Source organism: Cricetulus griseus, chromosome 4 (genome assembly GCF_003668045.3).
Source record: "Cricetulus griseus strain 17A/GY chromosome 4, alternate assembly CriGri-PICRH-1.0, whole genome shotgun sequence".
Lineage (NCBI taxonomy): Eukaryota > Metazoa > Chordata > Mammalia > Rodentia > Cricetidae > Cricetulus > Cricetulus griseus.
Genome location: NC_048597.1, coordinates 90,023,436 through 90,151,413, shown reverse-complemented (window position 1 = coordinate 90,151,413; position 127,978 = coordinate 90,023,436). Strand labels below are relative to the sequence as shown.

The following is a 127,978-nucleotide window of genomic DNA, read 5'->3' as shown; positions in this document are numbered from 1 at the left end:
GATAGACACCACAGACAAACAGACAAATATGGAGACAGATAGACAGAGACAGAGAGATAGGGACAGACAGAACAGAGAGACAGAACTATGAGACACAGAGAAAGAGACAGAACAGACAGATATAATACACATGCACAGATACATGTAGGTCTGAAGACTGGTTCTGCTCCAGTTCCTGGCACTTTCTTTTTTCTTTTTTTTAAAAGATTTTATTTATTTATTTATTTATTTAATATGTATACAGTCTTCTGCCTGCATGCCAGCAGAGGGCACAAGATCTCATTCAGGGTGGTTGTGAGCCACCATGTGGTTGCTGGGAATTGAACTCTTAACCGCTCTTAACCAATGCTCTTAACCACTGAGCCAACTCTCCAGCCCCCTCCTGGCACTTTCAACACCAGCTTCTTGGCTTGCAAGTTTCTGGTCCCTTCAGGTGGGATCAACAGGCCTTTGTCATTATGTATCTTCACAGCCAAAGGACTCAGTGCCTGGTCCAGGAACCGCCACCCCCTGCCTCCCTGCAAGTCTGCTCCAGCTATCTTCTCCAACTGCAAATGGACACTAACTACAAGCAGCCACTATTGGTGCTGTTGGTGGGATTTGGTGGGATTTGGTTTTACATACATACTCCCCACCACACACACACACACACACACACACACACACACACACACACACACACAGCTTTAGTAGGTGGGGGTTGGGGTGGGCAACTTACCACTGGCAGGCACAAGGCCAGGAGTCCAGTTCTCTTTGTGCAGTGGGGAGAGCTGTTCTCGCTCAGTGGGAGGCAGCATAGGCTCCAGCACTCCGAGTGGCTGCGGCATTTGACCCCTTCATGCTGGAGAGAGACGGTCAGATATAATCTAGACCCAGTGAGGTCACCAGGGACCCCGCTCCCATGGGGTGGCCCCATGGAGAGCACCCGTGCTCCATGCTCACCTTGCGCCAAGATACACACTGCAAGAAGATGGACTTTGCTGAGCAGAACTTCTTTGGGCTGTCACCAGTCCTGACGCAGCATTTGCTATAGCATTCTGAATGTTCTTCACATAAGTGCCCATTTGGCTGCAAGGGAGCAGGGGACCAGCATTCTCTGCTGCCAGGGATCCCCTTCCCTCTACCACTCTTGAGAACCCCCTTTTTCCCCACCCAGGGGTCACTTCCTCTAGCTCATCCAAAAGCAGGTAGGAGTGGGGTCAGAAGGTGTCCTCTGCTGGTTTCTTTCCCCCCTTAGGTGTCACTAGGGGCCCCAGTCACCTTCCTCCAGGGCACACATTGCAAGAACACGGTCTGGGGGGTGCAGAATTTCTGTGGGTTCAAGCTGTTAGTGACACAGCAGTCACTCTGACACTCCGAATTGTAGGTACACTGCTCTCCGATCCCCTGAAACAACCAGATTCTGTTTACCTGCCCCAGGGCAGTTTGGCAGACCCAGTCCCCAGAGAAGCCTTCTCCATTCAGATACTGCCTCTACCCAGTCTTGCTGTCTTGAATCAACCACCTTTCAACTCAAGGCATGTTGTCTGGCCTGGAAAAGGGGAAGATGGAAAAGGTAGACGGCAATAGGGGAAGATGAGGAGTGGGGACCATGCAAGAGAGCACCTGAGCCTAGCAGGAGTGTCGGCCTTTGATCCCAGCACTCAGAGGCAGAGGCAGGCAAATCTCTTAGTTCAAGGCCAACGTTGGTCTACAGAGTGCATACCAGGACCGCTAAGACTACACAGAGAAAACCTGGTCTCAGAAAAACCAACTCCCCCCACCCCCAAGCATCTGTTATAGGCCAGGTGTGCAGAAGGCAAGCTGAGATACCGAATATAGACCATGTGGCAGAGCAATAAGGCATGGGCAGGAAGGCCTGTGTGGTCTGAGTGGCTCAGCTCTGATGCCAGATGAAGAAACTGATACTCAGAGATAATCACTGTCCCAGGGTCACACAGTTATCTCATCAGGAGCTAGCAAAGGGGACCAGGAGTGTTCCACCCAGATCCCGTTTGTCTTGCTTTTATAAAAGCAAAAGCAGTATACTGGCTGTAGGTTAAAGGCAGGGTAACTGCTAAGCAGACAGCAGCTAGAGGTCAGTGAGGAGCCACACCAGCACACAGGAGAGAAGGCAGAGGAGAGGAGGGGAGAGGAGGGGGAGAGGAATGGAGGGGAGGAGAGTCACAACCACAAGACACAGTGGTGGGTGATTTGGGGGCATGTACAAAGGCAACCAGGGATATCACATTGCACAGAAAGGAATCACGGGAGACCTTAGGAGAGCGCTTGTATCTTGCCTTCTGGAGCATTCTCCCAATCTGCTGTGTTCTCAAGCCCCTCCCTACTGGGCCTGCCCATATGATCCAGGCCCCAGCCCCTATCTACTGCATCAAGGCCCTGGGCTTCCCCACCCTTTCACAAGCCTCTGTGAACTAGATTCGGGACTTCTATCTAACAAGCAATCAGTGGGAAAGCATGGCCTGAGCTCACCTTGTAGGATAAAAGTGTCCTTGTCTTCCTACTCTGGAACATGGGTACAGCCCAGAGCAGCAGCAGCAGCAGCAGCAGTAGTGGTTTCCACACCATGACAGACATCACACGTTAGACCTGTCAGGGTTTAATGGAGTAGATTCTGCCCTTAGCTTCCAGCAAACTGTCCCCCCCTCTCCCCAGTACTTTCTCTTATAAAGTAGCTCTTATAAACAATTAAATGTATTTTTGTGAGCAGTTTTGGGTTTACAGAAAAAATGTATATAAGGCCTGGGACTGTGTTTCAGTCAGCAGTATACTACGCCCTCAGTTTGATCCCCAGCCATTTATAAACATGGCACGATGGTGCGTGACTGTACTCCCCACACTGGGATGATGATCAGAAGAAGGTCAGGAGTATTTTTACTCACAGAGCAACTTTGAGGCCATCTTGGACTATGTGAGACTCTCTGTCTCTCAAAACAAACAAACAAACTATATGCCACACATCTTTAATTGAACCACTTGGGATGCGGCAGTAGGAGGATCCCTGAGCATTTCAGACCAACCATAGCTACATAGTGAGACTCTGCCTTAAAATAAACAAACAAGCAAATGAATAATGGCTAGCGAGATGGTTTGGTGGTTAAGAGCACTTCTTGCTCTTGCAGAGGACAAAGTTCAATTCCCAATACTCACAATCACTTTTAAATCCAGTTCCAGGGGATCCAACACTCTTCACTCACCTCCTTAGATACCAACACACACGGTATACATACATACATTTTGGCACACATACATAAAATAAAAATAAATAGTTGGGCAGTGGTGGTGCACGCCTTTAGTCCCAACACTTGGGAGGCAGAGGCAGGCGGATCTCTATGAGTTTGAGGCCAGCCTGGTCTACAGAGTGAGTTCCAGGACAGCTAGGGATACACAGAGAAACTCTATCTTGAAACCCCCACCAAAAGAAATAAATGAATTAAAAAAACAGATAAAATAAAACCTGAACTGTGAAGAAAGAGGGTTCTAGTTCTCACATATCCACTTTCTGCCTCAGTCCCTTTTTTTTTCTTTAGTAATATGTCACACAGTGGGTGGGTGATTACACCATTGAACACACACACACACACACACACACACACACACACACACACACACACACACACACTACTGCACAAATCCTCGGTTCACACTGGGCCTCACACTTGTCAGTCACTTGTTTCAGATTTGGCCAAATGTAGAATGACATGTCCACTGCACATCACACAGAGAATTGCCTGCTGTTCTTGTTCTTGCTCATCCTCCCTCCTGCCCACCAAGACTATTGCTGGTTTTTCTCTTTTCCTGTTTCTGTAGTTCAGCTTTTTCAGAAGGCTCAAGCTAGAACCACATCTGCGGCTTTTTTGTTTTGTTTTGTTTTTCGAGACAGGGTTTCTCTGTGTAGCTTTGGAACCTATCCTGGCACTCGCTCTGGAGACCAGGCTGGCCTTAAACTCACAGAGATCCGCCTGCCTCTTCCTCCAGAGTGCTGGGATTAAAGGTGTGAGCCACCAATGCCCGGCCATCTGTGGCTTTTAGGTTAAGGATCCTCTGTCTTTTCATGATTTGATAGCTTACTTCCTTTTTTTGTGTTGTTTTGTTTTTCAAGACAGGGTTTCTCTGTGTGGCCCTGGCTGTCCTGGAACTTGTCTGTAGACCAGTCTGTAGATTCACAGAGATCTGCCTGCCTCTGCCCCTCTGCCTCTGCCTCTTGAGTGCTGGGATTAAAGGCATGTGCCATCACTGCTCGGCCAGCTCACTACCTTTCCACACTGAATGGAAGCTTGACTTTCTTTTTAAAGATTTATTTATTTATGTATTGTGTGTGTGTGTGGGGGGGTGCGCGCACGTGTGTGTGTGTGTGTGTGTGTGTGTGTGTGTGTGTGTGTGTGTGTGTGTGTGTGTGTACACCTATGGCCAGATGCCGGAAGTCAACCTTGGTTCTCAGGACATAATCAACCTTGTTTTTTGAGACAGGATCTCTCACTGGAACCTGGGCTGTCTCTGGCTCCCTAGCACCAGAATTACAAGAGAATGCTACCACATTGAGCTTTTCTATGTGGGTTCTAGGCATGGAATGCAGGTCCTCATGCTTGTGCCCCAGACACCTTAGTGATTAGGCGGTATCCCCAGCTTCATACTTGTGCATCAAGCATTTTATTGATTGGACTGTATCTCCAGCTTGACCCTGAACTTTAAACAACCCTTCCTCCCATTGAAGGGTTATTCCAAACATTAGTTAATTTTTTAAAAAGATTTATTTTATGAGGATGTATGTTTTTCCTATATGTATGTATGTATACCAACTGCATATATGCCTGGTATCTGTAGAGCCCCAGAAGAGAGCACATTATTCCCTGGAATTGAAGTTAAGGACGGTTGTGAGTCACCATGTAGGTGCTGGGACCGACAAGAACTGTGAACGCTCTTAACTGCTGAGCCATCCCTTTGAGCCCCTTGTATTTGTTTTTAAGACAGACCCTCGATGTGTGGCACAGGCTGGCCTTGAATGTATGATCATTCTGTCTCAGCCTCTCAAGTGCCAAGATTATAGTTCTGTGCCACCAGGAGTAGCTACAATCATTAATGTAAGCAGGTGTCTGTTGTTAAAATGGGGAGTTTGCCTGTAAGTCTGGATACATTGGCCTTCAAGCTCCAGCTGGCTTTCCTCCAAGCTCCTCTTGGCCTCTCTCAGAGGAGCCTTCTCTGACTGGCGATGTAGAAACCCTGTTTTGTAGTACATGTGGCTTTTTGTTTTTGTTTTGTTTTGTTTTCTGTAAGGGATCCAACCCCTTGGTTTGTGCACATCTCCAGCTCTCCTTAAGAGCTCATTCTATGTAACTGAGCCCTGTCTCTCTGTCTGGCACACTCCTGGCACTCAGTTGTTCACTTAGCATATGACCATTGCCTCTCCCTGTCATTGCTGTCCTCTGCTCAGACAGATGAGCCTGCTTTGTCTGGGGTGACTGGGGATGGGCTGGATAAAGGCCAGAACCCAGACAGGGGCCATCAAGAAGCCACACAGGACTTTTTAAAATGAAATTATAAGGAAGAGGTCATATTTCTCCTCTTGTTAGAATGTTAAGGGAAAACTCTAATAGAGAACAGAGTTTTAGAAGCAATAAGAAAATTTAGAAAGTTGCCAGACAAGATCAACTTAAAACCCATGTTAGCTATAAATAACAGAATCATAGAAACTAGGACATCCTTAGCATCACTGAATAACTAACTGTAAGTTAAGATGAAGACAGGTGACAGTGCCCAAGTCTTCATGGATAAGGATGTCAAGTCCTGACCTCTGACCCTTCTCCATGTGTGGTTTGTGCAGAACATTGACTGCTGCAGTGTGAGCACTGTGGGAAGGGCCCCACCGGGGTCTGACTGTCAGGCAAGTCTCCCCTCACGCTAAACCTGGGCTATGTGTAGTCACTTAGGGGAACAAGGAAACATCCCATATATTTGCAGTAGATATAAACACCAGGACTGCAACCCTGGGCAGAGAGTTGGTGATGTGTGGAGGGAAACTACATCCAACTACCTGAAGACTATCCAGGTTGCAATAATTGTCATCAAGGAAGAACAGAGGTTTTCACAAATAATTCAGGAACTGGGCCCAGTGGCTCAGCTCTGTCTTTCCAGCGACTAGAGTGCCTAAGGCAGAAGAATTACAAATTCAAGGACAACCCAGGTAACTTCAAAAAATAAAAATAAATAAAACAAGGGGGCTGGAGAGATGGCTCAGCAGTTAAGAGCACTGACTGCTCTTCTAGAGGACCCAGGTTCAATTCCCAGCACCCACATGGCAGCTAACAGCTGTTTATAACTCCAATATCTGACAGCCTAACACAGACATACATGTAGGCAAAGCACGAATGCAAATAAAATAAATTATTTTTTAAAAATAAAAGGAGAGCTGGAAATATAGCATAGTGGTTAGAGTTCTTGCTTCATGTGTGAGACGCTGGGGAAAAAGGTAACATGATCTGAGAAGCTGGTCATATGAAAGGCAGCCTCTTGAGAGTCAGGAGTGACCTGTACTGCAATTCCATAGCTTCAGGATAGCTTGGATCATGTAACAAGATCCTGTTTATACAAAAAGAGGCAGGGGAGGTGGCTGCAGAGATGGCTCAGTGGTTAAGAGTGAATTTGCTGCTCTTGCTGAGGATCCAGGTTTTGTTTCCAGAACCCACGTACCTGCTTACAACTCTCTGTAACTCCAGATTTTATACATATATATGATTTATTTATTTGTTATGTATGCAGTGTTCTGTCTGCATGTGTGCCCGCAGGCCAGAAGAGGGCACCAGATCTCATTACAGATGGTTGTGAGCCACTATGTGATTTCTGGGAATAGAACTCAGGACCTCTGGAAGAGCAGTCAGTGCTCCTAACCTCTGGGCTATCTCTCCAGCCCCCAATAAATATATTTTTAAGAGGCCAATTCTGCCAGGCATTGGTGGCGCACACCTTTAATCCCAGCACTTGGGAGGCAGAGGCAGATGGATCTCTGTGAGTTCAAGGCCAGCCTGGTCTCCAGAGCTAGTGCCAGGATAGGCTCCAAAGCTACACAGAGAAACTCTGTCTCAAAAAACGGAAAAAAAAAAAAGAAAAGAAAGAGGCCAATTCCAAATGGATTAGACTAACTGTGAAAGGCAAAGCCAGGAAAGAAAGACACTGAATGAAAATCAGAAGCTTTCCGTCTCCCTCCCTTCCTGGCCTCTACACAGGCACTGAGAACGTCACAGCTCCTTCCCCCAGTACAGCAGCTGCTTTAGGGGTCCCTCCTGAAGTGTTTCTTTTCAGCCTGTTCTTGCCGTGGGTCATGGTCCCCGCTTCTTTGTGTGTTTTTATTTTGGTGTGCCCTAAACAACAAATGATGTGATGTGTGTGTATAGCCTGGATTCCTTTGTCTCTGAGAACAGTGTCTATTCATCTCAACAAGCAGTTAATGGGCCTGGACTGGTCCAAGTCTGATTCTGTGTGTATGGTCTGAGTAGTGAACTGCTAAGCGCAAAGGTTACCAGGTGAAATGGGGGTTGGGCTGGAGGTTAGTTTAGGGGTGACAGAGCATGAGGAACAGCTTTAAGGACTTGCCTGGCCGATTGTACAGATATTCTGGCAGACTCCATGTGCAGAATTTTGGGACTTTGGGATATGTCTCTTCCCCTCTCACGTCTGGCTATTGTGGCCCTGAGAAGTTTGACGGGTGGCCGCTGCCTTGCTCTCAGACAACAAAACATAGTGCTCCCCTCTCTGTCCACAAGTAGCTCTTTCTTCTTCACCTCTGAATCTTCAGGGTCACTTTCCTGTGTTCAGCGCTGTTATCACTGCTATCCGTGAGAGGGTTGCTCTCATGCCAGAGGCTGCCCTGAGTTTACAAAGCATGGTGTGCTGGTGGGACAAATTCTGCCCTCATTACAATCTAACAGTGTGATGTCTTGCAATGCCATACTCTGGACATTCAGAGAAAGAGCCTCTCTGGGGGTCTTGCTGGGTGCCCAGGCCAGAGGGCTGACCCTTGAGCAGTGTCTGTGAGTGACCAGGCTCTAAGTCACGCTGCGCCAAGGTGGTGTCAGTCTCCGCTCTCTTGAGAGTGTTTAGTGGGTGGCAGCTTATGGAGGGGGGAAATTGGATTCCAGTGTTCTCTCAGGCTACATTCTCTTATAGACCAGGCTGGTCTCGAACTCACAGAGATCCGCCTGCCTCTGCCTCCCGAGTGCTGGAATTAAAGGCATGCTCCACCACCGCCCAGCTTCTCAGGCTACATTCTCAACTGGCAAGAGTCACAGAGCACCATGACCATTTAAAGTTTGTAGCCTGCGGATCTTGAACATAGCATAGACACCGCCCATGGTGGGTGTAAAGCACCTATCTCGCCAGAGGAAAGCCCACTGCAGAGCTGCAGCCTTTCCCATGTTTGATGTCCTATGGCTCAGAGCTCTGTCGGGAGAGTCCTTGGGCCTCTGACTCCAACATAGACAAGATTCTCCAAACACTACAGTGCAGCAATGCAAATCCCCCAAAGTCCTGGTGTGCCCAAGCCAAGACTGTACAATTCCTTAAAGCCATTCCTCATACTGTCACCCCTAAACTGACCTCCAGCCCAACCCCCATTTCACCTTAGAACCCTCCTCCTTCACACACATTCTAAAATCTCATGGACACCAGTTTTTACTTCAGTCTTTCCAGGCATGCCAGCCTTGGGGGCTAAGGTGACTGTGCTTAGCCATGGATAGGATAGCCAGTCTTAGCTATTAGGGACTTCCAGGGACATTGAGGAAATTAATGAGTCTTTTGTGGACTTGGCCATCTCTCTTGTGAAGTCAGGTGTGCGGGTTGGTTTTTGTCAATTTGATACAAACTAAAGACTCCTGGCAAGAAGGAACTCCAATTGAGAAATTGCCTCTATTAGACTGGCCTTCAGGCATGTCTATGGGGCATTGTCTTGATTGACAATTGATGTGGGAAGGCCCCGCCCACTGTGTGGAGTGCCACCCTTGGGTGGTGGTCCTGAGTGCTATAAGAAAGTTGGTTGACTATGAGTTGAGGGAAGGAGGAGCAAACCAGTAAACACCCTTACTCAGTAATCTCTGCTTCAGTTCCTACCTCCAGGTTCTATTTGCATTTCTGCCCTGACTTCGCTCAGTGATGGGCTATGATGTGGAAGTATAAAGCCAAATAAACCCTTTCTTTCTAGGTTGGTATTTTGTCGTGGCAGCAGAAGGCAAACTAGAACACAAGTTCCTGATTTGTGCTCCACCCGGGCCCCTTGTTTTCAGAGGATTTCCAGTGATGTCTTCTTTGTTTTATTGTGTTCTTCATGGAAAATCTCTGCGTGTCAAAGTAGACTTGGATTGAGTTTGTGTTGTGTTTGTGTTTTGTTTTTACTTCCCAGACTGCTTGAAGGCACAAGTAAGGAACCCTGCTGTAAGGAGAAATTGAAGCCCAGATATTGTTCTCTCTAGCTAGCATCCCCCCATCCTGCTGCTTGTTCTGGGTTGGCCTTGGTGGGATGCAGGGACTATGGGATACAAGAGCTGAGCCCAAAACAGACACAGATTTGAGCATCACGAGGAGAGGGAGCCCATACCCTGAGGCTCATGAGAAGTGGGAATTTCCCCAGCCCAGTTAGGCCGGCCCAGGGACATTCTCTCCTTCCTCTTTGACTCCTAAACTGGGGACAGGAAAAGAGACCAGAGACACTGGGAAATGGGAGCAGGACTGGAGGGGCTCTGGTTTCCTCCAGCACTCTGTTCCATGCCACAAGCTTGGCATTTTCACTGAGCACCTGCTGTATGAATCGTATAACATCTACTCTGCCCAAATGATATCCAAAGATCACTGTTTTGTCCACCAAGTGCCTCCCTGAAGATGAAGTCAACCAGCGAAAGGCATCTCAGCGAAGAGTCCCCTCAACAAACTAGCAGTACACATGGTTTGAGTTTTGGGTTCTCTAACGTCAGTCAGTTATAAGTATCTACAATAAGCTACAGTTCACTGCATTGAAACATTTTCATTCAAGAGTCTGGTTCATTGGTTTTGGAAGAGATCATTGAAGTCTGAAGGTGGAGCCATATTTTGATCTGCACTAAAAAGAAAAGAGGAAGAGAAAAAAGGGGGGAAGAGATGAAGGAGAAAGAAAAAAGGAAGAAAAAAGAGACAAAAATCCAGTGAAAGAAAGGCTTACTAAAAGGACTGACCACTTCCTTTTTTAAAATCCACCCTTAAAAGAGCGAATCACTTTGCCTTGTATGTGCCAGAGTCTGAAATGCTTTGTGCCCCACCGCAACCCCCCCCCCACTGCTGCCCCAAAGCCCATCAGGTTAAGTGAACCTAATTTATTTGTGATCCTTGCTTTGCTTGCTGCCTCATCATCAGTCTTCATGACTCTGCATGTTGCTCAACCCTGAGCCATTTTTTGCTCCAATTAACTTTGTCACGTTCATTTATCTCAAGGTTCTCTCTTTCAGGGTGGGCATTGAGACAGTCTTTCTGTGTAGACCAGGCTGGCCTCAAACTCAGCCTCTTCCTACCAAGTGTTGGGATTAAAGACATGTGCCACCAAGCCCAGCCTCAAAATTCTCTTTTGATATGACTTGGAACAACAGGAATTTATTCTCTGACAATTCTGGAGCCAGAAGCCCATATGCAATTGAGGCATCAGCAGGGCTGGCTCCTTCCAGCTGTGGCTCATGGCCAGCCTCCTGTGGTCTCATCATTTCAGTTGTAGACTCCCTGTCAAAAATACTCAAGGATGGGCTGGACATCATGGCGCACACCTTTAATCCCAGCACTCAGAAGACAGAAGCAGGCAGATCTCTGTGACTTCCAGGCTAGCCCAGTTGACATAGTCTACATAGAGAGCTCTAGGACACCCATGGTTACATAGTAGTCATCTCAAAAACAGAAAATCAAAACACAAAACCTCAAAGACCCTCTAAAAAACACTGGCATTAATTGGAATGGGCAGCATTGCACTATGAATACATGTGCCCTAAAAAACTGTGGGTATGTTCCTGGAGGTTCAAGTGCATGGAAATTAATTAATTAATTGTGTATGTGGAGGCCAGAGGGTAGTTTTTTTTTGTGAAATCAGTTCTCTCCTTCCACCATGTGGATTGTAGGAATCAAACTTAGGTTTATGCTCCCAAGTGCCCCCAAGTGCTTTGCCTGTTGAGCCATCTTTCCAGTCATGTGTGGAAGGGTTTTGTTTTTTTTTCAATTTAATTAAAAAAATTTTTTTTTGGTTTCTCGAGACAGGGTTTCTCTGTAGCTTTGGAGCCTGTCCTGGAACTCACTCTGTAGACCAGGCTAGACTCAAACTCACAGAGATCCTCCTGCTACTGCCTCCCTGAGTGCTAGTACCGCCCGGCTTATAGTTTGTTTGTTTGTTTATTTTATTGATACAGGTTTTCACTGTGCAACCCTGGCTGGCCTAGAACTCTATGTAGACCAGGCTATCCTTGAACTCACAAAGATATGATTGCTTCTGCCTCCCAGCCAGTACTAGGATTAAAGACTTGCTCCACTATTCCCAGCTCTGGAACAATGATCTTTGACTACAGGATTAACAACCTTTCTGCATGGTTCAGCCTTGTCTATGAGTTTTCGGACACTCTAGGCAAGCTGGTGGCCCTGGCAGAGGCTCTGACATGACTGCCACCAGGCAGTGTGAAGAAAAGAGAGCCATTTCTTCACAACCTCCTGGCTTCATCTTGTTAGGATTCACGGAGTAGCTACTGTCTGATTCTACAATGTTTTGTATCTCCCCTCAAGAAACTTTTTGGTCCTGTGAAACAAAATATACAGGTCCAGCCTGTGTATAAAAACAACTGTGGGTCTGGAGAGATGGCTCAACAGTAAAGAGTGCTTGCTGTGTTTGCAGAGGACCCAAGTTTGGTTCTCAGCACCCACATCAGGCAGTTCACAACCACCTGTAACTCCAGATCCAAGCGATCCAACACCCTCTTCTGGGTCTCTTGGATACTTATACTCATGTGAAGACATACAGGGACACAGTCAAATAGACACAATCAAAAATAAAATAAAATAATTGAAGAAATAACAGTGCTACAAGGCTGAGAAGATAGCTCTATCAGTAAAATGCATTTCCATCATGAGGATCTCAGTTAAATCCCTAGAATTCAGGTGAAAAAGGCAGGTGAGGGATGGTGGGTAAAGGTTTTTGCCTATAAGCCTGATGACCCGAGTTTGATCCCCAGGACCCACATGGTGGGAGAAGAGAACCAATTCCCACAGGCTCCCCCACATATAGGCACACAAACTAAATAAAAGGTAATGAAAGAGAGGTGCTGGAGATATGACTCTCTTCCAGAAGATATGGGTTCAGTTCCCAGCACCCACAGAGTAGTTCACAACCATTTGTAACTCCAGTTCCAGGGGATCCCATGCCAACTCTGGCCTCTGCAGGCAACAGGCATACATGTGGTACATTCAAACATGCAATCCCCCCCCACACACACTCACACAACACTTAAATATGCATATTTAAAATAAATAAATAATAAAAATAAAGCAAGTTGCAGTGATGGGCATTTGTAACACCACGCTGGGTAGGATCCTTGGAGCCTTCTGGCCAGCCAGACTAGCCTATCTGATGAGTGCTAAACCAATAAGAGACTCTATCTCAAAGCAGCAGAAGACATATACAAAGTTATCCTCTGGCTTCAACAGGCGCACACACCCATGCCTATACACACATGTATACACATACGTACAAATCAACAACAACAACAAAATGCAAAGCTGTGACCACAGTCTGAGGCACCCTGGGGGAATCAACCATAGCCTTTCACCATCAGCTCCAGAAGGCCAATTCTTCATCATATCTTGGCTTCCATGTTTTTGTTTTTAAAGACCTATTTGTTTTTATGTGTGTGTTTGTTTTGCCTGCCTGCATGTATGTAAGTGCACCACATGCATGCCAGATGCAGAGAAGGCATGAGATCCCTTGGAACTGGAATTATGAATGTGAGCCACCAGGTGGGTGCTGGGAACTAAACCTGGGTTCTCTGGAAGAGCAATAGTGCTCTTAACTGCTGAGCCAACTCTCCAGCCCCAGCTCTCGTAGTTTTTATTTACTCTTCCAATTCAAAACCAGTTGTACTTCTTGTTAGTCATGTGAGACATTCCCACACTCCCCATGCTGACCACTGGCCCTCTTCTCCCATCCCCCAGTCAATGCCTGTGGTTGAGTCTGCCAGCCACAGGAGTAGGACTGACTGCTGGCTGCTGGCTGTGGTTTCATCCCAATTCCCAGATCATGTCTGCTTTGAGTGCCTGAATTGAAGAACTTGTAGAAGGGTGGAAAGGACCAGAACTCACTCTTGTTTTCTTCATAGCAAGTCAAGAGTCCCAGATACCCCTTGTCACCAGGTACTTGGGGCACTAGTATTTCTGCAGCCAAGGAGAAGATCCACAGCTACTGCACAAACTCAGCAATCATTCATTCCACATAGCTTAATAGGCTTCATATATTATAAATTGAACCACAACCTGAATACTTTTGAACTTCAAACTTGCTATGTTCTTTTCATGCTTGAAACCAGGAAGAGATTTTTGTTTTTAAGTCTCAAACTTTCTTATAAGTCCTCACAAGTTCACAGGCCCAGTTTCTGAGTTGGGCAGGACACACCTCACACGGCCCTAGAACATTCTGTTGTTGCCTATGAGAAGTCTGGTATAAAGGTCACAGATTACCACGGTTCACAACACTGATCACAAATGACTACTGACAGATAAAAGGATAAGTGGATGTGATCTACATATACACACCAAAAACACAGGGCTCAATGCTGAATAAATAAGGTAGTCACAGAAGGCAAATACTGCATGACTCCACTTATGAGGGCCCTGGAGTCATCAACTGTATTGAGACAGATGGTAGAGTGGTGCCAGGGCCTCGAAAGGCAGTGTTTAATGCTCTGTGGGGGATGGAGGGCTTATGGGGGACTGTTGAGATCAGGCTACACTCTATTAAGTTATTCTGTATTGTACAAATGGGTTTTTCAGGCTGTGCATTGCCCTAGAAGCCATTTTACAATTAATTTTTCACTCTGTTTGAGGGAAAAGAGATGATTGCAAATGCTAGGTAGAGCAGAAACTATACTATCTCCTCTTTCCTGTCAGGTTCCATCCATCCAGGACAGACAAATATGACTTATTCTTGGGGTTGGAGAGAAAGACTTTGGTACTGCTGAGTACCCAGTGGTCCTACCTCCTTGCCTCAGATCCGCTCGCTCCTCTGTGCAGAGTGAAAGCAGCCAAACTGACGTCAGCCTTGAAGCAGAGGTTACAGGTTAGCCAAGGAAATAGCCCTCTAGTCTCTGAGCTGTAACTCTACTCGCCTCTGCTTTCTGCTTCCTGCCCCACCCTCAGCACAGGACCTCTATGCATGGACACGGCCAACCACAGCTTCCCTGCTTTTTGCCTCTATTTCAGGTCAGGACTAATCAATAACGGCCAAACACACCCCTGGTGGGTGATGTAGGACACTGGCTCCTTGTAGACCACCCCTCCCCAGCACAACAACTCCTTAGGCACCTAGAGTCCTCCTTGTTCAACTCCCAGGATTCCACTGTCAGGTACCTGTGTCTAGTGCTGACTCCACCTCTGAATAATAGTCTCAGGGTGTTCCCATTTATCAGTGCTTCTGTCTATTCTAGAATGTGTGGGCTGGTCATTCACTTGAGGTTCTTTTTCTTCGTGTGTGTGTGTGTGTGTGGTTTTGGGGACTGAGCCCAGGGGCTCAAGAACATCAGGCAAGTGCTCCACCACTAAGATACCCTGAATATATATATATATATTATATATATTATATATATATATATATATATCTCCAGTACTTCCTCACTTCTTTAAGATTGGCTATCCATCCTCCTGTCTCAGCCTCCCAAGTAGGGATTATTGGTTTTGTACCACCATGCTCAGCTTTAGGCAAATTAAATCAGGCTTTAGTTGAGAAAGGATGACTCACAAATCACCGCACCAAGATCAATGGAAATCCTGCTGGAAAACAGGAGGGAATGTAATCAGCTTGATGATTTCAGGTGGTGAGGTCCAGTCCCGAAGGGATCTGGGCAATTGATGGTCTGAGACAGGCTAAGACCCAGCCTTTTGTTACAAAACAGTCTCTAAAATTATGCATTCAGTTGTTTGTTCTAAATTAGATTTTCTTTGCTACTTAGGCACTGGTCAGATTTAACCAAACAGTTCAAATATGCACATGTTTCCCCAACTGTACTATTAACAACAGCAAAGAGATGGGGGCAACCTTCATGTCCAGGATGGAATTATTTCTGGTCTCACTCTGAAGTACTAGCACATGATAAAGTCAGACATAAGTGTTGCATCTCACAGAAAAACCCATTGAGACATGAAGACTAGTACGGGACAGAGTTTAGGATGGGGAACAGGAATAGCTGCATCATGAGTAGGGGTTTTATTTTGGGGGTGGAGAACATGTTTAGTGTTGTCCAGTGAAGAGAACTGCACAACATTCAGCATGTACTGCACTCACTGGATTGCTAAGTGCATCTTATTTCCATGAAAGAAGACGGCTTAACATCATCTCTCCGTGACAAACTAAGGCGTTTGGTATTTGCTACAAATAACCTGGACACAGGGGAGACCAAATCAGTTACCAGGAAACAATTTTGGTTTGGGAGGGTGGAAGGTGGGAAATGGAAAATACAGCACAATGCTACGTCTTCAGCGCTCCCTCTGGGTGGGGTCCTGTCCTGAGAGCCTCAAATGTGGAGCTGGTGAGATACAGCTGCACTTTCCCAGCGTGGCGCTTTTCTTGGAGCTCTCTAGGCGCCCACCTCTTCGCCCTCCTTGGCACCAAGCTGGAGTTGCGACCCACCAACCACCAGGATGCGCTCAAAGCCGCACCCCGCCGCACCCCGCCGCACCTGCAGCTTTCAGGGAGAAGGTTATACACAACTCCATCAGCTTTGAAAAAGGGCTAGACTGCTACTGTCACAATGGGCGGGGCGCGAGGCCACACCCCCGGCCTGCCCAGGAGAGCAGCGGTGCGAAGCCCGCAGGCAGATCTGGTAGACCCAGCAGCTTGGGCCATGGCAGCTGCACAGCCGGGCCTTCCCGCGGGGGCGGCCGTGGTCCGGCGCTTGGCCCGGGGCTGCTGGTCTGCGTTCTGGGACTATGAGACGCCCAAGGTGATCGTGGTGCGGAACCGGCGCCTGGGGTTCGTGCACCGCATGGTGCAGCTGCTCATCCTGCTTTACTTCGTGTGGTGCGCGGGCCGGGGCACGGTTGGCAATTGGGCAGAAAGCGATCCTTAGCGGGGGGAGCGATGGTTGCATGCGTGGGAGCCCTGAGGGCCCCAGGAGAGGGGCACCCTGCTCTCTCCAGGGTTGCCTCCGGAGCCGGCACCGCCCTGTTCCCCAGGTACGTGTTCATTGTGCAGAAAAGCTACCAGGACAGCGAGACAGGTCCGGAGAGCTCCATCATCACCAAAGTCAAGGGGATCACCATATCGGAGCACAAAGTGTGGGACGTTGAGGAATATGTAAAGCCCCCGGAGGTGCGGCGCTTCCTGCCCCGGGCCTGAAGCTCCTCAGCGGTGTAACTAGTCTGAGTGAGCTGACCTGCCCACCGCGCTTTTATTTCTGCACCCAGGGGGGCAGTGTGGTCAGCATCATCACCAGGATGGAAGTCACCCCTTCCCAGACCCTGGGAACATGCCCAGAGGTGAGGTGGGTCGAGGGTGGTCTGGGAAACACTAGGCCAGTTAGAGTTTATCCTCTGACCTACAGTCTCAACTCTAGAGCATTAGGGTTCACAGTTCCACCTGCCATTCAGATGATGACTGCATCGCCGGGCAGCTGGACATGCAAGGCAATGGTCAGTGTGCACTAGGCGGCAGTGTGTGCGTGTGAGGGGGGGGGGTTGGGGCGTCAGCACTGACCTCAGTCGCTTAACCAGTGTTTGCCCTGCAGGGATTCGGACAGGGCACTGTGTACCCTATTACCACGGGGACTCCAAGACCTGTGAGGTGTCAGCTTGGTGCCCGGTGGAGGATGGAACTACTGAAAAGTATGCAGGGTCCACAGACCCCACTGGTAGTCTCCTTTGTCCTTACTGACGAAGATCAGAAGAGCTTCCGGAAGGAGAGGGACAGTGTGTTACCCTCTCCTGGGCTTTGGGGGAAGGGCGACTAAACCCTGTCTGTACCTTTGCAGCCAGTTTCTAGGTAAAATGGCACCAAATTTCACCATCCTCATCAAGAACAACATCCACTATCCCAAATTCAAGTTCTCTAAGTGAGTCCGAGGGCCAGAGTAATACCAAGTATAGTGCCTGAGCAAAGTGGAGGCTTGTGTTGGGAACCAGGTGCCTGTGTCTTCTGCCACTCCTTAGGGGCAACATTGCAAGCCAGAAGAACCTGAAGCATTGCACGTTTGATCAGGACTCTGATCCGTACTGTCCCATCTTCAAGTTAGGCTTCATTGTAGAGCAGGCAGGGGAGAACTTCACTGAACTGGCACACAAGGTGAGCTGGGTGTCAGTATCTGCTACCCAGGAAGGGTTTTTACTGCAGTTAAACGTATCTTTTCTGTCTTGGCCAACCTTGGGTCTGCTTGGGCAGAGGGGAGAAATGTGATCATGGGCTGTGAATGCACCTGCTCAATTATTGACACCTGGTCCCATGGTTGATGCTAGTACCTCATTATACCTTCAAAACCAGATATTCACTTGCTCCCTGGACCTTTGAGGCTTTTCTGCTCTATATCCCTCACTGTTACTTGGCTCATTTTTCTGCAGGGTGGTGTCATTGGAGTCATCATTAACTGGGACTGTGACCTGGACTTGTCTGAATCAGAGTGCAACCCCAAATACTCTTTTCGGAGGCTTGACCCCAAGTATGACCCTGCCTCCTCAGGCTACAACTTCAGGTACCTTGTTTTCTGAATGTCTGGGTTCGTGACATAGTGGTGTCGGCTTTGACTATAGTTCTATCAGTCAGTAGTCCTAAAGAGAGGAAGATGAGTGTGCACATCCACTCTGGCAGCTTGGCCACTGCTTTTGGTTTACTCAACCCTAGGTTTGCCAAGTATTACAAGATAAATAGCACCACCACCACTCGAACTCTCATCAAAGCCTATGGGATTCGAATTGATGTTATCGTGCATGGGCAGGTACGCACAGCTAAAGGGTTCCACCTAGCCCTGAGCTGGCCTAGCTCCATGTCCCTTACAGGCCCCCACCCTCAAGCTCCATTTCTGCCCAGCAGCCTATGATGAAGGTCTAACTAAATGCAAGCTTGTTCTCTACAGGCAGGGAAATTCAGTCTCATTCCTACTATCATCAATCTGGCCACTGCTCTGACCTCCATCGGGGTGGTAAGAAATCTGCTTGGGGGCCTGGGTGGGGTAGGGAGTGTCAGATATGCCCTTACCTAGTGGTGTCTGCTGACTTCAGGGCTCCTTTCTGTGTGACTGGATTTTGCTAACATTCATGAACAAAAACAAGCTCTATAGCCATAAGAAGTTCGACAAGGTGCGTACTCCAAGTCACTACCCCCAGGGTCAGCCACCCAACCCTCCATCAGGTAGAGGGCCAACTTTGGGAGAACTGGCAGAGCTACCATTGGCTGTCCAGCCTCCTCGGCCTTGTTCCATCTCTGCTCTGACTGAGCAGGTGGTGGACACTCTTGACCTGCACGTGGGACAAAGGCTTCCTGTCCCCGAGCCTTCCCAACAGGACTCCACATTCACGGACCCCAAAGGTTTGGCTCAACTCTGATCTCATCCTCACTAAGCTGCAGGCCTGGATCTGGGAGGGCAGAGACAGCTAAAGCTGCTTCGGCAGCCCTAGGGAGGATTTACACTCTGCAGTAGCCAAGCATACCCACGTGATGGGAAACAAGAGACACCTGTGCAAGAGGACAGAGCCTTGCTCTGGCCCAGGCTTACATTCTTCCTCTTCCTAAGGTTGACAGGGAGAACTGGCTTCCTGCCACCTTTGTTCCCAACCAAACTCCCTGCCTGTCATACTTTTGCAGCTTTCTGGGACCCCAAATCAGAGCTAAGCCCCCCTGTTGTATAATTCTAAGCCCTACTTTAGAAGTCACAGCATGCTGAACCCAATAAACTAGTGATGAGAAGCTTTCTGGTCTCAATTCCTTGAGAGTAGCTGTGGACTCAGGAATGTAAGGCAGGAGTCAGTCTCCTTCCCAGGGACCCTGCATTGTTAGGTTGGCTAACCAGCCTGGCTTTAGAGTACAGCCACACCTGGCAAGAGGACCAAGGCTATATCCAGAATCCCTGAGATGGGGTGGGAACTGTGAGCAGGTTAAGGACAAAGCCATCACTAATATCAGGTCCTGGGGTTACTGTATCTTTCTGTTAGTGGAGTGACTTGCTAGGCAAAGGCTGTTGGGAGCCTGGATCTTGGTTCCCTGGTGGCAATGTCTATGCTGAATGTCACCAGAAGGTATCCTAGCTCAGACCAGCATATCAAGTAGTAAGAGTGGCCAAAGAGCTAGGAAGGCAACCCTTCAGTTTTTGTCCACATTACCTGAAGATGGTATGCTTGTATGTGCCTCTAGGTGTCACACCAAGTGTTTACAGGATGCTTGGAAGGACACTAGCTTTCAATAATCCCACAGCCTTCCCTTCGTTGGCCATGGACTCCACAGACCATCAAATATGTTTAACTTCCTTCATGTTTGGTTTAGACAAACTGCCCTTTCCAGTTGGGTCTCTAGGTACAGCTTAACAACCAGGGCCAGAGATGCAGTTTTCTATTTCAGAATCCCTAAACTGACCTCCAAGTGAACCCAGGCCCAGTGCTATCTATGGTTGCAGTGACCTACCATGTGTTGCTATAGCATGGCTCTGCTGGGAGACAAGCCAATGCCTCTCAGGCCCCAAGATCCAGGAAGCATAGTTAACCATCTCCCTCCTCCCCCCATCTCCCTAATTTAATTTGATTTCCATTCAGAAGGTCCCAGTGCTGCCAACTCAATCCACATTCCAAACAGGGAGGATCAAGCAGATATCAGGTTTCTCCCTACAGACAGCCTGAGCTCATCAAGGTTTAGACAAGTTCCTGATGGACAGATGCTAGATATTAAACTTTCCTTTCAGAGACTGAGGCTCCCTGTGCAAATACAAAAAGCAAGCTAAGAAGTGGATACTATGGGGGCTGGAAAGGTGGCCAGGCAGTTAGGATCACTTGCTCTTTCAGATGGAATTTGGTTCCCAGAACCCACACGGTGGCTCATTACAATCTATAACTTCAGTTCCAAGGGGACCAATGCAGGTACCAGGCACACACAAGGTGCATACACATACATGCAGGTACAGTATTTATACATATAAGTTCGATATGGTTTCCCATCTCCCTTTAGGGCTCTTTTTATTTTGGGTTTCTGAGTTTGACACTTCAGCTGATGCTCTGGTAAACTGGTCTGGGACAGAAAGAAGCAGTAGACAAGGGCTGCATTTAGTTCAGTGAGGTGCAAAGTTCTCTTATTTCCTGAGACTAATGAAAGGCTCTACTCATCTAGCAGATAGGTCAGTGTCAGTATAGAGTGGGAGGTGAGAACAGCTACTTACTCCACTACTTTGCAGTGCTGAGGACAACCTATTCTTAAAAAGGCTAGGAATTAAGCTGCTCCTTTAAGAGGTGCCTGATTTAGTGCTCTGGGTCTCTGATGTCCCAAGGGACAAGTGGTGACTGAGTACAAGTCCTCAACAGATTTCTCTGAAACCTCATTTTCCTTGTTCCCTCAATAGGTAAGCCTAAAATCTTGCATGTGAGGAGGCATTTTTCTAAAATGTCTTACACAGGGTGTTCAAATTTATGATAAGTAACACATTAAAAACCCTTTGCTTGTGGGCCTCAGGCTTATGAGGTCCTTGCTACAGTCCTGTTGGTCAAAAGAGTGGGTTTCCATATAGACCAAGTAGGTCAGAGATGTTGTGCCTTTCAGGCTCATCTCAGCCCACTTGGACAGAGCCCCAGGTCTTACTCAAGACACTGGGTGACAACCCTTTTCAGACTTTGCTCTGAAACAAAAACCCTGGGTCTCCACATGCTTAGGACCTGGATTTCCCAGAAAGCAGCTCAAATTCTACTCCCATGAAGCTGAGGGAAAGGCCCATTTGTCTGAAAACAAGCAAGACTCTGTTGTGGTCTGTATTGGCTTCTGCATCCTTTCTGCCCCAATTTCAGAACTTATCTCAGACTAAGAATAGGAGACAGAAGAAAGAGCTGGTTTGGAAGCAGAAAGCATAAGTTTCAAAATATGTTTACTTAGCAAGCAACTATTGATGACAGAGCTATTCCCTGCTCCTGCTGCTTGTTATGACACCTTGCAGCTCCCTGGAAGTATTCTCTGGTCTTCCCGGACTGTAGTCATGAGTTTGGAAAAGTCAGGTGGTCAGTGGTTCGGCCATCTGGAGGAGGCATTAAGGTACCTGGTATGGGATATCAAAGTGTCTTAAGCCTAGGCTTGCTAACAGTTTGATAAAGGGCTTGTCTGTAGCAGCCATGCTATGGTCTCCTGGAGGTATGACATATTGTAGTGCTTGGCAATGTTCTGGAAGATTCTAATCTGTTCCATGAAGTCCTGTAAGAACAAAGAGACACAATAACTCGGTTCTACTCAGAGAGGAGGGGCAAATGACCCAGTATGTCTATGAGAATGGCCTACCTTTGTGTGGATGGTGAGAACAAAGTCCCCTGCACAGTTGCAGTACACAGGCATATGGGTCTCTTTCATACCACGGCACTTTAGGCACACCTGAAACAAGGAAGCAGCACCACTGATCTTGGCTCAAAATGTTATCACACTGGATCCTATCTGTGGCTTGTTAGCCTTGTTGAGGAGGGATACTTTCATGGAACCATTAGCACATTTACTTCCCTACTGCAGTCACATCAGGACTCAGTGCTTTGATGAAATTCAAGATTTATTCAGATCTTGCCAGCTCCTTTCACCTTGTTGTTGGTATCCCTAACCTGGATTCCCAAGGCCTGGGGGTATCCCATGTCCCAGCTGGCCCTGTCTCAACAGTTGCCCAGGGACATACCCATGGACTTTGCTCAGGTGCTCATAAAATGCTGTCAAAGCTTTCTCTGCTCTGCTTTTGAACTCTGCCACTGACACTGTTTCCTGTCTATCTATCGTCTATCTCCCTCTACTGGATGGATCCAAGTGTCCACAGAAGGTACACACACATGTGGACAGAATTAGTGGGCTAGGTGCATGGATGAAGACTGACTCCTGGGGCAGTCCCTTGGCGGCAACACTTAGGACCAAGCATACTCTTGTCTTCCCTGAAATGCTGATAGTATTTGGAAACCCCTGGGTGGATTGGGGAGCTCACCAGGTCCTGCAGTGTGAAGGCCATCAGTTTCCTCTGCAGGGCTTCCACCAAGGCTGATTCAATCACAGCTGAGTTGTAGGGGGCCTGACAATTGGAACAGAGCCACTGAGGCAGAATGGCCCCATCCTGGAAGAGTGGGGAAGAAGGCTGAGAAGTCAGTGTGAATGGCAGCCATGGCCCACCTGGGCAATAGTACATCAGGCTGGTGTAAAGGGAAGATGTCAGAGAGGAGTGCTATGGCAAATGTAACTATCACTGCTCTTGGTTGCCCAAGCCTTTCATTTGTGATGAGCTGACCTTTTCAAGACAATTTTCTAGCATGTTGCAGTGGAATGGCTTGGGGCACTGGGCTGTATACTACAGGTTGGGTTACATGTCCTAACCACTTTGGACATTTAGAAGTTCTGATCACCAGCTGCGCTCACCTGCGAGAAGGAGGAATCTTTGCACAAGTCCAGGTCTCGGCAGAAATTACAGCTGTGGCAAATCACCTCAGGGAGCACGTAGGAGTGGCAGGGGTCCCTGAACTGGGCCTCCTCAGAGAATTCACCAACGTCTACCAGGCGAAGTAGGTCTCTGTTCAGCTTATTCACCTGATTTGTGATGTTTGTGTCCAGAGACAATACCTATGGCAACCACAACCCATCATGAAGTAGCTCCTAGGTCTCTCCACTGCTCTGGCTGGACCACCCCCCACCCCCCCACCCCCGGCAGCGTTTCTCTGTGTATCTTTAGAGCCTATCCTGGCACTCGCTCTGTAGACCAGGCTGGCCTCGAACTCACAGAGATCCGCCTGCCTCTGCCTCCCAAGTGCTGGGATTAAAGGCGTGCACCACCAACACCCAACTGACCAAATGCCTCTTTTTAAGCTCATTCCCTAGCATCATCTTAGCCCATCCTCTTCCCATCTGGAAGCCTCAGGGAGAGCTGATTCTCTACAGTGGCAACTTTGTCAGTGAATGCAGATTTCATTGATGAATATAGTAAACATTTCAGGTAAGAAACATTGATTCTACATAATACTTCCCAGAAACCAAAGAGGGAGGACACCTTAACTTGTCTTAGGAGGTCAGCATCACCCCAATACTGAAACTAGACAAAGACACAGGCCATTAACCACCATGAGAAAGGACAAAAAAACCCTCTACATGTCCTAGCATATGAACCCATTAATATGGAAAAAATACATAATTCAAAAATAAAGAAGCACAAATAAGGTCAGTTAGGTTTTTTTTCCCCTTAAAGACAAGAGTCTTTTACTCTATAGCCCTTTGAAGATGCAGGCTGTTCTTAAACTGTGATCTTTCTGCCTGCCTGAGCCTTCTCTAGTGCTGGGACTGCAGGAGTGAGCCATCATGCCCAGTCCAATTAAGCTTCCAAAGAGGTGTAAACATTCTTCAATGGAAAAAAGGCTATGGAACTGATTCCCTTATGTTCAGACAGGAAACTTGTACACATTGTAAAGATGAACTAAAAATGGACCACAGATCCCAAAGTACAGTTTGGCCCAGCTTGTTTTCTGGGAAGGGTGAGTCAGTGACTGTCCAAAGGGTATCTGTGGAGAAGAAACATTCCTAGCTCACTATATTAAACCCTAAGGTGTAGTCATTTGATATTCAGTGTTCAGCCTCAGAGTGAAGCTCTGGGACGCTCAGATGGCACAATGAACAATCAGCGCTTTGAGTAATGACCCCACATGGCCACTGGTAATATCATCTCACCATGCTGGCCTGCCTTTCCCAGAAAACAAGCTCTGTCACCTCATTTGGTCTCAGCGGTTGGTCTGTTGTGTCTCATCAGGCCTACTGATGGCAGGTGATCCATAGAGCTTCTTCCACTTTCACCTGCTGTAACTTTCCCAGCAAACCAGCTCTCCTACTCCAGAGCCTCTGTGCCTGGTTCCAGTTCCCTCAGAGTGCCTCATGGTAGTACATCTCTGAACTGACCAGTCTCTTAACGGTTTACTGTCAGGGTTAGATCTACCAGAGGGGTTTTTCCTATAATACCTCAGCCCAAATGCCTCAACAATGGTTGCATGTGATAGGGACCCAGCAAGTCCTGATGGAATGACTGGAGGATTTATACCTGCCCTCACCTTGCACACATATTTGATGAACTCCAAAGCAGGATTATTGAGCAGCAAGTGTGAACCAGGGAGGACAGGGAACATCTCTGAGGGCTCAGTGGAGCTCCGAGAGCCTGTGACTTTCTTCTGAATTTTCTGAGTGATGGTGAAGAAGCTCTGAGTGAGCTCATTTGCCACATAATTTTGAGAGAAGGTGACCATTCCTAGGAAAGAGAGAGTGCTAAGGGCAGATTCAGCTGGCAGTGGGTATCTCCTACCCATTTGCCTGTACCATCTGAGGCACAAAGAAACCAGGCCATGGCACATAGCAGCATCCTTCTGTGACGAGGGACTGCTCACCAGGAAGGGCTCCAGATGCCCCTTTAGCCTCTTGGGAGAACTGGCTAGCCCCCTTCCTCTTCACAGGAGTACTTCCTGGGGCACTGTGTCTCAACTCATTCTTCATGCTATGGTACACAGCCACGATGTATGCTGCAGAGAGAGGCAGATAGAGGTCACAGGGCCTGAGAGTCAGTGATGTCTTGAAAAATACCCCAGAATTTGAAGGATCCCTGTGGTTGGCCAGATGGTCAGACATACTCATCTGAAATGTCATTGTTAGTGATAACTTATTTGCTGTCCTTGGGTGAGCCCAAAGTCAAGTAGAGAACTGGAGAATTGGATATAAGAAAGGAACTTGTAGTCTGGCAGTGCCCAGTACTCGGGAGACAGTCTCTGAGTTTGAGGCCAGACTGGTCTACAGAGCAAGTTCCAGGACAGCAAGAACTATATAGAGAAACCTTGTCTCGAACCCTCTCCCCCCCAAATTAAATAAACAAAAAACCACAAACAAACAAAAAACCTTTGCTAATGTCTGAATTCATCCTTAGAAAAGTGAACACATAGGACAAGGATGGTGTATGAAAACAGATCCTTAACAGCACATGTTGACAGTACCCTAAAATCTGAACCCACATACCTGGAATATGGGTTTCTCTGTGTATCTCTGTCCTGGAACTTGCTCTGTAGATCAGACTATCCTTGAACTCAGAAACCCACCTGCCTCTGCCTCCACCTGCATTTGCCACCACTACCTGGCTAACCTGGAATATTTCTCGAGACAACTTGGAAAGGCGAAGACTCAAAAGAAGTAGACAAAGACATAAGCAATCACAGATGAAACCACCTGCTGGTATTGACCTGTGGGGTGTGAGAAATCCTATCTGCCAACAGTTTAATGACCATACTAATCTCTAGTTTTTCTGTTTTAAGGAGTGGCAGTGAATTATAAAAACAGTCTAATTTTTACGCTTATGGAAGATAACAACCAGGTCTACAAATACTTTCAAGGTGAAAGAGTTTTCTAGTTAGTGACGCCCCAGAGGCCACCTCATTATTGTGTGTGCATGCACATGTTCCCAGGGATGGTAGCCATGAACCAACTAGAAATACAACTGGGAAACACCTTTGGAGGCCTAGAGAGAAGACACAGAGCCCTTTTATTATCTGTCCTCAGTTTCCTATGCTGGAACAGGTAAAGGAAGCCGCAGCTCCACTAAGCTGGAATTTCCAACAATTTTCTTCTCTAGACCAAGGAGCTAGAACCATTTTCAATGACTCAGTTGGTTGTCCAGTGTCAGCTTGACTCACCTGAAACAATCATGAGGAAGTAGCTCTGACAAGAGGCTGCCTGTGGCAAAAACTGCAGAATGTTCCAATTGTTCTCCAGTAGGTCTTCGACCTCAGATTCCTCCATACCCTCTTCCTCATCCTCTTCATCCTTGGTTTCCTCCCTTTCCTGGGAGTCTTGCTATAACACAAAGACAACCCCTATCTCCACCATGGCAACAACATATAGTAACAAGACACGGGAGACAGGACTCCTCCAGACTGAGTCTCTTGGATTCTGACATTACAAGATCAGTGCTCCAGGGAGCATGTCTAGCTCACTGGGGTGACTGGGAGTGATATCCTGAACCTGTTGTTTCATACTCAGGATGCTAAGGCAGAATCACTGGAGAGGAGTTTCAAGGCCAGCCTAAGCTATATAGAACCCATCTCACAAAATAGAACCTCTTGAGTTGGTGACAATTTTTCCAACTTGACTGGGTGCCTATGTTCCTGCCAGGGTGAATTTGCATCTACACACAGACACTAGCACTGTGCCATTTTCCTGATGGCCCCATTTCCTTTCTTTCCTCAGTGAGTTCTATCTCCTAATCCCAACTCTAACTTCTCTTGTCCAGGCCTTGAAGCCATGATACCTAAGGAAGCCTTGGCCTTGCCCCCCAGATTCCCTGACTACTGAGACCCCAGCTTCCAGTCTTCCTGCTGGCCAGTGCCTCCCCTTTTGGCTCTCTGTGAAGATCCCATGGAGAGCAAAGGTCTGTTGTTTCAGCCTACTCCCTAGGTACTGCTCTAGCATGAGGGCACTACCTATATCTCCATTTTGCAAATGCCACAGCCTTTCCCCCACATGGCTCTTTGCTGCAACCTCTATTCACCCACAGGTAAGGCTCACACATGTGCAACACCAAATCCACCTGTTAGCTTCTGTACACCATCTTTTCACAACTCTGCACTGGCATCCCTCCCTTGAACTGACACTGCCTGCTTTTTCCCTTGTAGTATGTTATTCTCAGAGGGGGGCAAGCAGATGCCAGAATTTGTATCTCCACTAATGCCAAATCCCATCCTGTGCAAAGTGGGCACAGCCAGCCAGCTTTCTGTGAATACCTGAAACTACTGCCCAGACACCCATCTGCACAAGCTGTTCCAGCTTCCAGCTCTCTTGCCACCTCTGGCTTTGCCAGTATCTCCATGGCTCTCCCTCCTCCCTCTTTTCCAAGAATTTTGTCAATTTCTGCCTCATGGAAAGCTTTCTGCCCTCACTAAGGCTAACACTATGCGTTCAACCTTTCCTATAAGCTGATGAACTGGATGCTGCTACTGATGAGAGGCCCCAGGAAAACTGTACCTGTCACAGGGGTGAATGTAGCCTCATACATATGTAGAACCAGACCCAGCTCTCTTACCTGTCCACAGTGAATACTAGATGGAACTTTTCCTTTGATCCCACCATAGTTGGATGGATCCATCCAGAGAAGAAATTCCCAGCATCGAGAGAACGAGATTGTCAGGGAGTGGAAGATCTCTTTAGAATGAATGCTGCAAGAAGCCAGACAGAAACTGCTAAAGTGACACAACAGCTTTCCTTATTATTCATGTTCCTTTGTATCATGTACTCAATCTTTAACTTACAAACGAATATCGAGTGGGTTCAGACAGTCCCTCAAACTTTCTAGGAAACTGAAGAAGCTGCCTGGGCACAGCTGCCCTGGGAATGAAGGTGAACAGGAGGGAAGCCAGGGCAGCCCCAGGGACAACTGTCTCTATCTTAAGTCAGGTACACATTACCGGCAGCATTGCTTCCTGTTTTCAAGCACCAATACATTTTCTTCATTCTTACCACTGCTAGCCAAGTTGGTCTCTATTACTAATCCCACCCTTGGTACCTACCAGTGAGGAAGGAGATCTTAAACAGACTCCTCCTCCTCTTTTTTTTTTTTTTTTTAAATTTATCTTGATGTATGGATGTTTGCTGTTAATGTTTATTGTTCTATCAGAATTGGAGTCCAGATTGTGTGGCTCACAAAGTCCTGTAACTCTAGCTCCAAGGATCTGATTGATACCCTCTTCTGCTCTGGACACAAACACAGACACATACAGTCTCTGTGTCTCGCAAAAAAACCCACAAAAACAAAACCTCAAGACTTCATCTTATTTATGTTGGAGCCTCTGGACCCAAACAGACTTGGGGATATGATTTATCCAGGCAGGGATCACTGCCTGAAGCCAAAGGTACAACATGGGGTCCAGCGATTGAGAGCTCCGTATGACTGACTGCCTGGAATCAGAACACTCCTATGTGTCCATGCCTACATCTGTGGAGAGTTTATGCAACAGTGCTTTACAGAACCCTCTTACAAACAGCAGGTATTCCTCGCATATTTCAGACTTGAACAACATGCTTTATATCAGAGTTGTCCACTGCAGATAAACCATAGTGTAAGCAGCCACTTTTCATGCTGCTGTGCTTGACCCTTGGTGTGTGCTGTGCCTTCCAAGCACCTCTCCAAAGTCATGGCAACTGCATCACAAAGACATCCCTGACACTAACCTGTTGGTGATATATTCCACATAGCCAAGGGCATCTTCTATCCGGCGCTTCTTTGTGCAGAGGATTATGCGATTGAAGTTGGCATAGACGACTGATGACCCCAGTCGCTTGAACTCAGCAATGAGTCTGTAGAGTAAGTTTATAATTAATGGAGGAGGTGTCCTGGTGTAAAATGAAGCCAGAGTATATGAAGAGAAACCATGAAGAAGACCATGGTGACACTGAAACAAGAAGTATCATAACTATAGAATGAGCAAAAGAACAGAGATTCAGGACGCAAAAGCAATAGAGAAGAAATTTCTTTGTCTTTTAAGATGAGGATGGGGGTTGAGAGGTGCCTAAATGGTTAAGAGTTTGGATTGCTCTTCCAGAGGACCCGGGTTTGATTCCCAGAACCTATATGGATGCTCACAACCATCTATAACTCCAGTTCTGGGGGATCCATTATATTTTTTTTCTGGCCTCTTTAGGTACTAGACACACATGAAGGCAAATACATATTGGGATAATCTTTTTGTACATTGTGTGATTGGGTCTCTGTCCTTCTTCACCTGCCTAAGGCACCTTCTGATTGGTTTAATAAAGAGCTGAACAGTCAATAGATAGGCAGGAGAGGATAGGTGGGACTTCTGGGGAGAGACAGGAACTCTAGGAAAGAATCTGAGGTGGGAGATTTGCCAGCCAGATGTGGAGGAAGTTGGATGTACAGACAGACAGTACTGAGGAGAGGTAACAAACCACATGGTAGAACATAGATTAATATAAACTGGTTAATTTAAGTTTTAAAAGCTAGTTGGGAACAAGCCTAAGCTAAGGCCAAACTTTCATAATTAGTAAAAAGTCTCTGTGTTGTTATTCGGGAGTTGGAGATCCAAAGAAAGACCTGCTAAGCATACACATTAAAAAACAAAACAAAAACAGATGAGGTCTCTAGCTCTACTACTAGGCCTGACCCCAAACTTTAGGACTCAGGTAATCCTCATGCCTTAGCCTCCTGAGTAGCTGTGACTTCCGGATGCATCCACCTTAGGAGAGCAAGACTCTGCCCCGATTTTAGATGGGAGTCTGGTTATATAAAGCATGGCAGGAAAATAGCAGAAACAAAGGTAATAGATGGCCACCATGTATGACCTTCATTTAGGTTTTTCTTTTCTTCCTTCCTTTTTTTTTTTTTTTTTGAGACAGGATTTCTTTTTTTTTTTTTTATTTAACTTTCATTTTTTATGTGTACTGGTGTGAAGGTGTCAGATCCCCTGAAACTGAAGTAACAGAGAGTTGTGAGCTGCCATGTGGGTGCTGGGAATTGAACCCGGGTCCTCTGAAAGAGCAGCCAGTGCTCTTAACCACCGAGCCATCTCTTCAGCCCTCCTTTTTGGTTTTTTGAGACAGGGTTTCTCTGTGTAGCTTTGGAGTCTATCCTGGCAACTCCTGGCTTCTTTCTTTCTTTCTTTTTTTTTTTTTAAAGATTAGTTGTGAGCTCAGTGACGGTAGCTGGCACATGCCTTTAATCCCAGCACTTGAGAGGCAGGCAGATCTCTGTCAATTAGAGGACAGCCTGGTCTACAGAGTGAGTTCCAGGACAGCCAGGGCTACACAGAGAAACTCTCAAAAAATTGAAAAAACAAAAAGTATTTTTGATATTCTTTCTCTTTTCCCAGCTCCTCCTAGCTCCTCCCCCACCTCCCTACCTATCTAACTTCACAATCTCCCTAAAAAAAAAAGCCATTCTTTTTTAATATCATCTATCTATCTATCTATCTATCTATCTATCTATCTATCTATCTATCTATCTATCTATCTATCTATCTATTGAGGCAAGGTTTCTCTGTAGCTTTGGAGGCTGTCCTGGAACTCGCTCTGTAGACCAGGATGGCCTCGAACTCATAGAGATCCACTTGTCTCTGCCTTCCAAGTACTGGGATTAAAGGTGTGTGCCACCACCACCCGGCAAATTTATTATTATGGGTGTTTTATTTGCATGTATGTTAAATATACTGCATGCATGCAGTGTCAGCAAAGGCCAGAAGCCCAGAAGAGTGTCAGATCTCTTGGAATTGGAATTATGGATGACTGTGAGCCACCATGTGGATGCTGGGAAATGAACCCAAGTCCTCTGCAAGAGCAGCAAGTGTACCTAATCACTTGCTGGAACCATGTCTCCAGCACTGATTCATTCATTACTTCTAATATCACAACACTAGACATGGCTGACTGTCCATTAGTATAGTACAATCACACTTAATGCCTAAGTTGTTTTCTTTTGTTTTTGAGATAGGGTCTCACTATCAGTCCTGGCTGGCTTGGTACTCACTATGTAGACCAGTCTGAACTCACAGAGATGCACCTGTCTGTCCAAGTGCTGGTGTTAAAGACATGGACCACTATACTCAGCCAAGGTGCATGAGAAAACATTAGTACAAAAAGGAAGTAGTACCATGATGCTTTACCTAGTTTCTGGAAAGATAAATGCACAGAGCCACAATAGCAGCTAAGCCTGCCCTGGGCTTTATGCTTCCCAAAGGCACTTGTACCCCTCAACCCACAGCCCGGGGTGAAGCACTCACTGCAGGAAGAGCTTCTTCATCATATTGTGTAACGTCCGGTGCAAGGCTGGGTCATGGAGGAGAGAACATGGCGACTGGAGCCAGCGGTAGAAGTGCATTACTTGGTTGTCAGCATAAATGTTGTGGTACTGTGTGATCTCCTTTACCCAGCCAACTACCATGCTCTTCAGGATCCTGAAAGATTGCAAAGGATGATGACCTATATCATATACTGCTGCTCGCATCACTGTCCCTTTTCGTAATCCCTAACTGCCATTGTTTAAATTTCATTCCTTGGTCCCATAGCTTGTGGGCTTCACCTCCTTACCACTTCCCTCCACATAACTCCCTAACTTGCTCACAACACCTGGACAAGAAGGCTTTTGTCCTTCTTGAGACTTATTTTTAATTTTTAAAATTAATTATTTATTTTTTGTTTTTTCAAGACAGGGTTTCTCTGTATTGTTTTGGAGGCAGTCCTGGAACTCCCTCTGTAGAGCAGCCTGGCTTCAAACTCACAGAGATCCGCCTGCCTCTGCCTCCCGAGTGCTGGGATTAAAGACATGTACCACCAATGCTCAGCTCATTTTTAATTTTTAAAAACTGATGTGTAGCTGTGAGAGTACATATAGTAAATCCAGGTGCCCACAGAAACCAGAAGGTATCAGACACACTGGAGCTAGATTTACAGGTGGTTATAAACTACTCAACATGGATTTAGGGAACTGAATTCATGTCTTCTCCAATGGCAGTATGTGCTCCCCCCCCCCTCAGATGGGATGGGGTTTCACTGCCAGAAGAGTTGAATGAAGAGTCACAGAGTTGATTATGTGCCTTCCACATAAAGAACCAGGGAATGGCCCAAGCTGAGTTTTCTAGATACTAATGAGACACAGGGGAGCTTCCTGGGGCCATGCAAAGCTTAGGTAGCTCAGACTGGACTTGAGTCACGAAGGAGCCACAGCACATCAGAGACATGATGCTGCAGTCACTTTTATGGCTTCCTGTACAAATGCCCACTTCTCTCAACTGGCAGTCTCTGTCACCTGTGTCTGATCCTCAACTGCTGCTTAGGTTTGAAACACTTTTCTGCCACAATTCTGCTCTCAGCTCCCAGCACTCCTTAACCCATTTCTTACTTTAGCAAATCCCATTTTTTCTTTCATTTGGAGGCAACACGGCTGAAATATGTGTTCTAGAATCAGACATGAAATGACTACCTCATACTCAGCCACAGTAATCATGACCTCAGCCCATCTGACTTGGGCTTTGCCATCTCTAGCACAGGTGAAGACTGCACCACTTTAAGGGCTATGGGAATATAGGCGGATAAAAGTGCTCTGTGTTTATGGCACAAAAGAAACACTTTACAATAAGTATACACTGTTCTATCACTAGGAGCTAGGGCTGACCATACCTCTGACAGATGATTCTGGCTACTATGACTCACTAGGCTAGGTGCCCTGGGAATTTCCTGCAGATACTCCTTTGATTACACTGAAAGCAATTATGCATCAAAAAGTTCTTCATGAGAAAAGCTTCTGGCTTCAAAAGGTCAGATGGCATCACTTGTACTGCTTACTAGTAACTAGGCAGGGCATGCTCAGGGATATGGGGGACCCTTGATTGCATTATGACTCAAGGAAGAAACATCTCAGGAATGCTGATTCTAACACCAAAGGTGGCACAACAGTTAAGGTACTCCTCCTCCACAAAACTGGAGCTCAATCCAACACCCACCCAGTGTTTTACAACCTCCTGAAACTCCAGTTCCAGGGTATACAACTCATTTGGCTTCTGTGGGCAACTACACACACACACACACACACACACACACACACACACACACACACACACACACACTATTTGAAATAATAATCTTTAAAAAAGTGGATGTGTGGTACATGCCTTTAATCCCAGCACTTGGAAGGCAGAGGTATGTGGATCTCTATAAATTTGAGTTCCAGGCCATCCAGAGCTACACAGAGAGACCCTGTCAAAAAAAACAAACAAACAAAAATGTATTGCTGACTTTGGCTTTAGCATTCTACAGTGGAGGTTGCCATCTCCCTGTTGCCTTGTCTAGGAAGACAGCATATTACATGAAGGTAGATACCTGAAGGTGCTAGAGCAGAGGGCTGTCTCATCATAGCTGGCTGGAGCACTGGCAGCTTGATTGCCTGTGACCATGTCCTCTAGGGAGGCCTGCTGGATCACATCGAAGCTGATGCCCATGCTGCCAGCCCCCTCCATGTCATTGATATGATGGGACTGGAGGATGGTGTTGACTGCCAGATTTTGAATGTCCAGTTCCATGCACACTGCAGGGAAACACAGCTTGTCCATGTACCCTAGTCAATACTAGGACCATCTCCCAGGCCTGGGCCAATCAGTGCTGCCTAGCGAGGTCAGCCATGGCACTCTGATCAACATCTGACTTACTGGTACCCATTTCTCAAGATTTGCTTATTGTGGATTTATTCCACATGGTTGAGCACTGAGTCCCACGTGATAAGGAGTCATTAAATGGTGGGGTGGAAGTGCCTAACTTTCCATTCTCTCACTCACCAGTGGAATAACAGCCAGAATTATTGATCTCCACAGTGGCTCGGTCATCAAACTCCATGACAAGGCGGTTATCATCAGCTTCCTTCCCACCCAGGTCAGGCCGAGAGGTAGGGGACAGCCAAAGAAGATGGTTGTGGCGCTGGAGGTGGCGTGCAAAAAAGAGGTCGGAGCCAAAGGTGGAAATGTCTTCTGGTAGGTTTCCAACAGGGATGTGGAAATACCTGTACAGGGGTACAGGTTCAGTCCCAAGTACACTAGCATCATTTAGGGACCACTCACAGGGTCACACACTGTAGGCAACCAGCCTATGGTCTCACTTGCTTATCTCTCTTCTTTTGTGTGTATTACTGAGAATCACACTTTCTAGCTAAGTTTTACTACTGAGCTGCATCCTATTCCTCACCTGCTCATCTCAAAGGCCTGTGAAAGGCAAGTGTCTAAATTGAGGTAGTGCCGGATCATTCTGCGGGCTCCATGGCGTTGCCAGTCTAGAACTCCATAACTGATCTTGTCAGCCACTCGGACAGGCACTAGTGGGAACTCCTCTAAGACAGGAATCTCACTAGCCAGTCTACACAGCTCCCAGTTAGACTGGACAGCGATGAGTGTGGGCCCCCGGCGTTCTTCCTGGGTTGAGCACAAGGCAGAAAGGGCTCAGTGGACAAAGTCTTGGGATGGAAAACTCCTACTATTGGATCCCAACTTCTCTTACCTTGTAGGCAAGCAGGAAGCGCTGGATGGCTCTGCAGATGGTTTTCAGGTTGGTTTCAGCACGAACTTCAAAGGTGTGTTTGGGGGGAGGCAGGAGCTTGGGGTCCACCTTCTCTAGCAGTAGGCTATGTTCTGCTGAGTACAGGGCACTGAGGTTGGGCATTTGGTTGCTGCGTACCTAGGCAAACACCAACTGTTAGGCCTACTGCATGTGTGTGTGTGAAGCTGGGTAGTCACGCCTCCTTCCTTCCCTCCCCCTCGCTCCCCACCCCCTCTCTGAGACAGGGTTTCTCTGTGTAGCCCTGGCTATGCTGAAACTCCCTTTGCAGACCAGGCTGGCCTCAAACTCAAGAGATCCACCAGCCCCTGTTTCCCAATTGCTGGAATTAAAGGTGTATGTCACCACTGCTCAGTCCACCTTTCTATTTCTAACTGAATGGCAAGAGGAATGTCTTCCTCCCCAATATCCTGCCTGACCCACATATTCTCATGTGCCCTGTGCCCAAGGACTCACAGTATCCAACACAAACACAGACGCTCTTCGCTGAGAGGGGATAAAGATCCCAAAGAGTGCCTTGTGGCCCTGTGAGTGGTGGTACAGGTAGATGTGGCGGATACTCCCTGTAGAAGAAAGTAAACTTGTTGCCTGAGATACAAGGGAGGTAGGTAGGGCAGGTGATAGGGCTGTTAGTGGGGCCATACCTGGTTCCAAGTAGCTGAACTGGGCCAGTGAACGCATTTCTAGGTGCTCGAGGGCAAAGGTCTCAGCTTCCCAGCCTGAAAGGTGCCTTACCAGTTGTTTGTTGACCACACACACACAGCCCAGCTGTACAAGGGCCCGAAATAATAATGGGACCTGGAACAGGAGGTAGAGTGTTGGGCCAAATGGAAGACTCTAAGCACCACAGTTCAATCTGAGGCCACACACTCCAACACAGCCTGTCTTCACTCAGAAGAGGCTACCTTTGGCAGACATGTGCTGAGAGCCACTCTCTTATGGGGCTTCCCCAACCCATGCCCATCACTATCTAATCTAGCTTTTACCACTGTCCCCTGCCCAATTCCCTGTGGGATCTCTCTTCTTATCATCCAGCTTCATTTTCACCCAAGTGGTCAGTGGCCAGGGAGACAATCACCTGAGTCTCATACACGCCCTCAATGTCAGGTGCTGACAATTCAGTATTGATCTCGTTGATGTGTTCTTGGTACATGTCTTCTGGTACTGAATACTCATAGAGATTGTAGACCATGTTGGAACGAGGAAGAGCCCGATTCACCTGGTGACAATGTGGTGATGAGCCTGCTACAGCCTATACCGTGGACCACTGACCAAACCCCAGGGCTTTCAGGACCTAAGATGGTCAGTCACCTGCTTTAAGGATTACAATTAAAAGACTAAGGCGACTAAGGCATAATCTAAAACAGCAACCTGAGGCATCTGGAAAATCATGAATGCTTTCCAATAAAGATATCATCAACACTTGTCTGGAGGATGGGCTCCCAGTTAATTATTCTTAGTTCTCTCAGTTTTATTAATTGGAGGTCGTAGGTACCTAAAACTCACAGAAAACTATATTTTTCTGGCCAGAGAGCTAGAAGGGAGCTGATGGGGCAACCCTTATGTGTACTGGGTGACCATATTGGATCTTAGAGAGAAGACACACTGTTCATTAATCTTCACAAGCCAACTCAAATCCTAGTCTCACTCCCAGCTGCAAACACATACAGACATGCTCAGAGGAACACAAAGGACTTGAAAATTGAGCTGACAACAGAACCTTTATACAAAGAAGGAAAGCTTGAACTTGGGACTTAAATTAACTGGATCAGCTGCACCAACATCCTTTAAAGGATTAAACAATTAAAAAAAATTATCTAGTGTGTGTGTGTGTGTGTGCGCGCGCGCGCGCACACGTGTGCATGTTGTGGTCAGAAGACAACTTAAAGGAATCAGTTCTCTCCTACCATGTGGGCTCAGAGAGGCTAAGCCATTTCACCAGTCCAAGAATTTTTCTTCTCATATAAGTGCTGGAAGTTTCACAATATCAAGTACAAAATGTCCACTATGGAATAATTTTCTTGGAATAAATTTCTTGATATAACAACCAGGGAACAATGAATAATTCTCAGAGGAGAAGGGAACATCAAATGCTAGCCCAGGGGTGACTCACACATCGCAATTAATAAAAGCTTTATGGCAGCTATAGCTGTGACCCACTACAAGTCAGTCAGACAGGATGGTTCATATACCTGTAATCCCAGCAGAGAGGCTGAGGAAAGCAGGGTGAGAATAAGATCAGCCTATGTAATAAAAATGTCTCAATAAAATAACAAAATTTCCACAGGAGGCTGGGGAGAAGGCTTAATTAATTGGTAAAGTGCTTGCTGTGGAAGTATGAGAACGTGATTTTGGATCCCTATCACCATGTAAAAAGCCTGGAGTAGGGGTGCATGTCTATAATCCCAGTGCTAGAGGGGTGGACACAGGAAATCCTAGGGATTGCCAGTCAGATGGTCTTGTAGAAACAGTGAGCTCTAGGTTCAAGAGGAAAGAGATTGAGAAGAGGCCTGATGCTGACTTTGCTTCCATACATACAGGTGTACATGTGCATGCAGGCAGGCACAGACATCATGCACAGACATATACAACAAAACCCCAAACCTACCACAGTATCTAAGCTCAGTAAAAGAGTGAAGACAATAGAAAATTGTTAATAAGTGTGAAGACAGAATCATAAAATTTATTCAGTCAAAAAAACAGAGAAAAAGATTTTTACGACTATCTACTCTCATTCCCACTAAAATGCGTGCATGAAGCAGTGGCATGAGGCCTCAGAATAAAAAAAGGTGGTCAGGGGCCAAGACAGATCACAGAGCACCAAGCAGCAACCAGTTCACTGGCTTCCCCTCTGGTAATTTTTTTTGCATTGTTTTTCAAGACAGGGTTTCTCTGTAGCTTTGGAGGCTGTCCTGGAACTTGCTCTGTAGACCAGGCTGGCCTTGAACTCACAGAGATCTGCCTGTCTCTGCCCTCCCAAGTGCTGGAATTAAAGGCATGCACCACCATGGCCTGGTTAGCTCTGGAATACTTTTAAAACATAAAAAGAAAGAAAGAAAAAAAAAGAGAGAGAAAAAAAATCTACTTGTCATTCATTACCCTGGAAACAAAACATCTCACTTTTAAAGGAAGAAAATAGTTTACCTCTGTGCTGGGGGTTGGATGGGAGGGATAGAGTGTGAGCCTAGCAATTCACTAGGCCCTGGGTTTGATGTCTAGCGTTGACAAAGACATAATTCATGAGCTAAGTAGGAAACACAGGCCTATAATCTCAGCATTTGGCAGATGGAGGCAGGGGGATCAGGAATTGAAGGCCAGCCTCAATTTTATAGCAAACTCAAGGCCAGACTGAATATGAGAGCCTGTTTCAAACAATGAATGCCTCCATCCTGAAAACAATTAAATTCTGATACATAAAATTCTTACACAGAAAGGGCAGGGTAGAGAACCTCCATCCTGAAACCCCCAGGAGGTGACAGTCATCATCCAATACCAATGCACACGTGAAACCCTGAGCTCTCCAGAGGGGTGCAGATAATCACAAAGGAAAAGAAGTTCTGTAGTGCATACACTCTCCCACACAATTACCATACACAGCTCTGCATGTTTGGAATAGGTGTCTATTATCCTGACAAACCCTGCCACTTTCTAGGTTCACATTCCACCAACTCAATGGTCTGAAATCAGGCCTCACAGTTTTCACTTAAAATTTTGTACCTCATCCAGGCGTTCCTTGTATATAGTTAATGTCCAACTGTGAAAGCAGCATCATAAACCAGCTTTGACTTTGAGTTAACATACGGAGTCAAGTGGAGCACTCCAACTGAGATGTCACATGAAGAGAGCCTCCTGAAAATCTAAGTCTAACAACCTCTGAAAAGAACCTAAAGTATGAGTACATTTCTTAGATGTTGTGAATGGGTAGAAAGTTGGATAGTGGTTGGTTGCTTGGGGCTGCAGGGAAGAAGAGGCAATTGAGAAGTATAGGCTTCTTTGGGGGATGATGAGGTCTGAAATTTTGACTATAGTCATATTACCACAAACTCACCAAAAACCACTGAATTATATTCTTCCAAGAACAGGCTACATGGTAGACGAACTTACATCCCAGTAATGCTGCTAAGTACAAGGGTACTCATAGAAACTTGCAACCTCTATCCAGCCATCCCTTCCTCATCATGTTGATGAAGAGCAGTAGCCCCTGTCCCTGAACATCCATAGACATAGTTTCAAGTAACTCTTTACAACATCCCAGTATCAATAAGGTACTTGAGAGACGGAGACAAGGCCGCAAGGCTCACCAGCTCTTGGGTCTGCAAAGTCCATGATCCTGACCAATTCTTTGTGTGGCTTCTATCATGTGGAGATAGCTCAGAGGACGTCAGTAATATCAGTGGTCTCCCTACCTTTCGATATGAAGGCCCCTCCTCTGCTTTGGCTACCCGCTGATTCACATAGAATACTCGAGAGATGCTCAGCTTGATGCAGTGCAAGTCACTGCCAACGATGGCCCACAGCCTGAAGAGACCAGCCTGGTTGGTCTCACTGATCTGAGAAGAAATGGAAAATATATAGCACATAGTCACATAACATACTGACACTTGTGAACAGGTCACCTCCCAAGCAGCCTCTAGCCTTGCCCACACCCCATTATGTATAGGACCCCTGTGATAGGGATAGGCAGGAAGATGAAAGCCTTTCTCATCTTTCATTTTATACTGCAGGAATGGCTACACACATACTCTCTCCTCTGAGCACATGAAGGACTGCTCTCAACATCTTGCCACTCCCATGAATGAAGGCCCACACCTGTACAATCTGCCAAGGAAGGTCCAGAATGCTCCGGGCAGTTCTTCGCAAAAAGCTTCCCAGTCCCGTGGCAGGTCCCTCTCGGATAGCCCCAAGTTTTGGCACATCCTCTGTTGACTCTAGACATTGCTTCTTCCTGCGGGCCAGGCGCTGCTGGGCTTGCAGTTGCCATTTTTTCTTGTGGAACCGGAGCCAGACCAACCACTCTTCCTGGGACAGATAGCAATGCACAATTGCCAACACATGTTGTCCATCAACACCTTTCTCCAACAGCCTGCGTTTTATCCCTAAGCTTCAGGAGACCCAAATGCTCTCTAACACTCAGGCATTTCTGCAACTTGTTCCAGGGATAGGATTTGCCTTAGGATCGATCACTGCATTATGTAGCAGACCTCTAGGAGACAGAGTGCCATAGCAACTTTCCCCACGTCCCTTCTGGCTTGTTCCTTACTTGGGTGGATCCGAGGGAGGGAGGCTGCCCCAAGACCTCTTGCCAGGGCACAGTTAGTGCATTATCCTGAGAATCTTCTTGGCTCTCCCAGACTCGCTTCCTCTTTGTAGCAACTGGGGCTGCAGAATGGTATGGCTTTGTGAGTCCAAAGTCCTCGATGTCTGGAGTGCAGACACTTAGACTGCTTTCTGAAGCCTGGGCCATCACAATCTAGGAAGACACAACTAAGACTTACTCAGAATCTCAACCTGGAAAATCCTATCAAAGAATTCTAATACTGTATATCTGCTGAAATGGGCTGTTAACAGACTAACGTAACTTTTTTTTATATATATAAAGATTTATTTATTTATTATATCTTCTGCCTGCATTCCAGCAGAGGGCACCAGATCTCATTCAAGGTGGTTGTGAGCCACCATGTGGTTGCTGGGAATTGAACTCAGGACCTCTTGGAAGAACAGTCAGTGCTCTTAACCTCTGAGCCATCTCTCCAGCCCCAGACTAACGAAACTTTTAAAAAGGGTCTCAATATGTAGGTCTGGCTAGCCTGGAACTCTGTATAGACCAAGCTGGTCTAGAACATCCAAATATGCCTGTTTTTGTCTAGAAGCATTGGAATTAGATCCTTTGTCTTAATTCTTCAAAGGAAGCTGTCCATTCTAAGTTTCCCAACTGTTTGTCAGAGAATGGTGATTCTTTCAAAAAGATATGTGTATTGGTGAGTCCTTTTTACAAGGTTGTTTTGAGTCAGAGTTGAGATTTTAATGTAGTTAATTTAAGCATAAATATTAAGGGAGAAAAGAGGGCATTTAGGAAAATAACAATATCCACCCGAATGTGTTTCCCAAGACAGAATTGTTTAGGTGGTTCTTTTTCTTTTTTAATAGGAATGTACTGCTTAGCCCAGGTTGGCTTTGAACTCAGGATTCTCTTGCCTCATCCTACCCAGTAGCTATAATTACAAGTCTGCCAATACCAGAACCAGCCAAGTGTTCTCTAATTATTATTATTATTATTATTTCATCTGCATACATATCTGTATACCACATGTGTGCCTGGTGCCTGTGGAGGCCAGGTGTTGGACCCTTTAGACCAGAGTTATGCATGGCTATGAGCTGCCATGTGGGTGCTGGAACTTGAATCAGATCCTCTGGAAGAGCAGCTGTGGTAATATAATATTAAAAAAATACCTCTTACATTTTAAAAGACTGGAACTTTTGCTGGCTTCACAGCCAAAATTAGTAATATACCTTGAGGTTAATTAGAACAAGACTGCTAGCCTACTGTGTACTCAAACTGTTGATCCTGCTTTTAAGAGAAAAGTATAACAACCTTAGTTACCTTTAATTTTCCAGGTAACCAGCTTTTATAATTTAAGCTAATGTATAACTAAAATCTTAAGTCAGGTACTCTTCCATGTCCTTGACCTAGATAATGGACATGTATCACTTGCTGAAAGCAGCAAATACAGAGTTGTAAGCAACTTCCTAAAATCTACCACAAAGGAAAGAAAAACAAACAAACAAACAAAAAACAGAAAAAAAAACTACCACAAAGACTGAAAGGATCCATTTATTGATACTGGTTGATAAAAAGCAATATTTGTTATCTGGGTTAGTTGGAGCCTTGTAAAACTGTTCAAGATTTCTGTAATGTACCCCATTCCTTTCCCACGTTGTGCTTTTCTACGCTGTCCAATAAATATAGTAAAAGCTCTTTGTTAGGGACAGATACATAGATACTATTCACATAGACCAATAGACAGAAACAGACAGACATAAGCAAAGATAGAGACAACAGAGACAAACAAATTTATAAGACAGACTTTAGGCTGGCACAGATTCAGACTTATACAACAGACAGACACAGGGAGCATGAAGAAGAGAATTCAAATATGAACTAGCTCTTGGTTAAATGACTCCAAGAGGAAGTGCTTCCATTTCTTTCCTTAATTCAACACCAAAGCATTATTGGTGACCTGGAGTTAATCACTAATGCATACAATCTGAGTAAGCAGCCAATGCTCTTACATGTTGAGCCATCTCTCTAGCCCCTAATTATTGTGCCTAAGATTTTATTTGTGCATTAAATGTAGCAATTTAAAACCCTAGTTAGGAGGCTAGAGAGATAGTTCTTCTAATCTCTGTGGCACCAGGCATGCAAAATAGTTACACACATTAATTTTGTTATAATTTTACTAATTTATATGTAGTTTACTAATCTTAAATAGTTTCACTCAATTTATCATTTGAGTTTATGTTAAATTTTTCCAAAATGATTGTCAGTTTTTCTTTTATTTCAGAATTAAAAAAAAATTTAAAATAAAAATTGTCATAAACATAGCTTCTTTGTTTTGCAAGCCAGTGTGTGTGTGTGTGTGTGTGTGTGTGTGTGTGTGTGTGTGTGTGTACAACATGATCTCACCATGTAGCCCTCACTGGCCTGGACTACCAAGCTGGCCTTAATCTTTTTTTTTTTTTTTAAGATTTTATGTATTTATTTATTATATATACAACATTCTGCTTCCATGTATATCTGCACACCAGAAGAGGGCACCAGATGTCATTATAGATGGTTGTGAGCCACCATGTGGTTGCTGGGAATTGAACTCAGGACCTCTAGAAGAGCAGTCAGTGCTCTTAACCTGTGAGCCATCTCTCCAGCCTGCTGGCCTCAATCTTGATCCACCTGCCTCTGTCTCCCAAGTGTTGGAATAAAAAACATATACCACCACATCTGGCCTAATTTTCTTTCTCATGTATTATTGAATGCAAGGCCTCATACATAATAGACAAGCACTTTCTTGCTGAGCTATCTCCTAGCCCTAGAAAAGCTTCTTTTGGCTAACAATTACTTAGTATATACATTTTTTAGGTACAGGTCTTGTAAATGTCACATTGCTAAAGCTTTAAAATCTAAAGTGGGCATGCAGATACATACTTATAATCTCAGCACTCAGGAAGTTGGGGTAAAGGGACTGGGAGGTTAAGGTCAGCCTTTACTACACAGAAGGTTAAAAATCAGCCTGGGTGGGGGAGGGGAAAAATCAGCCTGGGCTAAGGCCTTGTTTACAAAATTAAAATAAGCCAACATGGTGGCATACAACTTTAACCCTTGCACTTGAGAGGCAGAGGCAAGCTCTGAATTTGAGGTCAGTCTGGTTTACAATGGGAGTTCTAGGACAGCCAGGGCTACACAGAGAAACCTTGTCTTGAAAACACACACCCACACCCATACCCCCCACTATTTCGGGATTTGTATATTTTCGATTCTCTATAAGATTCTGGGTTATAACCAACTTTTACTTTTGTTTTGAGACAGTATATCATACATCAGCTTGGCTGTGAACTCATATCCATCTTCCTGTCTCTGGCTCCCAACTACTGGGATTATAGGCCTAAGACATCGTAACTGGCTATACTTCGTTTTCAACCCAAGAATTTTTTCTTAGGGCTGATGGCTTAACGGTTAGGAGCATTAGCTGCTTTTCCAAAGGACCTGGGTTCAATTTCCAAGACACACGTGTTGGCTTACATCCATTTGTTAACTCCAGTTTTAGGGAATATAACACCCACCTCTTGCCTCTGTGGTACTAGGCATGGAAGTACCTCACAGACATATATGCCAACAAAAATACCATACACATAAAAATTTTTTAAAAATTATTTTTCTGCCTAATTTTAGCTATATTGCTTTTTTAAAAAAAGATGAGAATTTTTAGTTTTGTGTATGTGTCTGTGTAAGTGTATGCCAGGTGTGTGAAGAGGTCTGCAGAAGCCAGAAAACAGCATTGGATTTCCTGGAGCTGGAGTTTCAGGTGGGTGTAAGCCACCAGATATGGGTACTGGGAACAGAACTTGTGTCCTGTGAAGAGCAGGAAAGGCTCTTAGCAGATGAGCATCTTCAGCTTCTAACCCATACTTTTTGCTGTGTCGTCAGTGTGTCCAGGGAAGATTCTCATTTTGTTGAGAGAAGTGAAGTCTACAGTAGTAATCCTGTTCGGGTCACTGTCTAATTTGCATACCTTATCATTTCTTCATACTCACCTGATGGCTCACAATCTGCTTCCTGTTATATAAAATGACACTGGAGGACACTAGTGAGCAAAGTACCACAATACACACTTTTTGAGATTAAAAAGTCTCTTTAGAGGTAGTATTGGGAAATTGTGGGCCAGGCAGGGTGGCACATAAAGGGGCAGGATCTATGAGTTCAAGGCCAGCCTCGTCTATATACAGGGAGTTTTAGGACCATCAAGGCTACATAGAGAGATCCTGTTTCAAAACAAAATAAGGAAAATGTATGCATAGCAGCTTGCAGACATTGGTACACTGTGTGTTACCTGTCTCTTTCCTTCAAGGACAAAGAGCTCGCTGATCTTCTTCTGCTTGTATATATCATTCTTTTCTAACAGTTTTTTATGCAGCCAGTCTGGGTGTTTGACACGTGGAACTGGGTTCTTCACCTAAGTGAGGATGATACAGACCAGGAAGAAAGTCTTATGTTGGTCTACTGGTGATTAGGTGTGGGGTGGTATCCCTGGCTTTTGTCTCACCTGCTGTAGAGCTGCGGGAATGGTGATGATTTTCTGGATGGCACTCCCTAGCCGCTCTATGTAGTAGTCCCAGTCCAGAATCTGCATGCACAAAACATAAATGCATGTGTCTCACTTCATCTTCTAGAGACTCCACGCTCATTTTAGAGGTAGAAACTTGGCAGAGAGTTTAATGAGACTACAGGATCATCATATAGTGGATGGTTAAGATAGTAGTACCTCAGTCTTATTCCACCCAAGACCAGTTTAAGGGAATCCCTAGCACTAGCTTTCTGATGCTCTACTGGTTTTCAACCTTCCTAATGCTGTGAATCCCTTAATACAGTTCCTCATGTTGTGGTGCCTACCTACCATGAAATTATTTTTATTGCTACCTTATAACTGTAATTCTGCTACTGTTATGAATCATAATGTAAATATCTTTGTTTTCCAACGATCTCAGAAGACCCCTGTGAAAGGGTCATTTGACCCTCACAAAGGGTCTTGACCCACACTGCCCTGAGTGCTCTGTTTGTCTACCTATCACACATCAGAAAAGAGGAAGTCATAAGTAAGCTCTAATTGAGCCATATGATGCAAGCCAGGTACATTCTGCTCTGACTAGCTTTTTTCCTAAACCTTTGATAGTACAAAAATAACTAGCAGGTGTCAATACAGCTCAGTAGACACATGCACTTGTCTCATGACCTGACTCAGATTGCTGGCATCAACATGATGGAAGAGAACCAATTCCTGTTAAGTTATACTCTGATTTCCACATGTGTACCCCTGCAATAAAAATAATTGGCACTCACAGTGCGAATATCAAAATCTTGAAGTGACGAACTCTTTAGCCATTTCCGGAGAAAATGTTTCCTCACTGTAGGCTCTGCTTGGAAAATGGCAAGTGGAATGGCCCTAGTTAGGAAAACAAACACAAATATATCTAAACATATCTAATCATAAACAACGCAAATCCAGCTATAATTCTTATCAAATGTACATGGGATAAAGACTGTATACCCTTATATCTTGGGTATGATGTTTATAACACTGAATGATTAAGTAATAGTTTATCATATTAAAACAGGCTAGGAGCTAGGGAAGTAGCTCACTGGTAGATTATTTGCCTATCCTATGTAAGACTCAGTTCCATCCTCAGAAATATAAAACGGAACAAAGTATAAGGAGAAGGGGAAAGAGGGGAAGAGAAACACATGAATGTATAAAGAAAATATGGAATAGGCATACATACACAAAGGAGTTAACTATATTTTTATCCCATTAAGTGTTTTACTCAGTCATTAAAAAAACGAAATTACGTTCTTTACAGGAAAATAGATGGGACTGAACATTATGTTAAGAGAAATGATACAGAAAGATAAATACTGGATGGTTCTTTCAACATGCAGCATCTAGATTTAAAAAGAGGACCTTAGGGGGCTGGAGAGATGGCTCAGGGGTTAAGAGTACTGGCTGCTCTTCCAGAGGTCCTGAGTTCAATTCCCAGCAACCACATGATGGCTCACAACTATCTGTAATGAGATCTGGTGCCCTCTTTTGGCCTGCAGGACACATGCAGACAGAACACTGTAGACATAATAAGTAAATAAATCTTTTTTTTTTTTTTTTTTAAAAAAAAAGGACATTAAAGTACAAAGGAGCCTATTTGGGAAAAGGAACAACAATGGGGGATTGTGGTGGTGGTTTGTTTGAGAATGGCCCCCATACACTCCTATTTGAATACTTGGTCCCCAGTAGTAACTGTTTGGGAAGGATGAGGAGGTGTGGCTTTGAGGTTTCAAAAGACTCCCCATTCCCAGTTATCATTCTCTCTGCTCCTACTTGAGGATCAAGATGTAAGGTCTCAGCTATTCCTGTTGCCATCACTTTGCTCTGCCATCACGGACTCTAACCCTCTCAAATAGTAAGCCCAAATTAAACACTTTTTTTTTTTTTAAAGGTTGCCTTGGTCATGGTGCCTTATCAGTCACAGCTACACAAAAGTAACTAAAACAGGGACAAAAGAGGGCAATGGCAGGTTTATGATCAAAGTATGTTATATGTATGAAAATGTCACAATGAAATCACCTATTTAGTACAAATAATTGAGTAAGAAAAGGGCTGAAAGCTGGATGGCAGTGGTGGTGCACACCTTTAATCCCAGCACTTAGGAGACAGAGGCAGGCAGATCTCTGTGAGTTCAAGGCCAGCCTGGTCTACTAAGAGAGTTTCAGGACAGCCAGAGCTGTTACATAGACACTGTCTTGAAAAACAAAACAAAACAAACAAGGACTGGCAAGATGACTCAGCAAATAAAGATGTTTATTGCCAAATCAGATAACCTACGTTCAATAACCAGAACTCACACAGTAGAACTCACTCCTACTACACATGCACTGTGTAACACACATGTCCCCTCTTCTCTACATAAACAAAATATAAGAATGTGCTAGATCCTCCAGGTGTCATACTCCCAGCCACCTGGTTAAGTGCTACTCTACCTGTTCATCAACAACTGGTATCAGCATTCTTTTTAACTGAAGAATTGCTGTTAAAGTCAGCATTGCCATGATTTCTGGGAGCTTGTTTATCTTTCCAAACTGGCCACCAATTCTTCACTTGTGAATTGTCTGCCCATGGTGCTTTCTTCTGGGCTCTTTATCTAATTGATATACTGAAATCTGTTATTTTACTCTCTTTATGAGTCTGTCAAATTGGCTTTAGTTCAATTACTTCTTGTCTTGACACTGGCAATTTTTCCTTAAAAAGATATTTGCTATTTTCCTTCTCTACAGGACTCTATAGGAAGGGAGGTATCAACATTTATCAGGCTCCTGTTGCTGTGTAATAAACCACGCAACACTCAGAGGGCTGAGATGACAATTACTGATGCTGATGAATTTGTAACCTATGTGGTCTCACCTGTGGTTGGTCACTTGTGTAGATTAGTGGCCGCCTCACAAGGGGACAGTAAGTACTCTTGGTGAGTCCTCCTTATGTACATGCCCTCTCAGTTTCCTAGGTAGGAAGAGGGTAAATGTCCAACCTTGCAGTCCCCATTGACTGAGGTTGAGAAGCCTCATGTCTTGTCTACCCATTCCATTTGTCATAGAATAACAAGCTGTCTAGTTTCTAGACAACCAGATCAGAGACACCTTTCGATGAAAGAATCAGGGCTACATTAGGAAGTGCCACTGGGACACTGCAGAGGCCACACTGGTTTTCAGTTCCTCTGATGGAACCATAGATTTATCCTTCTTCTATCACTGGTTCTTAAGATTTCTGTGGGGTCACTGTGGATTTGAGGTTCTGTAATCAAGTGTGCTGAAGTCTTTCTTTACGGTGCACCAATCACAGGAGGCCATGTTTCCTGTTTAATTCAGTCTCTTAGTGGGAAATAGAAGCTGATCTAATGGAATCCCTTGCTATTGTATCTAATATGCCCTAGGAGTTAAAAGGTATTTTCTTCTCATCTTTGAAGCTAACTGAGATGTTGATGTTATTGACAGGTAAAGTAGCCTCTTGTATGACAGGGCACTACTTTACATGGGTCATCGCAGAGCTAGTCTTAGCATCAAGTTGTCTTTGCATAAGTAGCCCAGACCTTGCTCTTTCAAGATACCCATATCTATATTCATGAAAGAGAGGCTGATTCCTTTCAAACCAAAGTTCTCTAGACTCACTATTCTCTTTCCAGGGTCCCACTAGAGCCCCACAAGGCCTTCCTATGAATTGGTCTGCATCAGACTGAGGCCAATTTTTCTTTTTCTTTCTGAGTCAGGATCATACCTATAGCACTAGCTGGTTTACAATTCATTATGAGAACCCTGTCTCAAAACAAACAACCAAACAAAAAGAACTCATTATTTAGACCAGGCTGGCCTTGAACTCAGAGCTCACAGAGACCAGTCTGTCTGTGTCCCCTAAATGCTGGGATTAAAGGCATTCACTATCACTACCAGGTAGTTTTCTTTCTTTCAATACCCATGGGACCCACATTCTTCCTATGGAAGCTTTATTATGAAGATCCAGAGGCTCCACTACACCTGTGGATTTGTAAACCCAGTGGCTTAGCTTTTTTTTTTTTTTTTTTTTTTAAAGATAGAGAATGGCTATGTAGTCCAGCCCAGATTGGTCACAAACTCACTATATAGAGTCCAGGCTAACACTGAACCCTTTCTTTTAATATCCCAAATACAGGGCTTAGAAGTGTGTACCACCCCAGCTTCCCCCCAACCTCCACCTCCCAGGATGGCCTGAAACTCAAAATCAGAACTTCTGGTCTTAGCCTTTTGTGTACTGAGATTATAGGCATGTACCTATCTGTTCAACTCTTTAAGAAGACTTTTACCTCTCAGTGACAGGAGACCCCTCTGGCTTTCGGGAGATGATATAGCGACAGCTTAGTCCAGCATCCTTGACCATCTGGTCTCCCAAGAACTCAGCCAGGCGCTTTGCCGTGCTGATGGATGTAGACTTCTGCTCCCCATAATCTTCTAGCTTCCGAGACATGGAACGGTTCTCAGAAATCAGCTCAAACAATTCAGAATCAGGCATGTTAGCAGCCTAGAGAGAAACAACGGATGTCAGGAAGATAAAGGCCATATTCATTTTGGTTCTGTAGGATTTTATCTATTTCTGCCCTGAAAAGCTGAAGGCAGGCTTTGTAGTTTCCAAAGGGCAGAGTAATGTCATTAAATTTGCTGCCCTACCACCCTTGGTTAGAGTCCTAGCACTGTGTTAAAAGTTGTTTGTGGGATAGGGCCGTGGGTAAAGGTGTCAGCTGCCAAGCCTGAAAACCTGAGTTTTTAATTTATTAATTTAAAATTCATGTATAGGTGTTTTGTGTGAATGTGTATCTGTATACCACTTGTGTGCCTCACAAAGACCAGTCTGTCTCTGTCCCCTAAATGCTGGAATTAAAGGCATTCACTATCACTACCAGGTAGTTTTCTTTCTTTCAATACCCATGGGACCCACATTCTTCCTATGGAAGCTTTATTATGAAGATCCAGAGGCTCCACTACACCTGTGGATTTGTAAACCCAGTGGCTTAGCTTTTTTTTTTTTTTTTTTTTTTAAAGATAGAGAATGACTGACTATGTAGTCCAGCCCAGATTAGTCACAAACTCACTATATAGAGTCCAGGCTAACACTGAACCCTTTCTTTTAAAAGGGTTCAGAAGAGGGCGTTGGATCCCCTGAAACTGAAATTACAGACAATTGTGAGCTGCCATGTGGGTGCTAGAACTCAAGCCCTGGTCCTCTTAACCACTGAGCCACCTCACCAGCCCCTGATAACCCGAATTTGGTCCTCCAGGATCCATATGATGTAAGAAGAGAACCATCTCCTACAAGTTGTTTTCTGACTTCCATATGCATACTGTGGCACTCGAGTGTCCCCCACCCTCAAAATAAATGTAATATGAAAAAAAGGCAGATAAAACCCTACCTTTTATCTTATTCGGTTGTGCACAAATTACCAAGAAATATGTATGAGCAATAAATGCTAGAGTTTATCAAAGTGACACAGGTTCTCTAAGAGCCTAGGATGCATGCCCAATTCCTGAAAGATGTTCACTCCTGAGTGCCAGCTGGGGAGGCAGGTGGAGCCTTACCTTGCTATAAAGCACATCTAGCCAGTAGTCAGCCACCTTGGCCACAGAGCCATACACTTCTTCCAGTGTGCTGCCCTTGAGGAAGGCCTCAAACACTGAGGACTGGAATATCTTAATCAGCTGTAACTCCCCTCGGCGTTTCACCTCAAAACCTTTCAGTTCAGCCAAGGAACCGTCTTCATTAAATACAGCATATCTGAGAAACAAGGGAGGCACCGCAGAGAAATGAAGCTCAGAGTGCTGGGTGCTTTCTGTCTTCCCTTTGCCTTTCTTCTTCATTGCCTGACCCTCTTGTCATCTTTGAGGAAGTAAGCAGAACCCTTAGGCTGATGCTTTAGCAAACCAGAATGCATTAAAGGGCCACTGCTCACAGAACCAGAATAGACCAGGGTGTAAAGAAGACTGGCACATCAGCATCTAGTTTGTTTTTTGTTGTCCCCCCCCACCCCCAGCTGAGTAGATAAAATAAATAACAAACAAACAAAAACCCTAACCACTTTGTTCTCATTGTGGCTCCAATTTCATTTTTTCTATGTCCTTAAGTCTTGCCTATCTACTTCATTTCCTTTTCAAAATATAAGGCTCTGAGATTCCTACCTCTTCTTCAGTTTCTTGCCTTCTTCCTTAGAGGCTGGAAGTATCATAGCAAGGTATGGTCCATCAACTTCAAAAAAGATGCTGTTCTCAGAGCGGGTGACATAGGTGAGTGAGGAAGGCTCTGTCAGTTCCTGGTATTGGTGGTTGGTGAAGCCTTCCTAAAAACCAACAAGAAAGGCAACCTCATTTCTAAGGGCTCATACTCGGAAAACACCTCCTCTCCTCGGGGAGTGGGTAGGCCAGCAAAAAAGCTCTACCACACAATGGATACAACTGGTACCAGAAAAGCAGAAGATTTTGACACACACAGCAACACAACAAGTCTCAAGTATAATTTACAAGGTCTGGGTTGCATGTTATGTTATCATATATATGACCTTCAGGGAAAGGCAAAAAGACAGCATAAAAACACAATGAGAGCTGCTGCCATTGTTTCAGTAGGGAAGAGAGGCTCCTTGAAGAAATGCTTAGCTCCAGGGCTAAGACAGGAAAAAACAAGTAAGGCTGGAGTATCTTACAGTACCAAGTAAGAAAATACTCCAAACACAAGATCCAAAAAAGGAAACAGTGTAGTGTCCTTGTGGCCAGCCAGGAACAAATTGAGCAAGAAAAGACAATGAAGACCCTACTAGATTATTATCCTAAGTATAAAAGATGCCATGAATCCACACTGTTGTAAATCAGTCAGTGAACAAGCAGTAACAACTATCCCATTATAGAATTCCAATGATCAAGCAGAAGAAATGGGATAAACAGCAAACTGCCATGAAGAAACACTAGTACAGGAAACATCATGATAGTGGTACAGGTGACAATACTGATACCTGCAAAAGTCAGGAGTTGTGAAGTTTAAGGAGCATTTAAAAACATGCCTTCATGGTATTTGTTAATTACTGTGGTGGCTCTAACATAGGCCCAAGATGCCCTTTGATGCTCATTCCTTCAGGGCAGGCAATGATCCCTGAGTGTGATTACTAAGCAAAGAAAAGCATGTCAACAGGGAGTTGGGGGGGACCTCCTTGTAGAGACATAGGCTGATGTGGACAACTTGGTGATGGAGTCAATGTCCCCAAAGATGAGGAAATGATGATCGGGAAACCCAAATAACAGCCTTACAATAAGAACTCCAAAGTGACAGCAGAAAACAAGACTCCAGACTGGCAAAGATCAAGACACTGTCTAGGTTAAAGAGGACACAGTGTGAGCACCTGGAAACTGGGGACTCCAAATAGTATTTATTTAGTTACAGGGTATACCAACATACATTTCTTCATTTTGATGACTGTGTATTTTAGGCAGATGTTAACATTAGGGGAAGCAGCCTGAAAGGCATAAAAAAGTTCTCTGCACTATTGGTGTGTGTTACATGTATGTGTGCATGTGGAGGCCAGGCTGACATTGGATGTCTGCCTCAATTGTTCCCCACTTTATTTTCTTTTGGATTTTAGAGTTAGGTTTCTTTGTTTAGCCCTGGTTGTACTGTAGACCAAGCTGTCTTAGAACTCACAGAGATCTGCCTGCCTCTGTCTCCCAAGTGCTGGGATTAAAGGTGTGCACCACCATTGCCAAGCTTGCCCCATTTTTTTTTTAAAAACAGGGTCTCCCATTGAACCCAGAGCTCATCAATTTGATTAGGCTTGCTGGCCAATGAGCCCCAGGCACTCACCTTTCCTTGTGTCCCTGAGCTAGCATGGAGACTAAGTATGTGCTGACATGCTCAGCTTTTACAATGGTGCTAGGGATCCCAACTCAGGTCCTCGTGTTTGTGTGAAAAGCGCTTTACTGAGTCATATCCCCACCCTTCTTTGGTACTATCTTTCAGACTTTTGTATAAGTTTAAAATTGTTTTAAAATAAAAGAGCAATAGTATAGCAGTATAGTTCTGTGAAAGTGAAAGAAACTTCTTTGCAACCTGAATCTAACAGTCTGACCATGACAGCTGAGGAAATTAAGAAAAAGAGCATCATAGATGGGTGGTTTTTGTAATGGGCCCAAAGACATTACCAATTGAGAGCTTTCCAAATATCCACACTGGGAATAGGCCAGAGGTTAGAATATGTGCTTTTTTTGTTGTTGTTGTAGACCCACTCACCTTGACCATGATGTTCAACATGGCACCAGGATAGGAGATGGTCAGTTTGGGTTTCTTCACATTGGTTGTCTTGATGACAAAATTTTCAGGAAAGCTATTGGGTAGGACACACCATATTCCATCTGTGTCCAGTTCTAAGGGCCTCCTTCAAAGAAAGGAGTAAAGTTCATGGATACAGGTTCATGGTCCCAAGTTCTTAGAAGCCAGTTCTGTCTTCCCAGTCTTTACTATTTCCTATTACTATCCCTCCCATGCCCCTGTGGTGCAAGCCCTGCAGCCAACCCCAGGCCACACTCACCCAATCTGCTCAATCAGCTCTCTTGCCTGGGTGATGATGTTGGCTCCAGTAAAGCAGACAATACCAGCCATCTCCATGGAGTACCATCGAGCCCTGGAAAGGACAGCCAAAAGTCTATGGTGAGCAGGACTGATGGGAAGCTCCCTCCTCAGGGAATCAGAAGAGAGAAGGGATTCCCCAGGAGAGATGATAGAAGCAGTCAAACATATTTGAAGCAGGACAGAACAAAGGTGGAATTTGGCTTTATCCTGGGGGTACTTCTATCCTTAATTTAGGGTGGCCAGTATGGCTCAAGAAAGTTCTGGAAGGGTTAACACGCCGACATATCAGTTCACAATTTCAGAGTCAGTAGGACTATCAATCCCGCTTTACTCCTATGCCATTTTCATTCTTGTCGTAGCTTTCCCCAAATCCTACCCTCACCTACCTTCCCTCTTAGAAACTCTAAGCTCATATCTGGACAGCTGTCCTCAGCTTCGTGCCAGCTCACCCTACCTATCACCTCATTCTCTTGGCTTAGATCTCTTCTCTGTTCTTGCTTTATTCTGACCCAGCAGCATTTAGCACATCTACTCTCATTAAAAACCAACAAACAGGGAGCTGGCTCAGCAGTTAAGAGTACTGGCTACTTTTCCAGACAACCTGGGTTCAATTACTAGTGCCCACTCCAGCTCTAAGGGATCTGATACCTTCATACAGACATTCATGCAAGCAAAAAAACCCTCCAAAACAAAACAAAAAACAAAAACCCTCCAAAACAAAACAAAAAACCAAAACAAAACCACTAATAACAAATGCACATAAAATAAGAATAAATAAATCATTAAAAATGTTTAAAAAATTAACAATGACAACAAATAAGCTGGGTGATGGCAGCAGCGGCACATGTCTTTAATTCCAATACATGGAATTGTATTGGTGAGGCAGGCAGATCTCTGTGAGTTCCAGGTCAGCCTGGTTTACAGAGATAGTTTTAGGACAGCCAGGGCTACACAGAGAAATCCTGACTCAAACCCCACAACCCACAAAAAACACCCCTCAAAACCAAACAGGGCTGGTAAAATGGATCAGTGGGTAGATGCACTTGTTACCAAGCTCGATGACCTAAGTTTGAAATGATGTACCTACATGGTAGAAGGAGAGAACTGACTCTCCAAAGTTGTCCACTGACCTTTACATCAACACTGTAGTATGTGCATGTCCACACCCATACCCAACACAATCAGATATGACCTAAATCAACTCCAGTCAGTTCTCTTTCCTTTTCTACAGAGCTACAGGTTAACAGCACTCTTTTCTTCTATGTTCCTGAACGTTCATCCTATTGGTTTGTTTCCCCAGAGGCCCCAACTTGCTTTGTCCAAGGACCAGAGTCCAGGCCCTATGGGCCATAACACCCAGACCATTCTCTCTTCCAAGAACAGTCTCTACGTTGGCTGCGAGATCTCAGCCCATTAGTCAAGTTCTACACCCTTCATTGGTCATTCCTCTGCCCACTCTTTAAATACTGTGATACTATTAAACAACTACCTAAAAGCCCTTTCCACTCCAGCGATGATACAGTGACATAAAAATGTCAATAAACAAATCTTATCTCCAGCCTACTATACTTAAATCAAGGTATCCAGTAGCAAGCCAACACCCAGACCTTTGAACCAATGTAGACCCCACTCCCATGGACCCAGCCCCAACTAAGCCTGGGTCACCAACATTTTGTGAGCTGAAGAGCATTCCCATTAACACACATTCATTACTAGCTCCATTGATATCTAAAGACACCCCCAACTTCATGCTTTTTGGCCATCACATTTTGCTCATCCCCTCCCTGTTCATTTACTGCATGTGTCCATACCCTTTGCGCATGACATAGCCATAGAAGGAGTTCAGGATGCACTTGTGGGCCAGCTGCAGTGAATCGTAAAGGATCTCCATGTTCTTGCAGCGCTTCACCTCCGATGCATCACCCACCTCTACAGCTGCTGAGAGCTTCTTCTTCCATACCTGGAAGAAAACTGGGTAGCCTAAGTACCTTACAGCTTTTGTTGTTGTTGTTTCCCCACATGATGCTCACAACCATCTATAACTATAGTTCTAGGGAATCTGATGCCCTCTTCTGACCTTCATGGGCATCAGGTATACATATATACACACATGCAAGCAAAACATTCAAACATATAAAATTAAAGAACTACTTTCAAATCCATAGAGAACTTGAGAAAAGACAAAGACCACTCCCTCTTTAGACTGGCCACCTGCTAATACCTTAGCACATCTCCTTTATTCCATGTGCTATCTGTCCCCATAAAGAAAATACTTCTACTCTACCATGTCTTCCATCAAGATGTCATCATGATCTAAAAACAAAGCCAGTGGGGCAGTGGTAGCACGTGCCTATAATCCCAGGGAGAGCTCTGTGAGTTCAAGGACAGCCTGGTCCACAGAATGAGTTCTAAGACAGCCAGGGCTAAACAGAGAAACCTTGTCTTGAATAACAGAGAAAGACAAAGAGGAGGGAGGGGAAATGGGGAAGGAGAGAGAGAGGGAGAGATGGGGAGAAGGGGAGAGAGAAGTGAGAGAGGAAAAACCTTCATTCCCCTTATTCCTCTAAATTAGAGGGTTAAATCTAGTGTATGTGGTGGTCTTAGAGTCATTAAGGACTACTTATCTGTTGTGCTGGGAAAGCAGTCAACTCATGTTTGAATCTAGTTCGGTCAGACTTTATCAGCACAGCCCATGTCTTTTGCAGGTGTGGCTCTACATAATTACTTCTGAAACAATTGATCAGATGGTTTCAAGGACTTAGGCCATGACAATCTCTATTCTTTCTGGCCATCAATTCTTTATGTTTATAGATAACTGCACTTTTTATCCACACGAATATGGCACCTCACAGGATCCCCACATACTACAGCTGAAGACCAAGGTGTTTTCGCAGAGCCAGACAAAGACCCTCTCACTTCAGAAACCATTCTATTTTGACCCACCTTGTGTAGCCCTTTGAACTCATAGCGCCTGTCTCGGAAGGCACGAACTGTGTCCACATAAAATGAGTTTTCCCGCTGGCAGATGGTTGTCAGACGTTCTTCTACCTTGGTCATATGGATCTTCTTATAGGCTTTCCGGCAATAATCTAAGATAATTCAGAGTGTTGGAAAGGTAGCTGAGACCTTCCAGATAACAAAAGAGCAAGCTGGGACACAGGGATGCTAAAGATCTCACTTTCCCAAGGAACAAATGAACAGAAAACCCCGACACTGCTAATTATCATTGTAAAAGAAAATAATATATATATATAATATATGCTAATATATTATATATATATATATGCTAATTGAAACTCAAATATGTGATATCCAAGGTGTTTCGGTGAGTGCTCACCTGTGCATGCAAATTTGATTTCATCTTTAGTAAGTAGTAAAGTTATATGCTTGCCAAAAAAAAAATAAGTGTCATACTGGAAGACAAATGTCACACAATTTCAATTTTATGTGTAACCTAGAAATGATGAACTTATGGGAACAGAGAGCAGAATTGTGGCTATTAGGCTTCAATGTGGGACTTTTAACAATGGGGAAACAATTGGCTTAAGGATATAAAACTGCAGTTGGACAAGAGGCATGGACTCTCTGAAGTCTTGAGGTCTACTGAGAGCATGATAAATATGGTTGATAACAATATGCTATATTTTAAAAGTTGTGAGATAGTATACTTTAAATGTTCTCAAAACAAAAATGATAAATATGTGTGATTTAACATGTTAATTGGTTTAATTTAGCCATGCCATTGTGAACATACTGTATTCTGTATCATAATTGTGCATGACTTTATTTATGAACTAAATAAATGAATGAGAAGAAAAAAAAAAGAAAAAGAATCCCTGAGTACTGACAACTTGATACCAAAACTGTGGCAAGGGTTACTTCCTGAGCATTTGTAAAGCAGAAAAAAAGAAAGGACCCCCCCCCACACACACACAGAAAGAATATAATTTTAATCTAAAATCCTACTGCCCTGGAGCTGCAGTGTGCCCATACCTCTGATCAAAGGAGCCACTGTTTGTCAAGCTGTGGCCTTGCCATGTGCTCACCTGCCAGTCTCTGCTTCTCATATTTAGCCTGTTCCTCACGGGACAGTTCGTGAAAAGCCCGTGCTGGCCCCTCTGGGAATAAAGGAGGAAACTTCTCTGACTCTAGCTGATGCTGGATTCTATGGTATTCACTGCGACTTGCTGGCACTGTAAAGGAAGTGACGGACAGATTCCAAGATCAGAATCTAGGTCTGTTCTGCCCTGTTGAGCACCCTTTGGGGCCTGACACTCACTGAATTCTCCTCTCCATTGCCAGGCCATCTTCCTCTGACAGTCTGCTCCAGGCTTATTGAAGTCACAGGCAGCACAGGTGGCCTCATCCACTATGGCAGAGGGCTATAACAGGAGGGGTGGGTCAGAAAACAACTTGGGTCTGCAAAGATAGATAATTATAATCTGGGAAGTTGAGATCTCACCTGCAGGCGGTTAGTAAGAATTATGTTGGGATACATGGCTCCTACATCTAGATGGTAGATAAGAGGACATTCAATTCTGTTAGGAACATCTTTTAGGGAGGTGAGCTTGGTCTTAATCTCATCACATACCTACAAAGATGGGAAAAACAAAGGAATATTGGTGGTGGCACATGCCTTTAATCCCAGCACTTGTGGGGCAAAGGCAGGCAGATCTGGAGGCCAGCCTGGTGGTCTACAGAGTGAGTTCCAGAATAGCCAGGACTACACAGAGAAACCCTGTGTTGAAAAACAAAACAAAACAAAACACACACACAAAGAGAGAGAGAGAGAGAAAAAAATAGAGAACCAGGTACAATAAAAAATAATGAAGATAAAATAGCTAGAATGGCAGATCCCAGAAGCAGTATGACACAACCACATCAAGAGCCTGAGAAGCTTTGGGCATGTAAGAAAGAGCAGATCCAAATACAGGCCAATTCATTGCCTCCTAGATGGCTACCTCTTGAAAGTTGGTGACTTGCTCCACAGGCACCTTCTCTTCTTCTTCAATGGCATGGCGCATAGTTTTCTCAACTCGTTGCAGCAGGAAATCAAAGGCTGCAGGATTCTAGTATAAGACAGGAACGGGCACAGGTCAGGTCAGATAGATCTTTTTTTCTTTCTTTCTTTCTTTCTTTCTTTCTTTCTTTCTTTCTTTCTTTCTTTCTTTCTTTTTCTTTTGGTTTTTCGAGACAGGGTTTCTCTGTGTAGCTTTGGAGCTATCCTGGCACTCGCTCTGGAGACCAGGCTGGCCTCGAACTCACAGAGATCCGCCTGCTTCTGCCTCCCGAGTGCTGGGATTAAAGGCGTGCGCCACCAACGCCCAGCCAGCTAGATCTTTAAATCTGCCTCCAGTGTGATACATGGCAGGATGTGCCAGAGAATGCTCTGCAAGTGTACTGTGTCTTAGGAAGCCCTGAACATAAGCTCATCTTATGTAAGAGGGTATGGGAGTGGTACCGAGCCAGAGAAACCACCTGACAGAAGTGGCATACAGTAGAGATGAAGACAAAGACTGTTTCAAGCCATGGCATCTTGGGTTTCACAACAGCACAAGAATGGGAAAAAGCAGAACCCCAGAAGACCTAAGAAGGAGGCATACCATCCTAAACCGGCATGGGATATCACTTCGGAAGACACCAGACTCTAGTGCCTCCACATGTCCCCCGACGTAGGTCTCAGCATCCAGCACATGGCCATCATCTGTCAGCTTGTTGAATTCCTGCTCTTGCTTATTGGGGAAGATAATGTTGGCGTGGAAAGCTTGCACCATCAACAAGGCTTCACATAGTGTTCCAGAGCCTTTCCGCAGCACCTGCAGAGAAGATGCTGCATCTAGCTACTCCAAATCTCTGTCAAAAGCCCTGACTTCTAGGCAAAGTCCATGACCACCAGAAAGGCATCTAACCTTGACTCCCATGTGAAAGGAAGTTTTGTATCTACTAACAGCAGCCCCTGCTTCCTGTGGCTATTCTCACACTAGGGCCCGAGACTCTAGGAAGATGCCAGTGAAGCCACACACAGGAGTTCACTATCAGTGTCTAGGACTAGTCCACCTCTTAGCATCAGTGCATATAAAGAGAAGAGGATGATTGGAAGACCCTGGGTGATACTAACCTCATCAGGTTCCATGGGAATAATGGTGCACAGGGCGAATATGAAGGGATGGACATACTTCATGTACAGGTAGTAAGTGGCAACAGCATCTGACACTGAGTAAGTGGCCAGAGTCTGGGGAGAACATCAGAGAGCGTTAAAAACCAAGGGTCCAAGGAAATTCATGAAATACAGAAAATGAAGTTCAGGGAGAAGGCAAGGCTGAGCAGGAGTGGGACTAGCACTGACATCTCAGGTAACTTAGCCTCTCTAGCTAGAATGTCTATGACTTCAGGGATGCATACAAGAGCAAATGGGCTTACGTGCCTGAGGCTGCTCAGTGGCCATACGACACATGTCCTCGGGGTCCAGCTCTACAGGGTCATAGCCAAGTTTGGCCTTGGCAGCTGCCTTGAGATTATGACTGCCCACAGGAAGGTAGCTGTCCCTCTTCACCCACCTGGCAAGAGGACAAATTCTAGAGATGATGGTAACACAAAGGCTGGCAAAGCCAGACACAACACATAAAAATGTAGGTTTTGGAGACATTCAAGAAACCAATGCCATACTGTCAAAAACATTCAGTTGAATCTCAGATGTATCCACAGAGTGCATGCAGATGTCAGAGAATCTTTTGTACCCCTTGCCTCACCTCCACTTTCAGCAAAGAATTCAGCCCTTGTTCTGGAGAAATGAAAAGGCAATACAGCAAGAATCCCAGGCCTCCCTGTGCCTCTCAACCTTATTTCATCAACTACCTGGCCATCTTTCCTATTCTTACATTGTCCTTTCAGTGTGAGCTCTCTCAGGAACACTCTCTTTAGAAGACACCCTCTAGGGCTCAGAAGATGGCTCAGCAGGTTGCCATATAAGCATAAGGCCCCGAGTTCAGAGCCCCAGCATCCATGGAAAAGCTAGGCATGGTGGTTTGAGTCTGTAACCCCAGTGCCATAGGAATGGAGACAAATGGATCCTAGGGACTCAGTGGTAAGCCAGTCTAGCCAAAGAAGCAAGTTCTAGTTTCACTGCCAGCCCTCCATCTTAAAATATAAGTAGTGAGCAATGGAGAAGGACACCTGACATTGACCCCTGGGCTTTATTATGTGCACACACACCCCAGAATATACCTCCTCAACACAGAACCTATCTCTACTTCTTACTTCTGCCTCCAGAATCCATCTAGCACATGACTAATACCTTCCCCAGGGATTACACTATCCAGTGACCATCTAGTCTCTATCTCTCATGACCTCTATACAAGCAGCTGTCCACCCCCTCTGCAAATTCTCCATGGCCTCCTCCTCTATAAATTCTCAGGCCTTCTCCTCTCATTACACTTTTAACCTTGATAGTTCACCATCTATTAGGACTTTGAATGAGACCCTCGTTTAGGATGTAAATCTCAACCAAGCCTATGGCAGCAGGTGACACCATCTAGTCTTGGACTCCTCCAAGTGCACAAAGGCTCCACACCAGCATGATTGCAGCAGAATTCCCTTACCTCAAAATTATTCTTTCCCATTCCAAACCAACTGAGCAGAGACCTCAGACACCCACTCATCCCTAAAGCCCCAGCCTATACTAGCAACCCTGAGTGTAGGTCTCTTTTTATCCACTGCCTTTGGTCAAGCTACCAGCTACCCTGTGAACCAGTCCCAACCTCTTGGCCTCCCTCTAACCCAAAGGCTGAAATATCAGAGTAAAACAAACAACAGCAGCCCTCAAACACCTGTGGTGGCTGATGGAACCCATCTCTTTGCCCAGTTCAGATGCCATTCTCTTCAGCCAGTTCTGTGTCTTTGTATATTCACATCTGTCTTCCTATCTACCTACACAGAGCCATGTTCCAAACACCATGACTTCTATACCTGTGACACTTACTTGCTTTCAGTCAGCATGAAGCATACAGCATGGTGCTCCACTCTGATCCCATCTATGTAAGTACCAGAACATCTTTCTCTATGTTTCTTTTCAGACCAGTTTTTCTATCCTGTAGGCTATTGTTTAACATACTTGTTGACTAAATGGAAGACTAGCAACAAGAAGACAGCAGATCCCTATGACCCAAAGCTGTTTCCTGGAGGCCAATCTCCTCTCACAACAGATGTGCCAATGTCCCTAGTCTGCACAAGAAACCTCTATCACCTATGGGATCACAGTGACCAGCCCCTACTATGTGGTCTATACATACCTGAGGCAGTCCATGTGGATGCATTGTGGTGCCTTATATTCTCCCTGGCTATCCTTCTGGAAGCCTATCTCCTGGTACATGCTCAGTCCATGGGTTGCTGCCCTAGCCTCCACAAACGGCCTAACAAGAGACAAGCAATAGGGATGAGTCATTAATTCTATTGTTCCTCCTTGAGTGCAGACAGACTGCTCCCAGGAGACACTGGAGAGAAGTGAACACAGACCACATGCACCTCTCTGCAAAAATGACAAAACCACTAATACCACCAGACTGAGCTGCTTCTCTCCCACCCTTCCCTAACACAACAGGAAGCTGGACTCACCAGTCAAAAAAATCCCCATTGTAGGTGACCATAATGGTAGGTTTGGTCTCCTGGATATGCTCAAACCATCTCTGGATCAAATGGACCTGAGCTCAACAAACAACAGAAGTCAGTGGGACCCTTTTTTTCTGCTTTCAGCAACTTGCAAATACCTCCCCAAATACTCAGAAACAGCAGTTTCACATCAGCCCATACCTAAGGACCCACTCTAGCCTTGGTCATGGAAGAGGAAGCTCACTGAGCAACAAGCTCCTGAGCTCACAATCAGTTTGCCTCTCCTCATCTTATACCAAACACCAGGAAGTTTCTATAGGAAGCTTCTTTACCTCATCGGGTTCATTGAAGACACAAAAGGGCCCTTCATATTCTGGCTTGGGTGTGAACTCAAAATCTTCAATATCTTCTGAAACAATCTCCCTGTTAGTGATGAGGTAGCCCTGGTAAAGTTTATGAGCAGACAATGCAGGTTAACCACAGAAAAGTTGAGACATAGACTCCCAGCCCACCCATAAGCTTCTCAAGAAACTAATTTCAAAGAACTCCACAAAAATATAAAGATGATCCAGGCATGTAGCACCTGCCTATAATCTCAGAACTCAGATGGCTGAGATAGGAAGACCACCAAGAGTATGAGGCCAAGCTGAGCCACGTACTGAGACCCTGCCTCAAAAAAACAAACAAAAAAACAAAACAAAACAAAATCCCCACAAAAGCATTTTAAGTTTCCCAAGAAGAGAGTCTGTTCACCTGGCCATCAATCATATAGGAAATCATCATAATCTGGTCTGTCTCAGCATCAGGAAATTTGAGAGGCAGTTTGGTTGTCTCAATGTCAAATGCCAAAACCACAGGGTCCTAGAAGGACAAAATACACCATGAATTCAGGTCTGGATACATCCTTTGGATATACACATTCTGCCCTGGGTTCAATTACCAGCACCACAAATAAAATAACTATACATATCCCAAAATAATAACAAAACTCCATGGTGAAGTTTTTTGAGGGTGTGAAAGTGAAAACACAGAGGGATAAAGCTACTGATCAGACCACTTCAGTTTCATACCTCCTTAACGTGCACTGTCTCGTTTGAACTTTAGGTCAGCACTAGCAAGTGATTGTGTTGGAGCTGACATTTTCATCTTGGAAACAAGAAAACTGAAGACAAAGATTTTCCTTATGACTAAAAGTGATAACTGAATAAACATCTTCTACTTACAAATCTACTCTTAGTCACTTGGCTATCAAGTACCTAAATGAAAGCTCAATGGCTCAAAACCAGTCTAGCTCAAATATTGATGTTTATGGTTAACACAAGTACAAAAATAAGCTTTTGGTTAGAGACTGATGGAAAAAAAAAAAAAAAAAAAAAACTACTCCCTAATTATTTTCAGAATGTATTTAAGAAGAAACAGATTTTAGGACTGAGAGAAGGCAACAACTTACAGGTCGTTCAACAAGATCATCTCGTCGGGTAATTTCCACGGGAAAAGCATTTCCTCGAAATCTGACATTGTACCAATGTGCCTGCAGAATAATTAAGCATACATTAACTAAAGAGTTCTCTATCTGGGGGCTAGAGAGATTGCTCAGTGGTTCAGAGTACTGACTGCTCTTTCCAGAGTTCAATTCCTAGCACCTACATGGCACAACTGTCTGTAACTCTAGGATCCCACAGTCTCACACAGACATATATATAGGCAAAACACCAATAAAATAAAATGAAATGAAATAATTAAAAAAAGTTCTCCATCCAGAAATGTCTATTTAACAAAAAATTTTTTAATTACATTTACTTAAGAGTCAGAGAGAGAGAGAGAGAGAGAGAGAGAGAGAGAGAGAGTGTGTGTGTGTGTGTGTGTGTGTGTGTGTGTGTATGCACTGTGGAAGTTTTAAACAACTTGTAGGAGTTGGTTCTCTCTTTCCACCATGTGGGTCCTGAGGATCAAATTCAAGGCAGCAGTGCCTTTACCTACCAAGCCATCTTGCTGGCTCCAGAAAAATCTATTTCTGTGCAGATTTATCAGCCCCGCCTCCACCCATCAACCAGGAACTTAAACAACAGCTACCTTCACCTTACCACATGGATTTTGAGGTCAATGGAGAGGCGAATATGGTAGGGAACATCATATTCCCTCATGTCCACTATGTTGTTCAACTGGTCAGCTATCTTCTTAGAGGTTTCCTCCTCATCAGTAATTACACTGCCTCCTTGCAGAATACTGGAGAGTAAGCAAAGAAAGCCAGTGACTCAGTTATGATCTGCTGGGCACTGGGAGGTGAAGACTTAAGAGTCCAAGGTGAGTAAACACAAAGGCAAATGGGGAGGCTATAAAGACCAGGGCAGTCTTTCAAGAAATGGCCTTGGATTATCACCCAACCTGAGCAACAGGTCAGGAAAAGGGGAATTAAGGTATACTGGAGATATGTTCATGTTACATGACATGTTAGACTTTGAACTATATAGTCAGGAGGACCCCCTGAATGTGGCTTTTTCCAACACATCATCTCTACTAGCAGGCTGCTCCATGCAAAGCTGAAGAGAGCTTGTGGACAGCTGCAGTGTTGACAGATTTAGTCCATCCTTGCAAAACATCCCTTTCTTTACTAAGATAATGAGGATGATAGTAACTACATTATCCTGTAGGAGTGAAGTATTAATATCATAGAGCACCCAGCTTGGTGTATGGCAAAGTGACTAGATAATGCCAACTATTTTTATAATAGTCTTATATCTAAGTGGAAAATCTTCCATTGGAATAGCCACTAAATATCCTAACAATTGGGAAGCTAAGGTAGGACAACAGCTTTAAATATAAAGCCAGCATGGTCTATACAATGAGTTCCAAGTCAAACTAGGCTATAGTGTGAGAACCAGAATCCAACTGACCAACTAAAGGAAAGAAGGGAGAGAAGGAAAAGGTCAGTGGTATGCACAAGGCTCTAGGTTCAATCCTCAATAACACACAAATACACATGCAATTTAAATTAAAATAAAACAATACAATCTACAATCCATCACTCTAAGCTCAAAATTGAATGGTTTAAGAGAAAAATGGTAGCCACCAAAGACAGCTCACAGGCCCCTACAGATTCATTACAAACTATATCTTAAAATATTCAAAAAGTAATTTATGGCATTACCAGAGATGACTGGAGTTGAGGGATACACTGTAAAAGTGTCCAAAGTCTCAAACTATTTTTTTTAGGGGGGTAGGAAGGGGGTACTATTTGATTTTTTTCTTTTTAGTGTGAGTGTATGTATGCCGGTGTTGGTCCTTGCCTTGCTTCTTATTGAGATAAGGTCTCTCTCTCTCTCTCTCTCTCTCTCTCTCTCTCTCTCTCTCTCTCTCCTCTCTCTTTTGTTTTTCGAACAGGGTTTCTCTGTGTAGCTTTAGAGCCTATCCTGGCACTCGCTCTGGAGACCAGGCTGGCCTCGAACTCAGAGATCCGCCTGCCTCTGTCTCCCAAGTGCTGGAATTAAAGGTGTGTGCCACCAGCACCCGGCGATAAGGTCTCTTTTTTGTTGTTACATAGACCAAGCTGTTTGGCTTGTGAGCTTCTAGGAATCCTCATGTCTCTGAACTCACCACAGAAATACTGAGATCACATACACATTATCTTCATGTGGGTTCTGGAGATTCATAATCAGGCCCGTTTTCTTTTTTGAAACAGGGTCTCTCTAAATATCCCTGGCTGGCCTTGAATTCACAGAGATCCATTTGCCTCTGCCTACTGAGTGCTGGGATTAAAAGCATGCGCTACCACACCTGGCTCTCAAATTGATCTGCGTTTCTGAAATCATGCAATTACCCAAGACTTCTGTTTGGTTTTTACTTTGCTTTTCTGTTTTTTTTTTTTTTTTTTTTTTGAGACAGGGTCTCTCCATGTAGCAGTGGCTGTTCTGGAACTAGCTCTGTAGACCATGCTGACCTCGAACTGAGAGATCCACCTGCCTCTGCTTCCCGAGTGCTGGGATTAAAGGCGTGCACCACCATTGCCCGACACTTTTCTGTTACTAAAATACCTAAACATTTAATAACAGTACTTGGTATTCTTCATTTAAATTTCTTTGTATACTCCAGGTTCTCTGGAGAAGGCATCTATAAAACAATACACTTGTTAACATTTGTACACTGTGTTAAAATGGTAGAGCAGGGAGCCCTCTAAAATATCCTCTTTGCTATAGCAACTCAATTTTAAAACAAGCCTACCTGTAAGGGGAGCTAATGCACAAACCAGAATACAGCCTTGGTAAGCTAGTGTTTATTTAATAGAAAGAACATCTAAAATGTCTGCACACATTAAGGGATTTTCTCTGAAGAGTCCCTGCCTTGTATCAGCTTGTTATTCTAGAGTAACCAGCACTTTGCTCACAAGAAGGAAAGTTACCTGGAAAGCATTGTTGTGTATTCATCACTAGCATGGTCCTGCTCTCGGTTCTTCTTCACAGCTGGGGAGATCTCCTTCCTCACTTTGACAAGGTCCTCTACTGTGTGGAAGGACAGCTTGATGTAACTCCGCTTCAAGCCGACCAAGTGATTTGGCTTTAAAGTAAATTGACAGCAGATGAGTTAACAAGACTGTTAGGCAAACATGTACAAGTCAAAGCATCTAGCTTACTTTTGCATGTGGCAACTGCCATACCACCAAAGTTCCTTAAAGACAGCTTTGGGAGCAACCATCATCCCTCATCTTCCACACTGCCCCACTACCCAGTAAATGACCTGGCCTTCTATGGCATCCAAAACTGTCTGCTACAAACAGTGCAGACACCAGCCTCATCTGCCCCTGGAAGGTCTGGGGATACTCACCAAGTCCAGATCTTCTTTGGGAACATTCTCTAACTTTGCAATTTTACCCTGGAACTTCTTGGATAAAAAAGATGAAACTTCTCGATCACAACCCTGAATCAGGATCAGAATTCATGTATTTCCTATTAGTGAGGTCTATCTTCTTCCCCATTTCAGTTATGAAATCTACTTGGTGAAAACAAGAACAGATCATGTGAACTGTTTCTACCAAGCACAGACTTACCTTTCTGGCTGCAATGTAGAAATACGGCATATAAGGCAAGGCCACCTATAAAATTCACCAAAAGGATGTGACAAGAAAGAAAAAAGGGAAAAAAGATTTCAGAGTGGCAATCTATGAGCAACTTGGATACAAGGCATCTTGGACTCTGAGGGCTTTTTTTTTTTTTTTTAAGATTTATTTTTAGCTGGGTGTTGGTGACACACGCCTTTAATCCCAGCACTCAGGAGGCAGAGACAGGCGAATCTCTGAGTTGGAGACCAGCCTGGTCTACAAGAGCTAGTTCCAGGACAGCCTCCAAAGCCACAGAGAAACCCTGTCTTAAAAAAACAAAAAAAAAAAAAAAAAAGGATTTATTTTATATGTATGGGTGTTTGCTTGAATGTATGTCTATATACTAAGAGCATACCTGATGACAACAGAAGAGGGCATTGGATTCTATGGAAACAGTTACAGACAGCTGTTAGCTGCCTTGTAGGTGGCTGGGAATTGAACCTGCATCCCCTGGAAGACCAGCCACTGGGCCATTTCTCCAGCCCCTTTGACAGCTCTTTAAAGATACTGCATACATGAAATTTAGATCTGCACATCTCTCACAGGCAAGAACACATGGCGCAATACTATTCAACCTCCTGAGCCACCTTCCCTCGGGATATTTTAAATGTGACTGATGAAGTTCATAGTAGCCATGCTCTTGATGGGTTGCAAGCAATTGCACATTACACCCTCCCATTTCCTCCCTGACACAAAGTGAATGAATACCCCCTATTTTAGAGCAATTACTGGTCATGGGTAGGATTTAGTTTTCTTGGTCGAGGGCTTACCTTAAATCTGCTTCCATCATCTTGAATAAAGTAGTAATCCACTGCACTGACTAAGCGTTTGTCTTCATCTAAAATCTCAGTCTGTAGGAGAACCATAGATCATGAGCATATTACCGTCTACATAGCCTAGGAGCTGTTTCTGGGCTACTCTTTGAGAAACTAAGTGCTCCAAAGACAAAAATCCTTGTGCCTAGCTCCTTTACCCCTATATAAACATCACCAGCCTCATTTATAAGAACTGCATTACAATGGTTCCCCAGTGGGGATTTTTCTGAATTTTTCTTTAATAATTCTTAAAAGCTTTCAGTTGATGGCTAACATATCTTTCGCCTTCATCTTACCATGGTGACCACTTTGTGGTCTCCATGTTAAACAGGAAAGGAGAAGTACTTCCAATAACTAAATTTCTTAGACAATGGCTTCCTTCTTCCCTACTAGACAAGACTGATGATTATAGGAAGGGTTGCAGCCACCCACTAGAAGCCAAAGGCTGAGCAGTGTTCATTCAGATACTTACAGGGTGCATGTTGATGAGCCAGCCAGTCCTTTCTCCAGGCTCTTTCAGCCTCTCAAAACCAAACCTAAAGTCCATCTTATCTGTCCACTGGCTCCGTTCCAGACGCTTGAGCGCTGAGATTGAAGAAGAGGGACCATCATCCCTGAGTAAAAGAAGAGAATCAGGCTTTACCATTCACATTTCCCACTCTAGACCCCTAACTTTCAGCTATGTTTTGCTGTTGTTTTGTTTAGGAGACAGGGTCTCACTATGTAGACCAGACTGGCTCCAACTCACAGCGATCCACCTGCCTATTTCTCAAGTACTGGGATTAAAAGCATGTGTCACAACACTTGATGTCTATGTGTTTCTGATAAGGCACGGCATATACATCCCTGAAAAAACTTCAATGCCAGTAGAAGACTCAGTGAAAAAAACAAAACAAACAAAACAAAACCAAAACAGCATTTATATGAAAAACACAACAAAGGCAAAACCTAACCCAGCCTATTTGACTTTATCACCAGAATGCTAACAAAAACACCAGTCATACAAGAATGCCATTTCTTCTTGGGATATTAAAACCTCATAGAGTCCAGAATTGCAAAGCTTTATGCCAGAGAAATGAAAACTCATTTCACAAAAATTTGTAAGCAAATATCATAGCACTTTTATTTATAAAGGCTAAACCTGCAAATAATTCAGATTTCTTTTTCTTTAAAGATTTATTTATTTATTATGTATATAATGTTCTGTCTGCATGTCTGCCTGAAGGCCAGAAGAGGAAGCCAGATCTCATTACAGATGGTTGCTGGAAATTGAACTCAGGACCTCTGGAAGAAGAGCCAGTGCTCTTAACTACTGAGTCATCTCTCCAGCTCCCAATTCAGATATTTCTTACTAAGAGTAATTTTAGTTTATCCATATATAAATACTATCCAGTAATAACTTGACAAACACAACTTGGATGGATCACCAGAGAATTAAACCAATGCTATTAAGCTACACATTTGTGCCATTTTTTTGGGGGTGGTGGTGGCTTTGGGGGGCTGTCCTGGAACTAGCTCTTGTAGACCAGGCTGGTCTTGAACTCACAGAGATCTGCTGCCTCTGCCTGCCGAGTGCTGGGATCAAAGGTGTTCGCCACCACTGCCCGGCTACATTTGTGCCATTTTATATAGCACTTAGTATATAAAATTATAGAGATGGAGATCAGATCACCAGTTGACAAACATGGGAGCGGGAGGAATGGCTATCTATGGTCATGAAAATCAGCATCCAAATCTTTATGACATGGCATTCTGTATTTCAAATGTGCTGATAAAGTTCATGAATATACACGTGTGACTAAACAACACAGTACTGAATACATGTACATGTGTAAGAGTGCAGTTGGTGCAATCTAACTGATGACAACTGGCTGCTATAACACTGAGCTTTCATTCTGGTTACATTATCATTGGGGCAGTCTGGATCTACAGCATTTCTGACAAGTATGTGAGAATCCACAATTACATCAAGATTAATGCCTCCCTCCCCCCTCAAGACGGGGTCTCACTGTGTAGCCCTGACTGTCCTGGGACAGGTTTTGTAGACCAGGCTGGCCTGGAACTCAGAGATTCATGTGCCTCTGCCTCCCAAGTACTGGGTTTAGAGGTGTGCACTACAATGCCCAGCTCTCCTTGCTTCTTTTTGAGACAGTCTCAGGCTGGCCTTGGACTCACAATCTTCTTGCCCTTGCTTCCAAAGTGGTGGAACTACAGGTGTGCACCACCACACCTTGCTCAGATTTACCTTTAATTAAAAACACAAACTATTTATGACTTAGCTAGAAAAACCAGCTTTAGTCTGTACCTGGATCTTCTTCAAAGCCAGGGCTGAATGAAGTGTTACTTCTGAGAAACACAAAAACTCCTTGCCCCTTAAGTGCCACCCTGGTGAGTGAGTGGGTAGACTAGAAAATTGTTCACCCAGACCCCATCTCCTCCCAATACACACTCTCCTATAAGCTGTCTACCTTACTGTTTATTCAGCAATAGTACAAAACTTTAAAAACAAGCATGAAAGTCACAAAGACAACTGCTTACATATTACTACAGTGTCAAAACACTGAGCGTACATTCTCAGTTTTCATGACAGCACCTATGAAGATTACCATGCATTTCCTTATTCAATGAAAAAGGAGACAGCTGACTCTAAAGCTCACACTCTTTACCGACACCTACAGCCTCAAGGAGACATGCTTTCCTCACAGGCCTGCTGCAAGGATTAAGTGAGCTAATCCACAAAAAGCATACAGGACTTATAGTATAAGGTATAAACTAAAAACTGTTACTTATCGACACATCCAGGAGTACATAAGCAGCACAAATGAGGTTATTAAAAAGAAAGAAAGAAAGAAAGAAAGAAAGAAAGAAAGAAAGAAAAGAAAGAAAGGAAGGAAGGAAGGAGAGAGGGCTGGGGAGATGGCTCAGTGGTTAAGAGCACTGGCTACTCTTCCAGAGGTCCCGAGTTTGATTCCCAGCAACCAAATGTTGGCTCACAACTATCTGTAATGAGATCTGGTACACTCTTCTGGCCCGCAGGCATACATGCAGGCAGAATGTTGTATACATGACAGATATAGATAGAAAAACAACGAGATCTTTGCCAGGTGGTGGTGGCACATGCCTTTAACCCCAATACTGGGGAGGAAGAGGCAGGCAGATCTCTGTGAGTTCAGGCCAGTCTGATCTACAGAGTGAGTTCCAGGACAGCCAGTGCTACATAGAGAAACCCTGTCTCAAAAAACAAAAGAACAACAACAACAACAACAAAAAATCGAGGTCTTGGAAGTTGGAGAGGAATACATTTGGGAGGAAATAAGAAGAGGAGTTGGGTGTAAAGGCATATTATTTATTTTTGGTTTTTTGAGACAGGGTTTCTCTGTGTAACAGCTCTGGCTGTCTTGGAACTCGCTCTGAAGACCTGGGTGTCCCTGAACTCACAGAGATCCACCTGCCTCTAGCGCTGGGATCAGAGGCATGGACAACCACCACATGGCTGATGTTGTACTTAACAAACTTGCTTGCACGAGCCATCAGCTTGTGAGCGACCTCCTGATCCTGAACTTTCTTATCTTCTATTTTCTCATCCCTTGGTCATCGTTCTGTCAGGAACCTGTCACCTGAACAAGTACCTGCTGGTCCAGGTCAATGACCATAGCTGCCATCAAATCCATGGCTTCACACATGCTGGGAAAACACTATTCAGCTCTTGGAAGGGTTTCCCCTCAACTAAGGCTCCCATTCTGACACATTGTCTCACGGCTCAACCAACTGCTTATGCCACTAGGCAGCGTTACCAGTCTCAACACACACACACACACACACACCAGTTTCCCCTCAACACACACACACACACACACACACACACACACACACACTGGGACCACCGTCTGCTTATGCCACTAGGCAGCGTTACCAGTCTCAACACACACACACACACACACACCAGTTTCCCCTCAACACACACACACACACACACACACACACACACACACACTGGGACCACCGTCTGCTTATGCCACTAGGCAGCGTTACCAGTCTCAACACACACACACACACCAGTTTCCCCTCAACACACACACACACACACACACACACACATACACACACACACACACACACACACAACACACTGGGACCACCGTCTAGAGAAGCAGCCTGGGCTACAAGAGTGAGTTAGCATCTCAATAAAACTACAGACCTATCCAAGGTGAAGGCGGCAGCCCGCCCTGCCCTCCCGTCACCCTCCCCGCCGCGCGCCCGGCTCGCCGCTGCACCCGCCCAAGCTGGCACCGTCCGCAGCTGCCGCCGGTGCCTTCGCGGCAGGACGCCGGCTCTCACCGGCTGCCTTCGCCGTCCGCGCCCGGTTCGGGGTGCCTACGTCCGCTGTTCCTGAGGACCATCGTGCAACTCGCAAGTTTCCTCAGGCTCCGGGGAGAATTTGGCGCGCTCTCATCTACTCTCGCGATATCAAAGCTTCGGCCAATGAGAAGGCGTGGCGCTCAGGCGTCGGGAGTACGTGGCACAGGCCCCGCCCTCCCCGCCCGCCCCGCCCCTCCCGCCCGCCCCGCCCCTCCCCGCCCCTGGGCTCTCCAATCCGCCCCAGAGAGCGGAGGATGGGTCATAGGGACCGGGTGAAAATACGCGGCGGCGGGCGGCGCGCGTGACGGGGTCGTCCGGGCGCTCTGAGGGCTGTGGTAGGGCAGGAAATGTCAGGCCGTCTCCGCCCTGTGCCCTGTGCCCGGTGTCCCGGGCCGGATGCCCGACTGGCCAGCTGTTGGGTGGGCGCCCGGAGCCGCTCAGAACTGGAACGGCGATGGCACCTGCCGCGTCAAGGCTGCGGGCGGAATGCGAGCTCCCTTCGCTTCCGCGGCGAGCGCTCGCCCAGTACTTGCTGCTCCTGAAGCTCTATCCCGTGTTCACCAAAGCGGTCAGCAGGTGGGTCCCTACGGGCGCCCACAGGGGAGGGGCGCCCGCGGGTCAAGCTGCATAATTTACAGCCTGTGGGCCGTGACCCCTTGTTGGGGGGTCGAACGCGACACTTTCACAAGGGGTCGTATATCAGTTATTTTACATTACTGTTCATAACAGCAGCAAAACTACAGTTATGGAGTAGCAATGAAAGAAACTTTATGGTTGGGCGGCGGGGGCCACCACAGGAGGAACTGTATTAAAGGGTCGCAGCGTGAGGAAGGCTGACACCCACTGCTGTGGAGGAATGTGGGCGCCAAAGGCAAAGTCCTGCATCGAGGTGCGTCCAGAGTTCTGCTTAGCCAGTGAATGCTGTTTGTGTATTGGGTCTCAGGCAGTAGTAGTCCCTTGCAGTCTGAATGTTGTGAAGACCAGGGAGCCAGGGACACCGTTCAAACCCTGAGTGGTAAGCACTGTTGCTGGTAAGCTCTGACCTTTGGTCTACATCGATTTCTTAATGAAATATTCCTGTTTCTGTTCATTTTTATTAGCGAATTTGGTAGGTTTGTCCTCTTATTAATTTAGCCTTTCATAAGTATGTATAGAATAATTCCTGTGTGCTGGACATTCGTAGGCCTTTTCTCTCATGGAGCTGAGAAGAACTAGACAAAAAAAAGGGGGGGAGAGGGTTGCAAATAAATATGTAACCTAGAGCAGTCAGGGAAGTTTCTCCTGTGTTGACATTGATCACAAGCACACAGAAGAGAAGCAGTAGTTCAGAGGGCACAGTGAGTGCAGAAATTCTGAGGGAGGAGGGCAGGGCATGTTGGAGGAGTAAAGAGGACTGTGTAGGTGGGGAAGAGGTAACCAAGCCTCAGGTCAAGAGGGTCCCTATGATCCACACTAAAAAATTTGGGATTTTGCAGTTTTTTTTAGAAGACAGCTTACAGACCTGTGATGGTTAATGCCAGTTGTCAGCTTGATAAAATTTAGAATCATCTGGGAGAAGGGCCTTTGGGCATGCCTGTAAGGGATTATCTTGCCACTATGGGTGGCACCATTCCTGCCTGGGATCCTTGACTGAAGCTAGCTGAGCAGCATACATTTTCTCTTTGTCTCTGTCTCTTTCTCCCTTTCTGTGTCTCTGTCTCTGTCTCTGTCTCTCTCTCTCTCTCTCTCTCTCTCTCTTTTTTTTTTTTTGAGGTGGTTTCTCTGTGTAACTCTGGTTGTCCTGGAATTCCTCTGTAGACCAGGCTGGCCTAGAACTCACAGAGATTCGCCTGCCTCTGCCTTGTGGATGCTGGGATTAAAGAACTAAAGGTGTACATCACCATACCCGGCTCATTCTCTCTGTACTTGATTGTGGGCATGCTGTGACGAAGTGCTCTTGCTGCCTTGACTTCACTGCCACAATGGGCTGTACCCTTAACTGTGAACTGAAATAACCATTGCTCTCTTAGGTGGCTTTGACAGGCATCTTATCACAGCCACATGAAAAGAAACTAAGAGAAGACTCAACTTTAAGAAGCAACTGACCCTGTCTTTTTACCAGGAGTTTTACTTCAGGAGTATAAATTTACACAAATACGACAGAAGGGTTACAGCTCTTTTAGAATCTGTCTGACTTTTTTTTTTGAAACCTTCCCTTTCTCACCAAAAGAAAGAAAAATCCCAGATGACTTCTGTCCCATTTCAAACATTTTAAAAACTACAATATAATATCACACATAGATGTCAGCCCATATAGATGTGTATAGTCCACAGACCATAGTCAACTACAGAAGCATTCTCATGAAGATCCTTCTTATTGCTTTTATGTCCGTGCCTTCAGTGTAGCTGCAGTGGGGATGTTGGAGGTATGCTGTCCAGCAGGTGGAACTGTCACTATGCTTATTTGTATTTTGGTTTTAGGTCGTACTGTCTCTATCTTCAGGAACTTTACCTGCAAGCTGCTTTAATGAAGACTCACTCTTTCCTTGATCCATAGCAAGATCTTATAACAGCTCTGCTGTTGCCATGCAGGAAAGGCATGCCTTGTGTCTGTTACTCATTTCTGATTGCCTCTTCCTCCACAGTGGCATTTTGTCAGCCGTTGGCAACCTTCTGGCCCAAATGATTGAGAAGAAACAGAAAAACGACTCTCAAAGTCTAGATGTCAGTGGGCTTCTCAGGTATTTAATTTATGGGTAAGTGCTACCGAGAGCTGGCTCACCTCTACAGACTGAGCACAGCAGAGCTGGCTGCCAACATCAAGGCTTTGGCATACTTCGGTTTGAAAACCTAATTCTCGGGCTGGAGAGATGGCTCAGCTGTTGAGAGTACTGTCTGCTCTTGTAGAAAACCCAGGTTTGATTCCCAGCTCCCACATAGCAGTTCACAGCCATCTTTAATGCAAGTTCCAGGAGATCTGATGACCTCTTCTGACCTCATAAAGTACCAGACACATATATGGTGCACAGACATACCTGCAAGCAAAACATTCATGCACAAAAAGTAGAAAATAAAGAACCAGGCTGGAGAGATGGCTCAGCTGTTAAGAGGATACTCTTCTAGACGTCCTGAGGTCAATTCCCAGCAATCACATGGTGACTCACAACCATCTGTAATGAGGTCTAGTGCCCTCTCTGGCTTGCAGGTTTACATGCAGACATAATGCTGTGTATGTAATAAATAAATAAATCTTTTAAAAAAGTAAAAAATAAACCAAAAGAAAAACTAATTCTTTAAGAAGCATCAGAGAGCCAGGTGTAGTGGCCCACTCTTTTAATTCCAGCATTTGGGAGGCAGAGGTAGGTGAATTTCTGTGAGTTTGAGGCTAGCTTGGTCTACATGGTGAGTTCTAGGACAGCCAGAGCTACAAAGAGAGACAAAACCAAACCAAACAAAAAAGAAGCATCAGAGGCTCAACATGATGACACAGGCTTGTAGCTTAGTCCTTTGGAGGCAGAGGCAGTGTGGGATTGCCACAAGTCTCAGACCTACTTTTGCTATGTAAGATCTGTCTTTAAAACAAAATCATCTCTGAGCTCTTTGGCCAATACTAATAAGATGGCTAAATGATTTTTGAAGTCTTTGCATTGGAGTGATTAAAAACAAAACCAAACCTTTTTTTTTGTGTGTGGCATTAGGATTAAACCCACGGCTTCATGTATGTCTCCACTTAGATAATACTTGTCATCATTTAGCTGGACGTGGTATTACATGCCTTTGATCTCAGAACTTGAGAGGTCAACCTTGTCTACATAGTGAGTTTTGGGTCAGCCGGAGCTACACAGTGAGTCCCTGTCTCAAGCAATAACTAACTAAATGAATACATAAAGTTAAATAATCAGAAAGGTTTTTTTTTTTTTTTTGTGTGTGTGTGTGTGTGTGTGTGTGTGTGTGTGTGTGTGTGTGTAAGAGAGACTGCAACTGTCTCTTATATCCCTTGAACTTCTGAGTTCAAGGGACACTTGTCTTTGCCTCCTGAGTGCCGGGAACATAGGTGTGCAACACCACACCTGGTTTTTGTTTTGTTTTTTTTTTTTTTTTTGCAGTGCTGTAAATCAAACCTAGGGTTTCATGGCATGCTTAGGAAGTACTCTATCAACTGAGATTCAGTCCTAACCTCACAAAAGCTTCCAAGAATTATAATTTGAGTCATTTACTATAATGTTTATAAAGCCATATGTCCCACACTTTGTCAAGCAACAAGGTCAACTAAAGCACCTTAACCTCTCATATGATCTTAGCCTCCCAAAGACTCCAGTTGTTTGCCTTACTACAGCGCACAGTGGTACAAGCAAGTCCAGTTGAAAACCTTTACAGACTCATTGTTGGAATTGAAAGACCTGGTTCCTGCCCCTCCCTGCATTACTGTGCTTTGTGAAACTCACTTCTGGGCTTGGCGCACACCGGGCCAAGCTGGGTTATGTCTATTTACTTCTCAGAGCCTGTTAGGCATGAGGGCACAGATGTGGACAAATAGCATAATGGCCTGGAACACAGAGGCATCAGATGGACATATATCTTAGCTAGGACCATCATTATGGCTCTGCCAGCTGACCAAGAACAGGAACTAGCAAAGTAACCAGTCTTTTCAGGCCAAAAGACTGCCTGAAACTGATTGAAACAGGTCTATACAATTTTGTGTGGTCAGTAAGTACTTTGGGGAAAGGAAAGAGGGCTTAGGATCTGAGGTGAATCTTGATGTGAGGCTGGGCCAAAGAAGGAAATGTAGAAAGAACTGAAGTCCAGCTCAAACCCCTGTGGTGCTCCAGGTTCTTTGTCACAGGCCCACTGAGTCACTATTTCTACCTCTTCATGGAGTACTGGATCCCTCCTGGGGTTCCCTTGGCCACTGTCAAGAGGCTGCTGCTGGATCGCCTGCTCTTTGCACCAACCTTTTTGCTGCTGTTCTTTCTCATCATGAACTTGTTGGAGGTGAGTGTTTCTTCTGCACTTGCTGTTCTCCTGCTAACAGGTGTATTGGTAGCCTTGCTTCCTAGGGTGGGCCTCAAGGTCTGATCTTTCACTGCTTTCAACTTTCCATTTTCTTTCCTTTGTAATTATTTGAAAATTTCATACATGAATCTAATGTGTTTTGATCAAAACCACCCCTCTCCCCACACTACCTTTCCTTCCCAACTTCATGTGTCCTTTTTTTAAAACCTACTGTGTTTACTTAGTGCTTTCTGTATGTGCATGAGTATAGGCCTCCTGGGGGCTGTATTCCTGAAGAAAAACTGGCTTTCCCTTCGCAGCAACCATTAACTTCCAGTAGCTCCTCCATTGGGGTAGAACTTTATGAATATCTTCCCTGTCCATACTGGGATTTCCTGGCTTGAGCATGTTTGGGTCTTAGGCATGTTGTCAAAGTTGCTTTGAGTTGATGTGCACAATAGCACTGCCATGTCCAGGAAATACTGCTTCCCTGATTTCTCTCTGTGTGTGTATGGACATGTTTGTACCAAAGGTTGTATGTAGAGATCAGAGGAGTTGGTTCTTTCCTTCTACTATGTGGGTCTCAAGGACTGAACTCAGGTCATCAGACTTAACGGCGAGTACCATTACCTGCTGAGCCATCTCACTATTCTTCAACTTTCTATTTTTATGTTTTCTATTTTCCCTCGTGAACCTAGCAAACAGACCACAGGAGTGTTTTTGGTTTTTTGTTTTTTCGAGACAGGGTTTCTCTGTGGCTTTGGAGGCTATGCTGGAACTCACTCTGTAGGCCAGGCTGGCCTCGAACTCACAGAGATCCACCTGCCTTTGCCTCTGCCTCCTGAGTTCTGGGATTAAAGGCATGCCTACCAATGCCCTGCCAGGAGTGTTAATAGTACCTCTTTATCCCTAGTAGAAGTCATAAGCCTCATAATCCACATGGCAGTTGTAACATATGTCCTGGGGCTGCCTTGAGGTCTTGTCACTACATCTGTTGTCAAAGAGGGATGCATACTACTCTATCATAGAATTAGTTTCCAAATATTTTGATAACTTTTAGTAGAGTTGTTTTTGTTTTTACATGCATGTTTCTAATATGATTCTACATCAAGCTTGATGGCTTATGCCTATAATTGCCATACTCAGGAGGTTGAGAAAGGAATATTTGCCACAATTTCAAGGTCATCCTGAACTACAAGGTGAGGTTCTGTCTCCAAACCCAAATAAATAGAATTATAAAGTAAACTAACACATGACTTTACCAAAGAGATCTGTTCTACAAAAATCTTAAGGTTGCCTGATATGCTACAAAACCCTTTAAAAACAGTTTGTGACTATCAGGTAAAAAGTATTTTAATTTGTATACCTCATATGCTGTATATTCTATGAACTTTGCTTCTCTTATATTAGGGGTTTTCTTTTTTGTGGAAGGGTATTTTTTTCTTTTTTTATAAAGATTTTTTTAATTTTTATTTATTATGTATACAACATTCTGCATCCATGTATATCTGCACACCAGAAGAAGGCACCAGATCTCATAATGGATGGTTGTGAGCCACCATGTGGTTGCTGCGAATTGAACTCAGGACCTCTGGAAGAGCAGTCAGTGCTCTTAACCTCTGAGCCATCTCTCCAGCCCTGGAGGGGTTTTTTTTTTTTTTTAAAGATGTATTTATTTATTATATATAGTGTTCCACCTGCATGTTTGGCTGCAGGGCAGAAGAGGGTACCAGATCGCATTATAAATAGTTGTGAGCTAACATATGATTGCTTGGAATTGAACTCAGGACATCTGGAGGAATAGCCAGTGCTCTTAACCTCTGAGACATCTCTCCAGCTCCATAGAAGGGTACTTCTTGAGACAGGGTTTCATGTAGCCTAGGCTGACCTTGAACTTGCTGTGTAGCCAAGGATGACTTCAAACTCCCAATCCTCTTGCCTTTACCTCCAAAGTACTGAGATTTTTACAGATGTGTACCATCATGCCATTTTTTCCTCTATTGACTTGTGTATTTGGGTATATTAAGAATAGCAGTCCTTTTCCACAAATACAAGCAGCAAATCAGTTTCCCATTTTTTTCAGGTGTTTCAAACTTTCATGCAAGTTAAAATATCTATATAAAGGTAAAATGTAAACTTGTATAAATAAGTGTGTGTGTGTGTATGTGTGTGTGTGTGTGATGATTTCTACATATAAGTTTTAAAACTCTGGTACTCTTTCCCCTTTGGATTTTCTGATAGGAAGATAATATAAATATTCTTAATACTTTTTAGTGATTGTGTGATACATTTTTTTCTTTCAGTTTTTGTTGTTTGTATTTTTGTTTGTTTGTTTGAGACAGGGTTTCTCTGTATTGCTTTGGAGCCTATCCTGGAACTTGCTCTGTGGACCATGCTGGCCTTGTACTCATAGAGATCCACCTGCCTCTGCCTAGTCCATTGTCTAGACTCCATTCTTTTTCTGGATTTTCACTTTTGTTGCATGTTGTTTTGGTTTTTGTATTAGTTTAGTCTTTGACTATTGCTTACAAATTGTTTTAATTACCATAATTTTACAGTATATTAAAAAATAACTTTGGAATGCCAGGTGCTTTTCCTATTCTTTTCAATATGGTTACTCTTTGGTTGGTTGGTTCGTTGGTTTTTCAAGACAGGGTTTTTCCGTGTAGTTCCTGGCTGTCCTGTAACTTGCTCTATAGACCAGGCTGGCCTCAAACTTAGAACTCAGAGATTAGTCTGCCTCTATCTCTCAAGTGCTGGGATTAAAGGCATGTGCCATCACTGCCCGAGCAATGTGGTTACTCTGAATACATTCGTTCATCCAGATAACATTTAGTGGGGGTCATCTTTTAAGAGTTGACAAGTTTTGACTGGAAATTAATCATCTTTGGCAGTTAATGTGGGAAGTGTTGATAACTGAGCCCTCAGTCTGGCCACAGCACAAGTCATCATCAGATTGCTGTAAGGTGCTATTGAGGACAAACACCACCCAGTGTGAGAGGACAAACACCACCCAATTTGCCAATGAGGTGTTGTCACTGAAGATATTCCACCTGGATAGTTGACTCCTATTAGCTGCAGGGTAGGAAATGTAGGTGTATTTTAAAATATAAGCATGTTTTACAAATCACTGTCAAGGTTAAGGTGCCATATTACAGTTGCTATGGATGGAGGGGCTGCTTACAGCTTCCCTTACCTTCCTGGCAGGGGAAAGATGTCAGTGCCTTCGCTTCCAAGATGAGGAGTGGCTTCTGGCCTGCACTGCAAATGAACTGGAGGATGTGGACACCTTTGCAGTTCATTAACATCAACTATGTGCCCCTGCAGGTAAGGCTTGCCTTGTCTTCACTGAAGGACTTTGTCATTGTTTCTAACAAGTGGTAGTACTCTCAAGACATATTTTCATCTGTTTCTGGAGTTCTGGTTCACACTTGATCATTGTCCATCAGCTCTGGATTCATTGCTGTAAACTGCATAGGGACTCCTATGCAGCTGTTTCATCCTCATTGAGCAAATTCTAGTGTTTCTAGTAACTGAAACCATTTGGGTTGCTTGGGCTCAGGAGGAGCAACTGAACAGGCAGATTCAGGGCAGCACACAACTGTGCAGTGGAGCAGGTAAGTAGGAAGACCCTCACATAAACAGGTTCTTCAAAGGGCTGGCTGGTCAAAGAGAAGGCCCCTGGGGGTTAACTGCAAGAATTTTAGTGCTTGTAGGCACTTAGGGGTTGCTGTGGAACTGACCGCTGAAGGATGGGTGAACCTGACCACTAAATAGTAGAGTGCACAGGAGAAGAGTGGCCAGGAGTTTTGGGTTTTTTGTTTTGCTTCTTTGTTTTTGTTTTTCAAGATGGTTTCTCTGTGTAGCTTTCGCTGTCCTGGAACTTCGCTCTGTAGAACAGGCTGGCCTTGAACTCACAGAGATCTCCCTGCCTCTGTCTCTCAAGTGTTGCGTTTAAAGATGTGCACCACCACTGCCTAGCTGGTTCAATGTTCTACAGATGCTGTCTCTTGTGCACTGCTTCAAGTTGTTATGGACCAGCTGTCCTTGTGCCAGGCTCTTCCTCTATGTTTCCCTAAGACCTGCCTATAACTGAAAGGGCTCACAGTCCCAGTAAGTCTACACTATGAGTGGCAGAATCCTGTTGAACCCTAGGGGAGAAGGGCCGTCAGGGATGCAGACTTCCTTCCTCAAGGACATTCTTCCTCTTGCTCTGGGTCTGGTGGAAGAAACCATCAGGGTTCTTCCAAGACTTGGTACTAGATACCTCTGCCAAGTTCCAAACCTCTGGGAGCTAGCTCTGTGCACACTGAAGAAGGAAAAGGTGGGAGCTTTATGACACCCAACTTGCCAACCAGGGCCATCCTTCCAAACAGGTCTTGGGCAGCAGTCTTAGTCTATGCCAGAAACTTAACCCTCTTCTGTGTTCTGTTAAGCATCTTTCCTACAGGGAGCTCACAAACTAGGGCCCATTAAAGAAGGAGGAAGGAGAACAATAGGGTCAGCAAAGGACTCCCATTGGGTAGAAGAAGAGGGAGGTTGGCCAGTGTGCACAGACATACACTGTATATACTACAAACATACATACCATGTAGACTACACTCTACACACAGACCACCATATTATTATGCACACATAAACAGGAAGGAGGAGAGAGAATGAATGAATAAGGGAGCATACTATATATACAAGTCCATACACACCACATACATGTCATTCCATATATAAACCTCACTTAATGTCATACACAAGAATACAATACCCACCCATGCTCACTTCATAAATATTTACATATGTATTACTTAACATGCACATATACCTACCACCCACATTTGTATATGCATACATATATCACATAGATCACAAAGTAGGAGAAAGCCAGCAAACATTTAGGATATAACAAAGGCCTGGTCAACCCTAGCAGAAGAAGGAAATTAAAACCAAACCAAACCACCACCAACAACAACAAAATCCAACAGGTGTCTGGTTTGAAGTAACTTTATCAGTGACTTTCCTAAGAACGTGTTGGGATGAATTAGGGGGTGTAGCCAGATTGCTTTGCAGAGTGAGTAGGAAGCACACAAATCACAACTGAAGCCAGGCATGCTAGTGCCTGCAGTCCTTCACTCTGGAAGTAGAGGCAGGAGGACTAGGAATTCCAGGCCAGCTTGGGAAGGGAGAGAGGACAAATCACGAGTCTGGAAAACGTTCTGAGAAGTTTGAAGATGAGAAGAAATGGCCTGGAAACTAGGGTGATAGGTCTTGAAGTCAGAAATAGTGTCACGTTTACAAGACTATGTTCTGTACAGATATGGCTGCCTCTGGGATGGGTGGACATTTACATTAACAAAGGGAGTCTTCTGGAACCACTGTAGGAGGTGGAGAGAATGGGGTTCTCCTGGATGAGTGCACAGTGGTGCTTAGGTGGAAGCCCTTTGTCTGTGACTGCAAAGGGCTAACATGAATGGGCAAGACTTTGCCTCTCTGGGTCTGAGCAGAAGAGGGTGATGAGGTTTTTGGAAGGAAGTAAAGAAAACTTTCTGGTTAGAGAGAGAACAAACCCTCTTAGTTATGGGCCTGGGACAGCTTTGCTCATAGTAGTAGCACCTACACTAGGAGATAGGGACAACAGACCCCATTGTAGTACAAGAGGGCCACAGACCCTAAGGCATCCTGGTAAGATGGAGAGAGATTAGTGGGTTGAGGAATGAAGAGGCCAGAAAACTGTTTACAACAAGCAGGGCTTTGAGGTTAGGACTAAGGTTCTAATTTTAGATAGTTGCAAAGGAATGGTTAAAGGGAAGGGAAGTTATGCAGCAAGTGTTGTTAAGCACTACTTATGCCCCAGTGCCAAAGACTCATAATTAGCAAGACAGGAACAGATTGTTACTGTCACAACTGTCTGCCTGGAAGAGACAGCGCCTGGCTGAAGGTGCTTTCAGGTGGGTGGGGTAAGTTCAGATGATTAGGACTGGGGCAGTAGTGTGCTGAGCTGAGGCCAAGTCACAGCAAGAACACTGTTAGGATGATTTATTTGTACTCCTACCTCTGCTGGGTCCTACCAAACCCAAACTAAAGGCTCAGGACATTCAATAGTGGGAGGTAAGATAATCAATAAGCAAACAATTGGAGGGATGAATTTCATCTTGGGTCACTGATGTGTGAGGAATGTGGTCAGGATTCCTACTCACCGTAGCCTGATGACTGTTCTTTTGGCAGTTCCGGGTGCTCTTTGCCAACATGGCAGCTCTGTTCTGGTATGCCTACCTGGCCTCTCTGAGGAAGTGATGTCAGATACACTGTGGATGAGGTCTTGGGGAATCTACCCACCAGCAGGAGAGATCAGAATCCCATCATTCAGGACATCATCTGACTAAATTATGTGATTCAAGATGCCTTAAAATTATAGGAGGAAATGTGTTAGTGTCAGAATGTCGTGTTTAGAGAGGCAACGCCAGACTCAGAAAGTAGATAGATAATCGTAGTTGTCATTGTAAACAAGGTAAAGGTTAATAAACAGCGATGCAGCTGCTTCCATGGTGATTGTTATTTCTCTGAATACTGTTTTTTTTTCCTTTATGTTGTGCCAGAGTGCATACAACACTTAATGTTTAAATATACAGTTCTGTAGCATTAAGTACAATCTTGGTGCTATGCAAACATCACCAGCATCCATTTCTAGGTATTTTTGCATCTTAAAGTAGAACTGTTCCTATTAAACCCCATCTCCCTCTTCTTCCCATTCTTTCTAGACCAATGACCACCATCCCTGTAAAGTCTTGATTGTGACTCTACATACCTTATAAGATCTGTTCACACTATTCTTAGGCCTGGCCTGTTCACCTAGCATAATAACTGCATGTTGGTTAATCTTGATCATCAGCTTTATGGGATCTAGAATCACCATGGATTCTAGGTGTGTCTATGAGGATGTTTCCAAAAAAGGTTTTTCACCACTGGGGCTAGAAAGCCTGTGGTTAAGCACACTGGCTGCTCTTGCAGCGGACCCAGGTTTGATTCTCAGCATCCACACGGCAGCTCATAACCATCTGAAACTCCAGTTCCAGGGAATCTGATGCAAAACACCCACACACATAAACATAAATAGATAAATAATGAATGAATGAAAAAAAAAGGTTTAACAGAGGAGGGAAGCTTCACCCCAAATGTGAGCAGTACATTCCCATGAACTGGGGTCCTAGACTGATTGAAAAGGAGAAAATGAACTGAGCACCAGCGTTCATCTCCTGCTTAGTGTGCACAGCTGTCTTGTGCTCCTGCTGCCATGCCTACAAGCTGAAATAAATCCGTCCTAAGTTACTTGTTGAGTATTTGGTCACAGCAAGGAGGGAAGTAACTAATTGCATTTTGCCATGGTTTGAATGTCCTCTACAAAATTTAATCTTCATTTGTAGCATTGAGAGGTTCTTTATGGAAGTGATTAAACCCAACACAGAACAGATTAATGCCCTTGTAAAAGAAGCTTCACAGAATTTTCCTCTTGCTTTCTGGCTACAATTCAACATGTACCTCCCTCTTTACTCTCTTCATTCCATAGTTTCCCTCCTTTTGTCCAGTGATGTGTAAATTGAAAGAGTACAGTAACAGAAGAGGCTAATAGGAGGGTTGCAAGTAACTTAGGAGAGGAAGTCAGTTTGGTCTACATAGCAAGCTCCAAGCCAGCCAAGGCTACATACTATGGTGGGGCCCTATCACAGAAGGAAACAACAACAAACAAAAACAGAAAAGGACACCAGTCACAAAAGGACAGAGCGATGGAGTTCAATTAATTCAAGATTCCTAGAACACAGAGTAGAGAGACCTACCTCCCCATGAGACACTGAGGCAGTAAGTAAGCACAGTTAAATAAGAACTATACTGTAAAAGTTAGTTCAGAGTTGAGATTTTGTTAAGTCTTTATTGTACACACCCTATTGATACTTTCTATGAAAGATTAAAGCATTTAACAGGTCCAGCTCTGGTGCCTGACTTGAGGTCATGCCAGGAAAGCAGCCTCTTATGGTCAGCCAGCTGTTTAGACACTGAGACTCACGGTGAGGATTTGCTCTAGTCATGACCATTCCAGACAGCGCCCACTGACACTAGAAAGTAGTACTGTGAGCAAGACAAACATGGTGATGAACTCTGATGACCATGCAATAATTTCATCCAGGCCAGAAGGGCTGTGCAGAAAGCCTCTGATTGGTGTAAACATTCATGACTGCCAGGATTGGTACTAAAACCATTCATTGCTACACCCCCTTTTATGTAAGGGACTGAGGCTCATTTTCCAATCAGAGGAAATGCACTGTAGTATTAGCCATTGTCAAAGGCCAAGGGAACTGTAAGCCTCTGAACCTGCCAGTCTAGTCCCTTGGCCCCAGGCTCAACGGGGCCTAGGACTGCCAGCACTGGAAGAGCAGTTGAACTACTTCCTACTCAGAAGGACCTTGTCAGTTGCTCAGTAACAACTAGGGTGATAAAACTTGGAGGCAGGATGGGAGGTGCTAGAAGCTAGGTGTGGGGAATGGAGAGTTGATAGTTTAATGAAAAAAGTTTTAGTTGAGGAAAATGGAAAGAACTCTGGAGGTGAAAGTTGATAGTTGGAGAACAGTATGCATACACTTAAGGATTACGAAAGAAAACAAAAACTCTTTATCTAGAGCAAGAGTCAAACCTGAGGTTTTTCAGTTCTCACCTAAACCCAGTGCCAGATTTTGATCCCCTGAGTACTCAACACCCACCAACGAAGGGCACCTGCGCCTGCCACCCGGCGACTACCGGCAGGTGGCGCCCCAGTCCACGTTTCCTGCTCTGTGGAGTGGGATGCGGAGGCGGAACTTCCACCAACCGGAAGCGGGCGCATACGGAAGTGTGTCCCTGGCGTCCGGCCGTGGGGCCGCGCGATTTGAGGCATGGCTTTCCGGCAGGCGCTTCAGCTGGCGGCCTGCGGTCTGGCGGGTGGCTCGGCCGCCGTTCTCTTCTCCGCGGTAGCGGTGGGCAAGCCGCGCGGCGGCGGGGATGCAGACACGCGCGCAACGGAGCGGTCGACCTGGACAGGAATCTCGCGGCCCGGGCCCAGCGTCTGGGACTCCAACTGGGACAGGTGCAGGGACGGGAGGGTGGAGCTCGGGCCTGGTTCCTCACATCCGTTGCGTTAGGGCGCATGTCGGTGCTCTGAAGGGGTGTGTACTAGTGGTCTAGGGTTTGTGTGAACCGGGCGGCTGGTCCTTCGAGGGTCCCAGTACCAGGACGACGTGTCCTCCAAGGGTCTCAGTGCCTGGACCATCCATCCCTTCCTCCGAGGGTACCTATGTCCGGCCAGACAGGTTCCTCGGAAAGTCCTTATTCAGAAACAGTGCACCCGAAGATCTTTGTTCAAGGACCATTATCCTATGAGGGTCTGAAATTCTAAAGGATTAAGATTTATTCATCCATCCATCCATCCATCCGTCTATAGATCTATAGTCAGGGTCTTAATATATAGTTCAGTTTGTCCTCACAGATTCTCCTGCTGCAGCCTGAGGAAAATCGGGATTTCAAGCATGCTATTGTCTCAGAGGTCAAAGAACCTGTGCTTAGAACTAAGAGTTAGGTTACCATGGAAGCCCGGTTTAGTGGTGCACGCCTTTAGTCCCAGCAGTGGGAGTCAAAGGCAAGCAGATCTCTGAATTCTAGGTCAGCCTGAGTTATATAGAGAGACCCTATCAAAAAAAAATTACATTACCAGATTTAAATTTGTTTATATAGCCAGGTGGTGGTGGCCACACCTTCATCCCAGCACTTGGGAGACAGAGGCAGGTGGATCTCTCTGAGTTCGAGGCCAGCTTGGTTTATAAAGTGAGTTCCAGGACAGCTAGGGTTGTATAAAGAAACCCTGTCTCAAAAACCAAAACAGTCTTTAGACCAGACTGGCCTCAAACTCAGAGATCTGCCTGCCTCTGTCTCCTGAGTGCTGGGATTAAAGGCGTTCTTCACCTTACCCGGCTCCTGCCTTCTACATGAACTGAGTACCTTCAGTTTCTTCAGCTCCTACATACCCAGTCCACTAACTGCAGTCCTCAACCAATGTGATGGCGACTATCCCAGTGTACTGCTAAACATTTAAAATGTGCTTAGTGTGACTTAGAAAAGACCTCTATTTTTATTTAATTATAGTAGTTCCTCTGTATCCTGGGGGATTGGTTCCAGGATCTCTAAACATACCAAAGTCTGTGGATGTTCAAGATGGTGTAGTATTTGCAAATAACCTAGATGTTAGATGTCTAGGATAATCTCCTGTATAGTTTAAATCATCCCTAGATTATTTATTATACTTAAATACAATACAATAAAATTGCAACCCAAGTAGTTGTTAAATTATATAGCTTGAGGTAAAATTGCAAGAAAAAAGTTTAGTATAGGTGTAAAAGGTTTTGAATATTTTTGATACCTGGTTGATCAAATCTATCAGTGTGGGATTTACTTATTATATAGCTCAAACTGGCCTTTTGTGATCCTTCTGCCTCAGCTTCCCACGTATGAGGACTTGTACTATGAGAAAATACAGCCAAGGGCTCCTGTCTAGTATTTTTAATTTAAATTAGGGATGTTAATGCATACCTTTAATCCTGGTACTTGGAAGGTTGAAGTAGGATTGCTGTGACCTCAGCCTGGGCTACACTAACTCTGTCTCATAACCAACAAAATAAATAAATGAATGAAACAGCCCCATACAGTCAGTGCAATTCAAGGTTTTGCTGCAGTGCAATTATCCATATTCTCACTTCTTCTTGTCACCTGGGTTGCATATTTGCAGCATTATTGACAGTTTCTCTTTTTTCCTTCTTATGTGCATGTGTGTGGGTCTGTATGAAAGCCTGAGTTAGAAAGCAAGATGTTTTCTTGATTGTGCTTCTAGATTATCCTTTAAGACATGGTCTCTCAGTCATAGCTTGGACTTTCGAACACAATTAGTCTCACTAGTCAGCCTCTTTTGGGGATCCTGTCTCTACTCTCTGAGGCTGGAATTATAGGTGGGCCACCTTGCCTACCCAGTGTTTATGTGGCTTCTGAACTCCAGTCTTCCTGCTTATACTTTAACAAGCACTTTAACCCCTGTGCCACCTTCCTAGCCCTGTCTTCGCCAAGAACATGAACCTTAGGCTTCACAGCCTCCCTGGGCTTGGCTTTCCCCAAGTACTGAATCAAGGTGTCTTGAACAAGAGGTTATAAGACATGCTTTCACAATTAGGCGAGAGCCACTGTCTCTCATTAACCTGAAGAAGAGGAATGTGGAATCTGGAGAAGAAGAACTGGCATCCAGGCTGGACCACTATAAGGCAAAGGCTACAAGACACATATTCCTCATCCGGCATTCCCAGTACCATGTGGATGGCTCCCTGGAAAAGGACCGCACCCTGACCCCATTAGGTATGATTGCTTGAATGATCTTGAAGTATCAGCTGAACTTGGGATGTAGTCCTTCTCCCTTTCTTTCCCCATTTCAGCATGGTGGTGAGAGAGACAGTCTCAACAATGTAGTTTAGGCTAGTCTAGATCCCTGACCCCCTGTTTTTCTTCCCAAGTAGGCGGGAACATGAATACATGGTAGTGTGCATTTACATTTTAAATAATTTCTTGTTTGGATGATGTATTTCCCATTTGTACACATATTCAAAAGTTGGATGGTAATATGTCTCCAGGTGTGTTCTCTAGCAGATTATGCCACCAACCTGAGGAGTTACTTTGTTGCTTTTGACACCTGGGCATAAGCAGAAAATCAGGTCATCAATGTGGTGATGGAGGTTCCCATATTCAGTATAGAAAATGATTTTCAGAACAAGACAAAAGTGATTTCTTGGAGTGTTTCCAGCCATATGCTAAAGTACATTTGACAAAAAGCATCTATATTTAATACTAAGAGTCAGTTTGTAGTTTGTTTTGAGACAGGCCTTGAACTCATGGCAATCTTCCTGCCTCAGCCTCCTATATTATGTTCCCAACTGGAACTTGATTTTGAACATAGTTGAGTAAAAGTAGGAGGAATAGCAAAGGGTTCACATTCCACTGCTGGTAAGTTAACGCACTGTTGCTAATTGAATCAGGTGCGTTTCTCCTTGGGGTTGAGGACAACTGATTGTTTCTTTGCTCCCTGAGGATCTGACCCTGGCTAAGCCTTTGAGGACATCATCATCAGTGGTGCTTGATGGCATTTCACTGTTTGTTCAGTAAGTGGAGGGTCCTGGTATATGACTTTCACAGTTATTTTTCCTTCAAGGTCGGGAACAGGCTGAACTTACAGGGCTCCGACTAGCAAGCCTGGGATTAAAGTTTAATAAAATTGTCCATTCCTCCATGACCCGTGCTGTAGAGACCACAGACATTATTAGTAAACACCTGCCAGGTGAGTACTGGTTGTCTGCCATGCTGAGGGTATAGATTTAGTCTTGGGGATACATTGCTGAATAGGGGTCTCCCCTTTTCCAGGTGTCTGCAGAGTCAGCACAGACCTGCTACGGGAAGGTGCCCCTATTGAACCAGATCCACCTGTCTCTCACTGGAAGCCAGAGGCTGTGGTAAAAATGTCATTCCTTGTGCCACTGGAATAGGGCAAGGCCTGCCTTTAGCCTTGTCTGTGTCCACACTGACAACTCCTTGCTCTGCTCCTAGCAGTATTATGAAGATGGAGCCCGGATTGAGGCTGCCTTCAGGAACTACATCCACCGAGCTGATGCCAAGCAGGAGGAAGACAGCTATGAGATCTTCATATGCCACGCCAATGTTATCCGCTATATTGTCTGCAGGTAAGTGCCATTAAGGACTCCTGTGTTGGGCCAGGCATAGTAGGGCACACCTTTAGTCCCAGCACTAGGGAGGCAGAGGCCAGCCTGGTCTACAGGACTAGTTCCAGGACAGCCAGGGCTATTACACAGAGAAACCCTGTCTCAAAAACCAAAAAAACAAAACAAAACAAAACAAAACAAAAAAAACCAAAAAAAACCCAAAACCTCCTTCCTGGCCTTGGGTTTCCTCAGACTAGGAGCTGTGTTCCAGCTTCCACTACCTTATGAGAATGATGAATGTCTAGGGACCATTCAGAGTCCTGTTTTCCACACACTTGTTCCAACTGCCTGTTGGTAGATGCAGTAGCAGTTAGCACTGGACTTGGTCTGGTATTTTATTTCCTTCATCCTGTTGGTATCAGAACTTCTATAAGTACTGTCTTTCTCCATGTTTGTGAGCAGTATGAGCACCTTGTGGGTCAGGATACTTGTCTGCTAGTCCTGTACATGTGATTGGACATGCATACAATCACCTGTTGTACATCATGACCTGTGATTATTGGTTTGCTGCTCAGCAGAATATTCCAGGCTCATGCTATTTTCCTATATGCCTTTTTTAGCCACTTCTTTATGGGTGCCAAGGTAGTAGCCTGCTCCCTATTTTTAGATTGTCCCCTGTGCCATGATGTATGTTCCCATCACACCTGACCAGCAGCCCAGGGATAGCTATGGGACCTGGTGGTCAGTTAGGCGAGCCTGAGTCCCAAGAAAATACAAAATGTTGGAAAGCTGGGAATCCCTACTGGGCCCTGGAGCTCCGTATCAGACTGAGAACTGGTAGGAGGAAGGTGGGTAGTACGGTGGACAGGTGCTTCTAGGGTGATTGTGGTCCCAACTACTTGTTATACCCTTGTTGCCTAGGGTATATCCTATGCATTCCTCTCAACATGTGAACAAGCCAGGAATGGCCTATTTATTTTGTACCTCATTATCTTATATTCTGTAACAGCCCCTAATGACTGACATTGATGTTGAAAATGCAGAAAGAAGAAACTAGGCACTTGGGAGTACTTACACTGTGAATAAAGGCAGAGTCCTTCTTTCTTTCAGGAATGATCATTATCCTGAGTTGTGATGGATAACACTAAGACTGTAGTCGTCTGGGCTGAGGTGTGGCTTAGTGGTAAATAGCTTGTCTGGCATGTATAGGAGCCTGGGTTTGATCCTCAACAGGAAGGGTAAAAAAGAGCTTGTGTGGAGGTCAAGGACAATTTTGTGGAGTCACTTCTCTCCTTCCTTCTACCTTTATGTGGATTCCAGGGACTGAACTCAAGTTGCCAGACTTGCACAGCAAGGGCCTTTGCCCAAGTTGGGCCATCTCATGGTCCACTTTGTTTAAAAATATACTTCATATGTCAGGTGTGGTGGCACACACCTTTAATCCCAGCACTTAAGAAGCAGAGGTAGGCAGATCTTTGTGAGTTCAGGCTAGCCAGGATTACATATATAAAGTATATATAAAGTAACCCATTTATGACTTGGATGTGGTGGCACTTACCTTAATCCCAGCAGTTGGAAGGCAGAGGCAGGTGGATTTTTGTGAGTTCTAGGCCAGTTCTATATAGTAAGTTCCAGGTGAGCCAGGGGTTGCACAGTGAGACTGTCTCAAAATAAATGAAACCTGTTTATGTGAAAATCTATATAGCCCTTTGAGGATCTAGAAGCTCTTTTTAAGCAGCAGAACACCACAAAGCATACAGTGTTCTAGCAGACTGGGATAGAGATGTAGCTTCATTGCAGAGTGCTTGTCTAACATGTATAAAGACCTGGGTTTGTCTTGTCTCCAGCAACACAGAAGCCCAGCCTGAGCTACATAAAACCCCTTTCTTTAAATAAAAGGGATACTATGTCCCTTTTCAGTATTAGCTGGGACATATCACAGGGCTTTTACAGTATTTGTAATTTAAAATTGTAGCAGGAAATGTCACATGTGTTGGTAGGCTACATTGGATTTAACTCAGGCCAGTTCTTGAGGGTAGAGCACATTCGATTACTAGAAAATGGCAGAGACCAAACTGTTCAGTAGATACTCCTGTATGTGTGTGTGCCTGCATGTAGGTACCCTTAGAGGCCAGAAAAATAGGATTCCCTGGAGCTGGGGGTATTAGAAGTTGTGAGCTGCCCAACATAGGTGCTGGGAATTTAACTATGGTTCTCTGCAAATACTCTTGGTCCATCTCTCTAGTCCCATTACCTGTGTCCTTACAAAAGGAAATCCTGTATGGGGTCATGTGTTATACTTTTATTCTGGGAGACCAGCCAGTTTCTGTCAAATACTTGTAGCACAAATGTGGATGGTGCTTGTTACAGTGCTAAACAGCCTTGATATCATTAGCCCTGAGCACATTTCTGAATTAGCTGGGTTGGGGCTTTGTTCCCACTTGTCAGATCCTTATTTAGTGTGCTATTGAGACCTTTCCCCTGAGAATCCTTTCCCTGAAGACAGTTATCACCTCAGTTGAATGTGCCTACTCCAAAAGGCTGTCAACCTTGCTTGACCCAAGAGCAGCTAGCTCTGTACTAATCTGAGATTTCTGCTAGCATCATCTTTCTCTCCCCAGAGCACTGCAGTTTCCTCCGGAAGGTTGGCTCCGCCTGTCCCTCAACAATGGGAGTATCACCTACCTGGTAATCCGACCCAACGGTCGTGTTGCACTCAGGACCCTTGGGGACACAGGATTCATGCCCCCAGACAAGATTACCCGGTCCTGAGATTGCCTGTAGGACTGCACCCTTTCCTCTGCTGGTGGCCTGGCTGCAGCCTTCCCTTCCTTGTCTTCCCTGTCTAGGCTATGCTGTGGCTTCATGTTGTCTCCAGGAAGAGGATAGATCAGTGTCACATTTGGGTGCTTATTTCTGGCCCAGGCTGCAGAAGGCAACTTATGGGTTAGATGGCCTTTTTAAAAGCTTTCTACCTTACCATTACCACTAGCACAGCTCTACAAGGTGTAGATGGGGACCTTCTGGGGCACAAGGCAGACATATCATGGGGACTGAACCGGCCTGGCTGTGCTGTATCAGGTGATTGCAGTAGATCAACTGAACAACCCTAAGCTCTGGCAGAAAACCTGTCAGGCAGTATGGTGGTTGTTTTCAACTCATTGTTTCATATATTACAATCTAGGAACTTTTGTTGCTTAAATATTTATCAAATATTTTCCTTACATGGGTTCTTTCTTTGAAAACACAAGAGATCCTGTGTCTATTGCATCTGAATGAACTGAAGGGCAAATGGATTGGCTTCCTATAAGGTAGATATAAGCCATGAAAGAAGTGGCATTGCAGGAAGACTGTGGCTTATATATGGCACATACATGACAGCCTTGTAAGAGATTCTTTGGAGGCAATGAAATAGCCCACACTGACCAGATGAGGTGCCATATGCTTGTAATTCTAGCGCTTGAGAAGCAAAGGTAGGATCATGAGTTTCTCGCTAGGCTGAGCTATGTAGAAAGATCAAGTCTTAAAAACAAAAATATCTCAAAGTGACTTAGTTTGCTACTGTTTACTGTTAACCTTTGGGCTTGTAGGTTAAGCTACTTAGAAATGATGTGTTTGTTTACTTCAGATAGTCAGATAACTTAGGAAAAAACTGGTTTGTGTGTATGTGGGTTTTTTTTTGTTGTTTATTTTTGTTTTTTTGAGAAAGGATCTTACTGTTGCCCAGGCTAGCCTCAAACTCAAGACCCTTAGTGGTCTTCTGAATGTTGGGACTGTAGATATGCACTACCATACTTGGCCCCCCAAAAATCCTAATACAGTTTCTATGAAGTGGTTGTGAGCATTTTCTGTAATCAATACAATGAATTGGAATATTTGACCCATCTCTTTGTTCTCTTTAGAAACTAGTATGTAATAAAATATTACTTCTTTGTTGTTTGTTTTAAAGAAAAAAATGTGGTATAATTAGAAGCCCTTTCTCAGTGTCTTCTATCCCAGGTATCTTGCTTGGAGGACTACCTCCCACACTGCTTCCTGTTCAATACCGTCACTTGGAGGTAACCTTGACTACCCACATTCCACTTTCTAGTAGTAGTTGAGGCAGGCATGCCAGGCTGTTAACTTCTAAACACAAAGCTCAAAGTTCCTCACTTGACCTGATGGGAAGGTAAAAAAAAAACATTTCAGGGAGATAATGACTTGCTTGGGATCAGTGCACTAAGAGTGTTTTCCACATGATACAGCCTCCGTAAATTTTAGGAATAAGCCTTAGCTCTGAGGTGAAGCCAGCTCCTTGTATATGAAATGAGTTATCTTTCTTGGAGGCTGACAGTCATCTGCAAGGCATAGTAATCACTTATAACACCAATGATCCTGAAAGCCGATAGCCTGATCCCTAGTCAGCTGTCCTATCCCCTTGGATCCCAATTCTCATCACCTGTCCAAAAAAAAAAAAAAAAAATCACACTGCAGAGTGAGAGCTGAGAATGATGTAAGTAAGACATACTGAACAGCAGGGACAGGAAGCTAAAGCAAGGCCTATAGAAGTTTGTGGTCATACAGGTGATCTAATAGATTTCAAATGCTTCTGGGTCAGGCCTTGCTTGCTGGGCTGTTGATACACACAGTGCTGTGTCAAAATCTAATTTTCTGACTTTAAAATTATACTATTATTTCTCATTTGTCTTCTAGGAAAACATTGAAATATTGTCTTCTAGGAAACACTGAAAGTATAGCACAATACCCAAATAACCATACTGTTAGATTTGAAGCCAACCATGAGAAAATGGGTTTCTAGATTTTGTAAAGTTATGACTAGAATGCAGCATTTGGCTCAATTTAAGAGCTATGTAAGTTCGAGGAATAACCTGTTTTCTTAAATATGAAACACTTCATAATTTTCAGTTTCCTTGGTTTGGGATAGATATTTAGAGACTTCTGAGACACTGATCAAGTAGTGGGAATGGTGTGTCGCTAATAGGCACTGATTCTTCTTGACTATTGTGTTTTACTTCATCCCAGTGTTTTTCCTCTGAGACAGATGAGAAATACTAATATAATTTTAAAGTCAGAAAAATAACTAGATCTTGACATAACCAATGTGTGGGTCAACAGCCCATCAAGCAAGGCCCAACTCATGAAGACAAAGTCCTAACTATTTCCTCTGAAAGCAGTAAAGATCCAGCTATTCAATAGCATCTTGTTTTGGATCCTGCCATAGTGCAGCAAGCACAAATTTTCAACACTGTACTCTGCTCTTCTCTAGAAATGAACACTGGAGACTTCTGTTGTCTCTATTACAATAATAATATTGTAATACTGCCAATAATCAAATGATATCTTCTGTGTTAGAAACCAAAAACCAGTAAGTAAACTTGTTCAGTTCAAGGCCATTCCGGCAACATAGAGACCACCCCACGAATATCAATGTGATGCACAAATTGATGTACTTTGCCATGAAAATACTGCTTACAGTTTTACCAAAAAGGGAATTCTGTCCACTAAGTCACCTTTATGAAAGCATTGTGCAAAAATGATTCATTTAACAGTGTTTATGGCACAGAATTACCAAGAGTTACTAATAGATATACTCTACACATTAGTGGAAAAACGGTCAAAGGTGGCTTAAAGTTTCGAATGGGCTTACAAGATGGCTCAGCAGATAAAATTGTCATGGCCAGTGACCTGAGTTGGATCCCTGCAACCTACTGGACTGGAAATAAAAACCTACTCCTAAAAGTTGTCTTCTGATCTCCATACATTATGTAAATAAATGTGAGTAAAAAATAAGATTAGGCTGGGCTGTGGTGGTGCACGACTTTAGTCCCAGTGCTTGGGAGGCAGAGGCAGGCGTATCTGTGAGTTTGAGGCCGGCATGGTCACAGAACAAGTGCCAGGACAGGCTCCAAAGAACCCTGCCCTGTCTCAAAAAAACAAAACCCAAAAAACAAAAACAATACCCAAAACTGTCGTCTGTGAAGCTAGCACAAAACTAGTGCTTCTGTTTTTATTTGAATATTGATCCCCTCACTCCCCAAAAACAAACCCAGGACAAAATGATAAGAAAACAAGATCATAGCTGAATATAATGTGTGGATTTTTTTTTTTTTTTAAAGATTTATTTATCATGTATACAGTGTGTACCAGAAGAGGGCACCAGATCACATTATATACAGATGGTTGTGAACCACCAAGTGGTTGCTGGGAATTGAACTCAGAACCTCTGGAAGAACAGTCAGTGTTCTTAACCCCTGAGCCATCTCTCCAGCCCTGTGGATTTTTTTTTCTTTTGAGAACAAAGATAATCGTTTTAAAATGGCATTGTTTTCAGATCACTGTATTGGCTGTTTTGTACTTATATTTATACAGGAAATGAAAACATTCCATGTAATAAACTTTGAATCCAAAGTCTTAAATCTCAATTCTAGTATTTCTGACCACTTTAAAAATAACCTTAAAAAAAAAAAAGAACCCTAAACGTTAAAACTCAGAATTTTTATTTATTTATTTTTGAGGTAAGGTCTCTATGTAGGCCTGGCTGCCTCCTGAGTGCTGGGATTAAAGGCACTTGCCACCATGCCTGGCCAGTATTTTTATGAACAAAAAAGAATCTAACACCAATTCAGCAGCATCATACAATCTCAAAATCTAAATCCAGGAAGATTAAAAATGACTCACAAAAGGCACTGAAGTTGGCAAAATCAGTTGTGTATTTTTGATTGGGATTCAGTACTGCAAGTGTCTATAGAACACTACTGCCTGTGTGCAAGCAGGTGTGCCAGGACCTACCTTCAGCAGGATGGTTTTTACCTTTGTACCTTAGGGTATACAGCACACACTGTACAGATCTCTTGGGGCTAGTGACGGGGGACAGGCAAAAGTGAACATTGTAAGCAACTGAAATTTCAGGGCTCAAACTTCAGGTTTTAGGCTGTAGTGTAATGCTCTTTAAATGAATTCTAAAGTGAGATATTTGTCATGTAATCATGCTCAATGAAGTCTCAGGAAAAAATTTAAGCCTAGTAAAGTTCGACACTGACAACTAAGTAAAACCACATGGAAGTTCTGAAAAATAAAAAAAAAATTTTTTTTTAGTTATTGCTGGTGAGTTTCTATGATTACTGGCATGACTTCCAATGGCTTTGACTTTTTCACCCCCACTAGCACTGTTTTGAGCATTGCTACTGAAGTCTGAGATAGCAGGACCCATATGTTTTCCCTGTCATCTGCTTTCTCACTTTTGGAACAACTAGGATTAAGTAACAAACACACATTTTTGCCATTGTGTATAAGAAAGCCGCCCACCCAAAGAATGAGACAACACACAGTTCACCCTCAGAAACCCTTGGTGTGCTTACAGGCACTGCAGAGATGCTGCTAATACCACAGGTAGCCAGCCCCAATTAAAGCAACACCTCACTTGCCTATCAGCTGCCTTCGTATCTTTGCTCTATTCCAAAACTAGATGTTTCTAGCTGAAAAGTCTGAATCATTACTACAGTCACACTTTTCAAACAACTTGGATCTGAGTTTGCTTTCATTAACTTCTTCCAACATAGCAGAAATTTAATTTTACTCATAACATTGCATATTCTAAAATTCTGGTACCCTCAAAGTGAGTATTAAGAAATTACTCAGAATACATTTTGTTTTTCATGGAATTTTTACCACTAAACATACTGCCCTTCTTTTAAAAACAAAGAAGTAAATGAGCCCCAGAAGTGAGCATACTGGCTGGCTCTACAGAGCTGCAAGGCGGGCCATGTGTGCCATCCTTTGGAAGTGGGTCCCATGTGCCGGACTGTACCGCCCGGGGCTGTGAAGGCCAGGGGAGGAGGTGGTGTGGCCAGGCTTGCTGGGGCTGCTACCAGCTGGACTGCTTCGTCCTGAACTGCAGCTATGAGAGCAACCAAGGTCCAGCAGCTCAGCTGTGAACTTCCCTTTAAGTGCAGGACTTGGCCAACTGCAGAAACCAAAAAGAGATTTGTTACCACACAAAGGTACATCTACAGAGATGTACAGATTTAAGAACAGAACAAGGACACAGGAATGACACCCATCTTACAGAGAGGAAGTACTTCTGCACCTCAAACCTGAAGGTCTTTCACACAACACCCATGTTACTACAGCTACAAATCCTGGATGCTGCCACCTCTGGTGCAGTTTGCCAGGAGCAAGCCTGGCCTACTTTTCCACTCAACAGACATCTGCCTTTGTGACCACACCTATATGAACATACATTCCAGTATTGGGGAACTGTACAGGTTAGCTCTGTCACTATGAGAAAGCTACCCACACATGATAAAACTGTCGGTCTCTAGACTTTGATGTTCTGATAGTACCTTTGTCTGTCTGAGGGTGAGTAGCACAGGACAGTGCTTTTCCATCTGTGGACAGCTGGGTACAGACCAGGGTCAATACAGGCACACTCAAGAGCTGCTAAAACATCCCGATCTAGTTTTGATGGCTCCCCTCTAGAATGAGAGATGTAAGAAGAGATAACAGAAGAGATGTAAGAAAAAACAGAAACACTGAATAAAAAAGCCCAAAGATTTTTAAGTTATCATTGTATATTTAACTCAAGAACCAATCTGGAGGGCTAGAGAGACAGCTCTGCAGCTAAGGGTGCTTGTTCGTCTTAACAGAGGACTGGAGCTTGGCTTGTAGATCCATGTTGGAACTTTCAGCTCCGGGGAATCTAACACCCTCTTCTGGCCTACACAGGCACCAGCAATCATACAACATGTAAACATGTACAAAATAAATGGGGGAAAGAGCCAGTCAGGGCAGTGGTGGTACAAGCCTTTAATCCCAGCCCTTGAGAGGCAGAGCCAGGCATATCTTTTATGAGTTTGAGGCCAGCCTGGTCTACAGAGCAAGTTCCAGGACAGCCTCCAAAGCTACAGAGAAACCCTGTTTTGGGGGGTGGGGAGGAGGGAAGGGAGCAGACCATTCTGGACTGAGCATATCAATCACCAAACCCTAAACTGGAGGGAGGAATGCTGGTATACTGGGCTGTGGCTAGTCAAGGTAAGTGCTGCAGGGGAGGGTCAAGACCAGTTAGGTCTTTCATTCTATTAACATGGTTTTGAGTCTTAAACAGATCAAATAGGACAGATCAAATCATTTTTTTTGGACACCCTTATTGACACTGGATCAGTGCAATCTACACAGAAGACTCCAGAGAAACATCCAGAAACTACACACTCATGACAGTGCTGCAGATATCTTTAACTTACCCAGAAAGGAAGAGTCCCCTGGTGGAATTTCCTGTGGCAGATGAGAACACTGGTTTCTGACCATCCTGAACCTTAAGCTCGGAACTGTTGGGATCCAAAGACATTCCAGCCATTGCCTCTGACACTTCACTGTTGGTTCTGTCTTGGTTATTTTCAAGTCTCGGTATTGCAGGAGGAGGTACCAGTGAGTCACTCCCCATTACATCATTTCTTGAAGCCAGTATCTTATTTTTATTTGGCGTCTCAAGCAGGCTATCTCCTAGACCCTGCAAATTCAGTTTATCAAACTCTAGAGTCAAAGCAGAAACAGGTAGTGGAAGGGCCTCTTGCCCACTGGTGGCCTCTAGTCCCATTCCACCTGCAGTCCTGTGGTTGAGAAGAGGAGGACAAAGCCCATTTTTGCTGTTATTGGGGCAAGATCCAACTGAGGTTTCTCCATGGTCCACCTTTTGTCCCAAGGGAAGGGAACCACATTCAGAGTTTTGAAATTTATTGATTGTAGGCTGATTCTGACTTTGAGCTATATTTTGCTGATTTTTAATTTCTTCCAAACTAATGTCATCATCCCCATCTAGAAATGCTCCCACGGAGATGGAGTTGCTGTACTTCTTTCCACTGCCTGTGAGAGCAACAAAGCAGCCTATCAGTGTGCAGCATAGAACTAAAATGAACCTTCACCCAATGTAAAGCCTTCGACTCAAGCAAGAAATGACTAATTTAAAAGCTGGTTAGGTTTTAAGACAAGGATCCTGTGGCCAGTTTCCCATAAGCTGACTTGATAAGGCTCTGGAAATACTGTGTAGAACAAACCCATGAAAAACTGCTTCATGTCTCTATTCTGCAAATATATCAACAACTTGAGACTAACACTGTAGTTGCTATTAACTGTGGTGCATGCAAGGGACTCTAACATCAACTAAGTGCTTACAGTCTCATGGAACAATAAGTTCAGAGTATATGAAGCCACATTCTGGTACTGACTCCCAGATTGGTACAGCTTCTTCCACAGCTCATGTGCATAGCCTTCACTCCAGCACTATTCTCCATATTCAAGGTTGCTGCTTAAACTCATTTCTTATTTATTATCACGTGTATATATGTACATAATATGTGTGCTGTGGGTGGGTGTATGTGTGTGAAAGCAGTGGTATATGAGACTAGAAGTCAAAACCATTTTATGGCATTCTCTCCTATCTTTACGTGGGTTTAGGATTGTACCTGGGTCACCAGACATCTGTGGCAAGTACCTCTATCTGCTAAGCCATCTCATAGCACTAACTTGTCTCTTTTTACACCATGTGTATCATGTTCCCCCTCCTTCCCCATACTGTTCCAGGAAGTTTAATTTACAAAGTAAATGCTTTACAAGGCCAATTGTTTGATTTTAATTTAGAAAGCTTTAAAATGTTTAACTTCTGTTATTTAGGACTCAAAGCTCTAGTTATTACAAAAGTTTCTATTTGACTCTAAATTTACTTTTTTTTTTTTTTTCTTTGAAGTCAGGGTCTTCCTCCTTTATTCCTGGATTGCCTCTTATATAGCTTAGGCTGGCCTCCAACTCACTGTATTCTTCCTGCTTCTTGCCTCCAAAACTCTAGGAGTATAGGCATTAACTACCACATCCAGTAAAATTTATTTATTTGAGACAGGGTCTCATGCAGCCTGCCAGCTTGGCCTCAAACTTACTGTGTAGTTGAGGTTTGCTTTGAACTTCTGATCCTCCTTTCTCTACTTCTCAAATACTAACATTCTAAGCACTAATACACTCAGCTAAAATTCATTATCTTTAGTTTGATTCATTTTAATACTTGTTTTATTTCTGATTCAATGAAAGTTTTTCTGAGGTAAGAGTAAAGTGGTACTGTACCAACAACTCTAAGCCCCTCCTTCTCCAGGGAGGGTGGTGCTTTATGTGGGAATAACAGAAGCACAGGGGAAAGAAGAAGGAATTCAACTGGAGGACTTCTGTGAAGGCTCTTCTCCAAGCTGTCTTCCAGTGCACTGTCAAATTTACTAGTTTTTGGTTTCATTTTAGTTTTCTTTTAATTATAAAAATGATATATGTTAGCTGTAAAACACCTAGAAAACTTTCAGTGATGTGCAAATTAATATTATGCAAATATATTCAAGATCATTGTATAGTTTCCTTCTCCAGTAACTGTACACATTGTTGTACACTACTCATTATAATATTCACTTCATTCACTACTCTTTAAAACATACTTTGTAAAAACATGAATTTTCTGGCTAAGGACAGAACTACTTACTTCCTCAGCCAATCCTAAACTGTAGGGTGAAATAAGCTATGTTGAGGTTTCCAGTATTATAAATAAAGTGCTTGAACACTTGAATAGACACTGGACTAAGCAAACTGCCAGCCCAGAGTCTAGATAGATAGCACCTTTACTTTGGGGAGGTGGGAACCTTTCCACACAAGGATCTTATAATTATGGCTTAGGTGTTTTTTTTTTTTTTTTTTTTTTTTTTTTAAATGAGACAGGGTTTCTCTGTGTAGCTTTGGAGGCTGTCCTGGAATTCACTCTGTAGACCAGGCTGGCCTTGAACTCTACCTTGAGATCTGTCTGCCTCTGCCTTCCAAGTGCTGGGATTAAAGGTGTATGCCAGCACTACCTAGCTTATTTTTACTTCTTTTAATGAGTGTTTTTCTTTTCTCACTTCGTTTTAGGGGTTTATTTTTGCCTTTTCCCTTATAATACAAAAAATTTAATATCTTTCCTCAACCACCCTCCAAGTGCTGGGGACTGAACTCATGGCTTTGCTCATGGTAAGCACATGCTCTACCACTGAGTTATATACAACAAACTAATTTCCCCCTTTTTAATGGTGTTGGTGAGCTATGCCCTAGTTTGTTTGTTTGTTTATTTATTATGCTCAGTTTAACCCTTTCCAAGCATTCAGTTAACTTGTTTTGTACTCAAGGCACTCTATACCCCAGTGACTGACAAAATATCCAGTATTCTGGAAACTCTCTTCTTTGTCCTTTTCCTGACATTATACATTGTATTCAAATATAAAGTATGTCTAGGTCAGGAAACAACGCCAAAAGCATGAGACTGCCTATACATACAGACCTTGTTTGTAGTGATTCTGTATTTTTATGTACTTTATATGCATACAACACAGTTCATATAGCTGCATATACATATGGGTGCTCAGACACACAGAGCTTACTCTGATGCCTTTTTTTTTTTTAACACAACTATATGCACATTTTCTGACATGACTTTGAAGAAAAGTTCTGTTTACAGTAAAAGCACATTAAAAAAGAAAAGGAAAAACCCACAGACACCTCAGATCTGCACTTGCTTACCAAAAACTGAGGCTCTGTCCTGAAGGCAGCCTTCATTTTCTCCTATTTGTTGTTGAGCCTTTTTGTTTATTTCCTGCTGGGTAAGGTAGTCTTCTAGTCTTTGCAAGCCTTCCTGAGAAGACAGATCAACAAAACATCCCAGAAATTCCCAGTATTCAACCCAGGGGTACCCCAGCTCATGAGCTAGCTCCCTGTAAGAAATAAAACACAATTAACCAGTTGAGAAAACAGAAAAAACAAAACAAAAAGCCACCAAAAAGGAACTGAGTATACAGAAAATAGTACTTAATCTCTGAAGTGCCAAAACACTAATTTTGGGTATCTTACTTGAGCCGGAACTTGGGACATTTCTAGTGCTCCCCTATTGGTAAGACCCTTCAGTGTCCTTTGAGGAACCACTCTATGATAATCAAGTGACTCTACCTTATGCCAACATCACAGCAAAAGTCACACACAAATCCTAATACAGGACCTTGTTTTGGCAAAGTCTGTGGCAGTGTCAAACTGGCACTTTTGAAAAAGGCTCTAACAGCTCTCAGTAAATCCTTCTGGGAACTGTTACATTTCAGTGTTCACAGTTAATATTTTTCTGTCATCTATCCACACAACCCACTTTGCTCAGCCTGTCAATCATGGTTCTATGAATACCTTCCCACTCTCTCAATGCCTCGTTCTGGATCAGACTTTCTGATGTTGTGGAAGAAGCCTGCTTTCTTTCGAGGTGGAGTTTTCCAGCGTTTTCGGAAATCTTCTGCCTGGAAAAAAAAAAAAAAAAAAAAAAAAGTGGCAAGACAGGCTATGCTTCATGCAGTTCACCTGAGACTCAGAACCAACACTACAGATTCAGTGGTGTTCTATCACCTTATAGATTCTGCAGCCATTTCTACCACATAGCCAAGAGGGAGCATGACCTCGTGGAATTGGGAAAGTAGGGTTGGTTTGTAACTTTTCCTAGGTAGATGTCTGTTGACAATTCCCCAAGAAAAGTGACACAAGGGAGAGTTGCCTTTCTGAACTGGCCCATGTTGAAGTCAGATCTGGCCCAGGATGTCCCAAGTGTGAGGCCTCACCTAAGAACAACAGGCATTATCTACTTGCACCTCTCTGGTACATATCCCACTTTCCCTACATATAAAACATAAGCTGACATCAACCTCTCATGAGTAATCCTTACTGGAATTTTATGTTTAATGTAGCTCATCTATGAGACTGACACATCACCTACTATGCTGAAAGGCATAGAATGCAGCTCTAATCCCACCTGTCTAACATCGTTCTGGAAAGGTTTCCATTCTTGCAAATTATTTAGAAAGTTGTTTTGTGACAAGGTCTCACTATATGTATAACCCAGCTGGTTTTCAAATTATAATACTTCTGCCCTGTGATTACAGCCTGTGCCACCATGGCTAGTTTATTTAGAAAGTTTTAAGTAACAGTTTATATATGTTAGTGATATTTTACTGGAGAAAGCCATCAATTGTAAATCTGGCAAAAAAGCATGCATCATCTGTGACCCAGAAACTCCACCATTATAAACTTCCTAACCATTTCGTGAGTGACTAGAGCTAAACTGGCTGTGGCCTCAAAGAATGACAAGTGTATGACAGGAACTCAGGGGTAAGAGTTCCAAGTGTAGGAAGCTTAGTCTGGAATTTGAATTTGCAAATTGAAGCTCCCCAAGTCACAATGGACTGGGGTTAGAGACAAAAGGGGCTTGCCCAGGAAAACACTATTGTGCTGGGAGGCCTGAGTTTCCAATACACCTTCCCTGGCCACAACAGCAACAACAAAAAACACTCTAAGTCTTCATTACCACTTCATCAGAGGTGGTCTCATAAAGATGACCTCAGACTTTCAAACAAAGCAATAGGCTGGAACACCAAACCCTAAAATGTAGAGATAGCCAGGACAGTTCCCACAACTTCCTTCCCTGAACACTCACCTTGGATGGACTCAGAGGCCCCACGAAAGCTCTCAATGTCATCACAGGATCTCTGGGGCTACTTCTACCATGGTCAGTATTAGAGGCTTCAGCTCTCTGGTCTGAGGACCACAGCTCCCCAATGACAGGAGAAGAAGTGTCTTCTGCCCTCAGAAGTGGAACATAGTAGTGACCTGAAGAGGAGACAAATGTCAACCACAAGCTTCTATTTACCTAGTCTGAGAGTTTGGGGAAGCATGGGAAACACTGACAGAAGGGACCAGGTAATGATATAGGTATGGGGGCCAAGATCAGTTTGTGCCAGCAACTATGTAGCCTCATCTCCATTCTCTAATATAACAGTTTCCCCCCCCAGCCTTGTTTGCACAATGGAGATGACGATACATCTTGCAAGACTTTAAGATTACTAATGAAGATGCATACTTATGGTATTCAAGTTCTTACATCTACATGAGCTGCCAAGAGTACAAGTTTGTAAAAATAACTATGAGCAAACAAATAGGTCAGTAAGATTCAGACTTACCCCACATTGTCTCTAACCGATGTTCAATTTCCTGTTTTATTCAATGGTTTACCAATATTATTTTGCCAAAACTTCACATATAGAAGGCATCATGCAATTCTTTACAAATTATCCAATCTCTCACTACTCCTAGACAAATGTACTTTGTGGTAAAACGTCTGGAGTCAAACTACCTTTTCTTTCTCCTATTGTTATCCTAAGGTCTTCATCATCTCTCTTACCAACAAACCAACCAACCAAACAAACAAACCAAACAAAACCAAAACCGAAACAACTCTTTTCCCTATATCCGTCTATAAAATATAGCATTGAATTCCTATCCCGAAACACACTGGGCACAAACAAAATGAAAAACACTTAACAAGAAAGCAAGGAGAGAAGGGGCAAGCAGCAGACACCCAAGGAAGCTAGAAGTCTGGAGCCAGGAGTCTCATTAGGACAAAGAAGGAGCTTAGTACAGAGGTCACATTTCCTTCCTCCCTGACTCAGTTTTTCGTTGTGTGGAAGAGGTAAGAGGTGTGCTGGAGTATCAGCCTGTCATGCTGCTCACAATAACCTGGGAATTTTTATTTCAAGTGCTTATAATAGCTTTTATATTTTTCTACGTTTAAGACTGTTAACATAAAGCATACTAAAAACCACAGCACTAAAATATATCTTTAATACTTCTTACTTGCCTAAGCATGCGTGAGGCCCTGGGTTTAATCCTTAGCATTACCTAAACCTTAGTGTGATGGTTTATGTCTATAGTCTCAGCACTTGGGAGGCCAAGGGAAAAGGACAAGACACCAAGGTCATGACCAACTTGGGCTACATGAGATTCAGTATCAAAACCCCAAAGTGGATGATGGAGCCAGAGCTCAGCAGTTAAGAGAATGTGCTGCTTTGGCAGAGTACAGGAGATTGGTCCCCAGTATCCATAGGCAGACTCACAACTGTCTAACTTCAGTTGCACTCAGTCCAACTCCCTCTTCTACTCTCTGTGGGCACCAGACATGCTCATGATGCACCTACATATATGCACACAAAGCACTCATGCACATAAAATAAAAATACTTTTTTAAAAACAGGGAAATGGCTAGGCAGTGATGGCACATACTCAGGAGGCAGAGAGGCCAACCTCGTCTACAAAATGAATTCCATGAGTTCTAGGACAGCCAGGGCTGTTACACAGAGAACCCTGTCTCAAAAAACTGAAAGAAAAAAAAAAAAAAAAAGAAAGAAAAGAAAAAGAAAAAAAGGCTTAAAAACAGGGAAGTGGCTGGGCATGATGACACACCTTTAATATTACCCAGCACTCGGGAGGCAAAGGCAGGCTGATCTCTGTGAGTTTGAGGCCAGCCTGGTCTACATAGTGAGTACCAGGACTACATAGGATGACCCTGTCTCAAAATAAACAACAAAATTAACCAGAGAAATGTTTTAACATTTCAATATCTGAAATTGTAACTGATACCACATACTTATGATGAGATTTTTGTAAATGACACATTTACATTTCATGGATTTTGAAATAATGGTTGTCTTTTGGAAAGTAAAATTCATGTATAACCTACCCACTCATAAACTATGGTTTACTCTTTTTTTTTTTTTTTTTTTTTTTTTTTTTTTTTTTGGTTTTTCAAGACTGGGTTTCTCTGTGGCTTTGGAGGCTGTCCTGGAACTAGCTCTAGACCAGGCTCTTGTCTGGGCTTTAATGACCCTCAGCAGGAAACAAGGAAGGTGTGCAAAATGTCACAAGGCTGAGTAACAAAAAGGAACATGGATGCAGAAATACCATGTTTATCCTGGAAAAAAGCTAGGTGACCAGATCTTAGCAGTGATCAAGTTATATGATCACATTTTTACTGGTGAGCAGGAACAAACTGGGTAAGGAGACAGAAAGAAAGCTACTTCTGCATCTTCTGAGCTGCAGGGAAAAGCACAGTAGGACAGTCTCTCCTGAAACTATCCATTTCCCTATTGCTGAAACACACAGACAAGAAGCACAGAAGCTACAATTAGGAGCTCTTGACCAGAAGAAAGGAAAGGAAACAGGCTCCCAGACCTTAGCACAACTTATGTTAAGTACCATTCAGGCCATAAAACTCAGCATGCCAAAATGAAAAGTTCAATTCATCCAAGTCTATAGTTCTGGGAAGGTCTCTAAATATACTAACCTTACACTTTGGTTCTGTAGTTCTGCATCTGGCTAACTGCACTTATTAACTGAAGAATGTCAACCAAAGATATGGGTGGGTGGGTGGGGGTGGGTGGGTGTGTGTGTGTGTGTGTGGTGTGTGTGTGTGTGTGTGTGTGTTTAAAAGGTCATCCTGAGGGGGCTGGAGAGACAGCTCAGAGGTTAAGAGCACTGATTGCTTTTCCAGAGGTCCTGAGTTTAATTTACAGCAACCACATGGTGGCTCACAACCATCTACAATGAGATCTAGTGCCCCCTTTTGGCCTATAAGCAGACATGCAGGCAGAACACTACATATAATAAATAATTAAAAAAAAAAAAGTTATCCTGAGAAAGGCTCTGGGATATTCTAGGATTCTGAACAATCAGTTAAGCTGCAATCCAGCTAATAAAGACTTTCTATTGGCTTAACCCATATTTTCTCTAGTAGATACCCCACAAATGAAGGAGAGAGGGATGGAAGGGAAAGGGGGGGTGGGGTTGATAAGGGAGAGAGCATAGAGTAGGAGAGAAAAAGAGTAGAGAGATGGAGAGAAAGAGAGAGAGAATGAATATGAATGAATATTGTACCTCCATAATCCCAGCAGAACAATGGCCCTGATGGGGTCCCAGTTTTGAAAGGCTGAGCTGAGCCAGATAGCCTCAGAGGAGCAGAGGAGGGAGGCAGACCCAAAATACAACTTCTTAGAAACAAATTAAAAACAAAAGCCAAATAACAAACCAAAAAAGGAGCTCTGGGCTTCAGCCTTCCCTAACAAAAAGTGATCAGAGAAACCTGCCTCAAGGATGGGGTGAATCCCTGAACAGAGAGCCTAAAATTAGAACAAGAACGGGCAGTATGAGATCAGGCAAGGACAGTATTCAAGAAAAAACAATGAATAATTTCGAAAGGCTCTGAGAGGAGTTCATAGCACTATTTTTTCAGAACATGGGAAAAAGCAGACAAACCTCCGCTGTACTGCCCCAGGTTCACTCACACTCTTATCCAGGGGCCTCTTGCAAAGAACTCACCCATTAAGTATTCTCTAATTCTTTCTTTCAGTTCCACAGATTTGTTTTTGCTTCTTTCACAAATTACCTATTTAAACAAAACAAAGTGAACATTCTATATATTGCTATATTATATTTCCTATCAAATAAAATCTTTTTAAAGTTTAAAGCCAGTAAAATAGGATAGTATCTTTAAATATTTTTATTATTTACTATGTGTATAGGTATATGCTGTGTACATGTGTGATTTAAGTGCAGATGACCTAGAGGTCAAGAGGGTGTTGGTTCCCCTAAAGCTGGAGTTGCAGGCAGCTGTGAGTCATCCAACCTGGCTACTAGGAATAGAACTCCAGTCTTCTGCAAGAGCAGTAAGTTTTTTTTTTTGTTTGTTTGTTTTTTAACTACCTAGCTATCTCTCTAGCCCTAGAATTATCTTAAATGTTTAAAATTTCACAAAAATCATACTCAGAAAACCTGTGCTGGGGGCTAGAAAGATGGCATCTGACACCCTCTCCTGGCCTCCACAGACACAAAGCATGCATGTAGTATAGACATATATGCAGGCAAGACACCTACACATATAAAAATAAATAAGCAAATAAACAACAACAACAAAAAGAAAGAAAAAGAAAACCTGTGCTCAATAGCACAGCTTATTCTATAGGATCATTGTAAAAACCCATTGGAACAGGGCAAGAAAACAGATTCAAGCAATATGGTAAACCAGACTGGTTATCAGAAATCATTTTATAAAAATATTGGTAAAACTATTTACTGTAGTAAAATTTTATTTATTATTTTCCTTCTCCCCTCCACTCCTTAATGTCAGGGCCTTATGCATGTATGTCAGGGAAGTTTCATACCAACTGGGCTATGTGAGTGTTACTAAATGCAGTAATAGCTAAGGGGCCTGAGTCTAGGGAAGACACTCCCCCAAGAAGTGTCCGTTATGTTTTATTTCGGAAAGTAGTAGACCTAGGACAGCCAGCAGCATATAATGCCTGATCCTTAAATTAGCATTTCAGTTCTTATTAGAGCCACGTCTGTCTTTATGTCACAGACACAGTATGCACAATATAGTACATTTTGTTCCATTGCTAAGGAACACAAAAAGGCTTGCTTCAATAAACATGAATGCAACAGTATGCATGCAGGCTAGTTCCCTGTTACACAATGAGTTGAACATATCAGTTGCTTTCAGCATTATAATCATCATCATTACTGCCACTAGACTATGGTTCATCACCATCATGATCACTACTGCCGTCTCCATCTATAGGCATCATCATGACCACCCCCCTGCATTCTTTTTCAACTTGGTTGGCTAATGTGTTTAGAAGGAACATGGTAAGACGGAGTTGCTCAGAACACTGATGGCCCTGCTTCAGAAAAATAAAATCAGCATGACTAGATTATCTCATTCCTTCCTGGCTCTACAGATAAACTTTTTTTCACAGAGTTCATCATGCTTAGCAGCCAGCATTCTCAACATATCCACAAGACAAACACAACTCAGTTACTTGTGATTTTATTAGCTGCAGTCACAGAATGCAAATTTATATATTTTAATTTATAACACAAGACAGTAATTGCAATTTAAAAGTTACTTACGTCTTCAGGTGTTTTACCATATTTATTCTTTGGATTTTTCACAATCAAAGGGTGTGAAGAAAGCACATTGACTACATCCACATTTCCAAATTTACAAGCAAAATGCAATGGTGTATCAAAGCCCTAGGGAAGGTATAGAAGAAGAACATTTGCTTACTCAAATTATTAAAATGGTTGCTCTACAGTGAAAGTAGGTATTTATTTTTAAAAAGAGGTTCTCGACATTCCTAGCACTGCCACCCTTTAATTCCTCATGTTGTGATAATCCCAACCATAAAATTATTTTTGTTGCTACTTTGTAACTGTACTTTTGCTACTATAAATATTTGTGTTTTCACATAATTTTAGGTGACTCTTGTGAAGGGGTCATTTGATCCTCAAAAGTGTCAAGACTCACAGGTTGAGAACCACTGATTTAAAATAAAACCACCAGGCTGGCCACCAAGCCTGACAAACTGAGTTCAATACCCATGTGGAAAAAGAGAACTGTATCCTGTGATATCTACAAGTCAAGCTCCCCTGTCTCCCACACTAAATAAATAAATACATACATATATAATTTTTAAAAAAAGTGTTTTGAGCCAGGTTCTCACCATGTAGCCCTAGCTAGCCTAGAACTGCCTATGTAGACCATGCTGGCCCTCAAACTTGGATTCTGCTTGCCTCTGCCACCTGAGTGCTAGTATTAAAGGTATGAGCAACCATATCTGGCAATAAAAAAAATTTTAACAAAAAAATAAAGCCTCAGACCTGTGTGACAATACTTGAGAAGTGAAGGAAGAAGGATCAGGAATTGAAGGTCATTCTTTGCTACATAGTAAGTTTGTGGCCAGTCTGGATTACATAAGACCCAGAAGACTCAGAAGAAGATGAAGACGAAGACTAAGAACACTAAGACGACTCAGAAAAGAAGACTCAGAAGAAGAAGACTCAGAAGAAAAAGAAGACTCAGAAGATGACTCAGAAGGAGGAGGAGGAGGAGGAGGAGGAACACCCTAAAGGAAAAAGGCCTCACAAACAAAAAGACATTGTTTTTATAGCTGGCAAAAGTACTTGGCATGCTGGCATATAGTCATCATATGCCAGGCCCTGAGCCTGGCACAGTAACATCTGTCACTGTTTATTTGATGCACATACAAACAAAGGTATGCAGTCAACCTTAACTTTAATAATTTGGGACCCAATATACAGTCATGGAACCCATGCTCTAAAAGTGAGTAAATCAGCTGGGCATAGAAGAACTTGTCTATAGCCCCAACATTTCAGAAGTCAAAACATAAATAGGGCAAACTGGGCTTAGGGCTAATATCTAAGGTGAAGCTAATCTTTTGTGACTGAGCTCTGATTCTGTGGGATCTTATTCAATATCACCATAACTGAGTTGGAGAACATCCAGCTGGAATCTTCTAAACAATTCTGATGACAGAAGTGTGTTTGAGGGTATGGTGGGAGAAATTTGACTTTATTTATTTATTTATTTTTTAAAGATTTTATTTATTTAGTATACAACATTCTGCTTCCATGTATATCTGCACACCAGAAAAGGGCATCAGATCTCATAACGGATGGTTGTAAGCCACCATGTGGGTGCTGAGAATTGAACTCAGGACCTCTGGAAAAACAGCCGGTGCTCTTAACCTCTGAGCCATCTCTCCAGCCCCGACTTTATTTATTCTTATAGCTTTTTAAAATTTAGTTCCATAATTTTGCTTGGTCGACTATCTCTCTATTTTCACAGTTTACTTCTATCTTATCTTTAATATCCTTTCCTATTTATTTATTGTTTTGAGACAGAAGTTGCATTTTTGCAGCTGCTGGAATCAGCTTTCTGAGCCCCTGCGTAATTATAACTAATATGGTAATTATAACTAATATGTTAGAAACAACAGACAAGTGGTAACTTTCAAATAAAAACAAAGTAACAACAAAAACTCCTATAAATTATCACCTTGCAAAAGAAACTAAAATTGTGGGCTCAGTGGTAAAGAGCTTGCCTAGCATATTTGAGACCTTAGGTTCCCAGCATTGTGTGTATGTACACACAATAGTCATGAATTTCAGGCTGGCTACCAGAAATCACTTATAAAAATACATATCAAACTGTATTTTTCTGTTGTAAAATTTTACTCCTTTTTCATTTTGTAGACCAGGTTGGCTTTGAACTTGCAATTCTCCTGCCTCAGCCTCTCTAGTGCTTTCTTTCCTCTTTCTCAGTTTCCTAAACTCCCAGATTTCTTAGAGTTTAGTTCTTGGTTCTAACTTATTGAATTCTCCTTCATATAAGTAAATTTCTGTGTCTCAAACCCTTAATACACAACTACTAAAACCCATGCCTTTGAATGCATACACTGTGTACACAGGTGCTTATGGAGCTCAGTGGACAACTTGTAGGAACTAAGTCTTTCCTTCGGCCATATAGGTCACAGGGATTAACCTAAGGTTTATAGGTCTGTAGGCACAAGCTTCTTTTCCTGTTGAGCCATCTCACTAGTCCAGGTTTTTTTTCCGAGTGGTGTCAGGAATCAAATAAAGCCTTACACATGCTAGGTAAGCACTCCTAACAAACCTTTTGTACTTTCTGTGCTTTTTGGCATTCTTTCTAGTCACAGTCTAGCTGACATCTTTCTTCAAAGAATCTGGGCCACCCCCTAGAGTATTCCATCCACCTACATTCTGGCTTTTCACTCTCTACCTATGGGTTCTCTTTATGTGTGTTACTTTCATAACCACAAATTTCTTGGGTTTTTGTTGTTATCTTAATTAGTTTATATATAGATAGGTGGTTTGACTGCAAATATGTCTGTGCCTGACATACATTCCTGGTGCCCAGGGAAGTCAGAAGAGGGAGTCAGATCCCCTGGAACCAGCTACAGATGTTTGTGAGCTGCCATATAGAGGCTAGGACTTGAACCTAGGTCCCCTGGAAAAACAGCCAATGTTTTCAACTGCTGAGCCATATGTTGGTTTGTTTTTAATAAACAGTCTCATATAGCACAAACTAGCCTTAAACTCATTGTGTAGCCAAGGATGACTTTAAACTTCTAATCCTCTTGCTTTCATCTCCCAAATGCTGAAATTACAGGTGTAAACCACCAGTTTTCTATGCTGCTGGTGACCTAACTAGGACTAGCAGACAATTAGGCAGGCACTCATCTACTGAGCCAGATGTCTCTCCCACTCCCACCCTCCTTGGATACCAGTCTCCTCTGAGATTGAAACATTCCACCCTACAGGGAAGCTCTTTAAACAGGAAGGAAAACAACTCAAAATGGCTTTAGGAAGTCCCTGAAACAACAAGATTCATTAGGCCCCTCCCTGCCAAAGTAAATAATAAAAGCTGAAAGTACCCCCCAGTCTGAAGGAAGCTGAGCACAAAGAATCTGAGATAGGCCATATGTGGTGGTTTGAATAGCAATGATCCCTGTATGTGCATAGATTTGAATGCCTGGTGACCAGGAAGAGGCACTATTAGGTGTGGCAATGCCGAAGTAAGTATGCCCTTGTTAGAGGAAGTTTGTCACTAGGGGTGGAATTTGGGGGTTTCAGAAGCCCCAGTCAGGCCCACTGGCTCTCTCTCTTCCTGTTGCTTGTGGATGGAGAAGTAGAACTCTCAAGCTACTTCTCTAGCACCATGTCTACCTGCAAGCTGCCATGCTCTTGCCATGACTGTGAATGTAAGCAGGCACCAATTAAATACTTTCCTTTGTAAGTGTTGCCATGGTCATGGTGTCTCTTCATAGCAACAGAATATAGAAATTGGTATTAGGAACTGGGGTATGCTGTGATAGTCCTGACTTTTTTTTTTTTTTAAACCCCCTCAAGGCAGGGTTTCTTTGTGTAGCCCTGGCTTTCAAGACACTCTGTAGTACCAGGCTGGCCTCAAACTCAAGAGTTCTTCTGCATCCACCTCTCAAGTGCTGGAATTAAAGGCATGTACCATCATCACCCCTGACCATGCTTTGTTTAGACACTTTAAGCTTAAATGGGCCATCCTAGTTAGCAGCATGGAAGACAGTGTTGCTGAAGATGATTTGAATTGTGGGGCCATGCTCAAGAAGTTTTAGAGGGGAAGAATATTAATAGATGGCTCAGGGACCATTCTTGTAATATTTTGGCAAAAAAAAAAGAAAGAAAAAAAAAAGTGGTTGCTTTTGCCCTTGTCTAAAAAAATCTGCCCGAGGGTAAACTGAAGAGTTTCTGGATTAATGACACTGGCAGAGATCTCATGGCAGCCTAGTTGACTCTGTTGTATTATTTAGTGGTGACTCTTATGAAGGCCTATAATGAAAAGGAATTAAGTTGATCAAAGAAAAATACAAAATGTACAGTTTGAGGAGAAAAGGAGCACCAAGATGTGAAACAGAGATAAATCCAGTGTGCAAGAAGATAAAAAGTTTAAAAAAAAGTGTGATCCTAAATAGACTAAAGGAGTGGTGACCTCAGGGCAAGCCCTCACCTATCTAAGCTTCCAACTTATGAAAGGATCTGAATTTGAGGCCAGTCTGGTTTATAGAGTGAATTCAGGACAGCCAACTTTAGCCAGAGAAGGAAACCATCAAAAAACAGAAAGCTGGTGGAAATGTATTTGAATGAGGGGCCCATGTCTCAGCCCAGAACCTGGCAATTGGCCACGTGGTTCTGGCTTTACAGTCAAGTATATAAGAAAGGAGCTGTGGAATCTCCCTCCATGGCTAAGTTGCTGAGGCCAGGCATGTGTGTGTCCCTGCATGGAGACCCAGAGAGGCCACTTTGCAAAGCTGTGAAGGTGAAGCCTGGATTGCCTTGGATACCCCCAAGATGTTGGAGATGCCAGAGCTGTGGGATACCTGTCAAGAAAAGTTGCAGTTCAGGTATGACCAGCCCAAGAAAGAGGAGTCTGTTGCAGTCAACAAAGCACAATGGACCTGGACATCTAAGGAGCACTTTAACATCAGACATGAATGTGCAGAATTTGGAGTTTGCCCTACTGTTCTTTGGTCTTGTTTCAGTTTCGTGTTTCCTTGTTATGCTCCCTTTCGGAATGGTAATGTAAATTCTGTGCCATTGTATGTTGGAAGTATGTGATCTGCTTTATTTTTATTTTACAGGGGATCACAGTTAAGTGATTACCCTGAGTCTTCAAGAGGACTTTGGACTTTTAAATAGTGTTGATGCTGTTACAGGATATGGAGACTTTTGCAGTTGAACTGAATGAACTTTTGTGTTGTGATATGGCTAGAAGCCTATGGAATGGGGTGGTATGAATAGGAATGGCTCCCAAAGGCTCATAGATTTGAATGCTAGGTTGGAGGGAGTGGTTCCTATTATTAGGAAGTATGGCCTAGTTGGAGAAAGTGTGTCACAAGAGGTGGGCTTTGGGATTTTAAAATGCTCAGGCCAGGCCCAGTGTCTCTTTTTTCTTCCTCTTGCCTGTGGATCCAGATGTAGAATTCTCAGCTACCCTTCACCATGCCTGCCACCATGCTTCCCACCATGATGACAAGCCCCAATGAAGTTGCCATGGTCATGAAGTCTCTTCACAGCAACAGAAAATTAAGGCAGACCAGCTGCCAGGAAGAAGCAGAAACCAACAGAGCTGCCCAGAAGAGGTTTTCATTAATAGAGGCACCTGGAAAGGATACTCTCTAACCTGTTGAGCTGCCTATAGGCTGTGCAGTGTACTCCAGGTTCCCAGCTTTGTGAACTGTAAGTCATGTTATGGTGGTCCTTGGGGATGCAACTGTCTTTGAATCTTTCTGCTCCTGTAAGTAACCCCTTACCTATATTCCTGTAAGTGACCCCAATAAAAAACTCATTGGCTCACAAGTTGTACTTTGGTGGTATCTGTACTCTGGTCTGTCATGAGTTCCCTATCTGTAGTTCCCAACATGTGTGTTGCATCTCCCCAAGAAAAGTTTTGTTGTGTCAACACCTCCATAACCATCTTTCTCTCTAAGTCAATAAGTGTTTGTGTCTTCCTAGTATTCCACAAACCTTGCACATTAATGTAGCATAGAAAAATAAGAAATACTCCCCCATACCAGGAACCTAAACTTCTAGCAGACAGACTAATGAGGAATACTCACCATTTTGTCAGGAGTATTCAGATAAAGGTCGACAATGTAGAGGATGCGCTTCTGTAGCATGTCCATGTTATCATCTGGGTACATCAGACGCATAAACTCAGGGTTCTCCAGAGTCTCTAATGTCAACTGGCACATAGAAGCCTGGTTCTCTTTGGCAGCAACATGCATGACATTGTACCTACATCCCTCCTAAAAGAAAAGATTAGCTTTGTGTTTGTTAAAACACAGGGCCACTGGTCAGGAACACAGTGACTAGGAGTTATGCTGAAGACACACTTACTTGTACAATGGTTGGGTTGTCCCCAGAACCAATCAGATATCGGGGATTATTCCAAATAAGATCAGAAAAGGTTTGTTCTTCCCCGTTCTCCACAGCTTTTCGAAGCTTGGCAGTGAGGTCCTGTGTACGGGGATTTTTATAACTGTTTGCTCGTTCTTTGTTTACTGTTTCTGATTCAGCCAGGCATAAACCATCTGCTATCAAGAGACAGAATTGAAGAACACAATCTCACAAACATTTTCTTCTCACGTAATCTGCCGTGGTGAAGACTGAAGCCTCTACACGGAGGCTCAGGCAGCTCTTAGGACTGATAGGTAAGACATGACAAAGGTACAAAGCACACCACAGTACTAATGCAGGGTTGAGCTCAATCAGATGGCTCAAGACTGAGATTAAAGACATCTTTTTTTTTTTTTTTTTTTTGGAGATAGGGTCTCATTGTGTAGCTCAGGCTGTCCTCAAACTAAGAGCACATCCACCCGAATGTGCTTCCTGAGTGCTGGCAGTAAGGGCATGCACTATCATGCCTGGTCATCTAGTGTACTTTGAAGGTATGTCAAGAAACTGAGTGTGGTGGTATAAACTTAGAATCCTAGTACAGGGTTGAGGGTAGGGGGTTGACATAGGAGGACTGCAAGTTCAAGGCCAGCCTGGATTAGCATGATAAGACCCTTTCTTAAAAACCTAAAAATGTCAATTCTGTGAAGTGGACAAGAGATTAGCAGCAACTGTAATTGTCTTCTAGAGAGAAAGAGTTCTACTGATAGCTTCTAAAGGTTTAATTCAAAACCTGAGAGCTTCTTAAAACAATTTTCTTCATGGGCATTTCTCTATGCTGAAAGGAGAGAACCCTGAGTAAGGGAGGAGTAGAGGGCAATTCAAAGATAGCAGTCCACCTTGAACTAGGGAGAAGGGATGTGAATCAGGGTCAAGCTTCTCCAAACAGGCTACTGGCTCTGAGTCACCCAGTGGCTGTAGTCAGATTTCTAGCTCCCACAGAGAGAGTGATTCTTGCAGATCCTAGAAGCAGATGTACCTTCAGATGGAAATGTAGATTGTTGTCTGCATCCAAATACCCACACTTAAACAAGCAACAGCTAGAGCCACAAGAAGACATGTGTTCCCTTTGTTGCTTCTGTGGTCCACAATGCTAAGACTTGGCTCATCAGCTTCAGTGCCTACTGGCACGAGGCTCCATCCACCTTTATGTCCTCAAACCTTCCCAGGGCAGCCCTCTAGTCCCTTTCTCTTTGGTTGTTCCACTGTAGGGCACCTCAACTCTCCACCTCCTCCTACACTAGATTTATCTCACAGATGAAGGACTATGGAGACACCACACATCAGGAAAGCGAACAAAGTGGTAAATAACAGGAATGACAAGACAACAAGTACAGCAATAGCTTACCTTTCAACCCGTCACTGCCAAAGAGTGGCACTGCCTTCACAGGAGACAGTGAGGACATAGTTTTGTTAGGAGAAGGGAAATAATCACACATTCCTCTAGCAAATTTCTCAGCATCTTCTCTTGTTGGAAAAGCTTTAAACCGGGACCCTTTGATCAGCCTGACGGCTTGCAGTGCTTCCTTTTTATCTTCGTAAACATGGATCCTTTCTGGGTATGAAAGTAACAAGGGAAAAATTAAGAGAAGAATAGTTCCAGCACTGTACTAATTGTACCCAGAGTTCAACAGTCAATTTAAATTTGTTAACAATCTATTGGTTTCACCTTCATGTTCACAGTTCAGATTTTCAATCTTTTATAAAAACTCTTTTAGAATTAAAAAAAAAAGTGTGTATGTATGAGTGTGTATTTTTGTGACTGTATGCACATAATGTATGTGTGAGTATCCTTGGAGGCCTAAAGGGGATCAGATCTCCTAGATCTGGTGTTACAGGTAGGTTATGAACCACCTAACATGTGAGCTGGGATATGCAAGATTATCAAATGTTCTTCATCACTGAGCCATCTTTCCGTCCACTCCTCATTTTATTTGTTTATTTATTATGTATACAGTCTTCTGCCTGCATGCCAGCAGAGGGCACCAGATCTCATTCAAGGTGGTTGTGAGCCACCATGTGGGTGCTGGGAATTGAACTCAGGACCTCTGGAAGAACAGTCAGTGCTCTTAACCACTGAGCCATCTCTCCAGCCCCCTCGCCATTTTTTGTCTTTTTTTTTTATTTTTCTCCATAGTTTTTCAAAACAGGGTTTCTCTATGTAATAGTCCTGGTTGTCCTGGAACTCACTTTGTAGACCAGGCTGGCCGCAAACTCACTAAAATCTGCCTGCCTCTGCCTCTCAAGTGCTGGGATTAAAGGTGTGTGCCACCATGGTCTGGCTCCATTTTTTATCTTAAAGAGGTCCTGGGCTATCCAAAATAATCAGATAAATACACTGACAATGTATGTGTGTGTATATAAACAATGGTATCATATATACCTAGATGTTAGTTTCATATCCCAAGATATGATAACTTATTAAAAATGGATTTTAAATGGATTAATTAAAGAGCTAAATAAAAATAATTCAAACCTAAATTTAATATTCTTGTATTGGATATAATAGCTTATACCTATTATCCTAACGGTCATAAGGAAAAGACAGAGCAGATGAGAGTTGAAGCCCCACCCTAGGCTATACAGCAAGATCCAGGCTAGTCTAAATACACAATATAATCCCGACTAAAATAAAATTGCAATTCTTTTTTTTTCTTTCACTCTTTTTTGGGGACACGGTTTCATGTAGCCCAGGCTAGCATCCACCCAAGTGTTAAGGCAATAGTTTATGTGCTACCACGTCATGTTTTTATGGTGCTGGGGATTGAACACAGAGCTCCATGCATACCAGGCAAGTACTCTACTAATTGAAACAGATTTCTAGCTCCAAAATACAATTCTTTGAGACTGAAAATTATTCATACACTCATTGGTACATTTACATTTACTAACCTGAAAGCTGTTCAGGTTGTAATGAATTTAAGAGGGTGAGGGATCACCCAGGCAGTGGTGGCACATGCCTTTAGTCCCAGCACTTGAGAGGCAGAGGAGGGGGAATCTCTGAGTTCAAGACCAGCCAATTTACAGAGTGGATGCCGGGATATTCAGGGCCACACAGAGAAATCCTGTCTCGAAAAACAAACAAACAAAAGATATACAAGCTCAATTTTCCAGAATCAGAGGGTATTAAAGCACAAATAATGAAATTAATCTTGGGTGATATAGTTTCCCAGTCTGTATAAAGAGAAACTACACAGCACATTACCATTTCTCACAAGGCCATCCTCATACACTGGACATACTCCATAGTACAGAAGTGGTTCCTTAGCAGTTGTCACTCCAGCCTGATGGTTGTCATTACTGGCAGAGGCACTGAAGGGTACTGGGTGGGACTTGGATGTTATAGCTTCATCTTCTGGAGGGTTCAAACCCACATTGTAACCAAAATCTTTGTCTTCAGAAAAACTGGTCTGCTGAGTTTGTTTCCCTTCCACAGATGCAGGAGTCCTTGGGATGCCCTGGATTAATGCTGTGGCAGTCACCTCATTGTGACTGGGAAGAGAAGAAGTCAGCAATCCACCTTGCTCTAGTAAAGCCTGAGCTAATTTCTTCTCAAAAATAAATCTTGTTGTTGATGTAATGGGTCCACATTTCAATCCAGCTTTTATAACTTCTTTTCTAAGGTCATCTGGATTCAGGAGTTTCAATCGAGCCAACATGGCATCCATTGTCACTTCACCTGAGTTCAAGAAAGCAAAAATCAACTTGAACCATGGGACAGTAGCTCAGCAGTAAAGTGCATGCTTAAGTAAGTGCTCGGTTTCCTCACTGAGTCTTACCTTAGAGACAATATGTAGTCTTATTCTAAAGCTACCCATTTAGCTTTAGTTGTTCAAGTAAGGTTTTGTCCCTGCAACTTAAACATAAACAACTAATCTCATACATCACTGACTTCAATTCTAGGACAATTATTGAAACTCTAAGCCTCAGTTTCCTCACCTACAAAATGAATATAATAATAGATCCACTCTTGTGTTATAATGAAGAGTAGATAAAATAATGAACATAAGTTCTGTACCACTGGGTCTGACACTGATAATATTTCCATAAATGTCTGCTGCAGCTATTGAGCTGTTAAGGATCACAGGCTCATTAATCTTTACAACGAGTAACAGCACACTGGAAAAGTCAATTAAAAAACTCTCACACACTCAAGGGCAGCCACCTCTGACACATAAATGTATAAGCCACAGCTGCTCTCCAAAGAGCCTCTACTAACAAGACAGGTGATGGCCATAGCTCACCAACTGCTCTGGAACTGTAAGTATTAGTACAATCTTTGCAGTCTTAGAACAATGGCTAGATTGATAAGAGACATGAAAAACTGAAGTACGTCTTCAGATTAGACAATAGTGTTCTGTCACTGTTCATTTCCTTGTCATACTTGTGGTATGATTATGTAGCACAGAAAGTCTAGAGAATCTAAGACAATAGTACACAGAATTCTTTTACCTTTTTATTTTAAAATGACTTGTAGACTTAAAAAATTGCAAACTCTGTAGAGTTTCAATGGCACCACCATACAGTTTTCCCTAAAGGTTGGCACTTTTAATAATGATAGTATATCCTAAAAAAACAAGAAAATGACCTCATAGAACAATTCAGTGAACAGACTTGGATGGACAAGTTTGTGGCAGCATACCACATCTATCTTATCCATCCTATCCATCCCATCCATCCATCATCCATCCATCCATCCATCCATCCATCCATCCATTGAGACAATGAATTTTCAAAGCCAGACATGCTGGTATACTCTTGAAATCCTAGTACTGAAAGCTAAGGAAGAAAGATCATGAGTTTAAGGCCAGTCTAAGCAACACGGCAATAACATTAAGTAAGTTTCATTTCTCTAGGGCAATAGCTTATGGATGCAGGGCAGACAGGCTTAACTTCCCTGAGATGCTGCTAGACAAATCTCCAGAGGGAGATTTACTGTTAATAGATCCACCAACAATGCAGGAGAGCCATCTTCTCAGTAATTGCCAACTTTTGGGATTGTCACTATTTTTTTTAAATCTTAATCTAATAGGTATACATTGTTACCTCACTTTAGGTTGAACTTTTTCCCCTACCAATTGGTAATATAAAATATCTTTGTATATGAGTTGAATTGTTCTATATTGTTATTTTTTTTGTTCATCCTTTGTTCCTTTCTTTATTTCAGCAGCTGCAGCTTAAAAAGAATAACAGGTGGCCCATGCTTTTTATCCCAGTACTAGGGAGTCAGAGGCAGGCATAACTCTGAGTTCCAAGCACACTTGCAACAGAGTGAGTTCCAGAACTACATAGAGAAACCCTGCCTCCAAAAATAAACAGTTTGCCTCTGATGGAATCAAAGATGTGTGTTACCATGCCCAGCAGCAATATATTCTCACATGTAAATTACCTTATGTAACTTTATATAGTAAAAAAATGAATTTATTTTAAAATTAGCTGTAGGAGATGGAGGTTGTAGCTCATCACAGAGAGGGATAGATAAATGACAGATACAACCACATCTATAATAGTATCTTTATGGCATCAAATCACTGGCACATAAAAGAATCTCTGAACTTGTATTTAAAATGGAAACCTTTACTGATAGTTTAGGATTACAGAGCTTCCACAAAAACAAAGTTCACGACAGTGATGTATAAAGCTGCAGCACATGAAGCAGCTTTTCATTAAGAAGTATTCTATATTGTTATAATACTTTTTATAATACACCTAAAATGATTTCAAAATGAAAAACTAAAACTGATTATTTTTGGTGAAAAAAGATGCTGAAAACCCTGGTGTTTTGGCTCTATACCTATTAGTCACATCAGCCACATGCACTGCTCTGCTTCAGTGTCTGGGTGATTTTTCACTCACTGACCTTCTCTTGAGTTTTTGGTACAGTGTTCATGGAGTCAATGGACTAGTGGGCATTATAATTATTAAATATGCCCTTATTGCCGGGGCTTGGTGGCGCACGCCTTTAATCCCAGCACTCGGGAGGCAGAGGCAGGCGGATCTCTGTGAGTTCGAGGCCAGCCTGGTCTCCAGAGTGAGTGCCAGGATAGGCTTCAAAGCTACACAGAGAAACCCTGTCTCGAACCCCCCCCCCCAAAAAAGATGCCCTTATTGCTTCATGTGTTCCTATAAATATATATACAGGTGCATGTATGTGCATGCATAAGTCAGAGGATAGCCTCAGGTGGTTTTTTTTTTTTTTGAATTTTAAAGGATTTTAATTTGAACTCAGGCAGAGGAAAAGAGAGGCACAGTAATGTGCAAATGAACAATTTCTATTAGTATTAAAACATTAAAATCTCCTTAGGATTTTGATTGAAGCAAATGTAAAAAGTCTATGTTTACCCAATATCAGGTGTTATTCTTTAGGTACCACTTAATTCTATTTATTTATTTGTTTATTAGCTGGCTGGTTTTTCGAGACAGGGTTTCTCTGTGTAGCAGCACTGGCTATCCTGGGTGGCCTTGAACTCAGAGAGATCTACCAGCTTCTGCCTCCCAAATGCTGGGAGTAAAGGTGTGGGCCACCACACCTGGCTCAGGTGCCACTTTCTTAAGAGAACAAGAGAATGTAAAATCCAAAAGATGAGGTGTTAGACCTGTTGTCATGACAGTTCATTTCTCCACAGCTATGCACAATAACCAGCATGATCTTGTCCTCCCTGTTCCTGTTTCTTTAGCAAAAATGGAGAAATCAATGACTACTAAAGAAGGGCTGAGATGTACTTCAGTGGTGGAACACTTCCTATATGTGTTTTCTTCCCAGGATTGCTAAATAAATAAATGAAGTTGTATACAAGTTAAAAGAGGCAACTGAGGCCTCAGTTACCCCTAAGATGATCTTTGGCCCTAGGGTTCTAAGTTCAGTCAACAGTTTAAAATTTCATCTTCCTTCTAGAATACTTAGGGGAATTACTGTTTATTTTCCACTAAGAACTAAGAGCAAGGGGGTGTTAGTGAAACATGGCTTCTGATGAACACAATATGAACACATGCTGATAAACACAAACCTGGTAAGCACTGGATTATAGTTCAGGGAATTGGGGGGCTGAAAAGAAAAGAGCTAACTAAGCACGGAGGTGTGGGCTCACACCAGGAGATCCCAAAACAATCAAAAAAGACCACAAGAGCCTACAAAGCTGCCAACCTTAACAGTGTATCGATGAGCTCTGGTGAAGACTCCCGGGTTTTATCTCTTGGATCTTTCCCCAGAACTGAGTGAGACATGCAGCTCTTACATGGATGATGCCAGCAGGCAGTAGGGCTCAATTTCCAGCATTGACTTTATTACTCTCAAAATAAAACCACAGTAAGAACTATTATCATTCGTATCCTGCTACTGGTGGGGCTAAAAAAAAATGGTGGGTGAATGACCTGCCCGATACTAAAAAGTCCCACAGCAGTAATGGCAGAGCCGGGAGCAGATGCGACATGATTTCAATCCAGACACCAGGCTGCTGCTTAACAGTCACCCCGATCTTAAAGTGACCAGCAACCATCCTCCCATCTCTCGTCACCCGGACCTGACAGTCCAGTCGAAATCGAGAAACCAGAACCACATCCCTCCATTTCCCCTGTCCCTAAATCTTGGGAGTCACACCCAACTTTGTTGTCTCATCCTGTCACTTATTTCGTTAAGCTTCGCATTCAAACCACTGCCAGAACCAACTTCCTCTTTCATCGACTCCGACTTCAGCCAGTGTTCTTTAGTCTACTGTTCACCCTTCCCGCAGCCCTTTCTTGCAAGGCGGCTCCCTGGCTCGGGAGACCCTTCCCCTAGGAATGCTCCTACAGTGGAACAAAAGTTCCGCTTCTCAGTCAGTCAGGTTCCCCGCGGTGGATTCGGGCCGCGACAGGGTCTTACTGTGTCCACAGGGTGCGACTAACCCGCCTTACCGGGCTGACTGGCCACAGCTGCAGACGCGCCGGGCGGCGCCGGGGGTGTCCCGCAACGGTTCAGGTTCCGCGGCCGCTTCTCCAGCCGCCGGACCAGCCAGCGCACGGCGATGAGCAGCACCGAGGCGCCGAGGAGCTCCCAGGCCAGCGCCGCCCACTCCACCACAGCCAACCGCTGCCACAGCATCGCCACCGCCGCCGCCGCCGAGGCCGAGCCCTTGAGCGCGGCCGCCGGAGTTATAGTCCGCGCCGCGCACGCCTCAGGCCCTCACTTGGCCGCTCGCTTCGCTGCCGGAGCCGCGCGGCCCTTAGGCCTCCGCCCCGCCGCGGGGTTACAGGAGTCGCAGCCTGACAGGAGAAGAGGAGGCCCGGTGCGCGTGCAGTCTCTGGTGTCTTTCGTTTCCCAACGATCCGGCCAGAACGCCGGCAGGAACCCAACCTCAGGCGGCTTCGGAGGCAACCGGGGTCCTGATTCAAGCGAGACGCAGTCCGGCAGTGGCGCGGGCAGCATGTCGGGGTCCTGAGTCGGACTCGGCGCTCTGGCATGGCGCGGTTTGCTCTTCTGTGCAGTGGGCGCTTGGCTTTGAGCTGTATCTTCGCCACCGGTCTGGAGAGCGAAGAGCTGGCACCTGGGCCACCCAGACTGTGGCCAGAGGAGCGGGTCAGAGTCCTTGACAGGTAGGTGCTGGGTGCGAGAACGGTGGCCAAGTCCAGAAACCCTGCTCTGTAGCTCTGCCGGGTCTTGTAAATGGAACTCAGCGGACCCTCCAGGCAAAATGCTTGTGCCGTTCTGACGGACAACGGGGAAGCCTCCCCAGCACCGGGATTAAAGGTCTGCGCCACCATGCCTGGCTGCTAACTACAAGTCCTTTCTAACCTTTGTTTTTCTTTTTGAGTCTTGCTATATACCCCAAACTGGCCTGATGCTGGAGATCCTCCTGCTTGAGCCTGCACAATGTTGAGATTACAAGCATGTGTCACCATAATTTCACTTCTGACTACAAACACGAGGGCACTGAAGACCATGGCAGCCCGTGGTGGTGTAGCGACTTACCACATGTACTTTGAGTGGTCTTTAGCAAGAAAGGTGTAGGTTGCTTGTTTGGGGGATGTGCACCCTGCTTTCCTGCCAGTAAGAACTTGACGGTAAATCCAGTTCTCAATATCAGAGTATGGTGGCCCGAGGAATGCCCTAGAAAGGCCTGAGTGGAGGCCAGCAGATTAGGACGCAGAATCAATCTACAAGCTAGCCAGGCGTTGGATGTACACCATGAAGGTCATATCTTCAGTTAAAGATGCTACTCCTCAAGACAAACTCAGGGAAGCCTGCTGAACTAGAGATACAAAACAAAAACCAAACCAGATGACTGAGAAATGCTGAGAGCAATTTCCAGTGGTTTTTACAGCCCCAGGATTTATAAGGCGAATTTAGATCTATTTCAATTAAGCAGGGCATGGTGGTGCACTTCTTTAATCCCAGCACTTGGGAGGCAGAAACAAGCAGGTCACTGTGGTGATGATATCTTGTTTGTACAAATAAAGCCTGTCTGAAGGCCAGACAATGGCACTTGCCACTAGCCGTACAGACCTCTATGGTTAGCTAGTGGCAAGCTCCATTCTCTGACCTTCAGACAGGCTTTATTTGTATGAGCAAGATATTATCACATGAAGATAACACCACAGATCTCTGTGAGTTCAAGGCTAGTCTGGTCTACAGAAAGAGTTCCAGGACAGGTTCCAAAGCTAGGAAAAGAAACTCTGTCTCAAAAACAAACACAAAGATCATTGTTCACTAAGACTTAGAGGCTGGGTGTAGTGAGTAACATTTATTTGAAATTCAGGTAGCTGAGATCTGAGTTCAAGGTCAGCCTATCTCAAAAAAACCAAAGACTTACCAGAAGTGTACTGTGCTTGCGGAGATCCAGCTATATATTAAGATGGATACAGTTGGTCTCTTAGAGAACAGCTCATGGCTGAGAATTCAGTAAATTGGAAATAGCAACATCGGGGAGTCTGAGATTCTCAGGTGGAGATACTAATTCCATATAACTAAGCTGGGAAAACCAGCAGTGCAGGAATACTTGGTTAAGGATCGTAGCTATGCCAACAACAGGCTGGCCCAGCAGGTCAAAGAAGGTCTGGATTTAGTTTCAGAATGATGAGGCATTAAGTGTTGAGAAGTATACTTTGATCTGCCTGATGGAGATAGTATAGCTATACAAAGGTGGACAAAGGGTAGTGGAATGCATAGGAAAATGCATATTTAATACTCAGAAAACTTCAAGAGGTGTCTAAGTCAAGGCTGCCCCTCCATAGAGTTGTACTGCTGTAGGATATTCATATAGAAAGCATAAGATTATTTTCTATGAAAGTTAATTCATGACCTACATTATGCATAAGGAAAGGCTACAAAACACTTCCCTGCAGATACCTACCTGAAAGGGAGATAAAAGATGTTTATCCATGGTTCTACCAAGAGAGCTACCCCATCTTAGGAGAGGCTGGAGCTCTGACTAAGGGGAAGAATAAGCACTTCCTTAATCTGGGCTGCTAAAACTGCAGCCTAATAGGTGCCATCTTCAAGTCTAACTCTAGCCCAACTACAGCAGAACACAAAAGGCTTGTGAAGATGGTATGAGTGACTTGTTCTCTGAACCACTATTTTTCGGGAGTTCAGTTATGCCCCTTGTAAGAGGATTATCCCAGCTGGGTTTCCTGACTGTTTATATCCTCTCATGAAACACTCACCTGAGTATATAATCATCTCTTGTATTTGGAGAGGCTAGAGTCTATAGGCTGGGGAAGAGTAGGAAGGATGCTTTATGCTGCTACAGGGAAGCCTGCATCCTGGCAGGATAAAGGCTTTCCAGGTGCACCTGCATTCCTGTAAATACCCCCTCACCTGTGCTCTGTAAAGAACCCCAATAAATTCATTGGTTCCCCAGCATGAATTCACATTGTTGTCGGGAAGAAACTTTAACAATGGATCACCATCCAGTGTTCTGGGAGCCAAGTTCATGCCATTGTAAGGGCTATGGGGATGGAGATAGTGTACCATGTCTGCTTGCATGCTGCCATGCTTCTCACCATGACGATAATGAACTAGACCTCTGAACTGTCAGCCAGCCCCAATTAAATGTTTTCTTTTATAAGAGTTGTTGTGGTCATGGTGTCTCTTCACAGTAATGGAAATTCAAACTAAAACATCCATCATGGATGGCAGGGGTGTTAAATAACCCATTTTATAGTTCCCTGATAACTTGCTTCCTAATACTGCATGAGCTGTCACGTTTCTGAGTACCTTAGTGATTTAATACTGAGCTTCCCAAATTCTTCTCCTTTTCCATTTTGATTTAAACTGTGTGGCTCATTGATAACATTTAGCTGAAATAGGCCTGGATAATTCACTGATCAAAAATAAAGGGTGAATAAAAAAGACAAGAAATTGCTTGAGATACGAAAATTAACCCAGCAGAGATCAGCCCCCAACGTCCTCTGCTCCCTGCACATGCTTTTGCGTGTGTGCTGCTTCCTCATGGCAATGGTGGATGCAGGCCAATGAAGGTCAACATGCTATTTCTGCTGGTCTGACACAACAAGGAGTGAACCTTCTTATCCTACCTCAAACTTTGGTAGGACACAATTACCTTTTAAAATGGTTGGAAACAACAGGAGATTAAAAAAGCTACTCCCAAATATGACAAATACTAGTACTAAAAAGCCCTCCCCAATGAAATATGAAAACCTTTACCAAAAATAGTTTATTGCATAAAATGTAAGGAATTCCCAAGCACGCTTATTTAAAAAAAAAAAAAAAAAGAAGAAGGAAAAGAAAGAAGCAAAACAGCAAAAACAAATTGACATGCCTTTTTAAAGTTACAGTCTGTTATCTGGGATGACAGTTTTCCCTGGAAAATCCCCAATATGAAGATTGACACTCTTGAGAGGAAATTTTTTATAGAAGTGAGAAACTAAAAAATCATTGAAGTTTTGGACCCTCTGAATTGGACATCAACCCAAAGATCCTGTTAGAACCCAAGACTACTATAGAGTAGATTTAGCTAGAATCCCAAACTAATGAGCATGTTAGGGTAAGACTCAGGATATCTCATACCATAGCATTATTCTTTATCATTAGGGTCCTTGGAAGGCTCCAAGACTTTTTCTCTTCAAATATGATGGTCCCTTTCACTCCCAGAATCTTCACCTGTTAATTTTTGTTTCAAGATATATGAAAATATGTCATGGTGACCCTATAGGCCTATGGCTTTTACAGTATCCACACACTGGGACAAGTTACGCTTAGCAATGGAGAATTTAAC

At 43.9% G+C, this 127,978-nt stretch overlaps 5 protein-coding genes across 14 annotated transcripts; 3 read left to right on the top strand and 2 right to left on the bottom strand.

The window, feature by feature from the left end:
- Window positions 1-16,091: 16,091 nt before the first annotated feature.
- Window positions 16,092-18,780, top strand: P2rx2 (purinergic receptor P2X 2). 4 transcript variants are annotated; one of them, XM_035443228.1, is made up of 12 exons: window positions 16,092-16,267; window positions 16,423-16,558; window positions 16,654-16,725; window positions 16,803-16,878; window positions 16,974-17,070; window positions 17,217-17,297; window positions 17,395-17,527; window positions 17,800-17,930; window positions 18,080-18,173; window positions 18,312-18,377; window positions 18,457-18,534; window positions 18,739-18,780. In XM_035443228.1, the coding sequence occupies exons 1-12, from the start codon at window positions 16,092-16,094 to the stop codon at window positions 18,778-18,780; spliced, it is 1,182 nt and encodes a 393-aa protein (XP_035299119.1). The 4 variants fall into 4 exon arrangements, with proteins under 4 accessions (XP_035299119.1, XP_027271669.1, XP_027271667.1 ...); XM_027415868.2 differs by having other exon boundaries at window positions 18,676-18,780; XM_027415866.2 differs by having other exon boundaries at window positions 18,457-18,780.
- A 1,588-nt stretch (window positions 18,781-20,368) lies between these two features.
- Pole (DNA polymerase epsilon, catalytic subunit) lies at window positions 20,369-71,921 on the bottom strand. Its single transcript, XM_027415865.2, has 49 exons — window positions 71,791-71,921; window positions 67,925-68,066; window positions 67,408-67,488; window positions 66,587-66,631; window positions 66,364-66,456; window positions 65,942-66,096; window positions 63,630-63,771; window positions 62,996-63,076; window positions 62,299-62,406; window positions 61,878-61,988; window positions 61,552-61,637; window positions 61,230-61,349; window positions 59,366-59,498; window positions 59,060-59,173; window positions 58,545-58,757; window positions 57,903-58,010; window positions 57,404-57,532; window positions 57,221-57,323; window positions 56,988-57,134; window positions 55,885-56,030; window positions 54,753-54,901; window positions 52,901-52,993; window positions 52,603-52,747; window positions 50,511-50,668; window positions 49,914-50,109; window positions 48,647-48,861; window positions 45,108-45,210; window positions 44,314-44,394; window positions 44,101-44,223; window positions 39,759-39,968; window positions 39,308-39,517; window positions 38,905-39,048; window positions 35,577-35,717; window positions 35,143-35,296; window positions 34,955-35,061; window positions 34,442-34,618; window positions 34,133-34,356; window positions 33,730-33,950; window positions 33,278-33,482; window positions 31,183-31,356; window positions 28,619-28,744; window positions 27,474-27,606; window positions 26,089-26,248; window positions 24,799-24,930; window positions 24,469-24,662; window positions 22,799-22,999; window positions 22,374-22,499; window positions 21,698-21,787; window positions 20,369-21,613 (listed from the first exon to the last, which is right to left on the bottom strand). The coding sequence occupies exons 1-49, from the start codon at window positions 71,850-71,852 to the stop codon at window positions 21,500-21,502; spliced, it is 6,825 nt and encodes a 2,274-aa protein (XP_027271666.1). The 5' UTR covers window positions 71,853-71,921; the 3' UTR covers window positions 20,369-21,499.
- A 118-nt stretch (window positions 71,922-72,039) lies between these two features.
- On the top strand, window positions 72,040-83,331 carry Pxmp2 (peroxisomal membrane protein 2). 2 transcript variants are annotated; one of them, XM_027415864.2, is made up of 5 exons: window positions 72,040-72,387; window positions 74,436-74,531; window positions 76,620-76,782; window positions 79,990-80,109; window positions 83,002-83,331. In XM_027415864.2, exons 1-5 carry the CDS (start codon window positions 72,266-72,268, stop codon window positions 83,068-83,070), a joined length of 570 nt encoding a protein of 189 aa, XP_027271665.1. In that variant the 5' UTR covers window positions 72,040-72,265; the 3' UTR covers window positions 83,071-83,331. The 2 variants fall into 2 exon arrangements, with proteins under 2 accessions (XP_027271665.1, XP_027271664.1); XM_027415863.2 differs by having other exon boundaries at window positions 74,436-74,546.
- Window positions 83,332-85,652: 2,321 nt separating this feature from the next.
- On the top strand, window positions 85,653-94,008 carry Pgam5 (PGAM family member 5, mitochondrial serine/threonine protein phosphatase). Of its 2 annotated transcripts, none has more exons than XM_027415861.2 (6): window positions 85,653-85,888; window positions 88,016-88,194; window positions 89,042-89,167; window positions 89,251-89,339; window positions 89,434-89,567; window positions 92,168-94,008. In XM_027415861.2, exons 1-6 carry the CDS (start codon window positions 85,698-85,700, stop codon window positions 92,316-92,318), a joined length of 870 nt encoding a protein of 289 aa, XP_027271662.1. In that variant the 5' UTR covers window positions 85,653-85,697; the 3' UTR covers window positions 92,319-94,008. The 2 variants fall into 2 exon arrangements, with proteins under 2 accessions (XP_027271662.1, XP_027271663.1); XM_027415862.2 differs by having other exon boundaries at window positions 85,654-85,888; window positions 89,437-89,567.
- Window positions 94,009-95,518: 1,510 nt separating this feature from the next.
- Window positions 95,519-124,070, bottom strand: Ankle2 (ankyrin repeat and LEM domain containing 2). Of its 5 annotated transcripts, none has more exons than XM_027415851.2 (13): window positions 123,657-124,070; window positions 118,969-119,442; window positions 117,112-117,318; window positions 115,707-115,903; window positions 115,427-115,615; window positions 109,362-109,484; window positions 107,772-107,838; window positions 104,059-104,231; window positions 102,765-102,871; window positions 102,117-102,307; window positions 98,786-99,404; window positions 97,889-98,020; window positions 95,519-97,509 (listed from the first exon to the last, which is right to left on the bottom strand). In XM_027415851.2, the coding sequence occupies exons 1-13, from the start codon at window positions 123,841-123,843 to the stop codon at window positions 97,287-97,289; spliced, it is 2,889 nt and encodes a 962-aa protein (XP_027271652.1). In that variant the 5' UTR covers window positions 123,844-124,070; the 3' UTR covers window positions 95,519-97,286. The 5 variants fall into 5 exon arrangements, with proteins under 5 accessions (XP_027271652.1, XP_027271653.1, XP_027271655.1 ...); XM_027415852.2 differs by having other exon boundaries at window positions 115,707-115,900; XM_027415854.2 differs by lacking the exon at window positions 123,657-124,070 and adding an exon at window positions 122,908-123,040.
- Between the last annotated feature and the right edge of the window lie 3,908 nt (window positions 124,071-127,978).

Coding starts and splice junctions, on each gene's coding strand:
- Ankle2 (XM_027415851.2), bottom strand. CDS start 123,843: ATGCTGTGGCAGCGGTTGGCTGTGGTGGAGTGGGCGGCGCTGGCCTGG. Junction 107,839..109,361: donor ATGGTAAAACACCTGAAGAC/GTAAGTAACTTT, acceptor TTGTTTAAATAG/GTAATTTGTGAAAGAAGCAA. Junction 104,232..107,771: donor AATTAGAGAATACTTAATGG/GTGAGTTCTTTG, acceptor TCTCCTCTTCAG/GTCACTACTATGTTCCACTT.
- Pole (XM_027415865.2), bottom strand. CDS start 71,852: ATGGTCCTCAGGAACAGCGGACGTAGGCACCCCGAACCGGGCGCGGAC. Junction 48,862..49,913: donor TAGATGTGCTTTATAGCAAG/GTAAGGCTCCAC, acceptor GTTTCTCTCTAG/GCTGCTAACATGCCTGATTC. Junction 23,000..24,468: donor TCATCAAATATGTGTGCAAG/GTGAGGGCAGGT, acceptor TGGTTGCCATAG/GTATTGTCTCTGGACACAAA.
- Pxmp2 (XM_027415863.2), top strand. CDS start 72,266: ATGGCACCTGCCGCGTCAAGGCTGCGGGCGGAATGCGAGCTCCCTTCG. Junction 74,547..76,619: donor CTCAGGTATTTAATTTATGG/GTAAGTGCTACC, acceptor GTGGTGCTCCAG/GTTCTTTGTCACAGGCCCAC. Junction 76,783..79,989: donor TCATCATGAACTTGTTGGAG/GTGAGTGTTTCT, acceptor CCTTCCTGGCAG/GGGAAAGATGTCAGTGCCTT.
- P2rx2 (XM_027415869.2), top strand. CDS start 16,092: ATGGCAGCTGCACAGCCGGGCCTTCCCGCGGGGGCGGCCGTGGTCCGG. Junction 16,559..16,653: donor AATATGTAAAGCCCCCGGAG/GTGCGGCGCTTC, acceptor TTCTGCACCCAG/GGGGGCAGTGTGGTCAGCAT. Junction 16,879..16,973: donor GCTGGACATGCAAGGCAATG/GTCAGTGTGCAC, acceptor TTTGCCCTGCAG/GGATTCGGACAGGGCACTGT.
- Pgam5 (XM_027415861.2), top strand. CDS start 85,698: ATGGCTTTCCGGCAGGCGCTTCAGCTGGCGGCCTGCGGTCTGGCGGGT. Junction 85,889..88,015: donor TGGGACTCCAACTGGGACAG/GTGCAGGGACGG, acceptor TTTCACAATTAG/GCGAGAGCCACTGTCTCTCA. Junction 88,195..89,041: donor CCGCACCCTGACCCCATTAG/GTATGATTGCTT, acceptor TTTTCCTTCAAG/GTCGGGAACAGGCTGAACTT.